General features: G+C 45.6%; 2 long non-coding RNA genes and 1 pseudogene across 2 annotated transcripts; 1 reads left to right on the plus strand and 2 right to left on the minus strand.

The window, feature by feature from the left end:
• Positions 1-25,678: 25,678 nt before the first annotated feature.
• On the minus strand, positions 25,679-26,642 carry LOC136491465 (uncharacterized). Its single transcript, XR_010768042.1, has 3 exons — positions 26,313-26,642; positions 26,109-26,220; positions 25,679-26,021 (listed from the first exon to the last, which is right to left on the minus strand). It is a non-coding gene; the product is annotated as an uncharacterized lncRNA (long non-coding RNA).
• A 2,014-nt stretch (positions 26,643-28,656) lies between these two features.
• LOC136490994 (uncharacterized) lies at positions 28,657-31,311 on the minus strand. The gene is made up of 3 exons (XR_010767926.1): positions 31,092-31,311; positions 28,978-29,282; positions 28,657-28,882 (listed from the first exon to the last, which is right to left on the minus strand). It is a non-coding gene; the product is annotated as an uncharacterized lncRNA (long non-coding RNA).
• An 8,775-nt stretch (positions 31,312-40,086) lies between these two features.
• LOC136491322 (protein FAR1-RELATED SEQUENCE 5-like) lies at positions 40,087-108,186 on the plus strand (annotated as a pseudogene).
• Positions 108,187-121,094: the final 12,908 nt, after the last annotated feature.

Here is a 121,094-nt window from a genome sequence, read left to right on the forward strand (position 1 = left end):
AACTCGCCCGCGGTCCCCACGGCCTGGAGCGGAAGGGAGTGCTCACCCAAGCGGGTTCACGAACATTCGTTTTGCTTGTGCTTGTCCGTATAACAGTCGAAACAGTATTTTTTTCTCACGCAAACTAGCCAGCAGTACTTCTTCACGAACCAGCCAGCAGTACTTCTTCACAAACCACAACGATACGAACCAGCCAACCGAACAGGCTGTAGATTCACGACTTGACGGGTAAGAGACCCGCTATGGCCCCGATCCAGCGGCTCGTATTGCATCTGAGCTGGATCCGACGGTTAGCGGACTAACGGGCTACGTGGCCCTATCCATTGCCCACGGTTTTGGTGTAGGATTCGTTATATAGAGATAGAGATGGTCCCATGAACCAAATGTCCCGATGCATTGAGCGTCAAATTCTCAAGTGGTAAAGGAAGGGGTGCAAAATCCACAAAATGCCATAATCGCGTGGAGTAACTCTGAACCAACCACAAAGAATAAGGCTTCTTTGCGGCACTGTGGGTCACTTTTTCAAAAGCACTTATTGCCCTGTTCATTTCTTCTTATAATCCGTCTTTTTTCAGCTTGTTTTTTCAGCCGAAACAGTGTTTTTCTCTCACAATAAATCAGCCGAAACAGTGTTTTGGCTTGTTTTTCAGCGAAGCGAACGCCGCCATTTCTTTCTAGATCTGGACGTGAGAGTTGACTATTAAGGTATTAGCATCTTTTTAAGATCCATCACCCTGTTCGTTTGGATTATAAGCCGTACTTTTTCAGCCAACGAATAGTATTTTTCTCTCATAACAAATCAGCCAACAGTACTTTAAGCCATGACTTATCAGCCAAGTGAACAGGGCGATACCAGAAAGTAACAATTCCCACGCATTGCAGCACAGCACAGCAACCATAGGTTTATATATACTAGATGAAGGAAAATATTTGATCTAGTCGCCATTTCTGTGTGAAGAGTATAAGTTAAACTGCTCCACCTTAATGTAAACTACTTTGCTTTAAGATAATTTTTTTTAAGAGATCGAAGAAAACCCCTTCAAGTTTTACCATTCTCAAACTACATATTCCATTTCTTCCAAAGAATGTCATAACTCACATTTTCTCAAAACTGCACATATGCCAGCGAATTAGCAAATGCATAATGTATCCTAACTCCCAAACTACATATGATACCAGGAAAAAAAAATATTTGTAAAGAAAAAACAGATTGGGGGGGGGGGGGGGGGGGGAGAACTATGGAGCTCAAGCTAATCTTAAGAGTTTAGTTGCAATATTGCAAATGCACATGCCCAATATCATCCAGCCGACTCGTGGACCAAAACCTATCTAAACAAAGCATCAAGACTACCCACGACTCTACATCTCTACCTAGTCATAAAAACATGTAAAGTATTCAATCTAAAGTTCTCTAAGTTATTTTGTGCTAACATCTAAAGTTCTCAAAGTCATTTTGAACAACATCTAAAGTTCTCTAAGTCAAAGTATTCAATCTGTAGTATAAAGTGTCAAGTGACTCACATGAGTAGTTGTGGGTGTCTAAGGTGGAGGGAATAGCATCGGTGGCGGTGGCAAAGCTTGACCCATACTCGATGCAAAATTTTACATGTATTGGAATATTTGATCCATCCTCAACCGATTTTCTTCCTCTATCCTCTACCGCTCGGCCTCTATCCTCTGCTAAATCATATGCTCCATCATCAGCCGTTGTTCTTCCTCCATGTTCTGCCGCTCGGCCGCCACCCTCTGCTGAATCATCTCCTCCATCCTCGCCTCCATCTTCTCTCGTTGCTTCATTTCTGCTTCCACCCGGGCCTATAATATTTTATCCCAATGTTACAATGCAAAGCTAAAGTACGTAACAATCAACGAATGATGAATAAAACAGAAATAACCTGGAGAGCCTCCATCTAGAACTGTGTAGTGGTTGGCCGTGGGCGTATCACCGGGCTCGAGCTCGTGCTCCTTGCTTGGATCTGGAAGAGAGTGGGAGTAGAGGCCGTGTCGATTGTACTGTCGCCAATCTAGTATCGGCCATGCTTCTTGCCTCCTCCCACCCTCATCACGATTTCTCCATCAAGATCCTAGGTGCTTGGATCAAACTCTGGCCCATGAACCACCCTTGCCATCGTTGTGTACTCAGTGACGCGGCTATGGATGCTGGGATCGCTGTACGCCTCAGGCGGGTCCTCCGGGTTAAAGTCGATGTTTGTCGTCGCCTTGCCCTTTTTGACAGAACCCATGCCTTGAACTGGGAGCAAGGCTGGCCATCATGTGACGACGACTGCGGCAAAAATGCAAAATGATTAGAAATTATGCAAAATTGAGCGTTAGAACAAAGAAATGAATTCGCGTACCCATTTTTCCCTGTATTCGTCGAGGCTCAGGCTGCCTTGATGGTATGATGCATGTGGCATCAGCAAACGCTAGTCCCGGCAAGCGTTGTGCATCTCCAACCACCCGGGCTCCAACCACTTGTCCACCATGTATTCCTAGCACCGGGTATGCTAGGCGCACTAGTACAGAGGCATCTACGTCATCAAGTGTATGACATATGAAAAAATGAAATTAAGCGTAATTAATCTCATAAAAAGTAAGTATTAATGTTATATATTTACCTTCAAGAATTGTTTCTGGGTCAGGTTCATTGTTCTTGCCTCTTCTTTTTTAACCTTCATCCCTATGTATTGAGCATAGTAGTCGATGATGGCCTAGACACACGCCTCGTAGTGCATGTCCTTCATGAGCTTCTTGGCGGCTTCTTCAGAGATGGAGGCCGCCTTGGCCTCATACCCCTCCTAGTATCTGTAGAAGTCCTACATATAGACACGATGTATACAGTCATTACTTCAAGAATGTTCAGTGAATATGATGTATTGAGCAATGTAGTGTGAGGAATACTTACCCATAGCTCGCCCTTCACCCACTCCACCTTGTTGGAGAATACCCTGCCATCACAATCATCGAAGTCGCGGGCGGTGACGTTGTGGTCCCACGTGTAGGCCACCTGCTGCTCTTTGCCAAACTACACTAAGCCAGGGAAGTGTAGCCTGCACAAAAGGCCAAGGATGTCGTTGACCTTGCAGTTGTGATCACCTCCACTGACCTTAATCCAACCCCTACCCAAGTGATTATGATAAATTATTAGTTTCCATTGTAATTTTTAACATATCAAATGAAAAATTATTGAGAACATCTAAAGTTACTTTTTCCCAGAGGGTCGAATCATCGGGTGTCTCTCAAGAGGTATCGGTCGCCTCGGGAGGGTAGAGGGACCTCGCAACCAGACCTGGGAACCAACTGCCTCCTCCTCCACCTGCTCATGCTCCTCCTGTACCTCCTCCTTGTCACCAGAGGCGTGCGCGGAAGGTACCTCCTCCTCCTTAGACAACGACGAGGAAGCTACAGGCGACGGGGGCCTCGCCCCTTTAACCTTCCCTCGACCCCTCTCTGAAGCTGACCCTGAACCTGCAGCTTTGAATTTTTCATAAAGCGCCACAATCTTCCTCGTACCGCCCACCTTTGTTCAATCACCTACAATTAAAAAGAGTAAACCAATCAGCATAGATAAACAAAACATACTTAGAAAGATATGCAAAATAAACTAAACATACTTCAAAAAAAACATGGTATGACAAATAATAAATAAATTAGTACGGCTCATACATGTATTAGAAATAATCATCATGATCGGGATGAGCTGGATCATAAGTCTCATCATCACTATCACGCGTGGCGATATAATCATCATGATCGGGAATGTCATCATCACTGTCATTGCCTAAATGTAATCGCTGAAGTAATTCTAAGCCCTTCACATTCTGAACCTTGTCTCCAGCGTCCTCGTCAGCAACCCTTTCATTGTCTACTTCCATTCCGATCGCTTCGGTTAAGTCTATCTCAAAACTCCCTTTGAGCCCATCTTCTTGGAAGAACTCTCCGTCATATGTGTTAGGGTCTATGTTGTAATCTTCATTGTTTGGTACAGGTAGTTTACCATGTGGCGATACCTTGTACACAACATCCCAACCCTTAAGACGGTCATCGGTTTGGCACGGGTATGAGAGATAATAAACTTGTGTGGCCTATTGAGCCACAATATAGACATCGTCTCCTGGTAAGACGGATGATTGTCAAATTTCAACTAGCCTAAGATTAGGGGTCCGTCTCACTACTGATGGATCAAACCAATGACATTTGAATATGACTGGATTAAGAGGTTTGCAACCATGAAACATGAGTTTGTATATTTCTTCAATTCTTCCGTAGTACTCGACCCCATCAAAGCCTGGCGTAAAAACTCTGGTATTTGTGGTTCTTCGATTGGGCCAACTCTGCTCGTGGCTTGTTGTGTGAAAGCGATATCCATTCACGTCATAACCGGTAAATGACTTGACCCTCTAGGCATAGCCATCGGCAACCTGTCTCAACTCGGCACTCATAGACACATCAGTTTGGCCCCTGCAAGTTCAAGCACGGTGGTTCGTTATTGTCGACACAGAATTTTCGTCTCCGTGCCGAGGACACACGTAGCAAGCCGAAAGGGTCCGCTCAATGGAGCAGATCCGCCTAGCTTCAGCGCAAGGGTGGTCGATCCTGCGCAATCCTCCCGAGACGTGCCAGTTAATTTGACCCTACAATTGACAAGGAGAGAAAGCTTATCAATAATTAAGGGCGGAACATGCCGGTGTTGCCAAACAGTCCCGAATGTGCGGCTCTGAGAGCAGGTATGAGAGGAAATCGACTAAATAGTCGATTCCAGCATATTCATGAGAATAAATCGGTTAAAGTTCATAGGCTTGTGTAAGAAGAATCGGTTATCATTCAGGATAAACATAATTTGAGCAAGAATTAATCAAAGGCAATAAGATATCCACGATGATCGGTTTAAACTGAGCCAATGATTACAAATAACCAAACCCCTTTTATATAAAGAAACAATTCAACACCACTTAACCATTTAATAAAAATAAATATAATGAACATGTTAGATCTTATCTATCGCCATGACCAGTGGGGCATGAGGCAGAATCATGCAGGCTATAGAAACAACAATAGACTCGACGACCCTAACTCATTACTAATATCAGTGGGGCATGAGGCAGAATCATGCAGGCAGTAATACAATAATAAGATCATGGGGCTAACATATCTTTCAACTTATCTCTACTTCAATGGTCTTGTATTGTGAACTGTTTGTGAAAGCGCTCGATATCGGCTAAACAGCTGATTCAGGCATAGCGCACAGTTAAAGTCATGCCTTCTCAGGAACGGATCTATCAACTAACGATCCTCACTCCACAGTGCTAACAGTGGGGTGAGAGGCAGAATCCCACAGGCCATGATAACGGGCCATGGAACGGTTCTCGATAACCGATAGATCTACTCAAGATCAAACATGCCTTAACCACACGCTATGCACGATTAAGATTGATATAAAACAGCCGATAAAAACATAACTCATCGTTTAAGGTGTAGATTAGATCAGTTTTAGATTGGCAAACGATGGGTTAAATAAGATATAAGGCCGATCTAGATCAATCTCAATCGGGCAAAGTGATATTGCTGTAATTAGATAAACAATGAAAGCAATAAGCGATATCGGTAACTTAATGAATCTACCAGAGACTGCCATTCAAAGGTAGAGCCGATAACTTGACCTTGATCTAGTTCAAGTAGTGGGGTGTGAGGCAGAATCACACAGGCCATACTTGAACTAGACAAGAGTCGATAACTAGCCTATACCAGAGTCGCAGTGGAGGTCGACCGGATCGATGTAGCCATACAAATAGAGGTATAAACCATGACGGTACTTATAGACGAGCAGTGGAGGTCGACCGGATTGATGTAGCCGTACTCGCTGAAGAACTCGTCGAGATCTACTCTACTCCTACTCCTAAGGGGTGGCCAGAGCCAAAAAACTAAATTGACTTGTATTTGATTGATTGTATGTTTTACAATAGCCGGGGTTTGATATTTATACCAGGAGTCTAGACATAAATCCTACTCGAGCACGACTTGTTACAATCTTTGGCATAAAAATGAAAACATTCCTAATTTAAGATAACTTGGACTCTAATCTTTCCCTTTTTGTAGAGTCCAGCAGGTCTCGTCCTAGCGCCGATCATAGCTTCTGTCGTTATCCACTGGCACTATCTGAAGAAAGCCAATTCTAGTGCTGCATCCAAATCAGCTATTTTTGATCTACACGCAATTGATCCCTTGCTGACATGGTTTTGGGAGCTTTCGAGCCTCTGAAATCCTTCTTCCAAATTCTGGTGTAAACACATGCCCCCCAATTTTGGGATAAAAGTAATTTTATTCCAAAATTATCCTGTCTGCATCCCTGATTGGTCCATAGTCACGGGTAGAGAACCTTGATCTGGGGTCCACTGTTCGTTGCCGCCTGCGTCCATTCACGAGCCTATGGCCAAGACTTTTGCAAGAGTACCACTATTTCATAGACATTTGGATTCATCTTCCTAGGCCGGCTATAAAATGCTTATCCGACCCTGGCGAGAGCAACTCAACTATTCAGCTATGTTTCTCTTCTTCCTATAGGCGATATGTATCATATCAGCTTTTGTCCCTTTAGGTTCATTTTTTGCACTAAAGGCGATACCTTTCTGATATCGGCTATTAGAACTGTTGACCGAAAGAATTGGCTATTTAAGTGTTAATCCAAATGCTGGGATAATATTTCTTCAAATATTTCCCATTGATTGCTCGGCCGAATTCTTCTTCTCCTCCTAGTGTTTCCAGAATATATGCATTACCAGGCGCGCAACGCTTGATCCGATAAGGCCCTTCCCAATTGGGTGACCATTTGCCGAACTTGTTGTCCTTTGATCCGATCGGCAATTTCACTTTCCAGACCAAATCTCCCTCAGAAAATTGCTTATTCTTGACCTTTTTATTGTAATATTTTGCGACCCTTAGTTTATTGGCTTCAATATTTTTTGAGAGCACGCAGCCGAAGGCAACTTAAGTCTTCTAAGCCATCCATCATAAGATTTTTGTAGACTTCGGCTGTCAAATCGTTTTGTAACATAACACGCCTCAATCCAGTCTAAACTTCCCAAGGAAGGACTGCGTTATGGCCACACACAAGTTCATAAGGTGATGTTTTAATTGATCCATGATAGGCCATCCTGTATGCCCATAATGCCTCATTAAGCGTTGAATGCCACTTCCTTGGCTGTTCCTCAATTTTCTTCTTGATCAGCTTGATCATAATCTGATTGGACGCCTCTGCCTGGCCATTAGCCTGAGTATAGTAAGGAGATGAATTTAGCAGCTTGATCCCCATATTGGCAGCAAAATCTCCGAATTCCTCTGAAGTGAACATGGTCCCTTGATCGGTAGTGATGGTTTGAGGATCCCAAAATGATACACGATATGCTCCTTGACAAAATCAACCATATTTTTTGAAGTTACCATTTTCAGGGGAACTGCCTCAACCCACTTGGTGAAGTAATCTGTTGCTACCAATATGAACTTATGCCCTTTGCTTGAGGGTGGAAAGATCTGGCCAATCAAATCAATTCCCCAGCTCTGAAACGGCCATGGCTTGATTATTGGGTTCATGGCCGATGCAAGCGATTTCTGGACATTACCAAAACGTTGATAGTCTTGGCATCCTTTGTAGTATTCAAAACAGTTTTCTAATATTGTTGGCTAGAAATATCCAGTTCTATGAATAATCCATTTCATCTTATAAGCCGATTGATGAGCCCCACATATCCCTTTATGCACTTCGCCCATCAAAACCTTGGCTTCTTCTTGATTTAGGCATTTGAGTAATGCCCCATCGATTGTTTTGTAATACAGCTGATCATCCAGTAAAACATACTTAGTTGATTTATACCTTAGCTTTCTAGTAACTTTCTATGACGGATTTCTAAGGTAGTCAACTATCTCAATTCTCCAATCATTATCCGAGGCTTCATTACTCAGGATTTCTTGAATCACTCGATAACCTGATGCACTTTGAGCCAAACGGTTAGCTTCTTGATTCTGTGCCCTCGGAACATGTTGGAATGAGACATGAGGAAATTCCCTGAGCAACCTTTGGCACTCATCATAATATCCCCTCAGAGTATCCTCTTTGCACTCATATAGGCCGATCAACTGATTAATAATTAACCGTGAGTCTCTAAATATTTCAATCGCTTCGACCTTTACCTCATGAAGAAGTTGAATCCCTTTGAGAACAGCCTCATATTCTGCTTGATTGTTGGTAACCATTGGTTTGATTCGAAAAGCAAACTCAAAATTTGCCCCCAAGGCGAAATAATAACAATACCAATGCCACCACCTTGCTTACAAGATGACCCATCGAAAAACAATGTCCAAGGCACCGGCTCCACATGATTCATGCTTGGCTTATGATGCTGGGTGACGAAATCAGCTATTACCTGCCCTTTAACCGCCTTAGCTGATTCGTACCTCAAGTCAAATTCTGATAACGCAAGAATCCATTTTCCTACTCTCCCATTTAGTATCGGCATTGATAACATGTGCTTGATCACATCAGCCTTGAAAACAACTGTGCACTCAGTCGATAATAAGTAATGCCGTAACTTGGTGCAAGAGAAGTATAAGCACAAGTATAACTTTTCGGTGGGAGAATATCTTGTTTCCGGATCTAGAAGCCTCCTACTTAGATAGAAAACCACTCGCTCTTTTCCTTCAAACTCTTATATCAAGGCCGATCCAATCGTTTTGTCATCGGCCGATATATACAACCTGAAAGGCTTACCCTGATGAGGAGGGACCAACACGGGTGGATGCTTCATATATTCTTTTATCTCCTCAAATGCCTTCTGTTGTACGTCACCCCATTTAAATTATTGATCATTCTTTAATTTCAACAAGGGAGAAAACGGCAGAACCCTTTCCGACAAATTCAAAATAAACCTTTTGATGAAATTAATCTTGCCAAGCAAAGATTGCAACTCTATCTTAGTAGTCGGGGGCACTGCGTCGTCGATTGCTTTCATGCACTTCTAACCAACTTCGATTCCTCTCTCGTGGACCATAAAACCCAAGGATTGTCCAGCTGACACTCCAAAAGCACACTTATTAGGATTGATCTTCAGACCATGTTTTCTTGTGCATTCTAGAGTCTCCCGCAAATCAGCTAGATGCTCTTTGTATCCTTTTGATTTTACCATCACATCATCAATGTAGATCTCAACAATCCTGCTGATCAACTTATGAAAGATATAATTCATTACCCTTTGATAAGTGGCACCAGCATTCTTTAGACCGAAGGTCATTACAACCCACTCGAACAAGCCGATTGCGCCGGGGCACCTGAAAGCAGTTTTCGCTATGTCCTCCTCAGCCATGAAAATTTGATTATACCCTATGTTGTCATCCATGAAGCTAATAACCTTGTGCCCGGCTGCTGCATCTACTAACATATCGGCTATCGGCATCGGATAACCATCTATGGGTGTGGCATTATTCAGATCCCTGAAATCAATGCAAACCCTTAGTTTTCCATTCTTCTTGTATACAGGGACAACATTCGACATCCATTCTGCATATCGGCACGGTCGGATAAACTTTGCCTCCAATAGCCTTTTAGTCTCCTTTTTAATATCATTAAGCACGTTCAGATTGAATCTCCTTGGAGCTTGCTTAAAGGGCCGATATCTAGGTTTGATTGGCAACCGATGTTCAACAATTGACCGGTCTAAACCAGGCATCTCGTAGTATTACCAAGCAAAGCAGTCTTTAAATTCTTTTAATAAATCAATTAATTCTCGCTTATACTCCGGATCCAATTTAGCACTCACGTATGTCGGCCTAGGCCTATCTCCAGAACCAATGTCCACTTCCTCCAATTCATCGGCCGACATGAAGCCATGTCCCAGTTTACCATCTGTACCATCTATTGGATTATCCATTAAAATAAATTTTCAAAGCCGACTGCTTGGATCGGCTGTTGGCTTTCGCCATTGATTATAGATTCTAATGGCGATAGAAAAGCCATTTGGATATTAGCCGATGGTTGTTTTCTATCGGCTATTTGCTTGGTACGCCACACTTGAGTTTTACTGGATGCTTGAGTCTGTTCCAACTCTTTATTCCTTAGGCGCTGCACCCTTCTCTTCTGACTTCTTGTCAATCCTCCGGGGCACCATTGGCCTTTCTGCCAGACATGCTCCCTTTGGTTGCTTCCTTCTTCATGATCAGCCCAGTCTTGGTCAACAACTCTTTTTCCCAGCCGATCATGAATACTTTTATTTTTTAAGCGTCGATCCATGTTATTATGATGATATGCATCCTGGGCATGGATAGACCGGCGGTTGATTTGAGATTGCCTAAACTCCCAATATTGATTGCTGCATTCTGGACAGTTGTATCTGGTAGGCAATTTCAAACCTTCGTTCCAGCAGTATCTGAAGAAAGGGCAATTCCAATGCGATTCGGCTTGCTTCCTTTCATACCTTTCTTCTTCTAGTTGACACTGGTATTCTTGATCCTCTAACCATCGCTGATAATTCCTCTCCTTCTGCCGCTGCCACTTATTCAACAAGATTCGAGATGTAACTCGTGGCTTTGTCGCTCCATCCTTTGATGCTTCCCCCTGTCCATATCGGCTCTTTTGCTGATCACGATGTTTTCTAATCTCTCTATACTCATCAGCCGATATTTGCATCTTGGGATCAACTGTTCCAGCTTCTCTTGATTTAGCCAATGTTAGAACCTTAGTTTTTTCCTTTAAATAGCCCAACATCAACCATATTTTGATCTCTTGGGAAAGGATTATCATCAACTTTCATCTTCCGAGGCGTATCGAACTTGAGCCTCCCTTGCTAAATAGCTCTCTATATATGTTGCCTGAAGATTCTACATTCATTAGTGGAATGAGAAGTAGCGTTATGGAATTTGCAGAATTTCTTGTTCTTCAACTGATCAGGGGGCAATATGACATGACCATCAGGCAACTTGATCTGCCCCTTCTCAAGCAAGAAATCGAAGAGCTTATCCGATTTAGTAACATCAAAGTCATAACTCTCCTCAACTCCTCTTCCCCAAGGATTTGGCACCATCACTGTCTTCTTGCCCCAATTCCATTTGGCTGCAGCAACCTCTTCTTCTTCATCTTCATAGTTGTCATCGACTGAATATGGATTGTAAGCTTCGACCACTGAGGTACTCCTCTTAAATCGGGTATCTCTGTATATGCTCTGCAATTGGCTATTGAGCGCTGTTACTCGCTGAGCCAATTGACCCAAGTTGTCAAATTCTTGTCCTAGCAGCTTTTCTTTCCATATTGGCAGCATTCCTTGGACGGCTAAAGTAGCTAACTGATCATCTGCCAAGCTCAACGAGAAGCACAAGTTCCTAGTCTCTCGGAATCTCTAAAGAAACTCAGTGCCCGATTCATTAGTCCTCTGTCTCATGGTTATTAAATCGGTTATCTTCTTTTTCCCCAGTCCCAGTGTAGAAATATGTATGAAACTTCTTCTCTAGGTCAGCCCAATTGGCAATGGAGTTGACTGGCAGTGATGAAAACCAAGTGAAGGCTGACCCTGATAGGGATAAGGAGAAGAAACGAACTCGATGGGCATCCTCAACTGATGCTTCACCCAATTGTGTAAGATACCGACTGACATGTTCTATTGTGCTTGTACTATCTTGACCAGTGAACTTGGTGAACTCTGGGAGCCTGTAATTTGTAGGAAGAGTGACAAAATCATACTACTCTAGGTATGGGTGTTTATACGAAAAGGTCAGCCCTTTTGGCTTCAGACCAAACTGATTCTTCATCATCTCGGTCACCTTCAGCAGCAACTCGTCAGCTTGCGGATTTGGATTTCTTGGTACTTGCTGACCCATCTGTGGATTGAAATCCCGTGTGCCCTGATATCCTGGATTTGGTATCATGTGAAGAGTGTTATAATCTGTGCCATAATGATACCCTTGTGAAATCTCAATCTGCTGGTTCTTCTGCTGGCTTGCTGCTTGAAGTCTCTTATTATAGACATAAGGATCTATATCTCTATGGATCCTTATCTTCTGAGCCGACGATGGTATATGGCCTGATGTGCCAAAATTAATCATCTGGTTTTGACTTTGCCACGCCGGCTGTTGCACATGCTGTATCGATGGTCTAGGATTGTGTTGTATCTGATTCGTAGTAGTACCTGAAATTTGTTCAGATGAACCTTGAAGTGCCTGGACGTCACCATTACCAACTGGTGCTACTTCTTGATGGCTGGTACTGACTTGATTAGTCCCTTGGGTCAATGGATCTGGAATGTTGTAACAAGTCGATACAACATGACTAACTGGAATTCTATGAATCGCCTCTTTCATGGCGTTGTGAAATGCGTCAACGAAAGCTTCATTGCGGCTTGACAGGGCATCACAAATAGATTTGTCTATGGCTTCTGTAAAGAAACGCCTTTCTTCAGCTTCAACTGTATCTGTCTGCCCGTGTAGTAGAACTCTTGGTAGTGGAAATTTCTGAATAATAGTGCTATCACGTGTTTTGGTGTAGGACAACAAACACTTCTTCTGAAATTCTTCTGTAGCTTTATTGATGATATCCTTATCTTCATCAAGTAGGTCTTCATAATGTACCATAAGGATGTTATTGTTGTTGTGAACCGCCATGACGATTATGGTGTCCCACCGGGCTTGCCAGAAACGTGTGTCGACATAGAATTTTCGTCTCCGTGCCGAGGACACATGCAGCAAGCCAAAAGGGTCCGCTCGATGGAGCAGACCCGCCTAGCTTCAGCGCAAGGGTGGTCGATCCTACATAATCCTCCCGAGATGTGCAAGTCAATTTGACCTTGCAATTGACAAGGAGAGAAAGCTTATCAGTAATTAAGGGCGGAACGTACCGGTGTTGCCAGACAGCCCCGAATGTGTGGCTCTAAGAGCCGGTATGAGAGGAAATCGACTAAATAGTCGATTCCAACATATTCATGAGAATAAATCAGTTAAAGTTCATGGGGTTGTGTAAGAAGAATTGATTATCATTCAGAATAAACATAATTCGAGCAAGAATTAATCAAAGGCAATAAGATATCCACGATGATCGGTTTAAACTGAGCCAATGATTACAAGTAACCGAACCCCTTTTATATAAAGAAACAATTCAACACCACTTAACCATTTAATAAAGATAAATATAATGAACATGTTAGATCTTATCTATCGCCATGACCAGTGGGGCATGAGGCAGAATCATGCAGGCCGTAGAAACAACAATAGACTCGACGACCCTAACTCATTACTAATATTAGTGGGGCATGAGGCAGAATCATACAGGCCGTAATACAATAATAAGATCATGGGGCTAACATATTTTTCAACTTATCTCTACTTCAACGGTCTCGTAATGTGAACTGTTCGTGAAAGCGCTCGATATCGGCTAAACAGCTGATTCAGGCATAGCGTACAGTTAAAGTCATGCCTTCTCAGGAACGGATCTATCAACTAACGATCCCCACTCCACGATGCTAACAGTGGGGTAAGAGGCAGAATCCCATAGGCCGTGATAATGGGCCATGGAACGATTCTCGCTAACCGATAGATCTACTCAAGATCGAACATGCCTTAACCACACACTATGCACGATTAAGATTGATATAAAACAGCCGATAAAAACATAACTCGTCGTTTAAGGTGTAGATTAGATTAGTTTTAGATTGGCAAACGATGGGTTAAATAAGATATAAGGCCGATCCAGATCAATCTCAATCGGGCAGAGTGATATTGCTGTAATTAGATAAACAATGAAAGCAATAAGCAATATTGGTAACTTAATGAATCTACCAGAGACTACCATTGAAAGGTAGAGCCGATAACTTGACCTTGATCTAGTTCAAGTAGTGGGGTGTGAGGCAGAATCACACAGGCCATACTTGAACTAGACAAGAGTCGATAACTAGCCTATACCAGAGTCGCAGTGGGGGTCGACCGGATTGATGCAGCCATACGAACAGAGGTATAAACCATGACGGTACTTACAGATGAGCAGTGGAGGTCGACCAGATTGATGTAGCCGTACTCACTGAAGAACTCGCCGAGATCTACTCTACTCCTACTCCTAAGGTGTGGCCGGTGCCGAAAAAGTAAATTGACTTGTATTTGATTGATTGTATGTTTTACAATAGCCGGGGTTTGATATTTATACCCGAAGTCTAGACATGAATCCTACTCGAGGATGACTTGTTACAATCTTTGGCATAAAAATGAAAACATTCCTAATTTAAGATAACTTTGACTCTAATCTTTCCCTTTTTGTAGAGTCCAGCAGGTCTCGTCCCAGCGCCGATCATAGCTTCTGTCGTTATCCGCTGGCGCTATCTGAAGAAAGCCGATTCTAGTGCTGCATCCGAATCAGTTGTTTTCGATCTACACGCAATTGATCCCTTGCTGACATGGTTTTGGGAGCTTTCGAGCCTCTAAAATCCTTCTTCCCAATTCTAGTGTAAACAGTTATATTATTCGCATGTATGAGCAACTTGTAATGTCAAACTAAGTACGAGTTAAATTGGACTGTACCTTCTATTTGAACCAAGAAATGAAATCGGGCATTCTATTTCCCGCACCCTCTCTAAAAAGGGTCTCAGCTTCCTGCGGGGTAGGTTCCCTTGATTCATGCCAGAATTGACGATGAAATTCCCTGTACCAACGAGAAACATGGGAGTTGGACATAGAATAGTGACTACTTGAGAACAAGTTTGTTGAGAACTTACAACATGTACGGCTCCAATTCGGATAGGTTGGTCAACACATACAGCATGATAGTGCGCCACTCTTCATGTTTCAAGGTCTTGTGGGTCACACCACTTGCACTTCCGAGTTGCCCTCGGAAAATGCTAAGGCTCGATTCATCTTCACTGACATTGTAACGAGGGGGTGGATTATGCACGCTAGGAAGGTTGTCAGCATAGTATTTTGTTGTGAAGTTTGACACCTCCTCCAGAATGTATGCCTCTGCATGGATGCTTTAATTTTGCATTTATTTTTACATTTAGTTCGAAGAACCTTTTGACATCTCTCAATTAAATAGCACCAACAGCCTTGCAAAGGCCCCACCATTTGTGCTTCATACGGGAGGTGCAGAATCATATGCTGCATCGAATTGAAGAAGCCGGGTGGAAAAATCTTCTCCAACTTACAAAGCAACACAGGCACCATTCTTTCCATTTCTACAACCACGGTATGAGATAACTCCTTGGCACAAAGCTGGCGAAGAAATTGCTCAACTCCGCTGCACCTGCCAGACATGCATAGGGACATAGCCTCGAAACCATCACCGGAAGTAGGCGCTCAAGCCATATGTGGTAATCATGACTCTTGAGCCCGTTGATTCGCATAGTAGCTAAGTTCACTCCCCTCTTCAGATTCACTGCATACCCATCAGGGAATATTAACGTTTAGAACCATTCTAGTACCTCCCTCCTTTGGCCCTCGTCAGGATGAAATCGGCCTTAGGCTTTCTCCATGACTTGCTGGCTCTGGGAGGCGCCATGTCCAGCTTTGGTCTGTCGCATAACCTCGCTTGATCCACTCTAGCCTTAACGTTATCCTTTGTCTTATCAGGAATGTCCATGATTGTACCAAAAATTGCCTCAGGATATTCTTTTCAGTGTGCATTACATCAATGTTATGTGGAAAAAGAATATCATCAAAATAGGGGAGGTTCCACAAGCACGACTTCTGAGTTCAGGCATGTTGCTCGCCATATCCCACAAAACCACCTTCTTGTTTATTGACCTCGAGAGCATCTAACTGAGCAGGAACCGCGGCTCCTGTCATCATCTATGGTGTAGGGTCTTTAACTATGACATCTTTCATAAAGTTCTTTATGTCTCATCTGAATGGATGGTCAGGAGGGAGGAATTGTCGATGTTTGTCGAATGAAGAATACTTGCCACCCTTCGTCAACCAAATGAACTTCAGAGAAGCCTTGCATACTAGGCATGGGAACCTCCCGTGAACACACCAGCAGCAGAAAATCTCATATGCCGGCAAGTCATGCAGGGAGTACTAGTACCAAACATGCATTTTGAAGTTTGTCTTTGTAGCTTGGTCGTATGTCCATACCCCTTCCTCCCTAGCACGGACCAAATCATCAATCAGAGGCTCCATGTACACACTCATATTATTCCCCGGGTGTTCTGGAATTATCAACGACAAGAATATGTTCTGTTGTTGAAAGAGGACACCAGGGGGAGATTGAGGGGGATAACGAACATGGGCCAACAGGTGTACGGGGCAGCCGCCATTCCATAAGGATTGAACCCATCTATTGCTAGCGCAACACATACATTATGAGCCTCTAGAGCTTTCTCACGATGAATCACATCAAACCTTGTCCAGGCTTCACCATCGGATGGGTGTACCAGCTTCTCAGGATTGTATCGACGTCCATTTTTGTGCCATGTCATCTGTTTTGTGGATTCCTCAGTCATGTAAAGCCGTTGGATCATCGGTATGAAAGGAAGGTACTGTAGGATCTTCAGGGGGATTGCGAGTTGCCTCTTCTGACCATCACCAGAGTCTACCTCTAGGAACCTAGACGATTCGCACTTCACACAGTACTTTCTTCTGCATACTCTTTCCTAAATAAGATGCATCCCTTCGGACAAGCATGTATCTGCTCGTATGGCATCTTAAGTGCACGAAGGAGTTTCTGTGCCTCATACATGCTCTTTGGCAAGATGTGACCATCCGAGAGCAGGCTGCCAACAACTGTCAGCATAACATCGAAGGCGTCTCGACTCAAGCTAAACTGGGACTTCACGGCCATTAGGCGCGCAATGACATCCAGTTGAGAAACCTTGGAATGCCTGTGAAGGGGTTGCTGTGCCGCAGACAACATGTCGTAATACGTCTTTGCGGTAGCCTCTGGCTCCTCCTCCCTACGTCCTTCATCGAAGTGTGCTTCATGATGGTCATTAACATGTCTCCTACCTCAGCATCATCATCATATTCCTCGATGCGTTGTCTCACGACCTCGTCTCTCCCACGATTGGCTTCACCATGGTAGATCCACCTGGTATAGTCTACCGTAAATCCATTCTTACAAAGATGTTTACCCATGACCACCTTGGTTTGCCGACGCATGTTTGCACATTTGCTGCAGGGACACCAAGTGACACTAGCTCCTTTAACCCTTGCAAATTCCCGTTCCAAGAAAGCATCGGTCTTGTCAATCCATTCATCGGTCAACGAAGTCTGACTAGAGCGGCCCGTGTACATCCACTCACGGTCATCCATCCTCTAGCATATCAGCGAGTAATATAAAAAAATCATGTTGCATCTACACGTTCCTATACTGTCTAATATGTGAAGATACGTTCTAATCCCACCCAAGGATGTGTAGATTGGGTTAGTTTCCATGCTCTACTCCTATCCGAGACAGAATTTCGGCAGCACCTCCCCGCTGTTCTCCAAATACATGTCCTGGAAGGGAGATTGTGTATCTGGAGAACAACAGGGAGATGCTGCCGAAACTCTATCACGGATCGAAGTAGAGCATGGAAACTAACCGTATCTACACATCCTCGGGCTGTCCAAAAAACGTGGACAATTCAAAACAGATACAGTTATAGATATACAAAGATCTGTATATTTTCAACCGTATATCTTTCGAATGGGAGACGCCTAGCTAGGTTACGTGATGTACGAACATGATACGGAAAGAAGGGTCTTTTATGCCTCACCTTGCTGTCCTACAAAGTGACGAGTCGAGAACGTTGCAATAGCCTCTCTTGCAATAAAAGGAACATAATAGTGTCAAATCTAAATTTCGGCAGCACCTGCCCTGCACGGGGAGGTTTCTAAAACCTGTAATAAATAAAACGGCACGATGGCCGACAACCATATACACTCGGCAACAAACGGCACGATGGCCGACAACCACATACACATCTTATACCTTGCAAAATGACGGCAAGTTGTGGGGCAGCGGGAGGGCAAGGCGGAACCAGGCGGCAGGGCGGGGCAGGGAGCGGCGGCAAAAACCTGCAAGTTGAAGATAATAGAGAGTCAAATGCATCGGATCAGTATGTGTATAGCGAGATCATTAAAAGAATGACAATCATTAGCATGGAAATATGCTCAAGTTAATAATACAACATCACTGTTTACTGAAGTGATGTTGCTTGTATGTGTGTGTCTAGTTTTAACAATTTCGACATAAGGAGATTGCAAGAGCTAGCTAGCATGGTTCTTGTGCCTTATCTCCTAGGTAGCGTGACAGCTAATGGTTACAAGTGGTAGTATGTCAACCCTTCTCCTCTAGATTATTACCGTTGGGTAACCACATAGGTTTTGGGATAACTACTACGACTCTCTAGCAATCAATCATATGCCAACAAATTATAAAATAATTACGCTTGCTAAGTCTCAGTTTCATCATGTCTCAACATCAAATATTTCATAATTATTGACTAGTTACAATGGAGTATTTGGAGTGTATTTTGGATTTGTTTTCCTAAAGAAAAACGGTCATAATGCGAGCGTGATGTCATGATGATGTCAACAAAGCTAACAAGAGAAAAGAAAGCACGCACGGCGCTGGGCTGCTTCTCTGTTCCTTGGTCGCCGGAGCAGAGGTGCACGGCAGCACCATGGCCATTTACGGCGCTGCTTGGGATCGAGCTAGGGACTACGAGAGACGGAGACAGGAGGCGCAAAAGAGAGCGAAGCTCACCGAACTCAGGCAGGCTCTCCTCGGTGCTTGGTTCAGAGCGGAGGGGGAGGCAGCCGAGATGAGGCGGACGGTGACGATGAAGTGTTCCGGCGGGCTCGTGATTTCTCCTAACACGCCGTGATCTTTTGGAAATAAAGGCAGGGTGTGAATCTCCGGGATGAGGAGAATCCAATAGAGGCGAATATTGAGCAAGAGATGGACATGTTAGCAATAATCCCTGAGCATGTTCTTTACTATTGTTAGCTAGTTAGTTTCCTCCCAGTTTTTAGTCGTAGCTGAAACTGCGGCACGTCCCAGGCCATCGGGATGGCGGTGACTGCGCACGAACGTGCCGCGACGTTCTCGGCCACTAGGGCCATGTTTAGTTTCCTGTTACTTTAAATTCAGTAATTAAAGATCAGAAAAGCTGCCGCTTAGCAGCACAACTTGCGTGTGTCCACTTCGTGTTCGTGTGCGTAATCCTCTCGCCAGTTCGGATTCTATCAATTGGTACCGGAGCCACGGTTACGCCGTCGCCATGTCGCAGCCACCGCCCAACAAGCAGAAGGCTTTTGGCGACAGCTCCGGCGAGAAGAAGGAAGCCATGCCGTCGCGTTCGCCGCCTCGACGTCGGCGCGGTCGCTCCAGCCGCTCGCGCACCCGGGACACCGGGGAGCGCATCATCGAGCGCGTCATCGAGCGGCCGTCCGCGAACGTCGCGTGGCCGATGCTCACCCGGACAAACTACTCCGAATGGGCGTTGGTGATGACGGTGAACTTCCAGACTCTCAGGGTCTGGGAGATTGTCCGGGACGGCATCGACGACGACCACGACAACGACGAATACCACGACGATCGAGTTGCCATGGCCGGGATCCTGCGCTCGGTCCCCACAGAGCTCTGGAGCACCCTCGCCCGCAAGCCCACGGCGATGGAGGCGTGGGAGACCATCAAGAGTCTGCGGATCGGCGACGAGCGCGCGCGCGACGCCAGCGCGCAGCAGCTGCGCCGTGAGTTCAACTCCATCTCCTTCAAGGAAGGGGAAACCGTCAGCGAGTTCGGCCTCCGCATCGACACGCTCGCCACCAACCTCTGCACGCTCGGGGACGAGATCACCGACTCCGAGGTGGTGAAGAAGCTCTTGCAGATTGTCCCGGAGAGTCTCAACCAGGCGGCGGTCTCCATCGAGATGTTCATGGACTTGAACACGGCCAAGGTGGAGGACGTGATCGGGAGACTGCGTGTCTTCGAGGAGCGCAGCAAGCCGAAACAAGTCACGGACGCCATGGGGCGCCTGATGCTCTGCGAGGAGGACTGGGAGGCGCGTCGCAAGGCCCGCCGTGAGAAGGAGAATCCTGGCGACAGCAAGTCGTCCGGGAACCGCGGAAAGCGCCCTGGGCGCGGACGCGGTCGTGGTGGATCCAGTTCCTCGCGTGATGGCAAGAGCGGCCAGAGCGCGGGCGCCGCGAACGCTTGGGGTGGGAAACCTCCCCCCGGTGACCGGTGCGCCAACTGCGGCAAAACCGGCCGCTGGGCCAAGGACTGCCGTGGCAGGAAGAAAGAGGCGGCCCACGTCGCCCAGGTCGACGAAGAAGAGGGAACACTCATGTACATCGCCGCGGAGTCGGAGGTAATTGAATTCCCCAGGTCTTCCTCATCTACGACTCCGGCGTCGCCGGTTATCGATGTGGAGCGCCCAGTACACCTCCACGAGCGCAAGGTCCTCCTCCACCTCAACAGTGAGGAAGAGAAGGAGGCGTTGGGTCCACGACGCTGGGTGCTCGACACCGGCGCCACGAACCACATGACGGGGTCGCGGAACGTCTTCGCCGAGTTGAACACCGGGGTCACTGGAACCGTCAGGTTCGGTGACAGCTCGGTCGTCTCCATCGAAGGCAAGGGGACTGTGCTGTTCGCCCTCAAGAACAGCGAGCATCGTCGGCTTGACGGCGTCTACTTCATCCCGCGCCTCACGATGAACATCATCAGCATCGGGCAAATGGATGAACACGGCTTCAAGGTCGACATCGAGTCGGGCATCCTCCGTCTGTTCGACCTACGCCGCCAGCTGCTCGCCAAGGTGCACCGCTCCCCCACTCGGCTCTACTACCTCGACATGAACATTGCCGCACCGGTGTGCCTCACTGCTCGTGCCATCGACATCGCATGGCGGTGGCATGAGCGGTTTGGACACCTCAACTTCCAGCCGCTGCGGAAGCTGGGACGCGAGGAACTGGTGCGTGGACTGCCCGTGATCGACCACGTCGAGCAAGTCTGTGAGGACTGCGTTCTGGCGAAACAGAAGAGGGCGTCGTTTCCGCGCGCGGCCAAGTACCACGCCGAGGAGGTGCTCGAGCTGGTGCACGGCGACTTGTGCGGGCCCATCTCTCCATCGACACCAGCAGGGAACGCCTACTTCCTGCTACTGGTCGATGACATGAGCCGTTTCATGTGGCTTTCCCTCCTGCGCACCAAGGCGGATGCACCCGCCGCGATCATGGCGTTCCAAGCCCGCGTCGAGCGTGAGACTGGAAAGAAGCTGAAGGTGCTGCGTACGGATCACGGTGGTGAGTTTACCTCTGTCGAATTCGGGGAGTACTGTGCAGGCATCGGGGTGCAGCGCCACTACTCGGCACCGTACACGCCCCAGCAAAACGGGGTCGTCGAGCGGCGAAATCAGATGGTCGTGGGCACCGCGAGAAGCTTGCTGCGTGCTCGGGGCATGCCTAGCCAGTTCTGGGGGGAAGCGGTTCACACCGCAGTTTTCCTCCTGAACCGGGCCCCCACGAGCGCGCTCGACGGCATGACGCCGTTCCAGGCGTGGCACGGAAGCAAGCCACCGGTGCACTTTCTGAAGGTGTTCGGGTGCGTGGCCTACGTCAAGCGCACGCGACCTCACCTCCCCAAGCTCGACGATCGCGGCGACAAGGTGGTCTTCATCGGCTATGAAACAGGGTCCAAAGCGTATCGCTTCTACGACCCCCACCGAGCGCGCGTCGTGATCTCCCATGACGCCGTCTTCAACGAGCAGGCACGCTGGGACTGGGACAGCCACTCTGACAGCCTCAGCTGGGAGCCGTTCGTCGTTGAGGAGGAGTACGAGCTGAGCCCATCCTCCACTGCCACACCGACAGCGAGCCTGTCGCCGCGAATGCCCTCGCCACCACCTGCGGCCATGACGTCGCCCGCGCCATCGACACCACTTCCCACTTCACCGGGCACGCCTGCAGCGGTACCGTTCGAGTTTGCGACGCCACCCAGCGTCGATGACAATCTTGATGCAGATGATGATGGGGAGGCGCCGCGTCGGTACAGAACCATGGAGAACATCCTCGGCACCGGTGAGGAAGCTGAGCTGCACGCCATCAGTGTAGAAGAACCCAAGTCCTTCAAGGAGGCAGGGAACGATCCGCACTAGGCTGCAGCGATGGAGGAGGAGTTGAAATCCATCAGCGACAACGACACTTGGTCACTCGTCGAGCTTCCGGCCGGCCACCGTCCCATCGGCTTGAAGTGGGTGTACAAAGTCAAGCGGGATGAGAAGGGGGACATCGTGAAGTACAAGGCCCGCCTCGTCGCGAAGGGCTATGTACAGAGGCCCGGCATCGACTTTGAGGAGGTATTCGCCCCCGTCGCGCGTCTGGAATCGGTGCGGCTGCTCCTCGCCATCGCCGCCCACCATGGCTGGTCCGTCCATCATATGGACGTAAAGTCGGCGTTCTTGAACGGCGATCTCCAGGAGGAGGTTTACGTTCAGCAGCCGCCCGGCTTCATCGACGACAATCACAAGCACATGGTGCTCCGACTCCATAAGGCACTGTACGGCCTCCGTCAGGCACCAAGGGCGTGGAACCAGAAGCTCGACGCGTCGCTCATCTCCCTCGGCTTCAATCGCTGCATCAACGAGCACGGGATGTACACCCGTGGCCATGGAGGAGGCCACCTGATCGTGGGTGTCTACGTCGACGACTTGATCATAGCAGGCGGTGATGATGGCGCAGTGAAGAAGTTCAAGGCGCAGATGCAGAGTACCTTCCGCATGAGCGACCTTGGCCCGCTCTCCTACTACCTCGGGCTGGAGGTCACTCAGGGCGCCGAAGGGATCACGCTCCGGCAAGGGGCGTATGCCGCGAAGATATTGGAGAAGGAAGGTATGACCGCCTGCAATCCCAGTGCGACCCCCATGGAGCTCAAGCTGAAGCTGCTCAAGGAGGGGCCGACGCCGACTGTTGATGCCACCGAGTACCGCAGTGTCATCGAGAGCTTGAGGTACCTTTGCAATTCCCGGCCCGACTTGGCGTTCTTGGTGGGATACTTGAGCAGATTTATGGAGGCTCCACGGCAGGAGCACATGGCGGCGGTGAAGCGCGTGCTGCGCTATGTGGCTGGCACCATGCACTGGGGAGTGCACTATCACCCCGCCAAGAAGAAGACTGCTGCGCCCACATTGTTGGGGTACTCCGACAGCGACTTGGCTGGCGACATCAACGATCGCAAGAGCACCAGCGGCTTGATGTTCTTCCTCGCCGGCGGTCCGGTTGCGTGGCAGTCAGCGAAGCAGAAGGTAGTCGCGCTGTCATCTTGTGAGGCGGAGTACATCGTGGCTGCAGGAGCTGCGTGTGAAGGAGTTTGGCTGGCCCGGTTGCTGGCTGAGCTCACCGGCGACAAGCTGATCGCGCCCAAGCTCTTGGTGGACAACAAGTCCGCCATCGCACTCATGAAGAACCCTGTCCATCACGACCGGAGTAAGCACATCGACATCAAATTTCATTTCATCCGGGAGTGCTGCGACAACAAGCTGATAGACGTCGAGTTCGTCAACACCGAGCTGCAGCTGAGCGACATTCTCACGAAGGCGCTCGGCCGTGTTCGTTTCCAGGAGCTCCGTCACGGGATCGGCATGGAGAAGTTAGCTTAGGTGCTCAGGTCTTAGGAGGAGAATGTTAGCAATAATCCCTGAGCATGTTCTTTACTATTGTTAGCTAGTTAGTTTCCTCCCTGTTTTTAGTCGTAGCTGAAACTGCGGCACGTCCCAGGCCATCGGGATGGCGGTGACTGCGCACGAACGTGCCGCGACGTTCTCGGCCACTAGGGCCATGTTTAGTTTCCCTGTTACTTTAAATTCAGTAATTAAAGATCAGAAAAGCTGCCGCTTAGCAGCACAACTTGCGTGTGTCCACTTCGTGTTCGTGTGCGTAATCCTCTCGCCAGTTCGGATTCTATCAGGACAAACCGCGGAGAACGATGACGGCGAACGGAGCTCGGCAATGGCGTCGCGGAGCTCTGTAGGGAGAAAAGAGGGTCGTGCAGCGAGCAGAGAGGAGCGGCGGCGGGCTGGGCGGCTGTGGGGTCCTGGGGAGGCCGGCGGGGGTTCAGGGCGGCGGCCGGGGCACAGGGCGACGATGGCGGCGTGTGTGAGTGCGTGAGTGTGCGTCAGGGGTGGGTCATATGAAAGGTATGTCGAGTGCCTCCGATCTGACCACTCGGCAAACTAAAGATATGCCGAGTGTCCAGATCAGGGGCACAAGGCATTGTTTTTTTTTCAAACTGTTCGGTACGTAGTGAGGCCGGATCAACAAAGTTACCGAGTGTCCCATGTACGACACTCGACAACTATTCTTTTTACTGAGTGTCGGGTAGAGAACACTCGACAAAAAAAAATTATTTCATGCTACACCGTCCTCCTTCATAGCGTGTTCTATTAAAATTGTTATGATGGACTTTGAAAGTACCTTATCAAATTCACTTAACAATGCATATTTAATTTTTCTACTAATATTATTCTATTATTTCATGCAGTTATAGCTCAAATTCAATTTATATCAATTAAAATTCTATAATTATAGTTAATAAATTAAAATTATCAAACGGATCTAAAAAATTCCCAAAATTTGACATGGACCAATCTATGTTCTATTGTCTATACAAAAAGTTTTGAAGTCAAACCCCAATTCAACCGTCACTTTGACTCCAAATCTTACTAGATCCATCTCAACTCCTTGATTCTTCTTCAGAGATGCTTCGGTTTGTAAGCATCGTACGTGACAAATTGTGCGAAACCTTCTCAATTTTTTCATAGTCTCCACGTATGATATCAGGAGATCTTGACAAATCTCGTCATTTTCAGACTTCGTTTGCTTTTTTTAGAATTTAAAAATCATTCGGCCACACGTTCGTGATCGTGTTTCCTGAACAAAATGTTCAAAATTTCTTTTCATTTCCTGGGTATGGCCCCAAAATGGACTCAATAACATGAATATGATTTCTCCACTCAATTTATTCCATTATTTAAATCACTTGCAGTTCAAATTTGACTTAAACCAAAAAATTTCTCTAAATGCAATAAATTAATTAAATACAGCAAACAGATCCAGAAATATACCAAATTTTAACATGTAGTACCACATGTTGTATGTGGAGAGTAGAAAAAGTTTGGTGGGCAGGAGAGGAAAAAATTATTATTTTGCTGAGTGCCAGTAAAAAACACTCGGCAACAACATTATTTTGCCGAGTGTCTCTAACGGACACTCGGCAAAGTTCTAACGGCAGGGCGGCGCACCCAACGGCCATCACACGGCCGCCGCACGCCCAGCGTACGTGCCTGTACTTTGCCGAGTGTCCGTGTTTACCGAGTGTTTCGTTGTAGTTTGCCGAGTGTTTTTTATTAGGCACTCGGCAAAGTTGGGTTTTGCCGAGTGCTATCTGTTTGCCGAGTGTTAAATTCAAAACACTCGGTTAATAGGATATTTGCCGAGTGCCCGATGGAATGCACTCGGCAAACCCTCGGGCACTCGGCAATTATACTGTTTCCGGTAGGTGGAAGTATGGCTAATCAAACAATTCAAAATAAAAAAGTTATTATGACAATAGACATTTTGGTCTTTTAAAGACTAAGATATGAAACAGTTTGGTCTTTCAGGCTTCAGAAAAAACAAGACCGAACACTATTTCTCTAGATCCTAGATAAGAATGCAACAACATACCTGTAGAGAAGGCTGAATGCCCAACAACGATAACAAACTTATACATCGATTATTGTAGATACAATTGTCTAGCTTGGTAGAGGGCATCAATAAGTAGTTCAATATTTATAATTATGTTTTTTGAGACACTTATAAATTGCTAAAGGAAAGTGTATTAAATTTAATTAGAGCTAAGGGTTACTAAAATTGCACATATTATTATCTGAAGCATTGAACTATTGTTATCTAGGATATTAGTGCTCCCTTATGAGTTTTCTAATATCCATGTATCTGTGCACATTGACCCTAGATCATGAAAAGAAATGGACTATTCCAGGAGCACTTAAACCTATCAGGAAGTGCCGTGCCTATTGAATGACCTGCAGTAGATATATCATATATTGAGTCATGAATTTGATCGAGGAAATTTTGAAGCAACACAAGGATGCGAAGCTTTGAATGCTTACTGCTAGATGGAATCGAAGGAGCAGATCAACAGATAATATGCTGAAGACCATGGAGTTTTGTGCAAAACCTTCTTGGTGGCAGCAGCCTTGAGGCTGACCTCAGCCTGGCAAGCTGTTGATGCAACAAGCATTGGCATTTTGTCAAGCACGTTGCGTGCGTGCTCTTGAATGATTAGCATAATGAAATCGGCCAGGTATACAAACCTGTGAAGATAAAGGCGGGGGCTGGTCGGGACCGCGATCCAAACTGGTGAGCAGGGGAGGCGGGGGAACGAACCAGGTGTAACCAGCGGATGTTTGTGAGGGAAGCGACGCACACACCCCCGAGGCCCAGAACAACCCCTACGCGTGGCATAGGGAGGAGCTGAGGAGGAAGAGGTCGAAACGGAAGCCCAGGAGGCCACGGCTATCGCGAGACCAGGCGTTCAACGGCCTCATTCGTGGCTAGGGTGGCCGCGCGGCAGTCGGCGGGTGCTGCAGCGGCGGCGGAAGTGGGTGGGGTGGATGGTGGCGGCGTGGCGCCGGAGAGGGAGCAGAAGGAGGTCGAGGAGGGTGGCGCCGCGCGCCATCGCCCATCTGCACGGCCCATGCCCCGCCGCAAAGCAACTCGCCCGCGGTCCCACGGCCTGGAGCGGAAGGGAGTGCTCACCCAAGCGGGTTCACGAACATTCGTTTTGCTTGTGCTTGTCGTATACAAGTCGAAACAGTATTTTTTTCTCACGCAAACTAGCCAGCAGTACTTCTTCACGAACCAGCCAGCAGTACTTCTTCACAAACCAGCAACGATACGAACCAGCCAACCGAACAGGCTGTAGATTCACGACGTGACGGGTAAGAGACCCGCTATGGCCCCGATCCAGCGGCTCGTATTGCATCTGAGCTGGATCCGACGGTTAGCGGACTAACGGGCTACGTGGCCCTATCCATTGCCCACGGTTTTGGTGTAGGATTCGTTATATAGAGATAGAGATGGTCCCATGAACCAAATGTCCACGATGCATTGAGCGTCAAATTCTCAAGTGGTAAAGGAAGGGGTGCAAAATCCACAAAATGCCATAATCGGTGGAGTAACTCTGAACCAACCACAAAGAATAAGGCTTCTTTGCGGCACTGTGGTCACTTTTTCAAAAGCACTTATTGCCCTGTTCATTTCTCTTATAATCCGTCTTTTTCAGCTTGTTTTTTCAGCCGAAACAGTGTTTTTCTCTCACAATAAATCAGCCGAAACAGTGTTTTGGCTTGTTTTTTCAGCGAAGCGAACGCCGCCATTTCTTTCTAGATCTGGACGTGAGAGTTGACTATTAGGTATTAGCATCTTTTTAAGATCCATCACCCTGTTCGTTTGGCTTATAAGCCGTACTTTTTCAGCCAACGAATAGTATTTTTCTCTCATAACAAATCAGCCAACAGTACTTTAAGCCATGACTTATCAGCCAAGTGAACAGGGCGATACCAGAAAGTAACAATTCCCACGCATTGCAGCACAGCACAGCAACCATAGGTTTATATATACTAGATGAAGGAAAATATTTGATCTAGTCGCCATTTCTGTGTGAAGAGTATAAGTTAAACTGCTCCACCTTAATGTAAACTACTTTGCTTTAAGATAATTTTTTTTAAGAGATCGAAGAAAACCCCTTCAAGTTTTACCATTCTCAAACTACATATTCCATTTCTTCCAAAGAATGTCATAACTCACATTTTCTCAAAACTGCACATATGCCAGCGAATTAGCAAATGCATAATGTATCCTAACTCCCAAACTACATATGATACCAGGAAAAAAAAATATTTGTAAAGAAAAACGAGATTGGGGGGGGGGGGGGGGGGGGGGGGCTTGGGGGGGGGGGGGGGGGGGGGGTATGGGGGTGTGTGGGTGGTTGGTTGTTATAAAACAGGTTTTTTTTTTTTTATAATTTTTTTTTTTTTTACATATCTACACGCCTCTGATTTACTCATGCCATTCGTTACCCTTCTCAACCGGTTTTGCTGCAACAATAGAATCCATTGAATAGGTATCAGCAGCGATAAACGGTATGTTCAAACAGTTTAAAGGGGATAAGAATAAATAAATGACAGGTATATATGTAACAAGTTGAGAAAACACAGAATAGGATGCTAACTACTGCCTTTGAACTCAACACTTTTGGATTCAATTTCACACATGACAACAACATGCTCTAGAATATTCTTCACCGAAGAACATAAAGGAAGCAGCAGCCTGAAGTAACTCAAGCTTACAAAAAAACTCTGGCGGAAGAAACTCGGATGGATGCAGTTTTCCTTCTATTGAAGCAATGCTGGTGGGCACAGAATAAGAGTGTCATGTTTTGGAATATTTGTGCATACTTAGGCCCTGTTTGGCATGACTTCAACTCTGGGTGGAGCTGCTCCACTCCAGAACTCCAGGTGGAGCCAGCTCTAGGTGGAGTTGGAGCTGTCTGATGAGGGTGTTTGGCTAGGAGGGTGTCCCCAGCTCCAGAAAAGATGAGTTTGAGAGTAGATTGCCATTCTTGCCCCTGGTTCGACTTGAACTACTTCTCATAAATATGAAATGAAAGTACATGCAGTGTAGTCCAAAATAATAATAAATTACATGTCATTTGCCTAGAACCGAAATTACGAAATAAGTTCATAGTTCCAAAATAAGGTTATTACAATAATCATTGCACTAATTCCATGCTAGGACGATGGATGTAGCCATATTATCACGAAAGGTGTCCATAGTCACAAAGCTTGATTCCGAAGTTGAACTTTCCACAACCCGAAATGTCCTGAAATAAGCAGAACAACACATATTATTATAAAGTATTACCAACAGATTTGTCATATGAAAAACAAATATAGCAAAAATCTTGAACCAACTTACAGCTCTAGCTTTTTTCCATCATTCATCGTCCATACCAATAGTCTTCTTTATAGGGTCCCAACCAGTCCTGTTTGCCTCAGCATTAGTTTCTTCCATGCCTTGAAATCTTCCTTCAACTTGTCCCATTTGTTCTTGATCTGAACCTTGGTAGCCACAATTCCAGTCCTTTCTTTGAACCCTTTCTCAACCTCTGTATAACCAAGTGCATTTAAGTGTGTGTTTGGCCGATTTCCTTTTCCAACTTGTTCAGCAAACAACATACACAACACTCCAGTGTTCTCCGAGTTCCAATCAATTTCAGGTATCTATCGAACTCACAAATTTCATATATGAGGTTCTCATTATGCTGAGCAATTTCAACTGAAATATACTGAACAACCAACAGGCAATTTTCAGCAATCTAGAACTACAAGTTTTCATTTCAACTGAATATACTGAACTGCAACGATCTATCCAGACATGAACTGGAATATACTGAACTGGAATACAACAGGTTCTCATTTCAACTGGAATATACTGAACTGGAATACAACAGGAATAGCAGAGTATTTTAACAGGTTCTCATTTCAACTGGAATATACTGAACTGGAATAAACTGAACTGGAATATACTGAACTGGAATATACTGACTGGCTTCCATTTCATTCGTGCGTGCGTGCGAGCTGACATTGCTGCTTTCTTAAGTTTCAGTAAGACAGAAATTCGGATGACAGGAACAAATAGAGTCGAGCAGCATAGCTGCATAGGCAACCGTGCATTGGAAGAGTCGAAGCACAGATCTTACTCCACCTGCTACTTATCAGCAACAGAGAGAGATTCCATGAACAGACTCTCCCAGTTCATAAGCCCGAGACAAATTTAAATCGAACGAGCACGGAGTGAGCCGCACGAACAAAACCACATAGCAACCACCGATTCGACATCACCAACGAGCACGGAGCGAGCCGCCGCCTCGACAGCAAACGCTTATCAGCATCGTCGCATCGAATCCGGAGACTCATCGGATCGAGTCGCACTAACCCACCTGAATCTAGACCCCAGTGGATTCAAACCCGCGGAAGGCGGAAGGCGGCCTAAACGGCGGAGGCCGCAAGAGCAGGGACAAGGCAAACGTGCGAGCGACTTGTAGTTACCTCCGCGCTGAGCCACGGGAACCCAAAGAAGCCGCAGCGGCGCTGTGGCGGGGCCGCGAGCCGCCGGTGGCCTCGAGCTCAACGGCGTCGACGCCTCGCGTGCCGCGGTTCCCAAGCGCTGCTCCGGGCCATAGGGTTTCTCCTTGACTGGCGGCAGCGGAAACCCTAACGGGCGGTCTCGCAAGAAGATAACAGAGGGAGGATCGGTATGGGGAAAATGAGATGCGCGGGGGGCGGGGGGGGGGGGGGGGGGGGGGGGGGAGAATCGGAGAACAGAAGATGGCACGCTTCGAAACGTTTTTCTGTGTAATCAGTGGCATTGGTGGGTAATTACCCACCAACTCTATGAGGAGGTTCAAAAGAGAGGGTTTTGGAGCAGCAAAAGAGGTGCTCCAAAACTCCACCTCTATTTGCACTACAGCTCCATGAAGTTTTGGAGTTGAGGTGTTTGGCTGGATTTTTTGATGTAGTTACTGGAGTTTAGGATTGGAGCCATGCCAAACAGGGCCTTAATCGATTGATAATGGATACAAATTTGGAATTTTCTATCAGTAAATATCTACTCTATAAACTGTCGGTGCTACTCAATTGTTCGTTGCTCCTCTGGTAAATTATGTGTGAGCATAGTATACTATCAAGTATAGTGAAAACAGAATGTGTGTAAGGTCTGACACGAGAACAGAAATTTGTTTCTCTTGCTTTGAGAGTTGTACTAGTTGATTTAAGAGTGTAAGTTTTGCGTGGGGCTGAATTTGCATCCAAAGTAAGATAACTTGTATCATGCCAGCCTTTTTGTACGTGATGTAAAGCTAAACACCTACAGAACCATCCCCCCACAAGGATCCATCAAGAAGGTAACCATGGACAGGACGAACACTAAGCATACTGTGTCTCACTTTCCAAGCTGTACAAATTAACTTAGAGGGAGGGCTGGAGGGGCAAAGGCGGTGGAGCATTTGATCGAGCACGTGAAGCACGCACCTCGCGGAGCCGGAACAACTTCTGCAGCAGCGACGCTGGCAGCAACGGTGGACCCGCCTGAACGACGTGGCGTTGGAGCCTGCACCTTCCCTTCCCCCGGGAATCGGCTCCCACGGCGGCGTTGGCGACGAGCAGCGCCAAGGGAGAGAGAGAGACTAAGCCGCCGGTGTAGTTGCGACGTCGCTGGCGGCAGCTCGTCGCCGGAAGAGGTGCCTTACGACTTCCGACCCTCGGCGAGCTGTTGGATCACGAAATGAAGCCCATCCTCATCGATGGGCCGTTTTTTTGGGCCCAGCTAAACAAAACGTCGATTGATTAACATGTACATGTTGCTACTACAGGGAGTATATATGATTAACATTTTTGGTGAGGACATCGCATGGTTAACATAAATGGTTACAAATTCAAAAATGCAATTTACTTGTTAAGTATACAGCTACTTACGTTTTTCATTTCATACATCTCACATTAAAAGATACTAGCACGTCAAGAATACGTATTCAATGAACTTTAGGTATACAAACAACAGCATGACTTGTGTGGTTTCCTTTATGCCGATGATCACCCTTAGTCTTGTATAGCCAAAATCTGTGATTTTAAAAGTAGTGGCAACCGAAAGAAGCGTAGGACAAACCTGGTAACTTGCGGTAATGTGGTGTATTATAACGATTTTACATAAAATTTATTATAGAGATTTTCTTATGTCTGCCTTCTTTATTTATCACATGATGTGGATGAATAAAGACTTGCCTTTAGGTACTTTGTTAAGAATCTTTGGCATAATTCTTGCTCATAAGTCACTATTGAGTAGAACTGGAGATTTCAAACTTAGAAGGGAATCAGATTATCAAAATAAGCGGTCATAAGGTCACCAAACACTCCGCTTTAGACTAATATCATCAAAGAAAGAATGCTCGGAGTTGCCTTTTTTTGTTTTTTTGCAAAATAATAAAACGTTGGTCCTAACTGCCTGCACCTCTCCTCAAACATGCGATATTTTAGAAATGAATTTGGACAAATATGTTACTGCTTGTACACACGTATAGTCAAATCTTATAACCTTCGATTCAACTTTTGGTGCCAAATCTTCGCGCTTATAAACATATATATACAAAATGACCAACAAATGGATAGAACATCATTATATATTTCATTAAAAATAATTGGAGTAGTCGACCATGTTTGATTGAGAAATTGCTTTCGTTTCTATGGCTTATAAGCCGGCTGATGCTGTTTTGTTGTGAGAGAAAACACTGTATCATGCCTGATAAGCATGGCTGATACGATCAAGCGAGGCTGCCACCGTGGCAGCGACCGGTGACGTGGCCCAGCTCTGTCGTGCCACAGATCACGGCGCGGCACCGACGCGCCATCTCGCACGGTGCGGCAGGGCCCAGTAAAGGCCCGCGACGCGGCTCTCTTTCTCTCCATTCCTTTCTTTCCCTTTCACGCGCCCGCCGCCGCCAGACGCCCGCGCCCTTCGTCGGCAGCCACTGGTCACGCCCTCCCTTGCCGGCCCCCTCCCTACCTTCCCCGAAGCTCCTCCTCGGCCTTGTCAAGGTAATGAAGCTCCTCCTCGGCCTCAATGGTGGATCGAAGGATTTGAATGAGTAGTTAGGGTATAGAGAAAAATATGAGTTCGTTAGAACGTTAGGTTGAAGGATTAAGATTGCCAATGTTAAGGTTAATTGGTTAATTAGAATTAAGATTACCATGTATTCAGTCAATTTTTATAAGAATTTTGCTTGTTTGAGTTTGCATCTCAACTTTTATTTGTGATGTTTTGATTTTTGTTTGTTAAATTACAACCGTTTTGTTAGATGCAAGACATGTATCGGGAGGAGTTTTGGCAAAAACATGGTCGTCCTCGAGAATTATACCCCGACACGTCTAGCCAAGATGCCCCCATCCCTCCTGACCTCCCTGTCCCTAACTGTGACTATGGTTTCCTAGGCGACGTGTTTCAATCGAGACATCTAGACACAGCGCGCGCATTGCTTCTACACATGCAGTCGTTTTAATGTAAGTAATTATTTCCACTATCTTTTTTTCTTCATTTGTGTAAGTAGGCTACTAATATTTTGTTGAAATCTTGTTGTGTAGGCCCATGAGAGGTGCTTTTTCTTTCAGTGGATCGACGGTGCAGACAAGTTTGATCCTAGGTACCTCCTTTTCGACAATTGGTGTAGAGGGAGACATCCATATGAGCACTTCCAATGGTGGGTTCCACCCCCCCTAACCCCCCATCAATGACGGCTAAGGAGAATCACCTAGCCGCAGTTAGACGACTCGAGGAACCTCCTCTGTGTGAATGCGGAGATCGAGCTGTGATAAACCCTGAGAATACGTTGGAGTTTGTGTGTCCAAACAAGCACGAAGTAAGTGGAAAGTGTATCTGTTTAAATATTTATCTCTATATGTGTGTGTACTAATGTATTCTCTTGTAGCGTTATGGATTTGCAAAGTGTCGTTTCAATGAGTGGCTCTATGGTCCTAAGAATCAATGGCTGGAGCCACCAAAGGCAAAGGAAAAGAAGAAAGAAAGGTTAATTTACAAAGCACCTCCAATCAAGTGTGAATGTGGTGTTAAATCCAACTACGGTCTAGTCCCTTCGGAGCTTGAAATATGCCATTATTATGGCCATATGTTTGACTATAATGAGGTTGGTTATTTTTGTGGTAAATATGAAATCGTATTTTGTTTCTTTTGCTAAGACATATATGATATAATTTTTTATTTGAACAGAGCACTAGGAAATATAGGTGGGAATGTTATGATGGTCAAGCTAAGTTCTTGGATGAACTGAAGGAGAGGCAAGTAATTGCATGGAAGAGGGGATATGGACCTAACTACGTTAAACATCACAAAAACAAGATGCGTGAGTTTGTTAGACAGCGCGGTATTCGTAACCCAATCGATGTTGGGCATGACAAATGGGGGTTGGAGAGACGGAGGATGTTAGAGGAGGAGAGGGCAAGGAAGGAGGCAAAGGAGGAGACAAGAGTATAGATGTAGGTCTTGAATGACCATGTTGTTGCATTGTGTGCCAGTGAGTGCTTGAAAGCCTTTTTATTTTCGTTGCCTAATTTTAAATGTAATATAATCGCGTTGCTAACTGGTTGCATTTTATACATGAAGGGATTGGATGTAGCGAGGACCATGCCGCAGAGGTGGCCCGCGCAAGGTATGAGGAAAAGAAGTTAGATGAGCACAGAATGTGAGCTGGTCACACCATTCAATCTCCGATTGTGTTGGTCGATGATGGGGACGAGGATAAGGACAACACTGCTAGGTTGAGTGATCTCATCGCTCTAGCTAAGGCGGGCTTACAGGCGAAGGAGGCTGAGGACGACACTAGCAGACTGAGTGAGCTCATCGCTCTAGCAAAGGTGGGCTTGCAGGCGGAGGACGATGACGACGTGTTCTTCACTCAGGCCACAGATGAAGCGAAGGCAGCTTACTACAGGCGACAGGTAGATCAGAGCAATGCAGGTGAGCCTAGCCATAGCAATGAGGTTGTGGTAGAGAACTGGTACTCGAACGACGAGTTGCTTACTCAGTATATTTCAGACTGAGGATTGGTACAGGTATGCTAGTTCAATGCTTTAGATTTGGTATTTGTATTGTGGTAGAACTTTCTCGGTGTTGTGTTGTGTTTCATTTGAACTATTTATGTATTGTACCCATGTAACAAACACTGTTTAATTTTTGTAACAGACATTGTGTTATCTCATAAAACTTTACCCATGAGACATGGCAACTGCACTCTACTTTTTTAAGATCAACTCGGTAGTTTCGTCCACCATAACGTTCACCGCCCAAGCTTGTGCCACCCTTGCCCCATACACTAAAGATATGGCGGTGGGGTCCATATGGCTCGGTGGTGTGCTGCTTGGCCAATTCCTCGGCCTCCTTTAAATGTTCTGCTCTGGCCTTTTCAAAATGCCCCTACTCAGCTATATTTCTCTGCGCAAGTTCCCACCTCTTGACAAAATATTCATTGCACTTATGAAAGGAGAACTCAATAATTCTAGACACAGGCAACGATCGAACTCCGGTGAATACACGGTTGAAAGACTTCGAGGAGTTAGTGGTCATGATGCCATACCTGCAACCCCCTCATCATATGCTAATGTCCACTTAGCCTTCTATTCCATCTACGCCTCTAACCAGGCCTTTCCCGCTTCATTTAGCATCTTGTCTAGTTCTCTCTTTGTCTCCTTGAACTGGTGCTCTGTACGTACACAACATAGAGCTTGTACCTTGTCACATATCTCCTTCTTCCTCTAACACCGCCAGAAATTAGCAGCAAAGTGTCTCATGCACCATCTGTGCACTAGAGGCAGGAACCCATCTATATGCTCAGCTGTAGCATTAAGAAGCCCTGGGTGACAGTCTGAGATCAAACATATAGTGCGAGATGGGCCAAGCACTTGTACACATAGAAGCTGCATGAACCATGACCATGATTCATTGTTCTCTTCCTCTGCCAAAGCAAAAGCCATGGGTACTATCTGGTCCTCAGGATCAATAGCAGCAGCCATCATCAAGGTGCCCCTATACTTTCTTGTTAGGAAAGTGCCATCAACAAGTACGACTGGCTAACAAAACTGGAATGCATGTTCCGTTTGCGCGAACGACCAGAACACATGATAGAGGACATGCCTCAATGGGTCATGAAAATACATCCCTCCGATGTCCATAAACCATTTCAAGCCAGGGTTGTAGTAATGCATTGCACATAAGATGTGGGGCACCCTATTGTACTCTTCCTCCCAACTACCCCAACGAATCGCCAGGGCAATTTGCTTAGCACGCCAAGCCTTTTCGTACTTCACATCATAATTAACGAATCCAGATATGGACTGTTGTAACGAAGACACCGAAATCTCGTTATTATCATCAATAAGCCCTAATATATGACGGGCAAGGTAACATGCAGTGAGCTGCTGATGATTTTTCTTCCCTCTATTTGTTAGGCAAGTGTTTGGTTCGACCACTTTACTTATCCACCACTTGCCATAACTCTGTCTCTTTCATGCATTTAACCTCCACATACAACCATTTTTGCATATCACGTGGTACCTCAACTCCTGGTCCAAATGAGTGACGCCGTACGGCCTATGATGATACACAGCATAGTCCTGAAGGAAGAGCTTCATCTCTGACATTGTATTGAATATCATCCCCTTACTAAAGATTTCTTTCTCATGATCATACAATGATTTCCTACACATCTAGAGACCGGTGTCACAAACTACCATATCCATCATGCTAACATCCCTATAGTTCGAAACGCCCCTGAAAGGTACGTTCATCAACCTTAGTTGCTCAAGCTCTGTCGCTGTGTAAGGTGGTGGTGGAACATACTGCTGTGCTTTGCTAATTCTGCCCCATGAATCATAGGGGGTATCATCTAATGGCAAATCTGTGACTGGTCTACCCTGAGCCGGCATAGCATGCAAAACCTCAGTTGATACTAGTAATGGCATACCATGAATAGGTACTAGCATGGCATCAGTCAGTGTGGGCATATCATGTCTACCTCCCTGGTCATCATTTGAATCATCCGAATCACTCCTAACTACATCACCGATCCTGTCCTCCTGCTCCTCCTCTTCCTGTTTGAACTCATTCACATCGAAGTCATTGCTTATACAGCCTACTTGACTTGAATGAAATTGCTCCTACGTCAACTGACCATCCAAATCCATATTATCCTGAGTTGCTTCCCCTTCGACCCTCAATTCTTGCTCATTGCCTCCAACAGCGTCAATGGATGACCCGTCCAGGACACCCTGCATCCTGTACCCAATATCCACCATCACCTCAGGCATGGGCACATTGGAACCTTGGAGCACCCTATTATAGCGGGACCAATGAGCAAGGTCACGCAAGGGCATCAGGACATAGTGTGCCCTAGTCTTTCCAGTATCAAACCTCCCCTTCAGTGTGAAATCACCGCCAAAGTTTGCATTCAAACAGACACAAAGGTCGTTGAAACTAGAAGGTTCATCAAACCATTCCAATTCTTCTTCCATATCCTCAAACATACCATCTTCTCTCCTAACACTTCCTTCATAAAAAAGTCTAACACAACAATCCATCTACAAAAGCATTTCAAGAAACTTTATCAAGTCATCAAAATCGTTGTATGTACTGTCCATAGTAATATTAATACACATTCTAACTATAACTATACTAACTAATCTAATATTAACACCTATACAAGACTAACTACAACAACTAATTATACTAAATACAATAACTAACTAGACTCACTAACTGTACTAACTAAACTAACTAACTATACTAACTTACTATACTGCCTATACTAACTAAACTAACTAACTTTACTAACTATACTGACTATACTTTACTAACTATACTAACTTTACTTATTGTACTAACTTACTATACTAACTAATCATTCAAACTAATTTTGCATCTTAACCCTAAGTAACAACAATTTCGATTCAATCAACAAATACACAAGGGGAGTACCTCGCGGCAGCAGCGTGCTCTCGTCCTCACGGCGGCGGCGCTCGTCCTCATGGCAGCAGCGTTCGCTCGTCCTCGTGGCGGCGGCGCTCGTCCTACCGGGAGCAGCGTGCTCTCGTCCTCACGGCGGTGGCGCTCGTCCTCGCGGCAGCAGCGTGCGCTCGTCCTCGCGGCGGTGGCGCGCTAGACCGGGCCGGGAGGCGGGTGCTGCTGGGCAGAGGCGTGGGCACTGGCCTCGGCGGTGGTGGCGGCGACAGATGGACATGGGATAGAGGGAGGGGCGTGCGATAGTGGGGAGCGGTGTACAGCGGCGGCGCGGCAGTGAGGGTGGTGGTGAGCATGCATGGCATGGCAGTGGCGTGGCAGTGAGGGCGGCGGCGGGCGCGTTGGCCATGTGTGGTGCGGCGGCGGCAGTGGCGGGCATGGCAGTGAGGGCGGCGGCAGTGGCACGGTGGCGAGGGCGGTGGCGGGTGCAGCGGCGGGCATGTGCTTCAAACGGCTGAGTGAGAGAGAGAAAGGGAAGAGAGAGCCGCATCGTGGGCCTTTACTGAGCCCTGCCGCACCGTGTGAGATGGTGCGTCGGTGCTGCGCCGTGATATGTGGCGTGGCAGGCCCGCCGCGCAGTGATCTATGGCACGGCAGAGCTAGGCCACGTCACCGGTCGCTGCCACAGTGGCAGCCTCGCCACGCCACCATGCATGGCATGATAGAGTAGTTTGGCCATGCCATGTCAGCTGGCGCGTCCAAAAGTGTTAGTTTTGAAAAAAAATGTCAGTTTTAAAAATAGATTAAAAAAAAGTGTTAAAATAAAAAAAATCTTGGTTTGAGAGAGAGCGCCAGTCACCCTCGCCCAGTGGCCCTACCCAGTAGACAGCAAACAAACGGTGAGTGTGCGGTGTGCCTCTCATCTTCCCCCTCCGTCTCCATCCCCAAAATCACCGGACTCAGATTCGATGCATTTCCTCTAGCAAGGCACGGCGTACCTTTCGGCCCTCTATCCACCGTTGAAAGAGAATCCAATGGCTCTCACAAATTTTTAGCACATCTTTTAGCTTTTCCCAATGGAAATGGGCGGGAGCGGGAGCGGGAGCGGTGGCTCATCTGCGCGCGCATTGCGCTTGGCTCCCGGGCGGAGCTCTCTGCCCCACCGCCGAGGCCTCTTCCTCCCCACCCCCTTCTCCTCGCCACCATCAGAGCAAACCACTAGAGGCTGGTGGCCACGAGGAGGGCGGTGGTGGGGTGCTTTTCTCTCCGCACGCAGGGCTATGGCACCGCCGTCGCCGCCGCCGTCGAGTCTAAAGCCCGCTCCGCTGTCCTGGAGCACGGATTCGGGACCTGCCGGCGTGGATCTTGCCCCTGCACTGTCGTCGGCAAGGAACACGCAGGTAGGGGTCACTGCGCCATGGCCCGGCCATCACCGCCGCCGCCACTGGATCCCACGTCCTCATGCTTCGATCTAAAGAGCCAAGCCACGTCGAGGACGAGGAGCACTGAGCAGACCAGCATCCTACGTAGGGACGCCTTCCAGGAGCACTACAACATCATCGAGGAGGACCATCCTTGTGAGTTGCATCACAGATTCAGAATAGAGCCCCTTCTTAAGTTTCCTGTCAGATTGTAATAGACCTAATGCTGCTATGAGGCTGTGATGCTATTGACATGATTTTGATTGGTTCGAAGGATGCAAGTCTAGCTTAGTCTCTCTGCTATAACACCATTTATTGTCATGAAACTTCAGTACCAAAATCTATAGTAGTCCAGTTACTCTGCATCTATGTGCTATTTATTGTTTACAGTAAATGTTTAGCTTGATAAAAATTGCAAATCTACCATCATGTGCTAGTAATTGTTTGCTGTAAATTTTGTTCTTTGTGACAGAATTTGACAAGGAAAATTGGGTTAGATATTGAAAGGCAGTGGCAGAACTTGACAAGGGAACACCTAAAGTTGGTTTGAGGTTTCAAAATCCAGATGAGGCTTGGTAGTTTTGGGTGGCATATGGGGGTCGTACAGGCTTTGATGTGAGAAAAAGATATAGAAATTTAAGCAAATTTGATGGCAAGGTGACTTCATGTAGATTTGTTTGTGCCAACAAAGGCCATCGAAGGAAAGTGGAAAGAGAGCATGTGACAAAGTGTTTTAGAGCTGAAACAAGAACCGATTGCAAAGCGCGAATGACAATTACATTGGACCGAGGGGGAGAAAATTATGAAGTCACTGATGTTGTCCTTGAACACAATCACTCCCTTCACTTGCCTGAAACTCGACACTTGATGGCATCGCAAAGGAAATTTTTAGAACTACAGGCTTTTGAAATTGAGACCGCCTATGATTCTGGAATTAGGCCAAAAGCTGCCCATGAGTTGGCTATCCATCAAGTTGGAGGGCCATTTAACCTTAGTTACACTTGTCGTGATCGCAAAAATTATTTACAGAGCAAGAGGCAGAGGGAGTTAGCATTTGGACAGGCTGGTAGTATGTTGAAATATTTTCATGACAAGATCTCTAAAAATTCATCATTCCAATATGCTTTGCAAGTGGATTGTGATGAGCATATGACCAACATATTTTGGGCTGATGCCAAAATGATCCTTGATTACACATATTTTGGTGATGTCATGACATTTGACACTACTTTTGGCACAAATAAAGAATACCGACCATGTGGTGTCTTTCTTGGGCTCAATCATTTTAGAGAAACCACTATTTTTGGTGCTGCAATTCTCTTTGATGAAACTGAAGACTCATTTACATGGCTCTTTGAGACCTTTCTAGCAGCTCACAATGGCCAGCAGCCTTAAAACTATTTATACGGATCAAGATGCAGCTATGGGAAAAGCAATAAAGAATGTATTCACTGAATCATATCATGGGCTGTGCACATTTCATATAATGCAAAATGCCATCAAACATTTATTAGTGAAGGGCCAAGAAGAAGAAGAGGGTGAGGGTGACCAGGAAGATGAAGAACCTCATATTCTCTCTGATTTTAGTGCTTGTATGTATGGCTATGAAGACAAGGAGGCATTTGAAGAAGCATTTGACATTATGAGAACAAAAGTGCACAAACAAACTTGGTTGGATAGTATCTATAAGGTGAAAGAAAAGTGGGTTGAATGTTATATGAGAGATGTTTTTAGTTTGGGAGTGAGAAGCACACAACTAAGTGAGAGTTTCAATAATGCATTGAAGAACCATTTGAAATCAGATTTTGATGTTGTTCGATTTTTGAGGCACTTTGAGAGGGCAGTGGAAGACAAAAGAACTAAGGAGCTAGAATCTAAATTTGAGGCAAGGAAGAACATACCAAGAAGGCTAATATGCGCTCCTATGTTGGTGCAAGCAAGTAAAGTATACACACTAGTTATTTTTGAAGTTTTTCAAACCGAATATGAAAGATCTATGGTTGCATGTACACGAGTATTAGAAGGAGACAACAAATATGTTGTTGCTATTGGGAGTCTCCATGATGATCTAAGATTTGAGGCAGAGCACACAGTAGTAGGTGACCTTTTAAATCAGACAGTTTGTTGTAGCTGTGGAATGTTCAATAGGGTAGGAATATTATGTGCACATGGTCTGAAAGTTCTTGATTTAATGAATATAAAGATGTTGCCAACACATTACATCTTAAAGAGATGGACTAGAGAAGCGCGCTCAGGAAGTATTTAAGATAGGCACGGAAGAAATGTGATAGAAAACCCAAAACTAGAAGCTCAACTTTGATTCAAGTCTCTCTCTCATAAATTCCACAATTTGGCGTATAAAGCTGTCGACTCTCTAGAATGTTGCTTGCTACTCGACAATGCTCTTGATTGCCTTTGCACACAAGTTGAGGATAAACTTAATTTATCCAGCTGTGCTATGGATGAAAAAACAACAAATGAAGAAGAAAATGTTGACCCAAATGTGAACCAAAGAGATGATTTGTTTAGTGCTGCAAAGCTGAAGAAAAAGGAGGTCCAGTCAAAAAAATTCAAAGAGAAAGAGGACTTGGATCGATAAGTTACGACACAAGGGGAAACACAAGCAAGCAAAATCTGATATACCACCAAAATCTTCTATACCACCAAAATCTGCCAAACCAAAGAAAAAAGGAACAAAGGTATGTCGCAAACTTGCAAACCTACTGAAAGGATCAAGATGCCCAAGAGGGGGGTGAATTGGGCTAATTCTAAATTCTCTTGCAATAATCAAATCCTACGGATAGCCCAATTAACCCCTTGTGCCTAGAAAAGTGTTTTTATCAAATTAACGCACAAAAGACTTGCAACCTATGTTCCAAATTTACTCAAGCATAGCAATTCTATGAATGTAAAGACAAGTATTGAATTGCTCAAAGTAAATACTTAAAGTAAATGCTCAAAGTAAATGGAGAGAGGAACGCGGCGATGTTTTGCCGAGGTATCGGAGAGTCGCCACTCTCCACTAGTCCTCGTTGGAGCACCCGCGCAAGGGTGTAGCTCCCCCTTGATCCGCGCAAGGATCAAGTGCTCTCTATGGGTTGATTCTTCGACACTCCGTCGCGGCGAATCACCCAAAGCCACTCACAACTGGAGTTGGGTCACCAACAAGCTCCGCTGAGTGATCACCAAGCTCCCAATCACCACCAAGCCGTCTAGGTGATGGTGATCACCAAGAGTAAGAAGCACGAACTCTCACTTGACCACGTGAAGCCTAATGAGAAGATGGATGCACACTTGTCTACTCTTGATTCACTAATGAGGTTTCACTCTTGGATTCTCAAATCACAAACACCTCACTAGGACCTTGCTCTTCTTGGCACTCACAAACGTGTTTCTCAGCTGTTGGAATGAGCAAAAGTCACTCCACACATGAGTGGAGCTTCTATTTATAAGGCAGCCTGAAAAACGAACCATTATGAGCTTCTGTGGGATGACCTTACGCTCCGATCGTTTTGACCGGACGCTCCAGTCAGTTCAACCCACGCAATAGTTTTCAAGTGATGACCGGATGCTGTCAGGGTCCGGTCAGTACTAACCAGACGTGTTCGGTCGCTCTTGGATGCTTACTATAATCGACCGGACGCTGGACACTTAGGGTCTGGTCACCACTGACCGGACACGTCCGGTCACACTTTCTCAAGTCTGGACCCTTACTGGAGTCGACCGGACGTTGGCCCTCAGCGTCCGGTCACATTGACCTTCCAGCGTCTGGTCACACCAGACTTGTTCACCTCGGTCAAATGAACTGACCGGACCCTGCGGCCAGCGTCGGGTCGCACCGGAGCCAGCGTCCGGTCAGTATTTGACCCTCCATTCACTTCTAACTCTCGATCATATGTGAATGAAGTTTGCTCCAAAGGATCTTAGGCATTCATAGGAGCTACCTAGAGCTAGTTTTAACAAGTGTGCACCACACCTAACTCACTAGACTCAACTAGGTCAAGCTACCCATTCATACCCCCCTTAATAGTATGGCCAAAGGAAAAACAAAGTCCTAAACTATTCTAAGTGTCTCTCCAACTCCAATCAACACTTAGAACTAGTCATCCTTAACCTTGTCGTCAATCCTTTGAAAACCAAAATGATTTCCATCGTAGGGGCATGACAACCTCGATTGCCCAATCGATCTCTATTACCATGACCTAACTTTATTTGCCTCTGCAAAACACATGTTAGTCATAGTAATCTTGTATTGTCATTAATCATCGAAATCCAACTAGGGGCCTAGATGCTTTCAATCTCCCCCTTTTTGGTGATTGATGACAATACCACCTCGAGTATGTGAAAGAGTGAGGTTTTTGATGGACTTGGTTCATATAAGCTTTTGTCGATAAGAACAAAAGTGTTAGTCAAGCTTATATGACCTAAGCCAACACAATGTACTCAAACGATATTAATTAAGCATGAGTACAAATAACAAAGCTCATTTGCTTCAAAGTTTAAATGTGGAAGCAAAAGCAAATGAGCATAACACAAGTGATATGACATTTAAATAATGCAAAGTAGAAAGCACACATGTCATATATCACAATCACGTAGATAGCACTACCACATATATATAATAGTATGCATGAAAGTAAACACACGAATGCATAAGTAATAGTGTATCACACAAATAAAACTCCAAATATATATAATAAGCTAATACTAGATAACTAGCTCCCCCTAAATGTAGCTCCCCCTGAGACTACATACTCGAACTTGCTCTCCCCCTTTGGCGTCAAACACCAAAACCTAGGGGTCAGTCGGTGGGGCTGTAGTGGACGAGCCGGGCGCTAAAGAACGTGGGGCAAGCTGGAACTAGGCACCATCATCATCTGACCCTGAGCTCTGAACTGACTGACCCTCTATGGCAGGAAGTGTCGCTGAAGCAGTCTGAGTCTGAGCTGGGGCTGGTGCTGCCTGTGAAGCTGCTAGTATGTCTGTCGTAGGATCTAACGAGGTGACAGACGAGGGAAGCCTCTAAGTAGTCACAGCGACTGGGGCTGCTGTAGACGGACTAGCAGTATGCATATGAGGCAAAGTAGGCATGCCGGTCAACTCGCTGAAGGATGCTCCAAGACTCCTGGAGACTGACGTGTCAGGCACAAATAGCGAGGAAGACTGCTCTAGTGTGAAGCCCGTCTAAAGTGGAGTGAACTATGGGGCTACCACGGGTGAGGCTAACCACTGGGACACCTATACAAGAGGTGAAGCAAACTGAGCTGGAGGCTGTCCCTGACCCTGAAGCCTGCTGGGCTATATAGCTAGAGTCGTCGTGGTGGAAGCAGGCTGAGCAAGCTGGGGCAAAGTCTGTGGCTATGGGGCCCCAAGAGCTATCACTACGTGCTGCATGAAACCCATAAGCTACTGCTGCAAGAGTATCTGCTGCTGATGCATCTGCTACTGCTGCTGCATGGCCTGCTGCTGCCTCTGGAACTCATCCTGTCGAGTCTAAAACTGGGCAAAAGTAGCAGCTATCTCCTGTGCCTGTCTATCCTGTGTCTGTTGCATCCACTCAAGAATAGCAATGAGAGCGGGGTCTGTCTGTGGAGCAGGTGGAGCAGAACTGGAGCTACTAGCCTCTGCATCATGTCTGCGTGGAGGCATCTAAGGAATAGGCAGATAGTCATCGTCAGAGCTATCACTGTACTCGCTCACCTCCTACTATGCCTCTAGCTCCTCCTCCTTAGTGGCTGCAATCCCTCTAATGATCTCATCTAGCTGAGCTACGGACTCTAGCATGTCGGGATGACGGCTAGGCTGTCTGGGTGCCTGAGGAGTGGTGTGTCTGATCCTCTGTGACAGGTTGTAAGCTGGGAACTCTATGGTGGCACCTGTATACTCATCCATCATACTAGGGGGCTTATCAAGCACTACTCTATGGATAAGGAATGTGATCTAGTGAGCATAGGGAAGTTGCCTGCGACCCTTGAATCCCTCAGCTATAGTATCCTCCATCTCTGAAAGAAGGAGGTCCTAGATATCAAATACTGTCTGCTGCATCAGGGCATTAAGAAGCTAGAGCTATAAGCGAGTCAGGCCCTCTCTATATCCCAACCTGGGAAACAGTGTCCTCCTGATAATGGCCTCTAGCACTCTCGCTGTAGGAGTCAAGCCACTGGGGTTCCTGCTCAACCCCTCTCCAAAAGGCTCCTTGAAGCAATGTCGCACTAAATCTGTAGGAGGCACCAACCCTCCATGAGGACGCCTGGGAGGCTCCTGCTGTCCATAACAAACCTCATGCATCTTGACAGGCTGCTCTTGTAGCCTCAGTATCTCTCTGACCCTGCCACTCGTCACTCTGTAGTCTTTGCCTCTAAAAGCAAAGTGAATGAATCTGTGATGTGGATCGATGAAGAGTGAAGCATAAAACTGACGAACCCAAGATGGTACATATATCCCCGTCCATCCAATCAAATCTGTCAGTCCTGGCAAATATGATAAGTAAGGCCGAATGTGCTCTCCGGTGGCTGCCACAATAGACTCTATCCGACAGACTCTCTAAGATCGAAACACTACCCCACTGTTGAGATAAGCATTGTAGAAATCCTCCTGCAGTGGCGTGTAGAAACCCTCAGCTGCTCTCTCATCCCTCCTCAGAGGAAACCAAACCTCAAACTCAACAAATCATAGCTGCTGAACTTGCCTGGCTGTAGTGGCCCTCAAGTCGAGGTGTACCACTGGAGGTGGACCCTGTGGTCTAGGTGGAGGACGTGATCCCCTTCGCTGTGTCGGCGGCCTCGGCGAGATAGGTACACGGGTCCATCTAGAGCGGCGAAGCTGGGGTGCCGGCTCTGTCTCCTCGGCCTCCTGAGTCTGCTGGGCCCGCTCGCCCTCCTGAGTCTACTGAACTGGCTCCTGCTCTGCTGATGGGCCTTCCTTAATGGCAACCCGTCGTCCTGCAAACGTGGCAGCCCTAGCTGGACTACCGTGATGATGCTCAACCTCCTCAATCGCAGCTCTGACTGCTGGTGAAACCGGCTGATCTACAATGACAACTCCACTACAGGCACCACCTCTCTCGACATGCTCTGCGGCCTCTGCAACAGCTGCTGCTCTCGCTGTCTCTACGTCAAGGTACTTCTGCTTCTTGGATGTCACCTGCTTGGTTGACTTGCCCTTTGATCCGGTTGGCTGGCGAGGTGGGGGCCCCCGATCATCATCACCTGGGCCACCACCAACGTTCTTGGTGCGAGCCATCTGAACTGACAAGATGATGAACTACCGCTGATGAAGATCAACTGTCAAACTGTCGCTTTCGAGGCTTGGCCTAGGTCCGTACTCGCGAGCTTGGCTCCAAGTTGACTGCCAACTGCCACAAGAACCACAATGGAACCGACTCGCTGCACGATAGAATAGATGGATATACAAATAAATACAATATGTCTAATAGATGCGAAACCCTAATAGAGAAAGCAATGTAGATGCGAACTTGAATTGAATGGCTTTCTACCTGACGATCAGCGATCCGAGAAAAGATAAGATGCGACACGCGGGGGAATCCTCGGAACCGGCAAGGGCTAGGGTTACAAGGAGCAGTGATGAACTGGTGGCCCTAGAATTTTTGAAATCAGCGCATTGTATTGCAATTTGATCTAAGCAAATTGAAATTAAAACAAGGAGATAGCCTTACCGAGAGGAGATGGGGCTAGAGCACACGACGCTTCGTGGTGACGAGAGGGCCAGTCGAACGCAGTGGCACGGTGGCACGCGGGGAAGCACAACGACGCGGCAAGCTGTGGTGGCGCACGGCTGGCGCGGGGGCTAGGCGAGCGTGGGCAAGGGAGGCGCGGGCTGTGCTGGTGTGGGTGAGCAGCGGTGGTGCGGTGAGGCAGGAGCATGGTGGCGCGTGGCTGGCGAGCTGTGGAGGCGGCGGCAAGGACTAGGGCTAGATCACGGGGAATCAAAAACGAAGGAATGGCTGAATTAAATAGATCCCCCGATGCGACAGAGAAGGAAACTGAAAAGAGTCCTGAAAACGCGTGAGATCCACTGACCGGACGCTCCGGTGGTAGCGACCGGACGCTACCACCCAGCATCTAGTCGATTCCAGAGAGGTCCCATTCCTCTAGAATCAAGACCGGACGCGTCTGGTGGTCCATGACCGGACGTAGGCAGGGTCCGGTCAGTACAACTTGGTCTTCCTTCGATCGACCGGATGCTGAACCCTTCCTGACCGGACGCACAGACGCAGCGTCCGGTCACTCCTTCACCAGCAGTTCACCTCCTGTGAACTGACCGGACGCTAGACAGCAGTGTCCGGTGTAGCGTCCGGTGCACCTTTTTCAGCAAATCTTCAAACTTCCTTCACGCTGCCTATTCCCAATCAAGTCCCAACTTGAATAAGATCCAAATAAACATCAATTGGGACTGATGTGAGTGACCTCTCTCAAACCCTCATATTTTTCAAAATATTTTGCCTTAGGCTATAATTCTTTTTAAGAAAATAGGCAACAAGAGGGCAAATGGAACAAAACGACAAAACAACATTCATGCATATGCAATACTTGTAAGTAAATCTAGTTGCTTGTCAAGTTTGATCCAAGGTTAAGCTTCTTCACACGCTTTTCGGCGGTTATCTTAACCATGTTAGACAAGCCCTATATGCATTGCCACAAATTAAACATGTTGTATATTACAATGAATGCAAGGGACAACACAAGCTCAATTTTTAGTGAAGTTACTAAAATCAAGTACATTGAGCTCATTCCGCAATCTACAAAATGTAGCCTCATCTAGCGGTTTCGTGATGATATCTGCTAATTGATCTTCGGATCTTACACCTTCTAGTGATATATCATTTTTAGCCACATGATCTCTTAGAAAGTGATGGTGGATATCTATATGCTTGGTGCGAGAGTGTTGAACAGGATTATTTGCAAGTTTTACCGCACTTTCATTGTCGCACAAAAGAGGTACTTTCTCTAGAACTACTCCATAGTCTAGCAAAGTTTGTTTCATGTATAATATTTGTGCACAACAAGCATCCACGGTAATGTATTCCGCTTTGGCGGTGGACAAAGCCACACTATTTTGTTTCTTGGAGGACCAAGACACAAGTGATCTACCAAGCAAATGGCACCCTCTGGATGTGCTCTTTCTATCAACTTTGCATCCGGTGTAATCCAAATCAGAATAGCCAATTAATTCAAATAAAACTCCTTTGGGATACCAAAGGCCAATGCTTGGTGTGTGCTTAAGATACCTAAGGATTCTTTTTACGGCAATTAAATGAGTTTCCTTAGGACTAGCTTGAAATCTAGCACACATACACACACTAAACATGATGTTGGACCTAGATGCGGTTAAATATAACAAGCTACCAATCATAGAACGGTAGAGAGTTTGATCAACCGGGTTACCTCCCTCATCTAGGTTGAGATGTCCATTTGTAGGCATTGGTGTCTTGATTGGCTTACATTCATCCATCTTGAATCTCTTGAGAAGATCTTTTGTATATTTCTCTTGAGAGATGAAGATGCCTTCTTTCATTTGCTTGACTTGAAAACCAAGAAAGAATGTAAGCTCACCAATCATTGACATCTCAAACTCTTTCGACATCAATTCACCAAATTCTTTGCATGAGTCTTCATTTGATGATCCAAAGATGATATCATCAACATATACTTGACAAATGAAGATATGCCCATCAAGCTTCTTGGTGAATAGTGTGGTGTCGACCTTCCCAATGGTGAAGCCCTTCTCAATGAGGAAGTCCCAAAGGCGCTCATACCAAGCTCTTGGGGCTTGCTTAAGCCCATATAGTGCCTTGGATAACCTATAAACATGATTAGGATATCTAGGGTCTTCAAACCCGGGAGGTTGATCAACATAGACTAGTTCATTAATAAAGCCATTTAAAAATGCACTTTTCACATCCATTTGATATAGTTTCATTTCATGATATGATGCATATGCAAGAAGGATACGGATGGCTTCTAATCTTGCAACCGGTGCAAAGGTCTCTCCAAAATCCAAACCTTCAACTTGAGAGAACCCCTTTGCAACTAGTCTTGCCTTGTTCCTCACAATAACACCTTGATCATCTTGCTTGTTGCGGAACACCCACTTCGTTCCAATGATTCTTGCACCTTTTGGTCGCTCTTCAAGAGTCCAAACTTCATTGCGAGTGAAGTTGTTCAACTCTTCATGCATGGCATTGATCCAATTCGGATCTTTAAGAGCTTCTTCTACCTTGGTAGGCTCATAGCAAGAGACAAAAGAGTGATGAGCAATAAATGACATAAGTTTTTGAGATCAAGTCATTACACCCTTTGATGGACTCCCTATGATGAGATCTTGAGGATGATCGTGTAGAAGAGGTGTATTTCTTCTATTGACCACTTAAGGAGGAGGTTGTGGGGCATCAACATCTTGTGCTTGTACCACCATTTGCTCATGGGAGATATGAGTATCTTCATTTTCTACTCTCCCATCTTTTTCACCATCTTGTGGTACATTTGATGAAGAAGGTTGGTTAATGACTTGTACATCATCTTTTGGCTTGATGTCTCCCACCGGAATATTATTCATAGCCTCCCTCAATGGTTCATTACCTACATCATCAAGATTCTCATGTGCTCCTTGGGAGCCATTAGATTCATCAAATTCCACATCATATGTTTCTTCAACCAAGCCGGTGGCATGATTAAATACTCTATATGCTTTGGACTTCAATGAGTAACCAACAAGAAAACCTATATCACAACGTCTTTGAAACTTCCCTAGGTGTTGCCGCTTCTTATAGATGTAGCACTTGCAACCAAACACCCTAAAGAAGGAGACGTCCGGCTTCTTCCCATTGAGTAACTCATACGGTGTCTTGACAAGGAACTTTTGAAGAAATAGGCGGTTGGATGCATAACATGCGGTGTTGATTGCTTCCGCCCATAGAGCTTCGGGGGTGTTGTACTCATCTAGCATTGTCCTTGCAAGAGTGATCAAAGTCCGGTTCTTCCTCTCAACTACACCATTTTGTTGAGGAGTATAGGTTGCGGAGACTTCATATTTGATTCCAACTTCATCACAATAAGCTTCTATGTTTGTGTTGTCAAACTCTTTGCCATTGTCACTTCTTATCTTCTTGAGCTTCACTTCAAATTCATTTTGAGCTCTCTTGGCAAACTTCTTGAAACAAGATGCAACTTCGGATTTGTCATGAAGGAAGAACACCCATGTATACCTTGAATAGTCATCCACAATCACAAGACAATAGAGATTTCCTCCCAAACTCTTGTATGTTGTTGGTCCAAATAAATCCATGTGTAGGAGTTCTAGCACTCTTGTGGTTGACATGAAAGCTTTGGTTGGATGAGTGTTTGCAACTTGCTTGCCGGCTTGACATGCACTACAAAGCTTGTCCTTCTCAAACTTCACATCCTTCAACCCTCTCACCAAATCATTCTTCATAAGCTTCTTGAGTGAGCTCATCCCAACATGAGCAAGTCTTGTATGCCATAGCCACCCAAGTGTTGTTTTGGTGAATAGGCAAGTCTTCAAGTTTGCATCTTCGGAGGTGAAGTCAACTAGATATAAGTTGTTGTATCTAAATCCATTGAATATCACTTGATTGTCATCTACCTTGGATACAACAACCTCCTTCTCGGTGAATAAGCATTGAAAGCCAAGATCACACAATTGTCCAACGGATAGCAAGTTGAAGCTCAATGATGCAACATAGAGTACATTGGAGATGGAATGATCATTTGATATTGCCACTTTGCCCAATCCTTTAACCTTGCCCTTTGAATTATCTCCAAATGTTATTTTCTCTTGTCCATTGTGGGGGTATTAACCCCTATACCCTTACGGCTAAGCTTGGGCTGGCCCGGATTGATGGGTTTAGTCCACCCGAAAGACGACGTGCGGCCCAGTTAACCTGATCGGAGTCCCGCACAAGGAATCAAGATGGATTTGGCGACCAAGCAGGATCCTGGTCGGTTAGAATAGGAATTCTTATCCGGCCACATATGGCAATTGTAACTGACTAGGATTAGTTTCCAGATCTGTAACCCTGCCCCCGGACTATATAAGGCGGGCAGGGGACCCCTCTAAAAAACATCTCTCATTGACATACAGCAATACAAATCAGACGCAGGACGTAGGTATTACGCCTTCTTGGCGGCCGAACCTGGATAAAACCTCGTGTCTGTCTTGCGTCACCGTCCTGTTTGGGGCTTGCGCATCTGTCTGCCGATAATCTACTACCTTGGGCATACCCCTAGGTAGACTGCCAACCATATTCCGTCGACAGTGGCACGCCAGGTAGGGGGTGTGCGTACTGCTCTCCAAGCAAACAAGATGGTCATCATCTCCGGCTCCATGGCTACGCCCAACGGCCTCACGTTCACCGTCGGCCAGATCACCTGGACCATCGGCTCCGACGACTCCATTGCCATGACCACGGAGGAGGCGTGGATTCAGCCTGCGCCGACGACTACTTCACCTGCATCGGCTACGGCTCCGACCACGGTGAACACGGCTCTGACCACGGTGAACACGGCTCTGACCACGGTGAACATGGCTCCAACCACAACGGATACGGCTCCAACCACGATGGACCTAGCTCCGACCACGGGACATCTGGCTCCGACCACGCCTACAGCCATGCCGACAACCCATCATCCGCTTCCCCGCTACAGAGGAAAGCAGATCGACAACACTGACCTGCTCGACTCCGTTGATCGGGTCGGCATCCAACTCGCTAAAACCCTAGCTCTGGTAAGTACGATTCAAAGCCAACCTAATGAGCAGGTAATAGCTCCCCACAATAGATCTATCCGACCAGTTCGGACCAGTCGCCCTGCGCGACTTGGAACAGATCTTGTGGTCGTATCAACTCCTGAGGGGCGTTTCGCTCGTCGCCGGCCAGCCGTCGCGACGGGTCTCCGACTCTGTGAGTACGAAGTCCCGACGAAGAACCACCAGGTCTAGCCCTACGGCCTGCAAAATGCTGCCTCCTACTACGCGAACAACCTGCAACGCCGCTCGGATCTGTGTCCTATACACCGATCTCGGCCGAAGCCATGCAACATCGTCAACATGGTCCGGATTGAAGATTATCAAGAAGGATCCGTCCACACAGTCCGAGAGGGTGACTCCAGCTCCTCATCCGACATCGCATCCAACGCATCTGTCCACACCAAGCTTCAGCGTCACGAAGATGAAGGCGTCAAATACGATCTAGATTTACCAGACCACGCCCCAGGTTTCCCCCAATTTCCGTCTTTCCCGCCAAGACGAGGGGATTTGATCCATGTTGTCAACAACGACGAGCCGCCAGCAGTTGGCGAAATAGAACAAGAAAAGACTGCACGCGAAGCATGCAATATTGACCAGTTTAATCGCCGGCAAATCGAAGCTAAAGCAGACTAGGAGGCATGACGCATAAGGGTCCAACCACGTGACCTCAACAATGCTTTCGACAGGGTGGGGGACAAACAAGTCTTCAAGACCCCAAGCGCCAACGTAGCCGTCGCCATGGCGACAATACAGCGGCTGCCCAACACTCCCGAGACCCAAGCGATCCGTGATGACATACAAGCTTATCTGACGGCTGCTATGGCTCAGACCGCAGAGATGAATCAAGACCGGGCTCCATCCGTTTCTGTCGAATCAAGCCACAGCCGCCAATACTCAAGTCGCTCATAGCCACTCAACCAATGTGGCTCATGCAATAACGACCCATCGGACAACCGTCGAGGCGGAAACGGTGGTCATGATGGTGGTCGGGACAACAACCGCCGCCGGGAGGATAACCGCCACGACGTTCGAGGCGACAACCGCTGAGATAACCGCGACAATCGCCGTGATAACCACGGTCGCAGGGCTAATCCAGATGGCAATCGAGATCACCGCGATGGCAATAATGATCTCCGCCATCACCTCGTCGGACGTGATCTGCGCGCTCGCATCAACCAGAGAGCCAACGATCGTGCATCCCATGAAAGCTATCACCGTATGGAATATGACACTGCCCACGGCCCGCCGGGTTTGAAGCAGTTCACTCCACACCTTCGCCAAGTCATATGGCCCAAGAACTTCAAACTCGAGAAACTTTAGAAGTACGATGGCAAGGAAAACCCCGAATTATGGGTCATGCTCTACGAAACTGCGTGCCGCTCAGCCATGGCTGACGAGCACGTCATGTCTAACTACTTCCCAGTCGCTGTTGGTCATGCAGGTCACCAATGGCTGGTTAGCTTGCCAGTGAACTATTTTGACTCTTGGCAGGAGCTCAGGCAGGCCTTCATCGACAATTTCATCGCTACTTGTGAACAACCCGGCAACAAGTACGATCTGCAATGGATCCAAGATCGGAAGGATGAACCACTGCGCGAGTACGTTCGGCGTTTCTCGGAGATGCGCATCAAGGTTCCATCAATTTCCGACAACGAAGCAATTGAGGCTTTCGTCACCGGCCTCCGGTTCCATGATGCCCTAAGAGACAAGCTCCTCCGGAAGAGACCCAAATTAGTAACAGCGCTTTTGGCCACCGCTAAGAAATACGCGGACGCTGACGACGCTAAAAAGATAATCGTTGAAGAAGCAGCAAGGGTTCCATGCTCCGACCACCCTCCACACCGCGACGATTACCATGGCAATCGTGGTCGGAACGACAATTTTGATCGACGCAACCAGCGCAACGACTCCCACGACCATTGTGATCCACGTAATCAGCGGCGCAACCGCCGTGACGATTACAGGAGCAAGCGCGCTCGGGAAGACGACGGCGAGGTCAATACCATGAAAAAGGGCGGCGGACGTTGTAACTACAAGGACGACTACGCCAAAGCATTGAAGGGGCCCTGCCAGCTCTATCCTAAGTCAAACCACACCATGGAGAATTGCCGCGTCCTCAAGACTATCTACACGCGTCAACAGGCTCCGGATACGTCCGACAAGCCTAACGACACGGGGGAATAGCGCAACGAGGACAACGACGACGACAATGCAGACCCTCGTCATAAATACGTCAAGCCGACTGATCGCGTGCACACCATCATCAGCGGCAAGGTGTCCATTGAGACCAAACGAGAACGCAAGCTGCTCGCCCGCGCTTGCTTGAACGTGGCAAACACCGACAACCTTCTCACCGATCCGCGGCTTCCTCCGTGGTCTCACCGTGAAATCTACTTCAGCAGGAAGGACCAATGGGCCGCCATACCCGAGCCAGGGCGTTTTCCCCTGGTCCTCGATCCTTGTATCAACAAGGTTCAATTCGACAGGGTACTGATAGACGGCGGCAGCTCCATTGATATACTATTCAAGAACAGCCTGCCCGCTCTGAAAATAGCCCAGGCGGACCTGAAGCCATACGAGGCACAGTTCTGGGGCGTTCTCCTCGGACAGAGCTCCACACCTCTCGGGCAGATCACGCTACCTGTGCAATTTGGGACTCCGGACCACTTCCGCACCGACTACGTCAACTTCGTGGTCACTGATTTCGACGGCACCTACCATGCTATTCTTGGTCGATCGTCGCTCACCAAGTTCATGGCCATACCTCATTACAGGTATCTGGTGCTCAAGATGCCTACTGAGAAAGGAGTTTTAACCCTCAGGGGCAATGTATATGCAGCTTATACCTGCGAGGACGATAGCTTCAAAATAGCAGAGGCCCACGACCTCTCTATTCGCATGGCCGAGACCATGCTCGACGCTAAGAAGACCTCGGCCGATCACCTGGAGATCCCAGAGCTCGAGGCTCCGCGCAAGAACATCAGGTCCAAGGAGCACAAGACGATCCAGCTGGTCGAGGGCGATCCCAGCAAAACGGCCCTCATCGGGGCCGACCTGGATCCCAAATAGGAAGACGCGCTCGTCAGGTTCTTGAGGGGCAATGTGGATGTGTTTGCATGGAAACCTTCCGACATGCCCGGTGTACCTCAGAACTTGATTGAGCACTCCTTAAATGTCAACAGCAAGGCCAAACCAATCAAGCAGAAGCTACGACGGTTCGCTCATGACAAAAAGGAGGCGATTAGGGTAGAAGTTACACGGCTTTTGGCAGCCGAATTTATCACAGAAGTGTATCATCCGGAATGGTTAGCCAACTCGGTTCTTGTACGCAAAAAGAATAATGAATGGAGAATGTGCGTTGATTACACTGATCTCAACAAACATTGCCCTAAGGACCCCTTTGGCTTACCTCGCATAGACGAGGTCGTAGATTCAACCGCCGGTTGTGAGCTGCTTTCCTTTCTCGATTGCTACTCTGGTTATCACCAGATCGCTCTCAAAAAGGACGACCAGATCAAGACATCTTTCATCACGCCTTTCGGCGCCTACTGCTACACGACTATGTCGTTCGGGCTCAAAAACGCCGGTGCTACCTACCAACGCGCTATACAGGCCTGCCTCAACGACGAGATAAAAGACGGCCTCGTCGAGGCTTACGTCGATGATGTAGTTGTCAAAACCAAGGAAGCACATACCCTTGTTGACAATCTGAAACGCACCTTCGCAGCCCTTAATACGTTCCAATGGAAATTGAACCCAAAGAAGTGCATCTTTGGTGTCCCTTCTAGCATATTGCTCGGCAACGTCGTCAGTTACGACGGCATACGCCCTAACCCAGAGAAAGTCAAAGCTGTCCTAGACATGAAGCCCCCAAAAAAGGTAAAGGATGTCCAGAAGCTTACCGGCTGCATGGCTGCTCTAAGCCATTTCATATCAAGATTAGGAGAAAAAGGACTACCGTTCTTCAAACTGCTCAAAGCGTCCGAGAAGTTTGAGTGGTCAGAGGAAGCAGACGCTGCCTTCACGCAGCTGAAACAATACCTCACGTCACCTCCGGTACTTACTGCTCCCAAAGAAGACGAAACTCTCCTACTTTACATTGCGGCAACCGATCGGGTGGTTTCCACTACAATGGTGGTCGAGCGCGACGAGCCAGGCCACGCCTACAAGGTACAGCGGCCAATTTATTTCATTAGTGAGGTACTCAACGAATCCAAGACCAGGTACCCATAGATTCAGAAACTGCTCTACGCCATACTGATAACATCCCGAAAGTTGAGACATTACTTCGACGGATATCGTGTGGTGGTCATGACCGAGTATCCTTTGGGGGACATCATTCGCAATAAGGATGCGAACGGGCGCATCGTCAAATGGGCAATGGAGCTATGCCCCTTTTCCTGGGAATTTGCAAGCCGTACCACAATCAAGTCTCAGGCACTCGTCGATTTCATCGTCGAGTGGACAGACTTAAGCACGCCTGCCTCTCCGAGATCCGATGAATATTGGACGATGTACTTCGACGGTTCTCTCAACATTGACGGTGCAGGAGCAGGAGTTCTTTTCGTGTCACCATCCAAGGAGCAGCTCCGGTACGTCCTCAGGATTTATTTCCCAGCATCTAATAATGCCGCCGAGTATGAAGCATGCCTGCATGGTCTACGCATTGCGGTTGAGCTTGGAGTTAAACGTCTCTATGTCTACGGAGATTCGGCTCTGGTCATCAACCAACTCAACAAGGACTAGGACACGACCAGTGTAAAGATGGACGCATATTGCAAATCGATAAGAAAGCTGGAAGGCAGGTTCTATGGCATCGAGTACATACACGTGGTCCGGGACAAGAACCAGGCAGCGGATGCGTTGTCAAAGTTAGGATCATCCCGAGCCAAAATCTCACATGGCGTATTCATCCAAGACCTACTCACACCTTCCATTGAAGATGAAGATTCAACGACCGACAAAGTTTCAGACCAGCAATTAGTGGCTACGGTTCCGGCGCCGAGCACAACCGAGCTGCTTCCGACCACTCATGAGCCGGACTGGAGAACACCTTTCATCAAGTACTTAACAGATGGTAGCGGTTATATCGATCGAACAGAAAATGAGCGCCTGATACGTCGTAGTAAGCAGTATCTGCTCGTCGATGGCAAGTTATGGCGCAAAAACGCTAAGGAGGAAATATTGATGAAGTGTATAACCTAGGAGGTAGGCGAGCATCTCCTAGACCAAATCCACTCTGGCTCCTGCGGCAACCACGCGGCCTCAAGAACACTGGTCGGTAAGGCTTTCCGAGCAGGGTTCTATTGGCCGTCAGCAGTGGCCAACGCAGAGAAGCTAGCTGTCGCAGAACCGACCAATTTATAAGAATACAAGTATAATGGCAATCCGCAAGCGGTCACACTGTCATACTTGAACCCATATAAACCCGGTAGTCCGTCGAGTACCACGACGGGTCTCGATAAACGATTTACAACAACCAAGATCGTACAGGATTCAACATGCATGCCACAAATTACATAAAGTTCACAGATACTTTTCGTCATCAGAGTACGAATAAAAGTTATTACAAAACAAGTTTGATAAACAAAGCGGAAGCAAATAAGTTCGAGATAAAGTTTTTCCAACATAGTTTAATACAGTGCCAAACCAGATCATGGTCCACAAAAGCAAAGATAGGAATTACTAAGGAAGCCTGCCCACGGCTTACTCCTCATCCACAGCGGGATAGAAGCAACTCTTGCAATAACCATGATACACAGTGCCATCTGCAACAATGGGAAAATAAACCCTGAGTACGAGAAGGTACTCAGCTAGACTTACCCGTCATGAACCAGAAATAAAATGACTCCAAGGATTATGCAAGGCTGTATAAGTGGACGTAACTTGACAACATTTTTGCGAAAAAGGCAATTAATCTTTGTACACTTGTGATTCTTTTATCAAGTTAATTATAACTATCCATTTCTAGGTTAGCAACTATCCTATGCCAAACATGTGGTATATTATTTAGAATCACACAATAGTAACCATAGCAGATATTGTAATTCCATATTCATTTGAACCATCATGTTTCATAACACAGTTACTACGGTGTTGGAGCTAGCCAAGTTTCTCACTATCCGGGAGAGACGGCGATTCGAATCGATTTTCACCAGCTGGGAATTTATTCCTAACACAAACCCAGATCTATCAGCCACGATAGTCTTAGGTCACCTTTGGTACAACTCCGGTACACATTTCGCGGGTTTGTACTGCGCCGCACAATCTGGAACACCAGATGCCAGGATGCTCAGGCCAAACCTGCCCTTGGACTCAGTCTGATCGTTCCCCGGAAGGAGCGCACAACAGAACGATTCCCGGCCTGAGTTGAATTACTCGGCTTCGCGGTCGGAACGAGTTATCCGGCCAGCTAAGTGAGAGGCATGCGTTCAATCTTGTCAGAAGTTCCAACAACGGTACGGTCCTTGATCGACACAGACGGGGATAAGTCCACACCCAAGACCTCCATGCCTTGTTGCTTCCCTATCGACCTCCCGTCCGGTCTCAATTTACTTTTACCACATGGTTCTGTTCCACGATAGCAGATATAGCCAACCGTGCTCCGGTATCCACCTATATCTCGCAGGTGACAGGACATCACCCGACTTCTACCGGTCTAAGCATGGCTAAGCATATATTCGATCCTGGACCTATACTGGTTAAAGGGTTAATATCTGGACAAGGAATGTACATGCATCAAGTGGTTTCATTCAACTCTTATAACCTAATGCATCAATCATAAATACGTAAGTAAACATTTGTAAATTACTGGGAGACTTATAATGCTCCGGGGCTTGCCTCGCAGAAAGGAAGTAGGACGATGGTCAGGGCACTCCGGAAGCTCTTCAGGGTTCTGCTCCACGCCTTCGGGAGCGGGGACTTGCGGATTCTCCTGCGGGTTCCCTTCCTCTGCTTCTTCGAATTCCAGCAACGTGATTTCTTCCTCCGATCCTAGATGCATGAGTATGGTATGAGTATTACGAATGCATAATGTTAACACGTGCATCGCGTTGTTTGAGTAGGTGCATATCTCTTCTCGCTTACTACTTAACTACTTCTACAATGCATCGACTATGCCATAAACAATATCTACTTGTTTCACTCATAACTGGAGTTCTACAATTCCAAATCTAGTGATCCTGGACTTTCTGGAAAGCTTATCAAATTTTCTACAACTTTGTTATTAACCATTTTTACAGTCCACATCAGTTTCAACATGCAACTCATCATATTCTAGAATCAGTCCGGAAATGACTTAACATGCAATATAAAGTAATAACACCTCTACTTCATGTAATCATTCACAAATTGACAACCTAGAACCTACTAACAGTTTAAGCATACCAAACATAGTTAAGATAATATAATGGCAAGGCCCAAACTATTTATTAAATTGCTTTTATTATTTTATTTAGATATCTAGGTTAAATAATAAATATATAACAGATGTGCTGAATAAATTCTCAAAAATTTACAGAGCCTTAATAATGCTATCAAAGGGCTACTATAAAAATTTCATGTCATTTTACTAAGTAGAACATCCTATACAAAAATGATAAGGAAGCAAGGCTTGAAATAGCATAAATGGAAAATCCTATTGAAAAGTGTCAAGCAACAGATTTCTTATTTTTCTTAACATCCATATGGTACTAGTATCATCTCCAACAAATTTCATGAATTTTGGACTTATAATTAATTTATAAAAATTCATGCAAGGATTAACTATTTATAAAAGAAAAATCTATAACTATAGATCTACACATGCACTGGTTCTCAAATTTTTATCCAAGCTCATGTATGACAAGAATAGCCTACCACAAAAATTTCATAATTTTTGGAGCACAGGAACTCTAGATATAAAATAAACAAATTTAAATGCATTCAAAAGCACATTTGAAATCCCTATTTAAATCTCCAGAAATTTCTACTGTTGAAACCAAGAACATATTTTTCCTAAATACTACACTTCCTAAGGAACACAACCATATTTATTTCAACATTTTTGGAGCTACCAATCTGCAGATACAAAAATAACAAAACAAATCAAAAACTGGATTTAAAATGGTTTAGCCTACACTACTGCTGTCGCTGACAAGTGGGACCCGCTGGTCAGGGGACCCCACGCGTCAGTGACACGGAACAGGGCAGCGGCGCTGCGCGGTGCTGGCGCGGCCAGAGCTCGACGACGGCGAACTCGCCGGCGGTGACATCATCACACGATGACCTACTTGACTTAGCGGAGCTATTGAGCTACTTGGGTGGCCTTCTCATCGGAGCTAGCGGCTACGGCGGCGGCCATGGCGGGGTGAAGGTGCGGGTCGACGGTGAAACACCGGTGTGGGCTCCGGTGGTTCAAATCAACGCGTGGACAAGCATCTATGAACGCTGGGGAACCTAGCGCGCTAGTGAACGGAGCGGGAGGAGGACTGTGGCGGCGTGGCCACGACGACGGGGCTTGCGGCGGAACTCTAGCGAGGCGGTGTGCGGGGCTAGAGCTCACCGAGCTTGAAACGGCGGGCACTGGCTGGCGCAGGAAGTCGCGGGGAAGACGGCTATGCGGTTGCGGTGATGGAGAAGCGGCTAGGCGAGGCTTGTGCCGTCAACGGCGACGGCGGCGCTGCTGCTGTGCTTGCGGGCGCTGCGAACGGCGAAGGAGGAGCCGGGAAAACGAAAATGCAGGCGCTGGGCGTTGCGGGCGAGTGCTGGCGTGAAGAAGGCGCGCTCGGGCACGGCGTGGCCTGCGCGGACAGACCGGCGGCGACGCGCGGCCGTTTCCCGCGCCACGCGGCGTGCGAAGCCTGAAGCCGGTCGGCCATGACGCCGCGATTCAGTCGATTCAGTTTCGTCAGTCGCGCGATGGCCGAGCCTGACAGCGCGTTTTCTCATTGATTTAACTGCTAATCCGTGGCTCCAACTCGTAAATGATCTACATGACTTTCGTAGTCCTAAGTACCAGCTACAAATGTTGTTCAAACACCTCGTGCTAATTCGCAACATAGACGGAGTAATCTCGTGCCCAACCTTGGCTGTCAGTCGGCCAGTTGATCAAATACTTCGAAAAATTTCCTAAGTGTTGAAGGCTGGATTTGCTAGTTTTTGTGGGACCCATTCAAGCATGTTAGAAGCAAAATCAGTCCATGACCCAAAAATAATAGTTGTTCCTTATGTCAAACACTACAACTTTGCTTTAGTGAACTCCTCCATGCAAGGTCTCTAACACCTAGTTCAACTTTAGTCAAACTTGTCACTTTGAAATCATGATGCACATTCAAACCATGGCTAAATGACCAAACTAGCCCTAGCACTAAATACCAAAGTTGTTCATGATGATACTCTAAGCATGTCAAAACAATTTGCAAGGTCATTTAAGCATTTCATGTAGTAGTCACTCATATAGCTATTCAGCCCAACACATGAAATAACACTCAAATGCTTGATCATGAAATATGGCCTTCATGAACAAGGTTCCTTTTGCTAACCTAAGTATAGCTAAGGTGTTTTAGTGACTAGCATTACCCACTTGCATTCATTTGTACAAGATCATATGCATATGTTCCAAGAAACATGAAATAACAAGAAATGTTTCATATGTTTTGATCAAATGTTTCAATTGTAATTGATGATTTATGAATGCTTGATGCTCATGCTCATGTTATGCAAGTCAAGTTATGCAAGGCTAACACCCGAGGTGTTACAGCCCCTCCCCCTTATAAAAATCTCGTCCCGAGATTTGCAAGACCTACCATTCTTGGAAAAAGGCGGGGTAAACTTCTTGCAGATAATCTTCTCTTTCCCATGTAGCATCTTGTTCACTATGATTGTTCCACACCACCTTATAGAACTTAATGATCTTACTCCTTGTTACTCTCTCCATCACTTCTAATACTCGAATTGGCTTTTCTTCATAGGTCAGGTCCGATTGGAGCTGCACGTTGGTGGGCGCAATAGCTTCCTCCGGTACTCGAAGACATTTCTTTAGCTGAGACACATGGAACACATCAAAGATTGCACTCATCTCTGGTGGTAGTTGTAGCTTGTACGCAACATTTCCCTTTCGTTCCAAAATTTTGTATGGCCCTACATATCTTGGTGAAAGCTTCTTTTTCATCCCAAATCTCTTCACACCTTTCATGGGTGATACTCTCAAGTACACATAGTCACCTACTCCAAAAGTTAGTGGTCTTCTTCTTCTGTCGGCATAACTCTTCTGTCTTGATTGAGCTGCCTTCATGTGTTGTTGGATGATACGTACTTGTTCTTCGGCTTCATTGACAAAATCAATACCAAAATATCTCCTTTCACCGGGCTCAATCCAATTCAATGGAGTTCTGCACTTTCTACCATACAAAGCTTCAAATGGAGCCATCTTGATACTCGCTTGATAACTGTTGTTATAGGAGAATTCAGCCAAAGGTAGCCATTTCTCCCATGAACCTTTTGAAGATATAACACAAGCCCTAAGTAAATCTTCTAGGATTTGGTTTACTCTCTCCGTCTATCCTGAAGTTTGCGGATGATAAGCTGAACTCCTGATCAGCTTGGTTCCCAAAGCTTGGTGTAAGTGTTCCCAGAAACGAGCTATGAACTGCGGTCCTCTATCCGATATTATGGTCCGGGGTACTCCATGCAACTTCACGATCTGGGAAACATATAACTCAGAATATTTACCCGCGTGATATGTTGTGTGAACTGGTACAAAATGGGCTGACTTTGTGAGACGATCAACAATGACCCAGATTGAATCGTGACCTTGGGGCGTTGTTGGAAGGCCTGTGATAAAGTCCATACTGATCTCCTCCCATTTCCATCCTGGAATAGGCAATGGCTGAAGTAATCCAGCGGTTTTCATATGGACGGCTTTCACTCTGCTGCAGTTATCACATCTAGCAACATAGGCTGCGATCTCTTTCTTCATCTTAGTCCACCAAAAACGGTTTCTTAGATCTTGATACATTTTACTACTACCCGGGTGGATAGACAATTTGGACGAGTGAGCTTCTTCTAAAATCTGATTCCTTAGCTCACGGTCTTTCGGCACCACTAGCCGGTCCTCAAACCATAATACACCTCTTTCGTCCAATCTAAAGTGTTTTGTCTCTTGCTCTTGCATTTTTCTCTTGATGTGACTTATTCCTACATCTGTCTGCTGTAGCTCTATGATTCGGCTCTCAAGCGAACAACTGATTGTGATATTGTGGAGTACGGCAGGATGTAGCAAGTTGAATCCATCTTCCAATAGTGCTTCCATAGTGTTGCAATGGGACTTCCGACTAAGTGCATCAGCTACTACATTTGCTTTACCCAAATGGTAATGCACTTCCAAATTATAGTCCTTAATCAATTCCAACCATCTACGTTGTCTCATGTTCAGTTCTGGCTGGGTAAAGATATACTTGCGGCTTTTGTGGTCAGTATAGATATGACATACATTGCCCAACAAGTAATGTCTCCATATCTTTAGTGCATGGACAACGGCTGCAAGTTCCAAATCATGTGTAGGGTAGTTGGCTTCATGTTTTCTCAGTTGCCGAGAGGCATATGCAATTACTCTCCCCTCTTGCATAAGTACACATCCCAAACCTATTCCTGATGCATCACAAAATACATCAAAAGGCTTTTCAATGTCTGGTTGTGCTAGCACTGGTGCGGTAGTCAACAAAGTTCTGAGGGTGTGAAAAGCTGTTTCACATTCTGGTGTCCACTTGTATTTCTCAGCCTTCTGAAGTAATCTGGTCATAGGCTTAGCTATCTTTGAGAAGTCGGGAATAAACCGACGATAGTATCCTGCTAACCCTAGGAAACTCCGAACTTCATGCACCGAAGTTGGGGCTTTCCAATCCATGACCTCTTGCACCTTTGATGGGTCTACTGAGATTCCATCTCTGGATAAAATGTGACCTAAGAAAGGCACTTTGCTCATCCAAAATTCACATTTGCTAAACTTGGCATATAGCTTATGCTCCCTCAGTCTGGATAGGACAATCCGCAGATGCTCTTCATGGTCTGACTCATTTTCTGAGTAAATTAATATGTCATCAATAAACACAACCACGAACTTATCAAGTTCAGGCATGAATACCGAGTTCATTAGGTACATAAAGTAGGCTGGAGCATTTGTTAGTCCGAAAGACATAACCAAATACTCGTATAAGCCGTACCTAGTAGAGAAAGCAGTCTTCGGTATATCCTCCGGTCTGATCTTTATCTGATGGTAACCTGATCTTAAGTCAATTTTGGAGAATACTTTTGCCTTCGCTAGCTGATCGAACAAGATGTCGATGCGGGGTAACGGATATTTGTTCTTGATGGTCACAGCATTGAGTGGTCTGTAATCTACACACATTCTCAGTGACTTATCCTTCTTTTTCACAAACAATGCTGGACATCCCCACGGAGATGAGCTAGGTTGGATAAGACCTTTGTCCAATAGATCTTGCAATTGAACTTTAAGTTCTGCTAACTCATTGGGTGGCATTCTATAGGGCCTTCTGGATATGGGTGCGGTACCTGGCACTAATTCGATCTTAAATTCCACATCCCTATCCGGTGGTAGACCTGGTAATTCCTCTGGAAATACATCCGGAAACTCACAAACCACTGGGATATCACATATGGTGGTGGCTTGGATAGCACAGGCTAAATGTTGGGGTTCGAAATCGTGGGAGAGTGGAACTAGAAAAGCATTCCCTCCCGTGGGTTCTCTCAACATGATAGTACGGGTGCTAGTGTCAATAAGAGCACCATGATACTTCATCCAATTCATGCCTAAGATTACACTTATCGACAACCCCGGCAATATTATCAAATCTGTGGTGTACTCCCGCCCTTGTATCAAAATGAGTACATTTTTGACTATCTTTTTGGTAGTAACAGTTCCCCCTGCTGAACTTATGTTAAAACCCCCTTTACTTACTTCAATTATTTCTTGATCATGTCTAGATGCAAATGCTTGACTCATAAATGAATGAGAAGCTCCTGAATCAAATAAAACAACAGCGGGGTGTTTGTTGACAAGAAACATACCAGCCGTGACAACTTCTCCGGCGGGCACTTCCTCCACAGCGGTATAATGCACTTGTCCCTGACGTGCCCTGGCATTCATCTGCCTTTGATTGTTCTGATTTGGGTTGCCATTCCTCTTGGGGTGGGGGCACTCCTTGGACCAATGACCTAGTTGGTTGCAGTTGAAACAAGGTTGATTACTTTTGAATCCGGTGGAGCTGTCCTGATTACCATTCCCTTTTGGTAAGGCAATAGTGAACGCCTTACGAAACGGTTTCTGTGGCCTGTTATTCTGAGCTTTCGGTGGTGGGGGCCTGAACTTAGGTGCAGGTGGACGGAATTGTGGCCTAGCTATGATAGGCGCTTTTGACTGGAAAGATCCGGATGCACCGGCCTCATAGGCCCTCTTGCGACCTTTAGCAACTGCATGCATGTTGTTGTGGTTTTCTTGGGTCAAGGCATCACTAATAAACTCATTGTACGTGGCACATCGAGAATTTGCCATAGTCTTCATTAGTTTGGTACCCAACCCTCGCTTGAAACTCTCAATCTTTTTCTCTTCTGTATCCACGAAACCGGGAGCATATCTTGACAAGTTGTTGAATGCGTGCATATATTCTGTGAGTGACTTGGTTCCCTGAGTGAGCCTCATAAATTCGGCTGCTTTCATGCGCATCAGGCCCGGGGGAATATGGTGTCCCCTAAAAGCCAGCTTGAATTGATCCCAGGTCACTCTCGCATTAGCAGGCAGAGACGACAGAAAGTGCGTCCACCAGATTCCTGCTGGTCCTTGCAGCTGATGAGAAGCATATTCAGCTTTGAGGTGCTCGGTGACCCTTAGCAGACGAAATTTCTGCTCGATGGTATTCAGCCACTCATCGGCCTGCAGTGGTTCCTCAGCCACTTTGAAGATCGGAGGCTTCGTGTCCAAAAACTCCTTGAATGTACTGTGCTGATTTGGCTCGGCCCCTGGTTGATGTGGGTGGCCACGAGCAGTGTTTTGCGCGATGAGGCGCAGAGCTTCTTCCATTGTCCTCTGGCTACCCAAGAACTGGGTAAAGAACTCCTGAGCAGACGGTGGTGGTGGGGGTGGCAAATCATCCTGGTTGCCATCCTGACCGCTACTAGCTCCAGCACGGGTGCGCGTCATCTGCGAAGTTGCAACAATAAGCGATTATTGGTCGATGCCAAGAGATTGCAGATGAATTAGGTATTCATGCCAAACTGAAATTACTGGAGAAAATTCTCAAAAGCACAATAAAAACAGAGGCATAATAATTCATTCTCGCAACATGACATCACCAATTTGACCACTTATCGTGCTCATAACGCATGCAATTTAAAGCGTGATTACCGACAAAGAACTGGAATTGCATTGACGTTTACCCAACGTGCGATTAACATTACATGATAGTCTGGTTACCAATGCCAATTTGGACTACAGGTCCATTACATAAATAAAGGTGATACATTAGTCTTCCCACTACACGCTAAGTGATCTAATCCTCATCATGATCACTATCGAGGTCAGATGCAGAATCATCTTCTTCCCCAGGTTCTATTTCTGCTTCAGGTGCCACTTCTTCTTCTTCCTCGTACCCTTCTAGATTCACCAAGTTCATGGCCATACCTCATTACAGGTATCTGGTGCTCAAGATGCCTACTGAGAAAGGAGTTTTAACCCTCAGGGGCAATGTATATGCAGCTTATACCTGCGAGGACGATAGCTTCAAAATAGCAGAGGCCCACGACCTCTCTATTCGCATGGCCGAGACCATGCTCGACGCTAAGAAGACCTCGGCCGATCACCTGGAGATCCCAGAGCTCGAGGCTCCGCGCAAGAACATCAGGTCCAAGGAGCACAAGACGATCCAGCTGGTCGAGGGCGATCCCAGCAAAACGGCCCTCATCGGGGCCGACCTGGATCCCAAATAGGAAGACGCGCTCGTCAGGTTCTTGAGGGGCAATGTGGATGTGTTTGCATGGAAACCTTCCGACATGCCCGGTGTACCTCAGAACTTGATTGAGCACTCCTTAAATGTCAACAGCAAGGCCAAACCAATCAAGCAGAAGCTACGACGGTTCGCTCATGACAAAAAGGAGGCGATTAGGGTAGAAGTTACACGGCTTTTGGCAGCCGAATTTATCACAGAAGTGTATCATCCGGAATGGTTAGCCAACTCGGTTCTTGTACGCAAAAAGAATAATGAATGGAGAATGTGCGTTGATTACACTGATCTCAACAAACATTGCCCTAAGGACCCCTTTGGCTTACCTCGCATAGACGAGGTCGTAGATTCAACCGCCGGTTGTGAGCTGCTTTCCTTTCTCGATTGCTACTCTGGTTATCACCAGATCGCTCTCAAAAAGGACGACCAGATCAAGACATCTTTCATCACGCCTTTCGGCGCCTACTGCTACACGACTATGTCGTTCGGGCTCAAAAACGCCGGTGCTACCTACCAACGCGCTATACAGGCCTGCCTCAACGACGAGATAAAAGACGGCCTCGTCGAGGCTTACGTCGATGATGTAGTTGTCAAAACCAAGGAAGCACATACCCTTGTTGACAATCTGAAACGCACCTTCGCAGCCCTTAATACGTTCCAATGGAAATTGAACCCAAAGAAGTGCATCTTTGGTGTCCCTTCTAGCATATTGCTCGGCAACGTCGTCAGTTACGACGGCATACGCCCTAACCCAGAGAAAGTCAAAGCTGTCCTAGACATGAAGCCCCCAAAAAAGGTAAAGGATGTCCAGAAGCTTACCGGCTGCATGGCTGCTCTAAGCCATTTCATATCAAGATTAGGAGAAAAAGGACTACCGTTCTTCAAACTGCTCAAAGCGTCCGAGAAGTTTGAGTGGTCAGAGGAAGCAGACGCTGCCTTCACGCAGCTGAAACAATACCTCACGTCACCTCCGGTACTTACTGCTCCCAAAGAAGACGAAACTCTCCTACTTTACATTGCGGCAACCGATCGGGTGGTTTCCACTACAATGGTGGTCGAGCGCGACGAGCCAGGCCACGCCTACAAGGTACAGCGGCCAATTTATTTCATTAGTGAGGTACTCAACGAATCCAAGACCAGGTACCCATAGATTCAGAAACTGCTCTACGCCATACTGATAACATCCCGAAAGTTGAGACATTACTTCGACGGATATCGTGTGGTGGTCATGACCGAGTATCCTTTGGGGGACATCATTCGCAATAAGGATGCGAACGGGCGCATCGTCAAATGGGCAATGGAGCTATGCCCCTTTTCCTGGGAATTTGCAAGCCGTACCACAATCAAGTCTCAGGCACTCGTCGATTTCATCGTCGAGTGGACAGACTTAAGCACGCCTGCCTCTCCGAGATCCGATGAATATTGGACGATGTACTTCGACGGTTCTCTCAACATTGACGGTGCAGGAGCAGGAGTTCTTTTCGTGTCACCATCCAAGGAGCAGCTCCGGTACGTCCTCAGGATTTATTTCCCAGCATCTAATAATGCCGCCGAGTATGAAGCATGCCTGCATGGTCTACGCATTGCGGTTGAGCTTGGAGTTAAACGTCTCTATGTCTACGGAGATTCGGCTCTGGTCATCAACCAACTCAACAAGGACTAGGACACGACCAGTGTAAAGATGGACGCATATTGCAAATCGATAAGAAAGCTGGAAGGCAGGTTCTATGGCATCGAGTACATACACGTGGTCCGGGACAAGAACCAGGCAGCGGATGCGTTGTCAAAGTTAGGATCATCCCGAGCCAAAATCTCACATGGCGTATTCATCCAAGACCTACTCACACCTTCCATTGAAGATGAAGATTCAACGACCGACAAAGTTTCAGACCAGCAATTAGTGGCTACGGTTCCGGCGCCGAGCACAACCGAGCTGCTTCCGACCACTCATGAGCCGGACTGGAGAACACCTTTCATCAAGTACTTAACAGATGGTAGCGGTTATATCGATCGAACAGAAAATGAGCGCCTGATACGTCGTAGTAAGCAGTATCTGCTCGTCGATGGCAAGTTATGGCGCAAAAACGCTAAGGAGGAAATATTGATGAAGTGTATAACCTAGGAGGTAGGCGAGCATCTCCTAGACCAAATCCACTCTGGCTCCTGCGGCAACCACGCGGCCTCAAGAACACTGGTCGGTAAGGCTTTCCGAGCAGGGTTCTATTGGCCGTCAGCAGTGGCCAACGCAGAGAAGCTAGCTGTCGCAGAACCGACCAATTTATAAGAATACAAGTATAATGGCAATCCGCAAGCGGTCACACTGTCATACTTGAACCCATATAAACCCGGTAGTCCGTCGAGTACCACGACGGGTCTCGATAAACGATTTACAACAACCAAGATCGTACAGGATTCAACATGCATGCCACAAATTACATAAAGTTCACAGATACTTTTCGTCATCAGAGTACGAATAAAAGTTATTACAAAACAAGTTTGATAAACAAAGCGGAAGCAAATAAGTTCGAGATAAAGTTTTTCCAACATAGTTTAATACAGTGCCAAACCAGATCATGGTCCACAAAAGCAAAGATAGGAATTACTAAGGAAGCCTGCCCACGGCTTACTCCTCATCCACAGCGGGATAGAAGCAACTCTTGCAATAACCATGATACACAGTGCCATCTGCAACAATGGGAAAATAAACCCTGAGTACGAGAAGGTACTCAGCTAGACTTACCCGTCATGAACCAGAAATAAAATGACTCCAAGGATTATGCAAGGCTGTATAAGTGGACGTAACTTGACAACATTTTTGCGAAAAAGGCAATTAATCTTTGTACACTTGTGATTCTTTTATCAAGTTAATTATAACTATCCATTTCTAGGTTAGCAACTATCCTATGCCAAACATGTGGTATATTATTTAGAATCACACAATAGTAACCATAGCAGATATTGTAATTCCATATTCATTTGAACCATCATGTTTCATAACACAGTTACTACGGTGTTGGAGCTAGCCAAGTTTCTCACTATCCGGGAGAGACGGCGATTCGAATCGATTTTCACCAGCTGGGAATTTATTCCTAACACAAACCCAGATCTATCAGCCACGATAGTCTTAGGTCACCTTTGGTACAACTCCGGTACACATTTCGCGGGTTTGTACTGCGCCGCACAATCTGGAACACCAGATGCCAGGATGCTCAGGCCAAACCTGCCCTTGGACTCAGTCTGATCGTTCCCCGGAAGGAGCGCACAACAGAACGATTCCCGGCCTGAGTTGAATTACTCGGCTTCGCGGTCGGAACGAGTTATCCGGCCAGCTAAGTGAGAGGCATGCGTTCAATCTTGTCAGAAGTTCCAACAACGGTACGGTCCTTGATCGACACAGACGGGGATAAGTCCACACCCAAGACCTCCATGCCTTGTTGCTTCCCTATCGACCTCCCGTCCGGTCTCAATTTACTTTTACCACATGGTTCTGTTCCACGATAGCAGATATAGCCAACCGTGCTCCGGTATCCACCTATATCTCGCAGGTGACAGGACATCACCCGACTTCTACCGGTCTAAGCATGGCTAAGCATATATTCGATCCTGGACCTATACTGGTTAAAGGGTTAATATCTGGACAAGGAATGTACATGCATCAAGTGGTTTCATTCAACTCTTATAACCTAATGCATCAATCATAAATACGTAAGTAAACATTTGTAAATTACTGGGAGACTTATAATGCTCCGGGGCTTGCCTCGCAGAAAGGAAGTAGGACGATGGTCAGGGCACTCCGGAAGCTCTTCAGGGTTCTGCTCCACGCCTTCGGGAGCGGGGACTTGCGGATTCTCCTGCGGGTTCCCTTCCTCTGCTTCTTCGAATTCCAGCAACGTGATTTCTTCCTCCGATCCTAGATGCATGAGTATGGTATGAGTATTACGAATGCATAATGTTAACACGTGCATCGCGTTGTTTGAGTAGGTGCATATCTCTTCTCGCTTACTACTTAACTACTTCTACAATGCATCGACTATGCCATAAACAATATCTACTTGTTTCACTCATAACTGGAGTTCTACAATTCCAAATCTAGTGATCCTGGACTTTCTGGAAAGCTTATCAAATTTTCTACAACTTTGTTATTAACCATTTTTACAGTCCACATCAGTTTCAACATGCAACTCATCATATTCTAGAATCAGTCCGGAAATGACTTAACATGCAATATAAAGTAATAACACCTCTACTTCATGTAATCATTCACAAATTGACAACCTAGAACCTACTAACAGTTTAAGCATACCAAACATAGTTAAGATAATATAATGGCAAGGCCCAAACTATTTATTAAATTGCTTTTATTATTTTATTTAGATATCTAGGTTAAATAATAAATATATAACAGATGTGCTGAATAAATTCTCAAAAATTTACAGAGCCTTAATAATGCTATCAAAGGGCTACTATAAAAATTTCATGTCATTTTACTAAGTAGAACATCCTATACAAAAATGATAAGGAAGCAAGGCTTGAAATAGCATAAATGGAAAATCCTATTGAAAAGTGTCAAGCAACAGATTTCTTATTTTTCTTAACATCCATATGGTACTAGTATCATCTCCAACAAATTTCATGAATTTTGGACTTATAATTAATTTATAAAAATTCATGCAAGGATTAACTATTTATAAAAGAAAAATCTATAACTATAGATCTACACATGCACTGGTTCTCAAATTTTTATCCAAGCTCATGTATGACAAGAATAGCCTACCACAAAAATTTCATAATTTTTGGAGCACAGGAACTCTAGATATAAAATAAACAAATTTAAATGCATTCAAAAGCACATTTGAAATCCCTATTTAAATCTCCAGAAATTTCTACTGTTGAAACCAAGAACATATTTTTCCTAAATACTACACTTCCTAAGGAACACAACCATATTTATTTCAACATTTTTGGAGCTACCAATCTGCAGATACAAAAATAACAAAACAAATCAAAAACTGGATTTAAAATGGTTTAGCCTACACTACTGCTGTCGCTGACAAGTGGGACCCGCTGGTCAGGGGACCCCACGCGTCAGTGACACGGAACAGGGCAGCGGCGCTGCGCGGTGCTGGCGCGGCCAGAGCTCGACGACGGCGAACTCGCCGGCGGTGACATCATCACACGATGACCTACTTGACTTAGCGGAGCTATTGAGCTACTTGGGTGGCCTTCTCATCGGAGCTAGCGGCTACGGCGGCGGCCATGGCGGGGTGAAGGTGCGGGTCGACGGTGAAACACCGGTGTGGGCTCCGGTGGTTCAAATCAACGCGTGGACAAGCATCTATGAACGCTGGGGAACCTAGCGCGCTAGTGAACGGAGCGGGAGGAGGACTGTGGCGGCGTGGCCACGACGACGGGGCTTGCGGCGGAACTCTAGCGAGGCGGTGTGCGGGGCTAGAGCTCACCGAGCTTGAAACGGCGGGCACTGGCTGGCGCAGGAAGTCGCGGGGAAGACGGCTATGCGGTTGCGGTGATGGAGAAGCGGCTAGGCGAGGCTTGTGCCGTCAACGGCGACGGCGGCGCTGCTGCTGTGCTTGCGGGCGCTGCGAACGGCGAAGGAGGAGCCGGGAAAACGAAAATGCAGGCGCTGGGCGTTGCGGGCGAGTGCTGGCGTGAAGAAGGCGCGCTCGGGCACGGCGTGGCCTGCGCGGACAGACCGGCGGCGACGCGCGGCCGTTTCCCGCGCCACGCGGCGTGCGAAGCCTGAAGCCGGTCGGCCATGACGCCGCGATTCAGTCGATTCAGTTTCGTCAGTCGCGCGATGGCCGAGCCTGACAGCGCGTTTTCTCATTGATTTAACTGCTAATCCGTGGCTCCAACTCGTAAATGATCTACATGACTTTCGTAGTCCTAAGTACCAGCTACAAATGTTGTTCAAACACCTCGTGCTAATTCGCAACATAGACGGAGTAATCTCGTGCCCAACCTTGGCTGTCAGTCGGCCAGTTGATCAAATACTTCGAAAAATTTCCTAAGTGTTGAAGGCTGGATTTGCTAGTTTTTGTGGGACCCATTCAAGCATGTTAGAAGCAAAATCAGTCCATGACCCAAAAATAATAGTTGTTCCTTATGTCAAACACTACAACTTTGCTTTAGTGAACTCCTCCATGCAAGGTCTCTAACACCTAGTTCAACTTTAGTCAAACTTGTCACTTTGAAATCATGATGCACATTCAAACCATGGCTAAATGACCAAACTAGCCCTAGCACTAAATACCAAAGTTGTTCATGATGATACTCTAAGCATGTCAAAACAATTTGCAAGGTCATTTAAGCATTTCATGTAGTAGTCACTCATATAGCTATTCAGCCCAACACATGAAATAACACTCAAATGCTTGATCATGAAATATGGCCTTCATGAACAAGGTTCCTTTTGCTAACCTAAGTATAGCTAAGGTGTTTTAGTGACTAGCATTACCCACTTGCATTCATTTGTACAAGATCATATGCATATGTTCCAAGAAACATGAAATAACAAGAAATGTTTCATATGTTTTGATCAAATGTTTCAATTGTAATTGATGATTTATGAATGCTTGATGCTCATGCTCATGTTATGCAAGTCAAGTTATGCAAGGCTAACACCCGAGGTGTTACAGCCCCTCCCCCTTATAAAAATCTCGTCCCGAGATTTGCAAGACCTACCATTCTTGGAAAAAGGCGGGGTAAACTTCTTGCAGATAATCTTCTCTTTCCCATGTAGCATCTTGTTCACTATGATTGTTCCACACCACCTTATAGAACTTAATGATCTTACTCCTTGTTACTCTCTCCATCACTTCTAATACTCGAATTGGCTTTTCTTCATAGGTCAGGTCCGATTGGAGCTGCACGTTGGTGGGCGCAATAGCTTCCTCCGGTACTCGAAGACATTTCTTTAGCTGAGACACATGGAACACATCAAAGATTGCACTCATCTCTGGTGGTAGTTGTAGCTTGTACGCAACATTTCCCTTTCGTTCCAAAATTTTGTATGGCCCTACATATCTTGGTGAAAGCTTCTTTTTCATCCCAAATCTCTTCACACCTTTCATGGGTGATACTCTCAAGTACACATAGTCACCTACTCCAAAAGTTAGTGGTCTTCTTCTTCTGTCGGCATAACTCTTCTGTCTTGATTGAGCTGCCTTCATGTGTTGTTGGATGATACGTACTTGTTCTTCGGCTTCATTGACAAAATCAATACCAAAATATCTCCTTTCACCGGGCTCAATCCAATTCAATGGAGTTCTGCACTTTCTACCATACAAAGCTTCAAATGGAGCCATCTTGATACTCGCTTGATAACTGTTGTTATAGGAGAATTCAGCCAAAGGTAGCCATTTCTCCCATGAACCTTTTGAAGATATAACACAAGCCCTAAGTAAATCTTCTAGGATTTGGTTTACTCTCTCCGTCTATCCTGAAGTTTGCGGATGATAAGCTGAACTCCTGATCAGCTTGGTTCCCAAAGCTTGGTGTAAGTGTTCCCAGAAACGAGCTATGAACTGCGGTCCTCTATCCGATATTATGGTCCGGGGTACTCCATGCAACTTCACGATCTGGGAAACATATAACTCAGAATATTTACCCGCGTGATATGTTGTGTGAACTGGTACAAAATGGGCTGACTTTGTGAGACGATCAACAATGACCCAGATTGAATCGTGACCTTGGGGCGTTGTTGGAAGGCCTGTGATAAAGTCCATACTGATCTCCTCCCATTTCCATCCTGGAATAGGCAATGGCTGAAGTAATCCAGCGGTTTTCATATGGACGGCTTTCACTCTGCTGCAGTTATCACATCTAGCAACATAGGCTGCGATCTCTTTCTTCATCTTAGTCCACCAAAAACGGTTTCTTAGATCTTGATACATTTTACTACTACCCGGGTGGATAGACAATTTGGACGAGTGAGCTTCTTCTAAAATCTGATTCCTTAGCTCACGGTCTTTCGGCACCACTAGCCGGTCCTCAAACCATAATACACCTCTTTCGTCCAATCTAAAGTGTTTTGTCTCTTGCTCTTGCATTTTTCTCTTGATGTGACTTATTCCTACATCTGTCTGCTGTAGCTCTATGATTCGGCTCTCAAGCGAACAACTGATTGTGATATTGTGGAGTACGGCAGGATGTAGCAAGTTGAATCCATCTTCCAATAGTGCTTCCATAGTGTTGCAATGGGACTTCCGACTAAGTGCATCAGCTACTACATTTGCTTTACCCAAATGGTAATGCACTTCCAAATTATAGTCCTTAATCAATTCCAACCATCTACGTTGTCTCATGTTCAGTTCTGGCTGGGTAAAGATATACTTGCGGCTTTTGTGGTCAGTATAGATATGACATACATTGCCCAACAAGTAATGTCTCCATATCTTTAGTGCATGGACAACGGCTGCAAGTTCCAAATCATGTGTAGGGTAGTTGGCTTCATGTTTTCTCAGTTGCCGAGAGGCATATGCAATTACTCTCCCCTCTTGCATAAGTACACATCCCAAACCTATTCCTGATGCATCACAAAATACATCAAAAGGCTTTTCAATGTCTGGTTGTGCTAGCACTGGTGCGGTAGTCAACAAAGTTCTGAGGGTGTGAAAAGCTGTTTCACATTCTGGTGTCCACTTGTATTTCTCAGCCTTCTGAAGTAATCTGGTCATAGGCTTAGCTATCTTTGAGAAGTCGGGAATAAACCGACGATAGTATCCTGCTAACCCTAGGAAACTCCGAACTTCATGCACCGAAGTTGGGGCTTTCCAATCCATGACCTCTTGCACCTTTGATGGGTCTACTGAGATTCCATCTCTGGATAAAATGTGACCTAAGAAAGGCACTTTGCTCATCCAAAATTCACATTTGCTAAACTTGGCATATAGCTTATGCTCCCTCAGTCTGGATAGGACAATCCGCAGATGCTCTTCATGGTCTGACTCATTTTCTGAGTAAATTAATATGTCATCAATAAACACAACCACGAACTTATCAAGTTCAGGCATGAATACCGAGTTCATTAGGTACATAAAGTAGGCTGGAGCATTTGTTAGTCCGAAAGACATAACCAAATACTCGTATAAGCCGTACCTAGTAGAGAAAGCAGTCTTCGGTATATCCTCCGGTCTGATCTTTATCTGATGGTAACCTGATCTTAAGTCAATTTTGGAGAATACTTTTGCCTTCGCTAGCTGATCGAACAAGATGTCGATGCGGGGTAACGGATATTTGTTCTTGATGGTCACAGCATTGAGTGGTCTGTAATCTACACACATTCTCAGTGACTTATCCTTCTTTTTCACAAACAATGCTGGACATCCCCACGGAGATGAGCTAGGTTGGATAAGACCTTTGTCCAATAGATCTTGCAATTGAACTTTAAGTTCTGCTAACTCATTGGGTGGCATTCTATAGGGCCTTCTGGATATGGGTGCGGTACCTGGCACTAATTCGATCTTAAATTCCACATCCCTATCCGGTGGTAGACCTGGTAATTCCTCTGGAAATACATCCGGAAACTCACAAACCACTGGGATATCACATATGGTGGTGGCTTGGATAGCACAGGCTAAATGTTGGGGTTCGAAATCGTGGGAGAGTGGAACTAGAAAAGCATTCCCTCCCGTGGGTTCTCTCAACATGATAGTACGGGTGCTAGTGTCAATAAGAGCACCATGATACTTCATCCAATTCATGCCTAAGATTACACTTATCGACAACCCCGGCAATATTATCAAATCTGTGGTGTACTCCCGCCCTTGTATCAAAATGAGTACATTTTTGACTATCTTTTTGGTAGTAACAGTTCCCCCTGCTGAACTTATGTTAAAACCCCCTTTACTTACTTCAATTATTTCTTGATCATGTCTAGATGCAAATGCTTGACTCATAAATGAATGAGAAGCTCCTGAATCAAATAAAACAACAGCGGGGTGTTTGTTGACAAGAAACATACCAGCCGTGACAACTTCTCCGGCGGGCACTTCCTCCACAGCGGTATAATGCACTTGTCCCTGACGTGCCCTGGCATTCATCTGCCTTTGATTGTTCTGATTTGGGTTGCCATTCCTCTTGGGGTGGGGGCACTCCTTGGACCAATGACCTAGTTGGTTGCAGTTGAAACAAGGTTGATTACTTTTGAATCCGGTGGAGCTGTCCTGATTACCATTCCCTTTTGGTAAGGCAATAGTGAACGCCTTACGAAACGGTTTCTGTGGCCTGTTATTCTGAGCTTTCGGTGGTGGGGGCCTGAACTTAGGTGCAGGTGGACGGAATTGTGGCCTAGCTATGATAGGCGCTTTTGACTGGAAAGATCCGGATGCACCGGCCTCATAGGCCCTCTTGCGACCTTTAGCAACTGCATGCATGTTGTTGTGGTTTTCTTGGGTCAAGGCATCACTAATAAACTCATTGTACGTGGCACATCGAGAATTTGCCATAGTCTTCATTAGTTTGGTACCCAACCCTCGCTTGAAACTCTCAATCTTTTTCTCTTCTGTATCCACGAAACCGGGAGCATATCTTGACAAGTTGTTGAATGCGTGCATATATTCTGTGAGTGACTTGGTTCCCTGAGTGAGCCTCATAAATTCGGCTGCTTTCATGCGCATCAGGCCCGGGGGAATATGGTGTCCCCTAAAAGCCAGCTTGAATTGATCCCAGGTCACTCTCGCATTAGCAGGCAGAGACGACAGAAAGTGCGTCCACCAGATTCCTGCTGGTCCTTGCAGCTGATGAGAAGCATATTCAGCTTTGAGGTGCTCGGTGACCCTTAGCAGACGAAATTTCTGCTCGATGGTATTCAGCCACTCATCGGCCTGCAGTGGTTCCTCAGCCACTTTGAAGATCGGAGGCTTCGTGTCCAAAAACTCCTTGAATGTACTGTGCTGATTTGGCTCGGCCCCTGGTTGATGTGGGTGGCCACGAGCAGTGTTTTGCGCGATGAGGCGCAGAGCTTCTTCCATTGTCCTCTGGCTACCCAAGAACTGGGTAAAGAACTCCTGAGCAGACGGTGGTGGTGGGGGTGGCAAATCATCCTGGTTGCCATCCTGACCGCTACTAGCTCCAGCACGGGTGCGCGTCATCTGCGAAGTTGCAACAATAAGCGATTATTGGTCGATGCCAAGAGATTGCAGATGAATTAGGTATTCATGCCAAACTGAAATTACTGGAGAAAATTCTCAAAAGCACAATAAAAACAGAGGCATAATAATTCATTCTCGCAACATGACATCACCAATTTGACCACTTATCGTGCTCATAACGCATGCAATTTAAAGCGTGATTACCGACAAAGAACTGGAATTGCATTGACGTTTACCCAACGTGCGATTAACATTACATGATAGTCTGGTTACCAATGCCAATTTGGACTACAGGTCCATTACATAAATAAAGGTGATACATTAGTCTTCCCACTACACGCTAAGTGATCTAATCCTCATCATGATCACTATCGAGGTCAGATGCAGAATCATCTTCTTCCCCAGGTTCTATTTCTGCTTCAGGTGCCACTTCTTCTTCTTCCTCGTACCCTTCTAGATCCATTTCTGCGGCTCCAGGTGGTACATAAGGGTGGAGCTGATTGTGCAGTAGGTGAACCTCTTCATGCAGATTATCATTGTATTCTTCCGCATTGGCCAGCTGCTGTCCCAGCTCGAACTGTCGGGCTCTCAGGACATCTTCCCTGGACCAGGCTGCATTCCGCTGATGAGTTAACCTAGTCATCTCCTCGGTGAGCCTTTCAATCTCGGCGTCGTGCTCCCTCTGAAGCTGACGTCGGTCCTCGCGGGCATGACCAAGAGCACCAGACACACGTCTGAGGCTACCTTCAACTCCATCTAACACCCTCATCATTGCAAACATGGCGCTCATTGCAGGGTTATCGCTGTTCTACCTTTCTGCGGCGCCAATTTCCAAGGGTCTTCCTCTTGCCTGCTGCCATGAGTCAGTGGAGGGGTTACCTCTTGGAAAGACTCCAACCAAAGCGGCTGCCAGCTCCTGAGGAAAACGATCCATGATATCCCTCAGGATCCCAAAAGCTGCCCTGCCAGCTGCTTCTTCAGCAGTCCTACCAGTCGACTCATAACACCAGCCTGTCCACTCAGAATCGTCACCTCGGGGGCGGACAACGGCCTCCACAGTAACTAAGAGACCTTCTCCCAACCGCTCATTCGCCCAGAAGTAGCGGGGTTCCATTCCATCAGGATAGCCTACATAGCTGAGCACTCTCCATAAAAGTGTAGGCATCCCAAACTCTCCAAGGAACGTGTGACGTTGACGGGTACGTGGAGCAAGCTGACGGCTAGGAGCTCTGCCTCCGGTGGACTTGCGAGCAGTCTGCTTGGTGCGTGCCATCTGCACCATCAACATGTACCCTTTGGTGAGACAATGCCATAATGGATAAGAGTTACATAACCGAGTAAGAATCTTATAAGGGGAGGAACAATTGTAATTATGTGAATGATAGTTTAACATGATGCATGCTCGTGCCATACGTCCTCACAAACTTAGGAAAAATTTGTTTCTAACGGTAGACATGGTGGCATACATACGTTCTCTCATAAATAGCGTAACTAGTCGAGCTACACGTTTCGTTGTTAGTGTACCTGCATAAAATTTCATTTCAGCCCTAAACCCATAAAGAATATGCAGAATGTAATTGTAAATACTTCCATATATGTATCCCCATACATATACTTCCGTATCAATCTACCCAACAATAATTTAAACCCACAATTAAATACGTACCATATACACATGCAAGCATGCATACATAGCCGTACCAGAACTAACTCTTCCCGACCGCACGCTCACATCTTGCGGTCATATACTCATCTTACCTTGGCGTAGAGGCATTTGATCCATACATTACCACTCAAGTGAATGGCATCCATACTATAGCACGCCGTATGGACGACGAAGTAAAAACCCCCATGTTAGTACTTAAATAGCCACCTAATAGTCCTTAATCTGGGCATAAGGAAAGTGATCATTGGCACACTTTAGATTTCAAATACCTATTATATAACTATTAGTTGCTAGAGAAGGGTTTTCGGAAACAAAAACTTTTGTTTTAAATACTCTTGTGACAATTAACGTTGAATCCTGCTCTGATACCAGCTGTCGCAGAACCGACCAATTTATAAGAATACAAGTATAATGGCAATCCGCAAGCGGTCACACTGTCATACTTGAACCCATATAAACCCGGTAGTCCGTCGAGTACCACGACGGGTCTCGATAAACGATTTACAACAACCAAGATCGTACAGGATTCAACATGCATGCCACAAATTACATAAAGTTCACAGATACTTTTCGTCATCAGAGTACGAATAAAAGTTATTACAAAACAAGTTTGATAAACAAAGCGGAAGCAAATAAGTTCGAGATAAAGTTTTTCCAACATAGTTTAATACAGTGCCAAACCAGATCACGGTCCACAAAAGCAAAGATAGGAATTACTAAGGAAGCCTGCCCACGGCTTACTCCTCATCCACAGCGGGATAGAAGCAACTCTTGCAATAACCATGATACACAGTGCCATCTGCAACAATGGGAAAATAAACCCTGAGTACGAGAAGGTACTCAGCTAGACTTACCCGTCATGAACCAGAAATAAAATGACTCCAAGGATTATGCAAGGCTGTATAAGTGGACGTAACTTGACAACATTTTTGCGAAAAAGGCAATTAATCTTTGTACACTTGTGATTCTTTTATCAAGTTAATTATAACTATCCATTTCTAGGTTAGCAACTATCCTATGCCAAACATGTGGTATATTATTTAGAATCACACAATAGTAACCATAGCAGATATTGTAATTCCATATTCATTTGAACCATCATGTTTCATAACACAGTTACTACGGTGTTGGAGCTAGCCAAGTTTCTCACTATCCGGGAGAGACGGCGATTCGAATCGATTTTCACCAGCTGGGAATTTATTCCTAACACAAACCCAGATCTATCAGCCACGATAGTCTTAGGTCACCTTTGGTACAACTCCGGTACACATTTCGCGGGTTCGTACTGCGCCGCACAATCTGGAACACCAGATGCCAGGATGCTCAGGCCAAACCTGCCCTTGGGCTCAGTCTGATCGTTCCCCGGAAGGAGCGCACAACAGAACGATTCTCGGCCTGAGTTGAATTACTCGGCTTCGCGGTCGGAACGAGTTATCCGGCCAGCTAAGTGAGAGGCATGCGTTCAATCTTGTCAGAAGTTCCAACAACGGTACGGTCCTTGATCGACACAGACGGGGATAAGTCCACACCCAAGACCTCCATGCCTTGTTGCTTCCCTATCGACCTCCCGTCCGGTCTCAATTTACTTTTACCACATGGTTCTGTTCCACGATAGCAGATATAGCCAACCGTGCTCCGGTATCCACCTATATCTCGCAGGTGATAGGACATCACCCGACTTCTACCGGTCTAAGCATGGCTAAGCATATATTCGATCCTGGACCTATACCGGTTAAAGGGTTAATATCTGGACAAGGAATGTACATGCATCAAGTGGTTTCATTCAACTCTTATAACCTAATGCATCAATCATAAATACGTAAGTAAACATTTGTAAATTACTGGGAGACTTATAATGCTCCGGGGCTTGCCTCACAGAAAGGAAGTAGGACGATGGTCAGGGCACTCCGGAAGCTCTTCAGGGTTCTGCTCCACGCCTTCGGGAGCGGGGACTTGCGGATTCTCCTGCGGGTTCCCTTCCTCTGCTTCTTCGAATTCCAGCAACGTGATTTCTTCCTCCGATCCTAGATGCATGAGTATGGTATGAGTATTACGAATGCATAATGTTAACACGTGCATCGCGTTGTTTGAGTAGGTGCATATCTCTTCTCGCTTACTACTTAACTACTTCTACAATGCATCGACTATGCCATAAACAATATCTACTTGTTTCACTCATAACTGGAGTTCTACAATTCCAAATCTAGTGATCCTGGACTTTCTGGAAAGCTTATCAAATTTTCTACAACTTTGTTATTAACCATTTTTACAGTCCACATCAGTTTCAACATGCAACTCATCATATTCTAGAATCAGTCCGGAAATGACTTAACATGCAATATAAAGTAATAACACCTCTACTTCATGTAATCATTCACAAATTGACAACCTAGAACCTACTAACAGTTTAAGCATACCAAACATAGTTAAGATAATATAATGGCAAGGCCCAAACTATTTATTAAATTGCTTTTATTATTTTATTTAGATATCTAGGTTAAATAATAAATATATAACAGATGTGCTGAATAAATTCTCAAAAATTTACAGAGCCTTAATAATGCTATCAAAGGGCTACTATAAAAATTTCATGTCATTTTACTAAGTAGAACATCCTATACAAAAATGATAAGGAAGCAAGGCTTGAAATAGCATAAATGGAAAATCCTATTGAAAAGTGTCAAGCAATAGATTTCTTATTTTTCTTAACATCCATATGGTACTAGTATCATCTCCAACAAATTTCATGAATTTTGGACTTATAATTAATTTATAAAAATTCATGCAAGGATTAACTATTTATAAAAGAAAAATCTATAACTATAGATCTACACATGCACTGGTTCTCAAATTTTTATCCAAGCTCATGTATGACAAGAATAGCCTACCACAAAAATTTCATAATTTTTGGAGCACAGGAACTCTAGATATAAAATAAACAAATTTAAATGCATTCAAAAGCACATTTGAAATCCCTATTTAAATCTCCAGAAATTTCTACTGTTGAAACCAAGAACATATTTTTCCTAAATACTACACTTCCTAAGGAACACAACCATATTTATTTCAACATTTTTGGAGCTACCAATCTGCAGATACAAAAATAACAAAACAAATCAAAAACTAGATTTAAAATGGTTTAGCCTACACTACTGCTGTCGCTGACAAGTGGGACCCGCTGGTCAGGGGACCCCACGCGTCAGTGACACGGAACAGGGCAGCGGCGCTGCGTGGTGCTGGCGCGGCCAGAGCTCGACGACGGCGAACTCGCCGGCGGTGACATCATCACACGATGACCTACTCGACTTAGCGGAGCTATTGAGCTACTTGGGTGGCCTTCTCATCGGAGCTAGCGGCTACGGCGGCGGCCATGGCGGGGTGAAGGTGCGGGTCGACGGTGAAACGCCGGTGTGGGCTGCGGTGGTTCAAATCAACGCGTGGACAAGCATCTATGAACGCTGGGGAACCTAGCGCGCTAGCGAACGGAGCGGGAGGAGGACTGTGGCGGCGTGGCCACGACGACGGGGCTTGCGGCGGAACTCCGGCGAGGCGGTGTGCGGGGCTAGAGCTCACCGAGCTTGAAACGGCGGGCACTGGCTGGCGCAGGAAGTCGCGGGGAAGACGGCTATGCGGTTGCGGTGATGGAGAAGCGGCTAGGCGAGGCTTGTGCCGTCAACGGCGACGGCGGCGCTGCTGCTGTGCTTGCGGGCGCTGCGAACGGCGAAGGAGGAGCCGGGAAAACGAAAATGCAGGCGCTGGGCGTTGCGGGCGAGTGCTGGCGTGAAGAAGGCGCGCTCGGGCGCGGCGTGGCCTGCGCGGACAGACCGGCGGCGACGCGCGGCCGTTTCCCGCGCCACGCGGCGTGCGAAGCCTGAAGCCGGTCGGCCATGACGCCGCGATTCAGTCGATTCAGTTTCGTCAGTCGCGCGATGGCCGAGCCTGACAGCGCGTTTTCTCATTGATTTAACTGCTAATCCGTGGCTCCAACTTGTAAATGATCTACATGACTTTCGTAGTCCTAAGTACCAGCTACAAATGTTGTTCAAACACCTCGTGCTAATTCGCAACATAGACGGAGTAATCTCGTGCCCAACCTTGGCTGTCAGTCGGCCAGTTGATCAAATACTTCGAAAAATTTCCTAAGTGTTGAAGGCTGGATTTGCTGGTTTTTGTGGGACCCATTCAAGCATGTTAGAAGCAAAATCAGTCCATGACCCAAAAATAAAAGTTGTTCCTTATGTCAAACACTACAACTTTGCTTTAGTGAACTCCTCCATGCAAGGTCTCTAACACCTAGTTCAACTTTAGTCAAACTTGTCACTTTGAAATCATGATGCACATTCAAACCATGGCTAAATGACCAAACTAGCCCTAGCACTAAATACCAAAGTTGTTCATGATGATACTCTAAGCATGTCAAAACAATTTGCAAGGTCATTTAAGCATTTCATGTAGTAGTCACTCATATAGCTATTCAGCCCAACACATGAAATAACACTCAAATGCTTGATCATGAAATATGGCCTTCATGAACAAGGTTCCTTTTGCTAACCTAAGTATAGCTAAGGTGTTTTAGTGACTAGCATTACCCACTTGCATTCATTTGTACAAGATCATATGCATATGTTCCAAGAAACATGAAATAACAAGAAATGTTTCATATGTTTTGATCAAATGTTTCAATTGTAATTGATGATTTATGAATGCTTGATGCTCATGCTCATGTTATGCAAGTCAAGTTATGCAAGGCTAACACCCGAGGTGTTACACTAGTCCGCCGCTGTGAGGGTTGTTAGTTCTTCTCCAAGAGAATCCATGTACCAGCACATGAGATCTAGACGATTCCAGCCTCTTGGCCCTTCGCATGCTGGGGACTGGACATGATCGGGCCTTTCAAACCAGCTCCTGGGAAATTTACATGCGTCTTCGTGCTAATTGATAAGTTTTCTAAGTGGATAGAATACATGCCTCTGGTATAGGCATCCTCAGAGAAAGCTGTCACATTCCTCGACCAGGTCATCCACCGTTTCGGCGTGCCCAACAGCATCATTACTGATCTGGGTACTCAGTTCACCGGGAACATTTTTTGGGACTTCTGCGATGAAAGGAGCATAGTTGTAAAATACGTCTCGGTGGCGCATCCTAGAGCTAATGGACAAGTCGAGCGGGCAAATGGCATGATTTTGGACACATTGAAGAAGAGGATTACAGAGAAAACGATAAAGCTCCTGGAAGATGGCTCAAGGAGTTACCAGCCATGGTCTGGGGCCTCCGAACTCAGCCCAGTCGTAACACCGGCGTCTCACCATATTTTATGGTTTATGGCGCTGAGGCAGTCCTCCCACCAGATATAGCTTTCAGATCAGCATGGGTAGAGAATTTCGACGAAGGCAAGGTCAATGAAGTATGGGAGCTAGAAGTCAACAGCGCAGAAGAGAAAAGGCTTGATTCTTGCGTACGCATGGCCAAATACCTTGCTGTTTTGTGCAGGTACTACAACAAGAATGTTAAAGAGCGTTTCTTCATGGTCGGGGACTTAGTCCTGAAGTGGAAGACAAACCAGGCTGGTGTCCACAAACTCGCAACCCCATGGGAGGGACCCTTCATGATCAAGGAAGTCACACGTCCAACGTCTTACAGGTTAGCTCATCTGGACGGCACGGACATACCGAACTCATGGCACATCGACAAGCTTAGACGTTTCTATGCTTAACTACTGAGATATGTACTCTACTTGTATTTTCGATTTACTTTACTAAAGCAACTATGATTTCTCCGACCACTCTAATGTGTCACTCTAAATTTTATGGTTATTCTAACTTAAGCCAGTACAAGCCGACCACCACTCCTTCTACGGTTTTTAGAGCAGGCCCTGTCTCCGATTCCTCCCAACACGTGCACGGGATCCGCTCTCTATGTTGCGGGTGATCGGCAGGTCCCCCTGGTTTGACTTGTCTGCGTCCACGTGTGCACAGGTCATAGTACCTCACACTCCGACCACATGCCAGACTAGGGCCGCACAAACTTTTCAGGATGACGTGTCGAGCAAAACGGTACAACTAAACAGAACGTTAACACGTTCCCACTTAGTTACACCAACAAAAAATTTCAAGCTTAAAGTACGTTTTGTATAAAACAAACAAGCTTATAATGATATACAGTTACATTATTACAAGCTTGCCTGAAAAGGCTCAAGTTTACAATAACACAACTATGTCCTCCTTCTACAGCTCTAAGCCTATTACATTGGCTGGTCAGGGCGCATGGCATTTACTGCTCGCCGCCTCTGATACCCTACTCGAGTCTCGGGGACTCTTGAGCTAGTCAAGCTGAAGGGGATGGCCCCGCCGGTGCCTGGCTGGTCGAGACCACAGGCTTCGTTGGTTGGCTTGCACCTGATGGCATTTCCCGTTGGCTTGTCGATGGCATACCCTGCACAGGTGCTGTCCCACCTTTGCACAGGTTAATATCGCCAATTATCTTTGACGACAAATCCAGCTGGGTCATCCGAAGCTCTTCGGCCTTGTCTGGGTCTATCTCCTTCGGGTACCCAGCCTCCAAGCGTTTGAGATCGATCAGGGGGTAGTGAGCACGCACCATGCTTAGCACATGGGCACCCGTGTACTCACCCGCCTCCTTCACGAAGTCTTGGAACCATCCCCATGCTTGCTTGCATCTCTCGACCAGTCCGAGCTGGGGCGTCCTTAGCTTTTCCTCTGTGAGCGCCGGGTCGATAAGGTCGAGGACGAGCACAATGCCAGTTGCCATTTCTTGGCACCGCTTGTTCCACGTGTCCCGCTCCTCGGTGGCCTTAAGGCATTGTGCTTTCCAGTCATCATGCTCCTTGATCACGGCCTCCAGGTGCCTCTTGGCATTGACTTTCAAAACTAAAAACAGTACAATACATCAAACGTGATGACACGACAAGGCAAGGTGGGCAATAGAATGAGAAAGGTGGTCTGGAGTGCTTACTTTTCAGGTCGTCCTTCATTCTGTTAGTGTGGTCTTGGAGTTCTGACTAGCTGCGTGCCAGTTTCTCGTTGTCCTCCTTTAGGTGACCACATTCTGCAAGCACACGGCTGTTCTCCCCCTAGAGGCGGGTCACTTCAGCTTCTAAACCTGCATTACAGCTATTACTGCCAAGAACACAATAACACAAGTCCTGCACTTGCTATGATACGGTGAAAACTTACCTGTTCTCTCCCGCTCTTTGTTTTTGAGCTAGCTGACCAGGTTTTGGTTCTGTGCTTCTCGGTCTGTCCTCTCCTGGTCGGCGGCTTCAAGTTGGTGTCGTAGGCGTTCCACTTCAGCCGTCAGCTCCTTATTGGTCGTCGTGATTCCTTCTATCTGGTCGAAGCACCTTTTTCGGTATCTTGCAGTTTTCATCAAGTCCTGCATTCAGACAAGCTACGTCAGACAGTTCGACTACACAACAGGGTCAAAGGACTCAAGCCAAATATACCTGGACTTCCATCACCAGACGCTTGGCCGCCCGTTCGACTCTTAAGATCTCTTCGACCTCTGGGATTTCCTCGTGCATGACCCATTCGTCGTTCCAATAGCGCGACACATATATATGTTGTCGCCTATCTTGGGGACGGCCCAGGACTTCTTCCACTTCTTCCTCTTCAGCCTCCTGTTCGGGAGGTGGCACTGGTCTGGAGTTCTCAGACTCCACGACCACTAGGGCTTTCCCACGAGCCGTCGCGTCGGCAACCATGTTTTGGGCAACTTCTGGCTACTGCCCCTCGGCTAGATCCAGCTCCCTTGGCACCGTGGTATCCGCCTCAGCAGGGATCGTGCTTGGAGCGCTTGTATTCTGCTCGGTTGTCTTCTTGACCAGCTGCTCGGGGACTGGCGTCTGGTCGTCCGCCGGCTGAGGCCCAGGCGGAGTCCCTGCCATGGGCTCCTCCACGGCTAGGTGCTGGGCAGTTTGTCCCGCCGTTGTTGGTGAGGACATTCCGTACCCAGCTAGTTGGTCGGGGCTTTCGGTGGATGCTGATCTAATGCATTCAGTGGCAAATTCAGAAGATAATAGCATCCAATGCAAAATGCAAGCTTACATAAAAAATATAGATACTTACAGTTTCGACTTGCGGAAGGATGTGGCGAAGGAACGTCTCCTCGACCGCCCCTGCTCCGCTTGCTCTACAGTTTCCACCGGGACTTTTTCAACCTCCGGTACGGGCGTCGGAGTATGATGTGGCATGTTTCCTTCGTCTGTCCTCTGTGTCGCAGTGGTCGGTGCTGTGACTACTGCTGGCCCAGAGGAGCCACCCTGCTCCGTCAGTCCCACTTGCCTTCTCCTCTTTCGGGGGACGAGCCGGAAGATGTCCGCATCCTCTGCTTCGTCATCCGACAGGGGGAAGATGGCTTGACGTCGTTTGCTGGCAGCCGGACGCTTGCCAGCGGCTCTAGTCGAGGCGTCCTCTATGGTCTCGAGAACCGCCCAGTGAACGTCGTCGGTCCTGGCGCTGGTCTGGGTGGCTGGGCCGGTAGCTTGCGGCCATTCTACACCGGGGGGAGGCGACACGAACACTTCTGCCCGGTCACGGCCATTACACTGAGACACAAAATGAAGGAAAAGACAATTATTTTCTTGATACAACATGACTCTACAGTTAAAAGGAGGCGTCATTTACCTTTGGGGGAGGTCGAGCCAGCTTGAAGGCGTGCTCGATGGCGTTCAGTGCAACATAATTGGGATCGGCCAGGTTGAACAGCTCTCCAATCCTAGCCTTGATCTCCATCTTGTTGAGCGGCTCCTTCCTGGTCCTCGTTGGATCAGCGCCTCCTTGGTACTCGAAGCCAGGATGAATCCTTTTCTAGCGGGGCTGAATTCTTCGGCTGATGAAGTTGCCGACCACGCTCGGGCCATCAAGCCTTCCCCACGGGATCATCTCGAGCAGTTCGGCGATCTGCTCCAAGTTCTCGGGCTTCTCCGACCAGCTACTCTTCTTCTCTGGAATCAGCCCCACATCGCACAGAGTGATGGTGTTTGGCTCTTCACGGATGTAGAACCACTTCTTGTACCACTCGTCCAATGAGGTGTTCCAGGGGCAGTGCAGGTATTGAGCCTTCATGCCATCATGCAGGTTCAGGTAGACGCCTCTAGCGATCTTCGAGCCACCGCTCCCTTTCTTCCGAAGACAAAACAGGTGGCGAAAGAGGTTGAAATGGGGCTGGAAGCCACCATAAGCCTCGCAGAGATGGATGAAGGTGGAGACAAGAAGAATCGAGTTGGGATGCAGATTGCAAATCCCAATCTCGTAGTACAAGCAGAGACCCTGAAGGAAAGGGTGCACTGGAATCCCAAAACCCCGTTTGAAGAAGTCTTCAAAGACCACAATCTCACCTGGTTGTGGATCGGGGAAGCTTTCTCCTTTCGGCGCACGCCATCCCGCAAGTGCCTTGTTGTGGAGCACTCCCATGGCGACGAGGTCCTCGATGGTCTGCTCGTTGCTCCGCGACTTCCACCATTCCTTCGCCATGACCCCGCCTTTCTTCTGGGCATCTCTCTTTGCCATTAGTTCGTCCTTACTAAGTGGGTGGATGCGGGAGACCGAGGGGATTGGCGATGATTTTTGGGGGAATAGGGTTTCGGCAGGAGGAAGAAGAAGGTTGTGGCGGCGGATGGCAATGGGGAACGGTGTGAGTAACTTACCAGATCTACATTATATAAAACAAAGAGCACCGTTGTTTCGTTCGCCCGAGAATATTGGGAGTCATGCGCACGCGCCGCAGACGGTTGTTCACACAACCTCGAAATCTGCTCCAATAAACGCGCTCCTTCGTTAACAGTGTACGCGCCTCTTCGTTGATGGTGTAAGAGGGCCCACACTGACACACCTCAATACAGGTGTCAACCGACTATTTGCAAAAAAAAAAAAGAAGAAGACAGAATGACGTACTATACCTATTTACTTTTTTGACCAGACATGTCAGACTGGACTTGGCAAAGAATAGAGAAAAATAAGTACACCAAATAATAGTACAAGCAGCGCAAGTGATCGTGGATTTGCCCAGACCACTACTGTGCTTGGAACTGTCCAGACCACTACTGTGCTCGGGGACTGCCCAGACCACTACTGTGCTTGGATACTGCCCAGACCACTTTTGTGCTCGGGGACTGCTCCGACCACGGCCGTGCCCGGGGACTGCTCCGACCATTACCATGTTCAGGAACTACTATGACCACCACCATGCTCGGGGACTCTCCCGACCACTTCTTATAGTTTTGCTCTCCTCGGCTACATGTGATTTGTACTCACATACAGTTGAGAGACATTTATTTAGACCTTGCTACAAGGCTCATACTTCACCTTCCAGCAAGCTTGGGGACTAAGTGGGCACACTTCACCTTGCGGTGAATGTGTTTGTTTAAATCAACCCCTGTGCTTTGAATGATTATAAGGGTTATTAATATGCTCGGGGACTGCCCCGACCACTGCTTGAATAATGGTTCTCCTTGGCTACATGTGATTTATACTCACATACAGTTAAGAGACATTTCTTTAGACCTTGCTACAAGGCTCATACTTTGCCTTCCAGCAAGCTCGGGGACTACATCGGTACGATGCACCTGCCGGTGCATCATGTTTTGCCTGTACGACAATTCGGTTTTCAACTAAACTATGAATTCTTTTTTTGACCCTGGCACCACGTGCCTACGTCACCTACTACCAGGCTCGGGGACTAAGTGGGCACACTTCACCTTGCGGTGAATGTGTTTGTTTTTTGACCCCTACGCTTCTGATGTTCAAGGACGCTATGCTTCAAGACCACTTACATTTCTTATCAGAAATACAAGTGGGCACACTTCTCAGGACAGAAATCTTTTTCTTTTTTCTTAAGAGCACCATACATTCTTCGGACAACCTACTTCTCCAGTGATGATGGTGGTCGGAGGCGTCAAGGATTCAAGCCTCGCTTGTCGGAGAAGGTTAAAATGATGTGTCGCAGCATAATACATGATGCTTGGGGACTAGCTGTGGGGGTATTAACCCCTATACCCTTACGGCTAAGCTTGGGCTGGCCCGGATTGATGGGTTCAGTCCACCCAAAAGACAACGTGCGGCCCAGTTAACCTGATCGGAGTCCCGCACAAGGAATCAAGACGGATTTGGCGACCAAGCAGGATCCTGGTCGGTTAGAATAGGAATTCTTATCCGGCCACATATGGCAATTGTAACTGACTAGGATTAGTTTCCAGATCTGTAACCCTGCCCCCCAGACTATATAAGGTGGGCAGGGGACCCCTCTAAAAAACATCTCTCATTGACATACAGCAATACAAATCAGACACAGGACGTAGGTATTACGCCTTCTTGGTGGCCGAACCTGGATAAAACCTTGTGTCTATCTTGCGTCACCGTCCTGTTTGGGGCTTGCGCATCTATCTGCTGATAATCTACTACCTTAGGCATACCCCTAGGTAGACTGCCGACCATATTCCGTCGACATCCATCTACCTCTTCATCTAGTGAGGTGAACATACGAGGATCACCGGTCATATGTTGAGTGCAACCACTATCAATAACCCAATGACTTCCACCGGTCTTGTAGTTCACCTACACACAAGAGATTCAAGCTTTAGGGATCCAAGCTTGTTGAGGGCCCTTCACCTTCTCAACAAGTGACTTAGCCACCCAAATCTTCTTAGGCCTACTCTTGTTGGGGGTCCTAAGAACATGACTTTCATCTTTCCACTAGAATCTTTTCTAAGCATGTAGTGAGCATTGAAAGCAAAGGGTCTAGCATGCTTGGGCAAGGGTTGTGGTGGTGGAGTTTGACACTCATGAGCAAAGTGGCCTTCTTGTCCACACTCAAAACATCTCTTTGGCTTTAGCTTTGGCTTTGATTGTTGGTGTTGAGCTTGAGCCTTCTTCTTCTCTACACTTGACATATATCCAATGCCACTTCTATCCATCTTCATGATGGTATTCATGAGTAGCTCACTTTGGAGATGCTTGCCTCTAGCAAACTTGCTCAATCCCACCTTGAGATGCTCTTTCTCCATCTTGAGCTTCTTGTTCTCTTCCTTGAGAATATCATTGTTCTTCTCTTCCTTGAGTTTCTTGTTTTCTTCTTTGAGCTTTTCATTCTCAAGGATCAACTCTTTGTCATGATCAAGAGTTTCTAGCACAATGGTGTTGTGACTTTTCATCTCTTCAAGATCTTTCATAAGCTTCTCATGGTCACTCTTGAGCTTGACATACTCATCATAGTCATTGCACTCAACCACTTGCTTGCCTTTGCTACTAGATCCATGCTCAATGCTCTCATCAATTAAATCATCAGATGAGGTAGCTATATCAATCTTAACAACATGGTTAGTAGCAACATATGGCTCATTTGGTAAGAATTCTTGTGCAATAACAAGGGTATCATAATTGATCTTTAGAGTTGTATATTCATCTTTTAGCTTGTTGTGACTAGTGATAAGCTCATTGTGCACCCACTCAAGTTTATCATGTTTATCTTTAAGCTCTTTCTTAGAAGATTTGAGCTCCTTGAGTTTGGATGATATAGAATCATTTGTTTCTTTGAGCTCATCATTAGCCTTTTCTAATGTATCACACTTAGCTAAGAGTGAATCATTTTTAGCATCAAGTTTTTCATTTGTAGCTCTACTCTTTCTAATGATCTTAGTGTATTTTCTTAATATTTTGACAAGATCATCATATGTGGGTGAGTCATCATCGCTATCGCTATCATCATCACTACTATCATCACTCTTAGTTACCTTGCGTTCACCCTTGGCCATAAGGCATAGGTGTGTAGAGGATGATAGCGATGGTGGCGGTGAGGATGCAAGATCAATAGCAATGGCGGCCACCTTCTCATTGCCACTCTCATCATCGGATGATCCACTTGATGAATCAATGTCAGTTGATGCAAAAGTGGATCTACAAACACAAAGGGCTAATACCCGAATCGATATCCAAAGCGTGCCAGTCGATTTGACCTGTTAATTGACAAGGATGAAGATACGAGCACTTTGGTCCTGACAACAGCGATACGCCTGGAAGTCACGACCAAGAGGTACTCACGCGGAACTCGAGAATCATCGAAGGTCGCACTGAAGCTATGCAAATCGCTGAATCAATGAGAACTCGTAAAAAAGAAAAATATGCAAATTGACAAAGTCGCCGAAAAGTAAGTAGATGCAAATAGGAGTAAAAATTGGTTTTGATATTGATTCTTTTTTTTATTACATTGCCCCTCACTCTATATTTATACCCTGATCTAAAGAGACATAACCAAACACAACTAGGACACCAAGTCCATATCTAAGGAAACACGTGACTCTTACATGAATCATACTCTAACAAATATAGAAAAGGAAATCAACTCCTATCTATTTCCCTATCCACCTCAATTACGATGGAAATCTCACCGACCTCCTTTCCATTGGCATACTTCCTGTTTCATCGGTAGTAGTCTTCAAGTCTTCCTTCATCGGCATCGACAATAACATCTCCAACCTTATCGGCAACGCCTGAGTCTAAATCAACCTTTCCATCAATCACCACCATTCATCGGCAACCATCTTTACAAGCTGATTTTCATCGGCTGTCAGCGTATACAGTAACTTTCCTCTGCCGATTAGCCCACTCTAATCATTTTGACACGTGCAAAAAATGGTGTCAACACATGCCCCCCAATTTCGGAGTATAAAACCATTAATGCTCCAAAATTTACTCCAGATAACGTTTGCCTTCGCCCAATTACCGTAACTCATCCTTCAAGCCAAAACTTGATCTGTTATCAAATCTAATCAAATCTAATCCTGATTCACACACCTTAGTAAATATCGCACAATTGCCAACCACTCTTGCCTTGATTATAGTTAAGATACCGAAACAATAATCCATCAGCAAGATCCTAACATAATAATGCCACCACTTTCAGAATTAAAATATCCTGTACCGATATCTTTTCCAAGTCATGATTACTTGCCATCAAATCATCTGTACAATCCCTTGATTATCGTGCGAACAGTTACCATATCCATCTGAACCACCTCAACCTACATGCGCGCGGTATAGAGATAAGTCCAAAATACCCCTACTCCAAGCGGCTTATAAATAGATTTCTCCGAAACGCTCGTCTTCTACCCTCAGACTCCAATCTTTGACATCCTCTCTTTCCGACGGTGACTCCGACGAACAACTGCGCGACCTCAACCAACAAGAACTTTTCTCCAGCATCAACCTCGAGTCTCTGGCTCATGCCCCCATTTACCTCAAGATAATGGCAATCAACTTCGATGTCCCTGCGGTTCGTTCCACTTCCATTACCTTTTACCTCGATTCCTCTGGTCTTTGCGAGTTCATACAGTTGGTAATTTTTTTTTCTTTTCTTTTGTTGTTCAGATCCTCTAAACTTAGGAACTACGCAACAAATTAGTTATTCCAACCGATCAGCCACATGTCCAATGCCTAGGACCAATGGGCAACCCAGATCCAACTGATCTAATTAATGCAGAGGTCAATAGAATTCCCTTTAGAGCCCAAAATTTCTCTTTGAATTTATAGAAAGATACATTCCGATCTTGGCCCAAAACCACCAAAGGGTGGAAAGATTGGTACTTAAGGGTCAATAGGTCAATGCAAGTACACTAGGCAGAACGGAAGCTAGACTAATGCATTAGGCTATCTATTGCCGATATGCAAAAGAACGAGTCAATGATGATTGCAGCTGCTTACTTCTGGTCAGACACAACAAACACTTTTATGTTTGGACATGGCCCAGCTACTCCCACACTTGCTGATGTCTACATGCTCACTAGTTTGGATATTTCAACTGCCGATGAAGGCTCCATCTATGGCAGAAAATCTAAATATAGGGTGAATACTCGCAACATCGGTGGTTGGACGGGATACATTCAAGAATGCCAGAAGACCGAGATAGTTAACCAGAGGGAACATGCCACATTCTTGAATATGTGGTTAGAAAAATTTATCTTCTGTGGTCGATCAGTAGGACCAACCAACGCCTTCCTCCCTGTAGCTGAACTCTTGGCCAATGGTGTAAGGTTCCCTCTTGGCCGATACCTTCTGAGCTCCACTTATCATCTTCTTCATCAAGTGTCTCAGAAACTTTTGCTTGGCGAACCCATCGGCAACTTAGGAGGCCCGTGGTGGTTTATCAACATGTGGCTGAATGCCCATATGCACAAACGTTTGCAATGGGACTTCTTTGCCCAACAATTCCCATGAGAAATTGCTGAAGACCACGTGCTTGGGGACGAGGAATCGGCAACACGCTCACCCCTCAATTTTGGTGAAGCCATAATTGTCCTTCCTAGAACAGAGGCCAATGAAGACCAGATCGGTAGATTCTTCCAAAGCTTCTACAATGGTCTTTCTCACGATCATAGGGCCTGGGTACCTTATATTGACGAAGAAAACAGATTCCTCCTTCTTTTCAACTTTGCCGATGACACTCTGAATCAGGATAATGAACTCATGATGGCCATCAGTACTCCCAGGGCAATTCCAATAAACACATTCGGTAGCGGGAAAAACACCAACATCACGTATGAATTTTACAACCCATCGGTAGTATCCCGTCAATTGACTTTTGGGCAACTGCCAATCAAACTTTGTTTTGCCGATGTGATCAAACCTAGAGAAACAATCACCTGCGGAACAGATTGGAGCAGGGTAGTACGACTCTCCCCCGATGCCGATACTACAGATGTCGATATATCCGTCTGGACGCCAGTGTCTTTCATCACCGAATCATATAAGCAATGGTGGCGAGAGTGGAGGGAACAACTATTTGCAACATCTGCTCACACATATCGGCCCGACCCTGAATACGCCATTCCCAATGACGCAGTAAGTTTCTTTTAACTCCCTTCTGCTTTTTCCTTTCATATATCGGTAACTAACTTTCTCATGATAGGTTAACAACCCAGCACCATCAATGAGCAAAAGTGGAAAACCCTTTGATCTTCAGCCTGTTTCCCCGATATCACCGATCGGCTACAACGCCCCTACCTTAGCTGCTTTGACTCACCAGAAGACCCGTGCCAAGACCATCACCTCCAAGTCCAAATTGGCTACAGCTAGGGCCACTCCATTGGCTGCTGCTACAACCCTGATCAAGGCATTCAAGGTAACAACCCTGTTTATTTCTACTCATGCCGATCACAAACTGTATTAACATTAATCATCAGGGTGTAAGAGCCGCTGCTGGATCATCATCGGCAATTCCTCCGATATCAAGCACCACTACTTCTGACAAACCTTCAGAGGTATTCCTTTGATTTTACATTTTATCTGTTAAATATCATACCTTATACTTGTTTTGCAGCAACAAATGGGTACATCAGCAAGCGTGCTAGATGTCCAAGCTCCACAACCAACAAGTGCCAATGCCCCCCAGCCAACCGTTGCTGAGGCTCAAGCAAAGCGCAAAGCCTTAACAGATGCCGAGGCACAGCCAAAACGACATAAGTCCATGCCGATCCCCACATCTGCCCCAATGTCTGCAATTCGGCCAGAATCAGTCGATGCAATTGAGCAAGCAGTTAATCCTCCTGTATAGGACACACCATCGGTCATCATACCCTAGGAGTCAACCACCGATGAGGCCACAGAGGATATCCCATCGGCAAGCTCAGCCGATCCTCCACACGGCATACTCCAGGCTGCTTCCTCCAGCCAAGTACAGGAAATTGCCTTGAAACAGGTAAGCCAATTGACCTAGTCGATTTATAATATTCAGACTTATCCTTAACTAACCTCTTTTTCTTTTCCTCAGGAACAAGATTCCCCAAACAGCCTATTTTCCTTTGCCATTGACATTTCTGACAATGATGGAGAGGAAACAAGTTCTTCCCTTGCACTGGGAACAATATCGGTAGAAATTAAGTCCAAGTTGGAAGCTCTCCTAAACTTGTTACAGCAGGATACCGCCCAACTGGTAGATGATTTGGACCTCGCAAAGGCAATTTTCAAAACAATCCGTGGCCAGGTCCCTGCCGATGTTGAAGAAGTACTCTTCCCAGCAGTCCATTTAGAAAGCCGCCAACTGCAATATCAACGGGCTGCTCAACGCATTGCCGATAGAGCAGCTCAGGCTCAACTCAAAGAAGAGATGCTACAACTGAAACAAATTGCCGATGAGAAGCACAAGGGCATCGGCAACTTGCAGACTTCGAGCGCTGAACTTAAGCAGAAAATCTTAGATTTATCGACAAAGAAGATGGCTCTGTTGGCTGAATTGAAAGAAGTCGAGGTAGCCTTAACTCATGCTCAACAAGAAGAAAGCCAACTACCCAATGCCATCAAGGCTCTTTAGCAAGAAAGAGACATCCAGGCTCATAAAGCCTTGGCCATGAAGAAAAAACTCAAGCCTGTAGAGGGTGCTGCCAATGAAGACATCAAAGAAATGAAGGAAGCCGATCAGATTCGCCTGCGTGCGATATTGGCTATCCAATCCCTGTTAAACTTGTAAATCTTGTCTATTGCATCGGCACTTTATGAGACATTGACATCCTTGTATAATTCTAGCCGATAGGACTGTTATCGGCACTTATACTTTTATGCATCCATCCAGATACTAGGGTAATATTTCTTTAAATATTTTCCATTTAATGCTCTGGGAAACACGACCCCTTCGAGGGTTTCTAGAATATATGCGTTACCAGAAACAGACTGATTTATCCGATATGGACCTTCCCAATTAGGAGACCACTTTCCAAACTTTGAACTTTTAGTCCCAATCGGTAGAATCAATTTCTAGACCAGATCTCCATCGGTAAACTCCTTTACCTTCACCTTCTTGTCATACCATCTGGCTACTCTTTTCTTATTTTCTTCAATGCTAACTAAAGCCCTTAACCAATGACCCGCACATCTTCCAACTCATCCTTCATAAGAGTATCATAATCATCGGCTGTCAGCTGATTTTGAGAACGTATTCGCCTAGAGCCAATTTTAATTTCCCAAGGTAATACTGCGTCGTGTCCATATACTAACTGATAAGGCATCACTTTGGTTGCACCATGACATGACATCTGATATGACCACAAGGCTTCATTTAATACTGTATGCCACCTCTTAGGATTTTCTTTAATTTTGCGCATAATGAGTTTGATGATCCCTTTGTTAGAAGCCTCAGCCTGACCATTAGCTTGAGCATAATATGGAGAAGAATTTAAAACTTTAATTCCCATACCTACAGCAAACTCATCAAATTCTCCCGATGTAAACATAGTACCCTGATCGGTAGTGATAGTTTGAGGAATACCAAATCGGTAAACAATATGCTCTTTCACAAAATCGATCATATTAGCCGATGTCACCTTTTTTAAAGGAATTGCCTCAACCCATTTTGTGAAATAATCAGTAGCAACCAGAATAAATTTATGTCCTTTGCTCAATGGCGGATAAATCTGACCGATGAGATCGATAGCCCATCCCCGGAACGGCCAAGGTTTAATTATAGGGTTCATAGCCGATGCAGGCGCTCTTTGAACATTACCAAACTTTTGACACCCCTGACATCCTTTAAAATACTTAAAACAATCTTCAAGAATAGTCGGCCAATAGTATCCATTCCTTTTGATCATCCACTTCATCTTGAAAGCCGATTGATGCGCTCCACACACTCCTTCATGAATTTCACCCATCAAGTTTTTCGATTCATCACTGCTAACACATCTGAGTAAAACTCCATCTATAGTTCGATAATATAATTCATCATCGAGGAGCACATACTTGGTAGCTTGGAACCTTATACGTCTTTCAACCTTTTTATATGGATCCTTTAAATAATCGACAATCTCCTTTCTCCAGTCATCGGTATCGACCACCGATGTTAGCACTTCCTGAATAGGCTGATACCCTGAAGCGTGCTGAGCTAGTCGATTAGCCTCTTCATTATGCAGTCGAGAAATATGTTCAAGACGAAAATCTCTAAACCCTTTCAACAATTGCAAACATCTTTCATAATACGAAATTAAAACTTCACTTCGGCATTCATAAATCCCAGCCAATTGATTTATAACTAGCATAGAATCACCAAAAATTTCAACAGCATCGGCACGTATCTCCTTCAGCAATTCTAACTCTTTCATCAAGGCTTGGTATTCAGCCTGATTGTTTGTCGATGTAGCAACAATCGACAATGAAAACTCATACTTCCTTCCTTGAGGTGAAATCAACATAATGCCGATACCTGCTCCTTCACCACATGTGGACCCATCGAAGAAAAGTGTCCAAGGAGCAACCTCCAGAGAGTCCACTGTATTACAATGCTGAGTGACAAAATCAGCCATAACCTGCCCCTTAACTGCCTTCATCGATTCGTAACATAGTTCAAATTCTAATAATGCTAAAATCCACTTGCTGATTCTACCACTTAATATCAGCATCGACAGCATATACTTGACTACGTCGTCTTTGCATATGACCGTACATTCAGCAGATAACAAATAATGTCTTAATTTGACACAAGAAAAGTATAAACACAGACATAATTTTTTGATGGCCGAATATCTTGTCTCAGCATCCACTAATCTTCTGCTCAAATAATAAATAACACGTTCTTTCCCTTCAAATTCTTGAATAAGAGCTGAACCGATAACGGTATCATCAGTTGACAAATACAACCTGAAAGGCTTCCCGTGTTGAGGTGGAACTAGCACTGGAGGATTTGTTAAATATTTCTTAATTTCATCTAGGGCTAACTGTTGCTTAGCTCCCCATACAAATTCCTGATCGGCCTTCAATTTAAGTAATGGACTGAAAGCCTTGATCCTTCCCGATAGATTAGATATGAATCTTCTAATGAAATTAATCTTACCGATCAAAGATTGCAATTCAGTTTTATTGGCAGGAGCAACCACCTTGTTAATTGCATCAATAGACTTCCTACTGATTTCGATGCCCCGCTGATGCACCATAAAACCCAAAAATTGACCTACCGATACACCAAATGCACATTTATTAGGATTCATCTTCAATCTATGCTTCCTTGTGCACTCCAGTATCTTTCGTAAATCAGCTAGATGTTTTGTGATATCTCCAGACTTAATCACTACATCATCAATGTAGATCTCCACTAATGTGCCGATGTATTCATGAAAAATAAAGTTCATAGCTCTTTGATAAGTAGCGCCAGCATTTTTCAAACCAAACATCATGACTACCCACTCAAACAACCCTACATGACCTGGACATCTGAAAGCAGTCTTGGGAATATCTTCTTCAGCCATGAATATTTGATTGTAACCTGCATTACCATCCATGAAGCTGATAATTTGATGTCCGGCTGCAGCATCAATCAACAAATCAGCAATCGGCATTGGATAGCCATCCATCGGTGTGGCTTTGTTAAGATTCCTGAAATCAATACAAATAAGAAGTTTTCCATTTTTCTTATAAACAGGAACCACATTAGAGATCCATTCTACATATCGACACTGTCGAATAAACTTTGCCTCAATTAATTTAGTTATTTCGGCCTTAATGTCAGGAAGTATATTAGGGTTGCATCGGCGCGCTGGCTGCTGATGTGGCTGAAATCCAGATTTGATAGGTAACCGATGTTCAACTATCGATCGGTCTAATCCAGGCATCTCAGTATAATCCCAAGCAAAACAATCTTTATACTCTTTTAACAAATCAGTTATTTGCTGCTTACACTTGGAATCTAACTTAGCACTAATAAAAGTAGGTCTTGGCCTATCGCCATCACCAACATCTACTTCTACTAAATCATCTGCCGATGTGAACCCTTGACCTAATTTTCCATCATTGGCAAACCTATCCATTAAAACTCTTCTTCAGAACCGACTGCTTGGATCAGTGGAATTTCATAATCAGCCACTCTAAGGAATTCTTTTTCCCAAACTTCTCCTAATATGCATTTAGTTCGCTCATAAGTATCTGATTCTGCTGATGCGATGATATAAGAAGAATCACTAGGAACAACCTCAATCTTATCCCCAATCCACTGTACGAGGCATTGATGCATTGTAGAAGGAACACAACAATTAGCATGAATCCAATCCCTCCCTAGAAGCAGATTATATGCACCCTTGCCATTAATAACAAAGAACGTCGTCGACAAGGTTTTACTGCTGATGGTCAATTCAACACATACTGCCCCTTTAGCCGGTGACACATTGCCTTCAAAATCCTTCAGCATCATATCGGTTTTGGTCAAGTCTTGATCTCCCTTACCAAGTTTTCGATACATCACATAAGGCATAATATTAATCGTAGCCCCTCCATCAATAAGTATCTTAGATACAGGCTGCTCATCAACTCTGCCTTTCACAAACAAAGCCTTAAGATGCTGTCTCTCGTCATCAGCAGGTTTCTCAAAAATAGCCATCATTGGATCTAGTGTCAACTGAGCTACTTGATCAGAGAGAACAACTTCTTCCTCATTATCAGATAGTGCCAAAAACTCCATCGGCAACATGAATACCATATTAACATCCGCCGATGGACCCTTATTTTTGTGTTTTACTTGCCACTGCTGATGATCGGACCTCTCATTGGAGGAATTTTCCTCTCAGTATAAATCCTCCTGATGCTCACATTGCATCCTTCTTTTCTATGTCTTTGTCAGACCCTCCGAGCACCATCGAGGAAACTTGGTCTTCCAAATCGGCTGATAACAGGTCCCAGTTGATTCTACATGGCGTATATTAGGGTCCCTGTAGAATATTTCTTCATCGGGAACTCTTGCGTTTGCCATCTCCTCAAGCTCCTCTTGATTTCCTTGGAAAATATCCAGCGCGTTTACCAAGCCTTTCATGTACACTAAGTCTGCCCCCCAGCCGATCATGCACTGATGCTCTACCTCTAATCGGCTCATTGATAAATAAACCCTGATTGCTAGGTTGAAACCTCCTTTCTGACCGATTGACCCCATAATAACCATTGCACTCAGGGCAATTTTCAACAGTTGGCAATTTAATACCTTCTTCTCAACAATGGATGAAAAATGGGCACCTCCAATGATTTTTATGCCAATACCATTCTTCCCGACGTCTCTCTTCTTGCAGTTGTCGACATCGGTCCTTACGCTGACGCCAATCCTCCTGCTGCCTTCGATGGGTAATCACAATGCCAGGTCGAGGAGGGGTTTTGGAATTACTGCTTTCTCCCAGCAAACCCTTACTTTTTGCATCATCGGTAGTTATCCGATGTTGGGGATCCACTGATGTGTTTTTCTCAGCAGCTTCTGACATCAATACCTTGGTCTTCCCTTTGGCCTCCAACATATTTGCTGGAAAAGGGTGTTGATCAATTTTCATCGGCTTCTTGGCCTTAGAAGTACCAAACTTAATTCTCCCAGATTCAATAGCCGATTGTAACTGTTGCCTAAACACCTTGCACTCATTTGTACTGTGTGAAGTTGCATTGTGCCATTTGCAGTACAAGATCTTCTTCAACTCTTCTGTCGATGGGATCACATGATTAGGTGACAGCTTAATTTGGCCCTCTTGAAGCAGAAGATCGAATATCTTGTCAGCTTTGGTGATATCAAAGGTAAACTTTTCTGGTTCTTTCTGACCAAAGGGACAAGATATCGGCTTTTTATTCTTAACCCACTAAGCTAAGCCGATAACTGGTTCTTCATCAGAATCAGAATCTCCTACTTCTTCAACAAATGATACTTTTTTACTCCAATTCTTTTTAGGCTCAAAAACCCTAGTATCTTGATCAGAGATCCTTTGCACAAGATGACTGAGGCTTTCAAACTCCTGAGAAGCATATCTATCTTTAAGATGTGGCAATAACCCTTGGAAAGCTAGATCGGCAAGCTGCCGATCATCCAGCACCAGACTGTAGCACTTATTTTTTACGTCTCGTAGCCTTTGCACAAAGCTTTCTACCGATTCATCACTACGCTGTTTCAATTTCACTAAATCGGTAAGCTTCTTTTCATGGATTCCAGCAAAGAAATACTTATGAAATTGTTTTTCTAGATCAACCCAAGTAATAATAGAATTTGGTGGTAATGAAATGAACCATGTAAATGCCGATCCAGACAAAGATGATGAAAATAATCGAACTCTTAATTCATCTCTGCTAGCTGCCTCTCCACATTGAATAATGAAGCGATTGACGTGTTCCATTGTTGATGTATCATCTTGCCCAGAGAATTTAGTGAAATCTGGTACCTTGTACCAATTTGGGAGAGGAATTAAATCATATGCAAGAGGGTATGGAGTCCGATAAGAATAAGTATTGACCTTGGGCTTTATCCCAAACTGATCCTTCATAATTTCTGCTATCTTATCGGCCCAAAAAGCATCAGCCTCCTGCTGACGAACTGGTTGAATTTCTACGGGAGGTACCTGCTGATATCCCTCCACATATCTTTGTGGCCCACGATCTCCAGCAATCGGCATATTTGCCGTTACTTGTGGTCCATTAACCTGTTGGAAAGGATTCATTGGCTGAGCTGCCAATGCTTGATTCTAGAAACCAGCTTGCATATGACCTTATTGAATCCCTGCAACCTGCTAATTTTGCTGAACTGTATGTTGAACAGGTAACTGTCCTGACCAACCATTATTAGAACTCATTGGTACAAAACTTACCGATGGCTGGTAATTTGCTGACATTGTTGGATAATTATAGCCAGCTTGAGGCATGAACTGAACCCCAGTTTGACTCATAGTAGGGGCTTTCTACTGCATCAGCAGTAAGCTTGCCAATGGACTTGAATTGGGTGTTTGAACCAAAGGCATCTGGAAACCTCCTGGAGTTGGTTACACAGTAGTTGCTGTGGCATATTGAGGCACTTGAGCCATCGGTGAAACAGCCGATGGTATAGGAGCTTTTCCTACTGCATCAAACACTTGAGGTAACCTAGGATTGAAAGCAGATGACTCCAAAGGCATACCATATCCCCACCAATTAGCAGGAATCTGGCTATTCTGAGACACAGGGCCTGACATAGCTGATGCCGATAGATCTGTATTAAGCTAAACTCATCCTCCTGGTAGTACCAGATCTGATCATATCGGTGTAGATTGAATATTAGGTAAGCCTACCGATACTAGAGGAGAAGTAACTTCTGTACCCACAATGGCCGAGGGAGCCGATGGAGTTTTGACAGATGCCGGCTCTGGTTGGTGATAGGTAGGCCCAACATAATGCGGTGACGCTTGTCCTTCTTTGAGAGTTCAAACCACAGCATTATGAACAGTATTGGACAGCACATTGGAATGATTAATCAAAGCATGATTTACTGCAGAATTAACCATCTCTTGAAGTTTACCAGGATTGGAGTCAAAGGTAACCTGCCGAGGCAACGGCAAATCTTGCTTCTGGATGACTTGTCCACTCTTGTTCAGGCTAAACGATTTTAGACAAAGCTGCCTGTATTCTTCTACAGCCTTTTCCATAGCCTGCCTCTGCTCTTCCTTAAGATCTTCTTCTGATACCGCGATAATGTTCCCCGAATCAATCTCAGAATTGAACATATTGATTGGATTGATTGGTCCCATCGAGCGTGCCAAAAGATGTGTTGATGCAAAAGTGGATCTGCAAACATAAAGGGCTAATACCCGAATCGATATCCAAAGTGTGCCAGTCGATTTGACCTGTTAATCGACAAGGATGAAGATACGAGCACTTTGGTCCTGACAACAGCGATACGCCCAGAAGTCACGGCCAAGAGGTACTCATGCAGAACTCAAGAATCATCGAAGGTCGCACTGAAGCTATGCAACTCGCCGAATCAATGAGAACTCGTAAAAAAGAAAAATATGCAAATTGACGAAGTCGCCGAAAAGTAAGTAGATGCAAATAGGAGTAAAAATTGGTTTTGATATTGATTCTTTTTTTTTATTACATTGCCCCTCACTCTATATTTATACCCTGATCTAAAGAGACATAACCAAACACAACTAGGACACCAAGTCCATATCTAAGGAAACACGTGACTCTTACATGAATCATACTCTAACAAATATAGAAAAGGAAATCAACTCCTATCTATTTCCCTATCCGCCTCAATTACGATGGAAATCTCACCGACCTCCTTTCCATCGGCATACTTCCTGTTTCATCGGTAGTAGTCTTTAAGCCTTCCTTCATCGGCATCGACAATAACATCTCCAACCTTATCGGCAACGCCTGAGTCTAAATCAACCTTTCCATCAATCACCACCATTCATCGGCAACCATCTTTACAAGCTGATTTTCATCGACTGTCAGCGTATACAGTTACTTTCCTCTGCCGATTAGCCCACTCTGATCATTTTGACATGTGCAAAAAACGGTGTCAACAATGTCCATGAGCCAATCACCGACAATATAGGCCTTGCCACTCTTCTTCTTCTTGTAGAAGTCTCTCTTTTTGCCATCTCTCTTCTTGTATGGCTTGTTCTTTTTCTTTTCATCTTCATCACTTGAATCATCTTTCTTGCCCTTGTTCTTGAACTTGTCTTTCTTGGGCTTTGTGCATTGATGAGCTAGGTGGCCAAGTTCACCACAATTGTAGCAATCCATCTCGGAGATTGGCTTTCTTCTTGAGCTAGTGAAGAACTTCTTCTTCTTGCCGTCAAACTTGATGCCACTCTTGTTTAGCTTCTTTAGCATCTTGGCGGTCTTCTTCACCATGAGAGCAAGACTTTCTTCATCATTTTCATCACTTGAGCTCTCATACTCAAGTCTTGCCTTGCCCTTATCTTGGCTAGCTTTGAATGCAAAGTCTTTCTCTTTCTTCTTTGTAGAGGATGAGCCATCTTGTGGTGTGATGTGCATATACATCTCATGAGCATTGATCTTTCCCAAGATTTGTGTCGGTGTAGCGGCGAAAAGATCACCTTGATGTAGCATGGTCACAATGTGCCCATATTTGTCAATGGGGAGGACACTCAAGATCTTTCTCACAACGTCGGATGGTGACATTTGAGTAAGTCCAAGCCCATTGACTTCCTCTACAAGAACATTTAAACGAGAATACATTTCATTAGCACTTTCTTTGGGAAGCATCTCAAAAGAATTTAGCTTTTTAATTACAAGATGATAGCATTCCTCACGCTCACTCTTGGTTCCCTCATGGAGCGCACAAACGTCCGGCCATAGTGCATGGGCGTCTTTGTGGTTCCTTACATGATTGAACACATCTTTGCAAAGGCCTCTAAAGATGGTGTTGCGAGCCTTTGCATTCCATTTTTCATAGTTTACTTCATTGCCTTGAAGTTGTGTGGCATTCTTAGGTGTTGGGAACCCTTGAGAGGTGGCTCTAAGAATTCCAACATCTAGAGCTTCTAGGTATGCCTCCATGCGAATTTTCCAATATGGAAAATCATCCCCCCTCGAAGATAGGAGGAGGTCCATCCCCGTGAGACATCTTGCTCTAAGTGGTTAAGCTTAAAAACGTGAGCATGAGGCTCTGATACCAATTGAAAGGATCAAGATGCCCAAGAGGGGGGGGTGAATTGGTCTAATTCTAAATTCTCTTGCAATAATCAAATCCTACGGATAGCCCAATTAACCCCTTGTGCCTAGAAAAGTGTTTTTATCAAATTAACGCACAAAAGACTTGCAACCTATGTTCCAAATTTACTCAAGCATAGCAATTCTATGAATGTAAAGACAAGTATTGAATTGCTCAAAGTAAATACTTAAAGTAAATGCTCAAAGTAAATGGAGAGAGGAACGCGGCGATGTTTTGCTGAGGTATCGAAGAGTCGCCACTCTCCACTAGTCCTCGTTGGAGCACCCACGCAAGGGTGTAGCTCCCCCTTGATCCGCGGAAGGATCAAGTGCTCTCTATGGGTTGATTCTTCGACACTCCGTCGCGGCGAATCACCCAAAGCCGCTCACAACTTGAGTTGGGTCACCAACAAGCTCCGCCGGGTGATCACCAAGCTCCCAATCACCACCAAGCCATCTAGGTGATGGTGATCACCAAGAGTAAGAAGCATGAACTCTCACTTGACCACGCGAAGCCTAATGAGAAGATGGATGCACACTTGTCTACTCTTGATTCACTAATGAGGTTTCACTCTTGGATTCTCAAATCACAAACACCTCACTAGGACCTTGCTCTTCTTGGCACTCACAAATGTGTTTCTCAGCTGTTGGAATGAGCAAAAGTCACTCCACACATGAGTGGAGCTTCTATTTATAAGGCAGCCTGAAAAATGAACCGTTATGAGCTTCTGCGGGATGACCGGACGCTCCGATCATTTTGACCGGACGCTCCGGTCAGTTCAACCCACGCAACAGTTTTCAAGTGATGACCGGACGCTGTTAGGGTCCGGTCAGTACTGACCGGACATGTCCGGTCACTCTTGGAAGCTTACTGTAATCGACCGGACGCTGGATACTCAGGGTCCGGTCACCACTGACTAGACACATCCGGTCACACTTTCTCAAGTCTGGACCCTTACTGGAGTCGACCAGACGATGGCCCTCAGCGTCTGGTCACATTGACCTTCCAGCGTCCGGTCACACCAGACTTGTTCACCTCGATCAAATGAACTGACCGGACCCTGCGGCCAGCATTCGGTCGCATCGGAGCCAGCGTCCGGTCAGTATTTGACCCTCCATTCACTTCCAACTCTCGATCATATGTGAATGAAGTTTGCTCCAAAGGATCTTAGGCATTCATAGGAGCTACCTAGAGCTAGTTTTAACAAGTGTGCACCACACCTAACTCACTAGACTCAACTAGGTCAAGCTACCCGTTCATACCCCCCTTAATAGTATGGCCAAAGGAAAAACAAAGTCCTAAACTATTCTAAGTGTCTCTCTAACTCCAATCGACACTTAGAACTAGTCATCCTTAACCTTGTCGTCAATCCTTTGAAAACTGAAATGATTTCCATCGTAGGGGCATGACAACCTCGATTGCCCAATCGATCTCCATTACCATGACCTAACTTTATTTACCTCTGCAAAACACACGTTAGTCATAGTAATCTTGTATTGTCAATAATCATCAAAATCCAACTAGGGGCCTAGATGCTTTCACGTACATAGATCGATAAGTTACGACACAAGGGGAAACACAAGCAAGCAAAATCTTCTATACCACCAAAATCTGCCAAACCAAAGAAAAAAGGAACAAAGGTATGTCACAAACTTGCAAACCTACATAATGCATGCTGTTGTCATTCCAATCGAAACAATTGGTTGAATTTTTATTAGCAGCCAAAAAACAAAAATGATGTTGTACAACCCCAAGTTGAATTGGAAAATGATGGCAGCAACAGAGATGAAGTTCAGGAGTCTCAAGATTACAATGTCATTGGCAGTTTTACTCAGCTCATAACAGCTCCAACTTGTGATGAAGAAAACCTTCAGTTCTAGTGTGTATAGGCTGGTTAGATAGCATTTTGGATAGGGCTAACTATAGTCTTTTGGGGTCTAATTATAGTCTTTTGTGGCCTAACTGTATATCTGAAATGGCCTATATAATTTCAGTAGAAGCACATATGCTGGTTTAGTAATAGCACAAGTTGTCAGGGTACACAACTTGAAGGTGCTTTAAATGATTTTGAACTTGTGGACTTGTGCTTTGGAAGTGGAGCACACAAATCTCCAGTGTGCTTGATCTGTCTAATAATTATGTGCTTGTGAAAATGGCTTTGTTTGTGTGCAAGTCTGATATATTTTGCCATCAGTGAAAATTTGGGGCTAAACATGTACTCAGCGTATTTACTGATTAAGTGTCACTGTGTCTAAACACACACCAACTAGACATCGGTAGCAAGGATGACTACTAAGGATGCTTTGCTTGTTTTTTTGTTGGTGTTGGTTGTGTTGTAGGCCTACCTGCTATACAAGGTCTAAGGCATGTAATTGTATTTTCATGTAATAAGTAAGATGCACATTTGTAGTTGAACCATGATCATGTACACCATTGCATTTTCCCAGTTCAAGTACTTAGCATGGTCTCTGTGTTCAAGTTACAAAATCACAGTTGTTAAGTCATTCATTTATCGAATTTTGTTCAAAACTAGAAGCACTATCAAATAGAATAGAACTAAGCATCACTGAACGTCCATTAGCAAGCCACCGAGTTTAATACATCATTGATTAACTAGGTGGACACCCATCATAGAAGTTTTGATGACAATACGCTATACAACAGTAGAGCCAGTGCACCATTCAGTTAACTGACATGGGCTCAATCAAAAGGTCAGGAACGTAGCCTAATAGGTATCTAGAAAACTAGTTCGTCAACCACTACTTAGACCCTAACTTGAGCAAAAGACCAAGCCGATTTACTACCAGCAGGTACTTGGCATCAGTTCTTGAACATGATGGCAGCGACGAGGAATGCAATCACTCCAATGAGACAGTAGATGAGGTACATGAGCTTGCACTTGTCAACAGCTATGAGAGAAGCCTTCTGGTGGTAAACCTGACAGATGCGCTCAGCAACACGCCTAGTGCTGTTCACCTCCTCCTACAGCTCCACCCTGGCATTGTTGGCCACATCGTTGCAGCGGATAGCATCGACCAAAGCTTCATTAGTTGTGGCTTCACAATGCCTGGTGGTTTTGATCTCCTTCTAGAGTTTCTTCAGGCACTCCTAAACCCATTCAGGCCAGGGTTCATCCTGCCATTCCACAAACTAGCATTGATCCGCCTCTTCCTGCGTGTCATAATTGTAGTTTCAGTAACTTGGTCAATAGGGACACCATCATGCAGTGACAGATAAGATGAAAACTACACAATTGCAATGAAAAATGATAGAAAGATTGTAGGCAAACCTTTAGTGGGCGCCCCAAGAAGCGTCTGCCTGTGTGCTGTCAGCTCGATCATCGCCGGCCACCATGGACGCCCCAAGAAGCATGAGGCGTGCCCAACCTAGCAACCACACTATCAATCGCACCTCGACCTTGCACGGCATAGCCTGGTGCTGTAGCTGCATGTCGCCCCGCTGAAAGGTCCTAGTATGGCTAGAGGGGGGGTGAATAGCCTATTTAAAATTCTACAAATCAACTAGAGCAATTTGATTAGTAAGACAAATAGCGAAATGCAAACTTGCTCTAGCTCTATGAGGGTTGCAAACCACCTATCCAACAATTCTAGTTGCAATGATAGCTAGACACACAACTTGCTATGATACTACTCACTAAGAGCTCTCAATCTTTCTACTCTAAAGAGCTCCACTAAGCAAACTTAAATAGCAAAGCAAGCTCTCAAATCTAATTACACTAAAGAGCTTGCTACAACTAGTTTGCAAGAATATAAACGAGTGAGTAGGATGGTTATACCACCATGTAGAGGAATGAACCAATCACAAGATGAAGATTAAGCCAATCACCGAGAGAATGCAAATGACAAGAGACAACCGATTTTTCTCCTAAGGTTCACGTGCTTGCCAACACGCTAGTCCCCGTTGTGTCAACCAACACTTGGTGGTTCGGCGGCTAAGAGGTGTTTCACAAACCTCATCCACATGATTGGACACCACAAGAACCTACCCACAAGTGAGGTAACTTAATGACACGAGCAATTTACTAGAGTTACCTTTTAGCACTCTACCGGGGAAGGTACAACTCCCCTCACAATCACCGGAGATGGCCACAAACAATCACCAACTCATGCCAATCCTCCACCGCTGCACCGAGCCATCTAGGTGGTGGCAACCACCAAGAGTAACAAGCAAAATCCGCAGTGCAACACGAATACCAAGTGCCACTAGATGCAATCACTCAAGCAATGCACTTGGATTCTCTCCCAATCTCACAAAGATGATGGATCAATGATGGAGATGAGTGGGAGGGCTTTGGCTAAGCTCACAAGGTTGTAATGTCAATGAAAATGTGCAAGAGAGATAGCTTGAGCCGGCCAGGGGGCTATAAATAGAAGCCACCATCAAAAAGAGCCGTTGGCTCAAAAAACGGGCTGACTGCGCGTCGACCGGACACTCTAGTCACAATGCACTGGACGCAGCACCAGACGCTCCGGTCATGAATACCGGACGCATTCGGTCAGCCTATCAGACATGTTCGGTAGCTCCCAGACTGCCATGTGTCCTATTCAAACTAGCCTAGCCATTGCTGCTCATTTTGCCGATGACCGGATGCTCATACACAAATGATCGGACGCTCAGCCACTGCGTCCAGTCAAGTCCAGTAAGCCTCCAGGGCCGATCAGACATGTTAGTTAAAAACTGACTAGACGCTGAGCCTCAATGTCCGGTCGAGTACAGTAAGCATCCATGGACGACCGGACGCGTCTGGTCACACCGGACCGGACGCTGCCAGCATCCGATCAACTGAACTACCGAGCACTGTGTTTGTTGAGTCATACCAGACGTGTTCGGTATGGCAACCGGACGCGTCCGGTCACTGAGTTTGCCGCCAAATACCGGACATGTCTGGTCACCATACTGGACGTGTTCGGTTAGCCTGTAACCAGCGCGATTAACTCCTTTTCGACTCTATCTTCTTCATCCTTGCTCAAATGTGCCAACCACCAAGTGTATCACCTTGTGCACATGTGTTAGCATATTTTCACAAACATTTATCAAGGGTGTTAGCACTCCACTAGATCCTAAATGCATATGCAATGAGTTAGAGCATCTAGTGGCACTTTGATAACCGCATTCCGATACGAGTTTCACCCCTCTTAATAGTACGGCTATCTATCCTAAATGTGATCATACTCGCTAAGTGTCTTGATCACCGAAACAAAATGGCTCCTACAATTTTACCTTTGCCTTGAGCCTTTTGTTTTTCTCTTTCTTCTTTTCCAAGTTTAAGCATTTGACCATCACCATGCCATTCCATCGTCATGATCTTTGCCATTGCTTCATCACTTGGAGTAGTGCTACCTATCTCATAATCACTTTGATAAACTAGGTTAGCACTTGGGGTTTCATCAATTAACCAAAACCAAACTAGAGCTTTCAATCTCCCCTTTTTGGTAATTGATGACAACCCTTTCGCAAAGATATGAATTGTAATTTAATTGAATCCATGTTGCTTGCCCAAGCATATTTACCATGTGTAAAGGATATGGACAAGTTTCATGAATCCCAAATGGTAGCAATTGCTCCCCCTACATATGTGCTAAGAGTTTGGATTGTAGCTTGCACATATGCTAAGATAGGAAATATAGGAGACAATTTCTACCAAATGATGCTAAGGTATAAGAGATGGACCTTTGAAGCGTGATACCAGTCGGAGTGCACCAATATACCATCCTTAGCACCATTAGTAACTAGACACACACAAAAACTAGAATACCTCATGAGATCAATATTACAAGCAAGGGTCTAGTTTCCATAGAATGAACATAAGTCTAGTTACTTTAGCCTATTCATGCTAGTTTTTCATTTCAACATTTAAACCTACAACTAGCATACACTACACAAGCATGTATATTGAAATTAAGAACTTGTACCATGCAAGCAAATATATAAAATGCACATTCAAATGCAACATACAAGTTTATGAGCTTGCTCCCCCTACTTGTGTGCAATTTTGATTCATCCCCTTACAATGTCATTTTATTTGTTTGCTCCCCCTATCTTACTATCTTTGTGAATTTCTCTCCCCCTTTGTCAACAATTAGCACAAAAGGTGAGCTCAACTTATAGATAGGTTGGGGTGAAACCATGTGAAGTGAGGATCATTTTCCCAAATTGGTTCAATCTAGATTACTTGCAAAAGTTATTTAACTCGGTTTGATCCAAGGACAAGCTTCTTCACACCTCCAAATAAGGGTTATCTTGTACCATGTTGAGTTAAACACTTATAGCTCATTTTCTAAATCACACACTAGGTTTACAAGCCCACAAACATGTCATATGCTACCACTAGATCATTTCAATCATACAAGCAATAGTGGTACCATACAAGCATCAAATTCATTTGATTTTCATGAATGAGCCTATTCAAATGTGAAACATGTCCAGATGCACTAATCATGTCCTTAGCAAGGATGTATGACATGCCAATCAACTTTTACCTTGAATTGCTCAAAGGAGAGGCATGTCATATAAATTGGGGGTGCATCAACACATATTGGAGAAGTCAAGTATGTTCAATTCATTCCTTAGCTTGCAAAATCTCTTCTCATCAAGTGGCTTGGTGAAGATATCGACAAGTTGATCTTCAGTGCCCACACTCTCAATGCAAATGTCCCCTTTTGTTGGTGATCTCTTATTGTAGGATTTACTGGAAGATAAAGAAGGCCTAGAGGGGGGGTGAATAGGCCTATAAAAAATCAACTTGAAACTCTGTTAGAACAGAGGCAGCACCGCCGGCCTTACAGGGTGGCACTGTCGCTCTACAAAAATAATCTAACACAGTTGAGATTTAACAGAGATGAACCTAACCCCACTAGCTGCTTAATCCTACAATATAGAGTCAAGATCCAGTTCGAAGACTAGATACCACAGAAACTTCACAAAAAAGTGAATCGAGCAACTAAACCCTAACAACAGCTAGCAATAATGTAAACAACAAGTATAGTGAAGAAGAAGCACGCAAGACACAAGATTTATCCCGTGGTTCAGCTCACCACTAAGGTTTGCCTAAGTCCACGTTGTTGAGGAAGCCACAAAAGGCTTGAGCTTGCCACAAAGGCTTGCTTTACCCTCGTTCTCAAATCAAGAGAGTGAACTCTTGAAGTGAGGGGTGATTTCTTAGCTTTCAAGTGAGGTTATAAACCTCCCAAGGCTACCACATGAGTTGGCAAGCACAAGGGCGACGCCTAGCCGGCTAGGAGCAAGCTCCAAGAGTAACAAACCCTAGAACCACTGGCCAAACGTGAACCAAATACTCTTAGACTTTGGGAATCAGTGGATCTCCTCTCCAATCGAGTTTTGCTGCATTTTTTCTCAAGTTTTGATGGTTGGAATCAAGGGTTAGCTTGAGGGATGGAGGAGCAACAATGGAGGAGAGGGGTGAGCTTTGGTTTTGTCTATTTTCGAGCAGAGTGACTCAGTGAAGAAGATGACCATTGTGGGCCGGGCCTGAAGGGTATAAATACCCCTCGAGCCCAACGGTTAGTTAAGGGCGGCACTATCGCTCTTAATAGGGCGGCACTGCCGCCCTAGCCAAAATAGGTAATATGATATGAAATTTGGCTGGCTATTTTGACTAGGTGGGAGGATGTAAATCTGTGAATTTGAGCATCTGATTCAATAGTTGACCAACTGTCCTAAAGTCCCTCTTGATAGTATGGCTTTTCCTAAACTCAAATTCAAAACATAAAAGAATTTAAACCTCCTTTGAGCTCGGTCTGGCCACCTTTTGTAATTACGACACCTGCAACCTGTACATCATCCTCATTCTTTGATTCCCTGCTTGTTATCTCGATAAATCTCATTAGTCCTCTAATTTGGTGGTCATCAATGCCAAAACCCACAATAGGGCTTGATTGCACTTACAATCTCCCCCTTTTTGGTAATTGATGACAACCCAATTAGAGCTTACAATTGATATGAAATCTAAACTGAGATTTTTCGAATCATGAGTGTAGGAGTCTCCCCCTAAATATGTGAATGGAGATTTGAATTCTCAATCTGGCATAAGAGGCCATGATTCACATTTTAGGTGTAATGGGGAACCCCCCCCTACATCCATGCCTGTTGTGGGGTGCTGAACAAAGTGTCATATGAATAAACGTGATGCATATGACAGGTTATATCAGTTCAGACACCTAAGATTTTGGCTGATACAGCATAGGGCGGCACTGCCAGCCCCACAGGGCGGCACTACCGTCCTGACCATGTCAGTCAGATAGCAATTAGATTTCTACAGCAGATAATATGAATATAAAATAGTTTAAATTGAGAGTATGACAAGCTAAAACAATAACCATGAATACATGTCCATATCCGAAGCAAATTAAGTCATAAAGTAGCATAATTTCATAAAATAGAGTTTTGAGCGACTCTCAAACTCACAACCTAACTACTCTCAATGTATCTAAACATCAAGCGCAGCAGCAAAGAATATATGGCGTCAAAAAACTATTGATCCCTCTAATTTTGTCCCCCTTTGGCATCAAATACCAAAAAGAGAAGAAAAAGAAGAGAAGTCACTCATCACTGTCGGAGTCGACGCGGGCACGTCCGGCAACATGGGTGTGCGAAGTGAAGCGTGCTGAACGTCGTGGTGGTGCAGCCCCAACTAAAGTAGAAGGCTCTACCTGATCCATCGAAGGACATGGTCTCCTAGAGTATGTGCAAAGCAAAGCTGCCTGTACCTGTGGATCGGCCCCTGTAGGGTGAATCTCTGCACTAAGGTCCTGCTGCAATGGAGGCTCCTCAAAATGCTGCCCCTATGGGTATCCATAGTACTGACTGAATGGCTCATATAAGTGCTCATGCTGCTGATCATCCTGCTATTCATCATGGTACTCATGTGACTGATCCTGCTCCTCATCAGAAGAAGAAAGGCGAGGCAAGTCAGGAAACCAAGGTGGAGACTGCACTAGTGGAAGTGGTGGCAGCCCTGCCATCTCCCTAGCATGCCTCACAGCTTCCCTGTTCTCCATCCTATCCTCATAAATAGTCTGAGAAGTATATGCACAATGAGCAAAGATTGCCTTCATCCATGCACTCATCTTTCCCCACTTTGATTTCTTCTTTTATTCCCTAGCCCTGGACAGCTCAGGAATATCTCGCTGTGTAGCCCTAGAAGGGTGAAGACCTGCTGCCCCACTATCTCCAAGTCCTCTAGAACTAGTGTGCTGAGTAGCTGAACCAAGTCCCCCTAAGCCACCATGGGTCTTCTTGATCTTGTAAATTGTGTGCTCACAATCCTTAGGGAACCACATGCCAGTCACTCTCTCAATCATAAACATGAGGTAAGGAGCATAGGGCAAAGATCTCCTCCCATCATCCATGGCATATGCTAGCTCAACCCAAATAAATCTTGGAACATAAAACTTTTCACTACTGGGAAACCTAGACAATACATTAGTAATATAGCCATTCAAATCTGTTGCATTGTCTTTAGGGTTGAGAGTGATCCAGAAGAGATTGTTCATGATGTAGTAAAAGCTCTTGAGCTTTGTCCTTGACCAATCAGGAACTGCAAGATTTTGATCCTCCCACATGAAGCTTACTTCCATTGGCTCAAAACGACGCTCATTATGTATCCTCTCATATCCCTTGTGGATGTGACCAAAACCAAGAATACGATAGAAGGTGACAAAATCAATGTGATAATGTCGCCCATCAGTCATCCAATGAAGCTCATCCATTTCCCTGTTCCAAAAGTAAGTGACATGAAACTAAGCAAGAATCTCCCTGTTCCAATCATACCTGAAACTCATGATGTCTGTCATCTCAAAACGGTCATAGGTCTTGATTGTTGTAGCAAACTGATGATCATTCCTGCTCTCCAAGTCACCAAAGTCAATGTACTGCATCTTGCTAATCTTGCCCTTTGACTTGGATAGAATGGCTGTAGTATAAAAATCAGATTGAAAAGTATTCCAAAATCTATAATCAATGCCATCGGATCTATCAGAGGAGTAGGGATCAATCTCTCTAGCTTCACCTGTCTTCTTCCAACTCATGGAATAATCAACAACTCTATGACCATCACTGTTTTGTGGAGGAATGAGGTTGAACCTATCAGTGTTATCTCTCATGTAGCTGCTATCAATGTAACACCCTAGGTGTTTGTCACCAGTTAAGCAATGGGTTTGAGCTCAAACATGGCATGTTAAGTGATGATGAAGATGTCAAGGTCAAACCTATGGAAATGAGCCCCAACCTAAACTTGGATATTGCACCCTTGCTTTACATATAGGCCCTTTTCAAGATATATGTTTGGCTGGTGTTATTGGAATATCTTCATGTGTCTCACATCAATACCCATCTATATTGATCCATGGAAAAGTTTCGTGAAGTTTGGAATCAAGAAGTCACATGAAATGACGAGTTATGTCCTTGCTTGAATTATTTTATAAAGTGAATGGAATTCTTGATCGTTAACCAAACCTTGCAACCATGCCCAAATGACTCTAGATGAACTCTACAATAAAAGTCATGAAAGGTTCATGTTGAGCAAATGCCAAGAAAATGCTCCAATGGATCACAAAGGATAATTTAAGCTTTATCGTGGTCCTTCTTTGGTCAAAGTAGAACTATAGCTTCTGCACCTGTTTTGAAGTTGGACATTAAATAAAAGTTGAAGCTCATGTTACGTAGAAGAAACTTTGTTTAAGGGTCAAGAACTAGTTTGGTCCATAACCTAGTCAAACAGAGCTCACAAGATTCAATGTAGTGCTGTTTTGGAGCCCAAGATTTTGCCTAAGTCCTAGCTGACGTTTTTGTTCGGGTACCCTAGTTTGGAGCTTTGTGTCTTCCTAATCAGGCCGAACTAGTCTGAGAACCTTTAATGAAAGTTGTTGCTTGGTTCGCGCACAACAAACTTTGTTTTTGGAGTATACCATGGATCGGCTTGGAACCAAGTCTAGCAGTAGCTCAAATTTGGAACCTGCTGCTGATTTCAGCACTTAGAATTCTAAGCCTAGAAATTCATCGACATCGGCAGTGGCGTCTCGCGTTCTCCGAAATTTGTTAAGCAACTCGATTTGGTCCAAAGATAAAAGTTGGAGTATACATGATGGAGATGGGCATGTATAAAGATGGCATTCATTCGACTTCGTTTTGACCATCAATTTGGGCTTTTGTTCATCGCTGTCAACGCGCTGACACTGTTAACTTGGATATTAATTACCCACTGTTATGATGCTCAAATGACTGGAGTCCCTTAATGAGAAATGTAGAGCAGTCCGAGGTGAGCAAACTTCATTTTTGACCCAAGGACTGATTCGGCCTGGAAGTGGCCCAAATCGGCTCCCCACCTTGCCCTCACCGACGCTTGCCACGTGCTCGATGTTTTGCCTGCGTGGCTACCATGCACCAGAGCTCACCCCCCCTGGCCGACGCGCGTCCGAACTCCATGCCACGCATCCCTGTCAATCTAGAAACTAATCCCCGAGCACGATAGTAATCCTTACAATCAGTCAAAGCATAAGGGTCGATTAAATAAATACATTCACCGCAAGGTGAAGTGTGCCCACATAGTCCCTGAGCCTAGTAGTAGGTGACGCAGGCACGTAGTGCCAGGGTCTAAAAAAGAATTTCCACTGAAGTTAAGAATCCAATCATTGTACAGGCGATACTAGATGCACCGGCAGGTGCATCGTACCGACGTAGTCCCCGAGCTTGCTGGAAGGCGAAGTATGAGCCTTGTAGCAAGGTCTAATTAACCACGTGAAGGAAGTGAGACCATCACTCAAAGGTGAAGTGGTAGTAGTAGTGCTACAAGAAGTGTTAGTGGAAGCAACTAAAATGGACTCATGAAAAGATTCATCAATAAGATCACGTGTTAGTCCCACATCACATGTTATGATCACTTCCTCCTTCTTGGCTTGCTTCACTTTGACTTGCTCAATAAGAGAGGAGTGAGCCTTTTCAAGCTTAGAGTGAGCTTTGCCAAGCTTCTCATGGGCTTCCATTAGCCTCTCATGAGTGGCATTGAGCTCATCAAGGGATTGCTCAAGAAATTTGACTTTCTTGTTCAATTCCTTGCACTCCTTTCTTTTCATCTCAAAGCACGTATGCACTTGCTCACACATATCCATGAGCTCCTCCTTGGAGTACTCCTCATCATCATCATCACCCCTACAAGCATCACTTTCACATTCATCATCATCACTCACATTATATTTTACCTTGGTAGGTTTTGCCATGAGGCATGTTGATAGAGTGTCAAAGATGGAGGGCTTGTTGTTGATGGCGATGCTTGCTAGTGCTCTCTTAATAGATTTCTTGTCATCATCACTAGAGCTATCACTATCTGAAGAACCATCACTATCCCAAGTGACAACATAGCCTCCACCCTTCTTCTTCTTTTGGAAGGTCATTCTCTTCTCCTTCTTCTCCTTCTTTTCTTTCTTATCCTCCTTGTGCTTCTTCTTCTCATCCTCATCATTGTCACTATTATATGGACAATTTGCTACTACATGATCAGGGCTCTTGCAATTGTAGCATCTTCTCACATACTCTTTCTTCTTGGTGTGATCTCTTCTCTTTCTTGAACCATAGCCCTTCTTCTTCATGAATTTTCCCATCTTGCGCACAAAGAGAGCCATAGCTTCATCATCAATATCACTAAAATCATCATCATCACTTGATTCTTTCTTGGACTTGCCCTTGTTCTTTGATGATGATGAGCTAGCCTTGAATGCTATGCTTTTCTTCTTCTTGTCTTCTTCTTCCTTCTTGTCATCCTTGTAATCCCCCTCCCTTTCCACATGGTATGTCTCTTGTGTCATGACATCACCTAGTACTTGGTTGGGGGTAATATCCTTTAATCCTCCTCTTATGATAAGCAATCTCAACATCTCAAACCTTGGAGGTAGGCACATCAAGAATCGATGAGAGACATCATCATCCTTGATCTTCTCTCCCAAAGCCTTCAAGTCATTGACAATCACTTGTAATCGATGAAACATCTCCAGAATGCTCTCATCTTCCTTCATCTTGAAGCTTGTCAACTTGTCCTTGAGAATATACAACTTGGCACTCTTCACCACCGGTGTGCCCTCATATGTTTCCTCCAATCTCCTCCACACTTCATTTGCTCTTTCACAATCCTTGATTTGCTCAAACACCTTTGGATCAATGGCATTGTATAAGGTGTTGAGAGCCATTGTATTGCATTGCTTGTTGGACTTATCTTGGTTGGTGGGATTATCGGGATCAATGATAGCATAATCATTCTCGGTTACATCCCATACTTGATCATTGATTGAACCAAGATACACCCTTATATTTCTCTTCCAATAACCATAGCTTGTGCCATCAAAGAAAGGTGGTTTGCCCCCCACATGGTTGAACACAACTTGAGCCATAATTTGACACTGAGGTTGTTAAGCCTTCAATTAAACAGTGACCATGGCTCTAATACCACTTGAAAGGTCCTAGTATGGCTAGAGGGGGTGAATAGCCTATTTAAAATTCTACAAATCAACTAGAGCAATTTGATTAGTAAGACAAATAGCGAAATGCAAACTTGCTCTAACTCTACGAGGGTTGCAAGCCACCTATCCAACAATTCTAGTTGCAATGATAGCTAGACACACAACTTGCTATGATACTACTCACTAAGAGCTCTTAATCTTTCTACTCTAAAGAGCTCCACTAAGCAAACTTAAATAGCAAAGCAAGCTCTCAAATCTAATTACACTAAAGAGCTTGCTACAACTAGTTTGTAAGAATATAAACGAGTGAGTAGGATGGTTATACCGCCGTGTAGAGGAATGAACCAATCACAAGATGAAGATTAAGTCAATCACCGCGAGAATGCAAATGACAAGAGACAACCGATTTTTCTCCTGAGGTTCACGTGCTTGCCAACACGCTAGTCCCCGTTGTGTCGACCAACACTTGGTGGTTTGGCGGCTAAGAGGTGTTTCACAAACCTCGTCCACATGATTGGACACCACAAGAACCTACCCACAAGTGAGGTAACTCAATGACACAAGCAATTTACTAGAGTTACCTTTCGGCACTCTGCCGAGGAAGGTACAACTCCCCTCACAATCACCGGAGATGGCCATGAACAATCACCAACTCATGCCAATCCTCCACCGCTGCACCGAGCCGTCTAGGTGGTGGCAACCACCAAGAGTAACAAGTGAAGTCCGCAGCGCAACACGAATACCAAGTACCTCTAGATGCAATCACTCAAGCAATGTACCTGGATTCTCTCCCAATCTCACAAAAATGATGGATCAATGATGGAGATGAGTGGGAGGGCTTTGACTAAGCTCACAAGGTTGCAATGTCAATGAAAATGTGCAAGGGAGATAGCTTGAGCTGGCCATGGGGCTTTAAATAGAAGCCCCCATCAAATAGAGTCGTTGGCTCAAAAAACGGGCTGACTACGCATCGACCGGACGCTCTGGTCACAATGCACCGGACGCAGCACCGAATGCTCCGGTCATGAATACTGGACGCGTCTGGTCAGCCTATCAGACGTGTCTGGTAGCTCCCAGACTACCACGTGTCCTGTTCAAACCAGCCTAGCCGTTGCTGCTCATTTTGCCGATGACCGGACGCTCATACATGAATGACCGGACGCTCAGCCGCTGCGTCTGGTCGAGTCTAGTAAGCCTCTAGGGCCGATCGGATGCGTCAGTTAAAAACTGAACGGACGCTGAGCCTTAGCGTCCGGTCGAGTATAGTAAGCACCCATGGATGACCAGACGCGTCCGGTCACACCGGACCGGACGCTTCCAGCGTCCGATCAACTGAACTGTCGAGCACTGTATTTGCTGAGTCATACCGGACGTGTCCGGTATGGCGACCGGACGCGTTCGGTCGCTGAGTTCGCCGCCAAATACCGGACATGTCCGGTCACCATACCGGATGCATCCGGTCAGCCTGTAACCAGTGCGACTAACTCCTTTTCGACTCTATCTTCTTCACCCTTGCTCAAATGTGCCAACCACCAAGTGTATCACCTTGTGCACATGTGTTAGCATATTTTCACAAACATTTATCAAGGGTGTTAGCACTCCACTAGATCCTAAATGCG

Source organism: Miscanthus floridulus, chromosome 11, assembly GCF_019320115.1.
Source record: "Miscanthus floridulus cultivar M001 chromosome 11, ASM1932011v1, whole genome shotgun sequence".
In the NCBI taxonomy this organism is placed as follows: domain Eukaryota; kingdom Viridiplantae; phylum Streptophyta; class Magnoliopsida; order Poales; family Poaceae; genus Miscanthus; species Miscanthus floridulus.